Source organism: Colossoma macropomum, unplaced genomic scaffold (assembly GCF_904425465.1).
Source record: "Colossoma macropomum unplaced genomic scaffold, Colossoma_macropomum, whole genome shotgun sequence".
In the NCBI taxonomy this organism is placed as follows: domain Eukaryota; kingdom Metazoa; phylum Chordata; class Actinopteri; order Characiformes; family Serrasalmidae; genus Colossoma; species Colossoma macropomum.
The window spans coordinates 13,383,781-13,492,832 of record NW_023494802.1 but is presented as its reverse complement, the minus strand read 5'-3'; the positions used below and the strand labels follow the sequence as shown (position 1 = coordinate 13,492,832).

The following is a 109,052-nucleotide window of genomic DNA, read 5'->3' as shown; positions in this document are numbered from 1 at the left end:
GAAAAATGAACGTCATATTATCTATTCCCGTTCAGAAAAGTCACCAGGCTCTCAAGAAATAACCGGTATTTGTCGTATTTATACCAAAATGAAGCACTTTGTTTTTTTTTCTCAGTAAATTAAAAGGACATTCCACAGAATTTAATAAGTTTACATAATTAACTCGTTATCACGTAAACAAAGTCGTTCTGAGTGGTTTGATGTGAAATGTACTTATCTCGAGAAACGTACTGAGTCAGAATTGCTCACAGTGGTGGTGATGGGAACCAGACGTCAGGAGTTTAACGCCTCTATAGACGCTGCTTCACAAACAACTTATTAGCCACATGAATGAAGGCGCTGTCTGATGCCTAAGCCATTGTTTGAGATCAGGTTTTGGCCTAAAATGTATCTTTAGAATCCAATCTGCTGAAAATAGACCACTAGAACCATTAGGATTAAAACATTGTGGCTTTGCTTCCCAATTGGAATTGGCTTAATGGTTACCATTAGAGGCCACTAGTTTGCTGTAGAACTCCTCTAGATCCTATCAGAAAACCATAAAAGGCGTTTAGAATCAGTAACAAGTCACATAAACCATTTAGACCCTTTATATTGTGATATCAACCATCAACAAAAGCCAAACACACTACAAAACAGCCAGGAACCAACAGAAACGTTTAATGGTTTCTATGGGTTTTTTCATGGTGGAGGGATACATGTAGGATGCTGTAAGGCAAAATAGTCCATAAAGAAGACTATTTTGCCCAGATTTACTGTCTTACTATTATCAACATAAACACATGTAGCTTTACAGGTCATTCTGTACAGTAAATAAAATGGATTTATTTGCATTAAAGACATCACAACTCCTGGTTCTCATCAGCATCTCTGTAAAGAAACAATTCAGAGTTTGTAAGTTTCTCTACAGCGAACCATTTCGCTTCAAACCACTCCAAATGAATTTACATCTCAACTATTGAACTATGCAGAAATTTTTATTCCCCTTTAGGTTTTAATAATAAATCTTCATATATATATATATATATATATATATATATGTTGTAAAACAAATATGTTTTTAATCTGGATTTCTCTGAAATGTACTTCCACAGTTTAGAAGCTACGTAATTTAAAGAATGTTCCTGAGATCACATGCGTGAGGAATCATGAGTCACATGATAGGAAACAGCTCTCAAGACCAGCTAAGTGCACTGATCCAGACAGGATTACTGCAAAAGACAGACTGATTCAGACTCAGAAAGGACAGAAAGGGAAGAATGAAAAGGAGTCACTCTTTCATCATTTCAAATATTGTATCAAATGTACATTTATTGCTTCATAGAGGTCTCCCACAAGGACCACAGGTAAGGTAATGGATCTGTGTGATTAAGGCTCATCTCAGTACATGGCACTTAACCGTCAGTGCTCTGCATGTGAAAACGTCTTGCGTTAGTTGTGATAACACATTCACTCAGTAGTGTAACAGAGCAGGTCGGGTCACCGGCAGAGACTCCCTGACTGGAGGATTCATTTACAGAAAGACCAGATATAAACCCTACTAACTTTGTGCCGTACCAGTTTTTTTTTTGCCTTTAGGTGGTGAAGTATACAGTTAAGACACTTTATTCAGTGACTCAAGTGTCCTCCTGTTAAGGCAGGATGACAATATTTGCCATCTTTGATGAAAAACCCAACCAATATTATTCCAAATGGACACAACTCATCTTTAAGGTAATGAACACGAGAGACTGAAGCAGACAAAGTACATAATTTCATTCCACACAACTAAATTTGACATCAACACAACTGTCTTTCAGTTACTTTTAGCGATAATTGTGTTGATGTAATTTATTTTATTCATGTAGAAATTATGTATATATTTGAATCAAGTAAATTCAATTCACTTTTTTTCAGAATGTAACTGCTCTCACGTAATCTCTCAAAATAATTATATTTGATATGCTAATTTATTATCAATCATAAAGTTTCAGGGCAGCGCACTTTCCCAGCAGGTCTTCAGCAGACAGACAGGCAGAATGAACACTAAGTAGTGACTGATGCCACAAATACTGACAAAAGCCACTGACTCACTTTTAATATACATGTAAAACATGTGACAGACAGGTGGTGATGTTCGGAGTACCTGGGGTGGGCTGAGCTAATTCTGATATTCAGATTTGCTATTTGTTGATTTTCCGTCGTTACTGACAGTTGTTGTAGCCAGCAACTTTCATTCGGATGAACTCTCGGACATCTGTAGCATTCTCTTCCAGCTGCTCTATCTCATCCCGCTGCTTCTGTATCTTCTGCTTGATCTTCTGGAACTTCCTCTCCAGCTCTGCACCAACAGAACAGACAGAGTAGACACAATGATGTTTCAGCCTTTCGGAGAAAATGGGTCACCCCCAAAACACTAGCGGCACCAAGAGGGCACTAGGGATGCTGCAGTTTATCTCACTCACAGCAACTCCAGACATTTTTACTGACTCACTGTAAAACCTGATGAGTTAAGTCAATTAATGATTTAATGACTTGAGGAAACTGATTACCTCAAATGTTTTAAGTTCAATAACTCATGTACTCTTAGGTGAATTGAGTAAATTGTACTAACTCGATTTGTTTTGATGGTATTAAAATGATTGAGTATTTGGGACCTATGTTTAAGCTGTTTTAACTCAATATAATTAAGTAATAGCAAATGAAATTCACCATTTGGCTGTGATTTGGACAAACTCATACTCTATTGCAGAAATATGATCATATATATTTTTAACAACATCTTGTTCACCTTAATGTTAGTACAGACCTTCCTACCAAACACTGACAGTACAAACCAGAGAACAGATGCACAACCACACTCAGAAAACAGGAGCCTAGAAACTTCGTTCTCTTTTACTCTTTTTGCCAAACAGTACTGATCAGCACACATCTTCAAAGTTTGTGGATTTAGTTACACAAGGGAAGGTAGGCTGGGGAGAATGACAACACACAGACGGTGAAGAGACATGCCCAATATGTAAATATATGGTACTAAGAGCCAATAGGAATGATTGAGTTTTACTGAATAAGACTGCATTGACCAAACATTTATCAAGTAAAGCTGAGATGTCTGAACTAAACTGCAATAAGTTTATTCAACTCAAAGATCCTGTTTGATGGGATCATTGAGTCTGAAATCATCAAAATAAAGTTATGAAAAAAAGCATGAAAGTCCAAATCATGTAAATATAAACATTGATGCTGCCTATCACATTACATGACATTACATATCACAATTTGTATTTGCATGTAAAGTCAAGTTAAATAAAAATAATGAATATAATATATTTAAATAAAGTTACTTAAACTTAAAATATGCTGAAAAAACAATCTTACTCAAAATGGCTGAGCTACTATCTCAACCATTCATTTTTGAGTTTAGTCAGATTAAGTTACTCCAACTTTCTGTAGTATTTAAGTTGTGTTAACTTAATTCTTTCAATGAGACCTGCACCACTTGTACAGTCATTATTGTACTGCGTCTTTTCATCACAGGTTAAACATATTATTCCAGATTTTTGTATTTTTCTATTTGTATATATGCCTGTAGATAGGATTTTTTAATATTTATTCTTCCTGTTATATTGTTTACATCCTTATTACTATTACTGTCCTGTGTTGTGTGACTGCAACTGGCTGCTAAATTTCCTTCAGGATCAATAAAGTATCTATCTATCTATCTATCTATCTATCTATCTATCTATCTATCTATCTAAATCACAGGTTTTCAGTGTGAGTGTAACACAATTGTAATCTGAAATTATAGCTTATTTTGACTACCCTTTATAAATCATATACAATCCTGCATTTAAACAAGGGTTTTATATATCTTTAGTCCTAAAGACATGCTGGGGAATGAAGCACCACACAGAATTTGCATTCTGCAAACATCTTCTCAACTAGTTCACTCTGAACGTATTATTGACATCAAAAAAGTCTAAGCTTTCTACTCCACCTTCCAATTTTTTGCAGGACATTACTGAGCTTTTGAGTTGATGTTGGTTTTTCCATTCAAAATTTTAAAAAACACATTAATTTCTTTACAATTTTTGTCAGAAACGTACAGAGACATAGCTAGATAGACAAAGTGTGAAAGACCTTCCACTTTTGTCAGGAGTATTTCGCCAAAGACTGAAAGATCTCTTTGAAGCCAGTTATTAAATATTGATGTAGTTTTTCCTGGTCTAGAAGAGAAATTGAGATGCTGCCTGGCAAGATTTTTGGTGACATGTAAACCCAAGTATTTCACAGTATCCTTAACTTGTATACCATGGAGATTGTTGGACAAGCACACAAACTCACATTTGTTCAGATTTTAAGGCAAACCAGAGGCAAGGGAAAAGGTTTAAATGGTCTCGAGAGCGATTGGTATTTGATTCTTAATTTTTTAAGAACAAAGTCATATAATTTCCTTTCCAAAAATTGAGATACCTTTCAGTAGAGGATGCATGCAAATACTAATAGCAAGTAACGCGACAGCTAAAATGAAGAGAAAACATGAAATTGGGCATCCTTGTCTACACCACGACTAAGTTTAAATCTTCTAGAAGTCTGCTTATTAATAATAACAGAGCTATTTATATCATTATAGAACATTTTAAATAACAGAGAGAAAATTATCACAGAAAACAAATGACTTTAAGGATCTGAATAAGAATTCATGCTCAGTCGTATCAAATGCCTCACGAAAGTCAAAAAAATGAGAGAGTCTGAATCAATAAGATGTGAATAGTCAATTATATCAAGGACTAAACGTATATTATTGCTATGGCTCCCACTCATAAAGCCAGTTTGAGCTTCATGAACAATATTATGTAGCCCTTTTTTAAGTCTGTTAGAACATTAATGCGAGTAGCTTGTAGTCAATGTTTAATAATGTGATTGGTCTCCAATTTTCTATGGAAAATAAATCTTTATCTTGTTTTGGAATCAAGCAGACGACACCTTGCTTCATAGTGGTTGTCATATTTCCATCTGTTATGCATCGTTTCAGAACAGCAAAGAGTGGCTTCTCCAACAAATCCCAAAAAAGGAGATAGAATTCTACCGTAGGACCGTCCGATCCAGGGGATTTTCCTTTTTCCATCATTTTCAAGGATTCCTTTATCTCCTGTGTGGGCAAATCAGATTCACAAATCTCCTTAAACTCATCAGAAATGACACCCACATCACCACTGACCTGCTGTAAAAAGCTGTCACAACACGAGGGGCCAAAATTAGTCTTACATGTTGATTCATAGAATGCACATACAAAAAAAATCTGTTCAACATTTTGAGTTAAGTTCTCATTGATTTTCAAACTAGACAATGATTTAATTTTAAAGTTTCTTTTTTCCAAAGCAAAAAAGTAACTAGTATTCTTTTCACCATTTTCTAACCACTAAGCTGTAGAACGTATAAATGCACCTTTTGATATAGACAATCAATCTCCAGCTACGTTTCATCTAAACTGTCCTGGAAGAAGCTTCGGAGATTGAAAGAAAGGACTCAGAAGGAGATTCAGAAGAAATGGAACCAATTTGTGCTGAATATGCCCACGTGGCTCCTCTTGAGCAAGACAATGTCCAACTGAGGATGTACCATCCTTGCAATGTAGAAAAATGGACTAATGTAGTTATGTTCCATATTATTCCACTGTAGACAATTCGTTTTTTTTCCAAAAGGGCCTCTAACTTAACATTCGAACGCCTGTCTTTGTTGAGATCTTTACTACACTCAATAGTGAGGTTCCTAACTTTGTACTTAAAATATTCCCAATTACTACAACACATGTCTGAGCTTACTAGAGACAGGTATTTCTGTATAAGTATTTTAACATCACTGTTAAATTTGGAATCATCTAATAGTGAATTGTTCAATTTCCAATATCCTCTTGTGCCTTTATGGTTATCAGTATTTTTGAGACTCCGTAGCACCACCTTGTGGTCAGTCAATGGAGCACTATTATGTGAAACACCACCCACCAACAAACTGGAGGAGTTGAGGAGATATAAGAAAGAGATCAATCCTGGACTTTCTAGTTATGGAATTAACACTAACACTGTGTGACAGTCTAGGAGGACACCTATCAGACGAGTCATCTGGGGCAATATTGAAGTCAACAGACATAAGAAAAGCATCAGGGTACTTATCCTGTACTACTTTAAGCTTTTCAGTTAGGTCTGTATAAAGACATTTGTTTGAAAATAATATGTTATGACCATATATACTGCAGATGATAAACGATGCGTTTTCCAACTTCAGAACCAAAGTCACCCATCTTCCATCATTTGAAGAAGAATATAACACATCACCTTTGAATTAGTGAAATAAAATCAATACTCCAGCTGAGCAATTAGTTCCGTGACTATAACAAATCATTTTTCCCCCACTGACTTTTCCAGAATTTTTCATCAGACTCACAAGAATGAGTTTCTTCGAAGAGGACAATAGACCACTGTAGTCGTGTGTCATTCTGTAGTCCTCGTTATGTCCATATTAGGAACTCTGGGTCTAAGCCCCATTTCTCTATGGCCAGAATGAATAGGGTTTTCGAAAAATCGCCTCCATCGACCCGTGTTAAATAAAAATGTTCAGAACCCGATACGTTTTGTCCTGTGTACATTTTTCTCCCGAATACCACTGGATCCTCCGAATTACGAGGTCGTTAAAGAGCTATAACACTAATATTGCTACATACGAGCTAAAGCTACTGCGCATCAATTTGATGTCACTAAGCTACACAAAACTAAGGCGGGCTGTGCCGCTGCTCTGACGAGCTGCGCTATCTTATCAAAATGTTCTACCATAGCGCATAATTACAGGTATACCCGTAAATAAAACCTCTGGGTGGAATATTTTGACAGACTAAAACTCCTTATCAAAAACTACGAGGCTGAATTTAGCTTCTTTTTCCGCAGCTTCTTGTTTGAATGTTCCTGTTCCACCTTAAATGGTGCAGCAGCTGTGAATAGCTATCACAAACATTAGCAAGCAAGACAAAATATTGACCTGTTAGTTTGATGAAACAGTAAAAATAATTTAATGTTACTCAGCTGTTGAGCGTTAATAGTGAAACCTCCCCATATCATGCCTTTTAGCCCTCCATGAAGCTGAAGTCAGCTTCTTTTTCGCCGGCTGCTTGTTCAAATTTTCCTGTTCCAGTTCAGAACGTGACTGCTGCACCATTTAAGGTGGAATGGGAAAAGTCAAAAAAAGCTGGCTAATGTCCTGAGAAAATGACAGAAAATGTTACCAGCCGACTACAGAATGACGACACGACTACAGCGGTCTGTATCTGCTTGGGAGCGCTTGACCAAAGAGCTTTTCGTTTTGTCAGATCTTTTAGACCCCTGACATTTAAGGAAATAACACTCAATGAACTAAAAACAAACTGCTGCGTGAGTGTGAACGATAAAATTAAAGCAGTGATGTAGAGAAAAGGAGAAAAACTATGAAGGAAAGTGGAACCTTGGTTAAGAGAGAACATGGAACAAGGGCCGTAGTTACCAACAGAGCCCAGCAAAGACTATGCCATTTTGTAGAACGAGGCAAAAAATAATAAAACACTGCACTGTTAGATCGAAAGATGAGTTAAAACACACTCAAGAAAAGGCAGCGTCAGCTCAAAAGTCACAAGAGTCCATAAGGTAAAATGATCCTTTAGTTCGCTGAGGCCGAAAGGGTCGGCCATTAGACTTGCTTAAAAAGTCACTCCCCGAAATCTATTTTCAGTCTATTTTCTTTCCATCAATATCAGCATAAGGGCCACCGAAAAAAAAGCATTCTGTCCTTCCTGGCGTGGCTTCAGAATGTCAGGCCAGCTTTTCTGTCGTGACGCTTTATCTTCAGGCAGAAGAGCTTCCCGGATCCACAGCTTGTTATCCATCAGGAATTTCGAGTTCTTTGCATCTCTCCAGGCAATATTGCGGAGCGTTCTCATAGGCTACGTTCACATTACCAGGCTGAAGTGGAACAAATCCGATTTTTTGCCCTAATGTGACTCAGATCTGATGTTTTCAGGGCTGTGTGGTCTGTGATCTTTTCAAATCCGACCGAGTCACTTTCATATGTAGTCCTAGATCGGATCTGATTTGTGGCTATACGGCCTTAATGTGACGCTCAGATCGGAATTCATGGGCTTTTTTCCACTGTGCGTGCGCCATCATTCAGCGTTACCATGGCAGCAGCGCCAAACAGAAGTTACAGCCTGTAAACGGTGGAAAAGCAGTACATCTCACCTTTTCCACCTTCATCTCGCTCTAATAATGAGCAGCTGAGAGCTGATCAGAGTTAATTATCTAAGCAGCGACAGATAGTCCGTGTGCTGATGATGCACGTGGCGCACGCGAGTCATTCACGTGACGTTACTGAGTAGGATGTGCGCATGCGGGTCATTTCAGGACGCCAGTTCGTTCACATTAATGACAGATTTGAATCACTTACCTAAACGAGCGGGAACCGTCCTGTCAGAGAGATCGGATTTGAGCAAAAAATCGGATTTAAGCAATGAGGCTTGTAATGTGAACGTAGCTATGGAGAACCGTGCAATTGTGGTTCGGGGGGCGTCGCTTCTGGGTTTTCGTTCTCCTTCAGACCGCGGATTTTGAAGCACCACCGACGGCTGTAACGCTGCAATTCGACAAGCTCTCTCTTCAGCTCGGTGCCCCGCGGGTTAAGGGCGCCCACCTCAAATTCGGGACTCGCGAGCTTGCTTTTTTGCGAGGCGCTCAGCTGCGAACATGGGGTCGTTCGTATCAACACTTCGCTGAACAGCTCTTATCTTTCCTGGAGGAGCTTCACTCGGGGCTCCGGGCGGAGCAGCTAGCGGACTCTTCGTTTGCTGATGTCGCCATTTCAGCTGCGCTTTCTGAGGCGACTAGCATTTCCTCATCCATTCCTGAACGCTGTGTTCGTCTTTTTTGCCCATTAACAGTTGAATTTAGATTTAATCGACGTGTCACATGCAGTCATTCACTTACGTGGCTCTTCTTTCATGAACATTGGTCACACAGCAGACTGACAACCGCAAACCCGAAGAAGCGAACGATTTCATTATAGATTATGATGTCGGTGAGTTTACTGTTACATTAACATTTTACTACGACCTTAAAACTTGTGGAAACTAAGCACATGGTTGCTTGATAGTGAGTAATACTCAACCTTGCCATAGTTATATTGTACAAGCTGGCAGCACCTTGGTAGCCCCTGATAAATAAAGACCATTAGGATTTAAAAAAAAATGTTTTTTGCCTCCTAATGGTTACCATTAGAGACCACTAGTTTCCAAGTAGAATTAGAAGTGTATCTGGAATCAGTCACTAGGTCACCTGCTAAACCATTCCTTTACATTATCAACCCATCAAGAAAATCTAAAACGCATAACAAACCCCCCAAGAACCAACAGAAACTCTTTCTATGTGGTTTCTATGTTCTCATTAGGGACGTTAACACTATAATCCATTATCACACTTTAATTTAAATAACGGCTGGTATGGGGAGCAGATTGCGTAGTACTGCTGAAAACACCGCTGATTGCTACCGTTATCATAAGCATTCAGACCGCAAGTTCAAGTCGGGGATCACAAAACCGCGAGACAGAACTCTACAAATCACCAGAGACTGTATATTTACGCGTATTTGTTTTTAAATGCCAAATGCTCTTTATGTAAATATGTAGAAACAATATTAATTTAGTATTAGTAACGTCTTCACAAATATTGATATATTTTCCCCGTTGAGTCGTATCCACCAATGAGAGAAGCCATTCTGCAGACATATCGGCCAATGAATGATAAGTGGGCGTTCCTGATGTGGGCGTTCTTGTTTTAAGGAAACGCCTTTCATTGCAGTTCGACTCTATTGGAAGAAGACGCACACGTTAACACAGCGCCATCTCGCCCCGCCCCCATGGTCACCTTATATAGAACGGTGGCTTGTGACGTCACAACCGAGGTTATAAATAGGGGCTGCAGACGAATTTCTTCTCACTTCGACTTGTGTCGGCGTGCGAGTTGGCTGAGCCAACGTGGTGAGTGTTTCGTGATGGTAGCGATAACGTTTTTGAGGAAGCGGTTGTGGAAAACGACTCCGGTGCAAAAAGACGACATCCGTCAGTCAGGAGAGAAACTAGGAGACCAGGTAGGCCGGAATGATGTGTCAGCGACAGAGAAACAATGGAAGAAACGTACACAAAAGAACAGAAAGCTGTGGAATGACTTCACCAAGCTGTGTGAGGCCGAGGCGCGGAAAGCCGTGCGGAATTCATTGTCTGTATTGTTTTGCTAGCTCCGTAAAGTGAGGTTGATATTGTACATTGAGCGGAAATTCGCGTTTCGCCCCTCCTGTCGCTCACAAACAACTCCTAAAATTTCTGAAATAACATTTTCTAAATCGTGGTAAAACAGACAACGAACTACAATCATACTTCGCCGAAGTACCCGATTTGACCTCCGTGAAGCTGGCCCCCCATGTGGTCAGAAATGGAATAAAAATGCCACTATTCGTTTGTGCTGGTTTGTGCCGTAGAAATCATCTTTTGTGCTGGCGCCGTTTTTAAGAAATTAAACATTACGTTTTATTGCCTGTGACGTCACGCCATCAACGTCCAAATCACACCAATAGAATGTAATGCAATAAAATGTAATGTTTCATTTCTTAAAAACGGCGCCAGCACAAAAGATGATTTCTACGGCACAAACCAGCACAAACGAATAGTAGCATTTTTATTCCATTTCTGGCCACATGGGCGGCCAGCTTCACGGAGGTCCCGATTTGTCGATTTCGCCAAATACATTTGATTGAAATAGCCAGAATCGGTACAGCAGGCGCCGAAAACGTTAAGGGACCGTCTGTAAAGTTCTGGTACTGCTTAAAAACATAAAACATCCACATACATGAGAAGCCTGTTGGTGTTGTTGATAAAGACCTAAAACCTTTTACAAAGCTGTGTGAGACACAAACCTACTGCGAAAAAAAATCACTTGTACTTAATCAAACAACATCATACAAATAAAATACAAGCTTTGGTTTGATAAGATGTGCCTTCATTAAAAACAGAAATCAGTGAAACAAAGCAGCAGCCACACTAGAAACCAACTATCAAGATCTGTAAGTCATATAGATGTGACACAGTAACAGTTTATTTCTAGAAAGGAAATCATTAAAATCCAACCGAGGCATATTTTACCAAATAAAGGCTGTAGTATGTTGGTCAGATGTGTCTCTGTAAGATACAAGTGGTTTTAGATGTGTGTCTCACAGCAGCAATTTATTACTTATAAAAAAAATCACTGAAATTCAACGAAGGCAAATTGTATCGATTTCACCCGTAAAGAAACACTGAGTCTCAGCACATCAGCACCAGACTGTTATTAGTGTAAGAAACAGCTGAGCAGGAAACTCTTCATTTAGAATACAAAACCAGACGGACTCGGGAAACTGTCTGTCTGTTCTGTTGAAGGAGAATCTCAGGCAGGATCGTCTACACGGCTATCAGTGGCTACATCTCTGTACCATTCAAACAGGGCATGTAGTTTCACAGACAGCGAGAATGATGATCAAAATGATCGATCCACAAGGAGACAGGAGTGAGTGGAGCTGGAGGAGCTTCACTCGGGGCTCCGGGCGGAGCAGCTAGCGGACTCTTCGTTTGTTGATGTCGCCGTTTCAGCTGCGCTTTCTGAGGCGACTAGCATTTCCTCATCCATTCCTGAACGCTGTGTTCGTCTTTTTTTGCCCATTAACAGTTGAATTTAGATTTAATCGGCGTGTCACATGCAGTCATTCACTTACGTGGCTCTTCTTTCATGAACATTGGTCACACAGCAGACTGACAACCGCAAACTTGAAGAAGACAGTTTAAACGCACGTTAACACAGCGCCATCTCGCCCCGCCCCCATGGTCACCTTATATAGAACGGTGGCTTGTGACGTCACAACCGAGGTTATAAATAGGGGCTGCAGACGAATTTCTTCTCACTTCGACTTGTGTCGGCGTGCGAGTTGGCTGAGCCAACGCCGTCAGTGTTTCGTGATGGTAGCGATAACGTTTTTGAGGAAGCGGTTGTGGAAAACGACTCCGGTGCAAAAAGACGACATCCGTCAGTCAGGAGAGAAACTAGGAGACCAGGTAGGCCGGAATGATGTGTCAGCGACAGAGAAACAATGGAAGAAACGTACACAAAAGAACAGAAAGCTGTGGAATGACTTCACCAAGCTGTGTGAGGCCGAGGCGCGGAAAGCCGTGCGGAATTCATTGTCTGTATTGTTTTGCTAGCTCCGTAAAGTGAGGTTGATATTGTACATTGAGCGGAAATTCGCGTTTCGCCCCTCCTGTCGCTCACAAACAACTCCTAAAATTTCTGAAATAACATTTTCTAAATCGTGGTAAAACAGACAACGAACTACAATCATACTTCGCCGAAGTACCCGATTTGACCTCCGTGAAGCTGGCCCCCCATGTGGTCAGAAGTGGAGTAAAAATGCCACTATTCGTTTGTGCTGGTTTGTGCCGTAGAAATCATCTTTTGTACTGGCACCGTTTTTAAGAAATTAAACATTACGTTTTATTGCCTGTGACGTCACGCCATCAACGTCCAAATCACACCAATAGAATGTAATGCAATAAAATGTAATGTTTCATTTCTTAAAAACGGCGCCAGCACAAAAGATGATTTCTACGGCACAAACCAGCACAAACGAATAGTAGTATTTTTATTCCATTTCTGACCACATGGGGGGCCAGCTTCACGGAGGTCCCGATTTGTCGATTTCGCCAAATACATTTGATTGAAATAGCCAGAATCGGTACAGCAGGCGCCGAAAACGTTAAGGGACCGTCTGTGAAGTTCTGGTACTGCTTAAAAACGTAAAACATCCACATACATGAGAAGCCTGTTGGTGTTGTTGATAAAGACCTAAAACCTTTTACAAAGCTGTGTGGGAGACACAAACCTACTGCGGAAAAAAAATCACTTGTACTTAATCAAACAACATCATAGAAATAAAATACAAGCTTTGGTTTGATAAGATGTGCCTTCATTAAAAACAGAAATCAGTGAAACAAAGCAGCGGCCACACTAGAAACCAACTATCAAGATCTGTAAGTCATATAGATGTGACACAGTAACAGTTTATTTCTAGAAAGGAAATCATTAAAATCCAACCGAGGCATATTTTACCAAACTAAAGGCTGTGGTATGTTGGTCAGATGTGTCTCTGTAAGCTACAAGTGGTTTTAGATGTGTGTCTCACAGCAGCAATTTATTACTTATAAAAAAAATCACTGAAATTCAACGAAGGCAAATTGTATCGATTTCACCCGTAAAGAAACACTGAGTCTCAGCACATCAGCACCAGACTGTTATTAGTGTAAGAAACAGCTGAGCAGGAAACTGTTCATTTAGAATACAAAACCAGACGGACTCAGGAAACTGTCTGTCTGTTCTGTTGAAGGAGAATCTCAGGCAGGATCGTCTACACGGCTATCAGTGGCTACATCTCTGTACCATTCAAACAGGGCATGTAGTTTCACAGACAGCGAGAATGATGATCAAAATGATCGATCCACAAGGAGACAGGAGTGAGTGGAGCTGGAGGAGCTTCACTCGGGGCTCCGGGCGGAGCAGCTAGCGGACTCTTCGTTTGTTGATGTCGCCGTTTCAGCTGCGCTTTCTGAGGCGACTAGCATTTCCTCATCCATTCCTGAACGCTGTGTTCGTCTTTTTTTGCCCATTAACAGTTGAATTTAGATTTAATCGGCGTGTCACATGCAGTCATTCACTTACGTGGCTCTTCTTTCATGAACATTGGTCACACAGCAGACTGACAACCGCAAACTTGAAGAAGACAGTTTAAACGCACGTTAACACAGCGCCATCTCGCCCCGCCCCCATGGTCACCTTATATAGAACGGTGGCTTGTGACGTCACAACCGAGGTTATAAATAGGGGCTGCAGACGAATTTCTTCTCACTTCGACTTGTGTCGGCGTGCGAGTTGGCTGAGCCAACGTGGTGAGTGTTTCGTGATGGCAGCGATAACGTTTTTGAGGAAGCGGTTGTGGAAAACGACTCCGGTGCAAAAAGACGACATCCGTCAGTCAGGAGAGAAACTAAGAGACCAGGTAGGCCGGAATGATGTGTCAGCGACAGAGAAACAATGGAAGAAACGTACACAAAAGAACGGAAAGCTGTGGAATGACTTCACCAAGATGTGTGAGGCCGAAGCACGGAAAGCCGTGAAGAAAATGACAGCACAGCTTGGGGAAAAAGACAATACACGTGCAAACACACGAAATCCGTCGGTCAGGAGAGGAACTAGGAGGCGAGATCGACACATTCACATATAAAACAAAGAGGTCTCGCCACCCTAAACTGTCGTGGAAGAAGCTTCGGACTTTGAAAGAGAGGACTCAGAAGGAGGTTCGGAAGAAACGGAACAAATTCATTGCTGAATATGCCCACGTGGCTCCCTCTGACTGGTATGAGCAACGCAGCGCCCTACTGAGGTTGTACCATCGCGATGGAGAAAAATGGACTAGGCAAGTTATGTTCCATAGTACTGACCAGAGGTGCCCCAACCTTTATTTTGAGGAATTCAATTTCACTTCATATCCTTTCTCCTTGAGACTGCAGTACAGTTTATTTCAGGTCATACATGATGTAATTGTGCTTATAAACCTTCAAATAAAGTTGAATTGTTGAACTGCATTAAACGTGTGACTGGTGTTGAATGGAAAAAAAAATACAGAACAAAAATATGAACATATAAAAATATGAACCGTTACCAGTATTTTCACTGTTCTTATTTGTTAGCCAAGGTATTGCTAGTTAGCTGTGTCTTCTGAGCTTTAAAGCATTAGCTAACCAGCTACATAGCCTTAGCATTTATATTGCTTCCTTACCTATTTGTAATGACTAATGTACTGCATTAATTAATACTGTCATGAGAATTTTATATACGTAGTAGTAAACACAGTTTGTGCCCTCTGTGGAATTCATTGTCTGTGATAAAATTGGTTGCATTGTTTTGCTAGCTCCGTAAAGTGAGGTTGATATTGTACATTGAGCGGAAATTCGCGTTTCGCCCCTCCTCTCGCTCACAAACAACTCCTAAAATTTCTGAAATAACATTTTCTAAATCGTGGTAAAACAGACAAAGAACTACAATCATATTTCGCCGAAGTACCCGATTTGACCTCCGTGAAGCTGGCCCCCCATGTGGTCAGAAATGGAATAATTTGTTTGTGCTGGTTTGTGGCGTAGAAATCATCTTTTGTGCTGGCACCGTTTTTAAGAAATTAAACATTACATTTTATTGCCTGTGACGTCACGCAGCCCCCCAACAACGCCCAAATCACACCAATGGGGTCTCATTCGTTTGTGCTGGTTTGTGCCGTTAAAATTAATGTTTGTGCTGTTTTAATTATCCAGTTATAAAGCCTCAAATGTTGGACGAGTGACGTCACGCAGCCCCCCATCAACGTCCAAATCACACCAAAATTCCAGAGTGGGATAAAGCCCACATGGGTCACTGTTAAAATCTGTGTTCTTGGTGGTTCCAGTAAATATTCGTTGATATTTGATGAGCATTTTAACAAGTCACACATTAACATGAGCTCACATGATACACTGACCTCACAAAACTCTTGATCCGTTTTGAAAATGTTTTTAAAGAGCAAAGTAGTCATTTCTAATCATCACTTTTAGTTCAGCTCTGGACTTCTACTCAGTGCAGCGCTGAAGCTGAATAATTGAAGGTGAAAAGGCCAGATGACCGTGTAGTGATCAGGGTCAGCGGCTGCTCAGGAGGCAAAAAGGCCTTTCTCAGATCTTCACCATCAACTATTGTCAATGCTGTGGTAAATGATGTCATCTGTAGTGACAAAACTTGTTTCTACAACAACTTAAGAATTAAAAGAGCACAAACGTTTCTTTTAACGGCACAAATCAGCACAAACGAATGAGACCATTTTGGCGCGATTTGGATGCTGACGGGGGCGGAGTAACGTCACTTATTAAAAATATTTTTAGCTTATAACTTGATAATTAAAACAGCAGAAATGTGTCTTTTAACGGCACAAATGCAGCACAAACGAGTGAGAACCTTTTGGTGTGATATGGACGTTGATAGGGGGCTGCGTGACGTCACAGTAATGTTTAATTTTTAAAAACGGTGCCAGCACAAAAGATGATTTCTACGGCACAAACCAGCACAAATGAATAGTAGCATTTTTATTCCATTTCTGACCACATGGGGGGGCCAGCTTCACGGAGGTCCCGATTTGTCCATTTCGCCAAATACATTTGATTGAAAAAGCCAGAATCGGTACAGCAGGCGCCGAAAACGTTAAGGGACCGTCTGTAAAGTTCTGGTACTGCTTAAAAACGTAAAACATCCACATACATGAGAAGCCTGTTGGTGTTGTTGATAAAGACTTAAAACTTACTGAAATACAAAGATGATGTGAAAATCAATACCTAACATTAAAAAGTATATTTTAGCAAATTAGGCAGTCTAAAGGTGCATGTAGTGGACCTGAAAATTGAATTGTCACAACTCTGCAACATATTCTAGTTTTGAAAAATGTCACCAACATGACTTGGTGAAGTTGTATCATGCTTTATTAGGCCGTTATTTAAAAAAAACTGCTGCTTTTACAAAGCTGTGGGAAAAAAAACACACAAACTACACAAACCTACTGCAAAAAAAAAATCACTTGTACTTAACATACAAATAAAATACAAGCTTTGGTTTGATAAGATATGCCTTCATTACATTTTAATTAAGTTTTAAATTAGTACCATGAGACGTCCATATGACATACAGATCTAAAATCACTTGTAGTTTACAGAGACACGCCTGGCAAATATACTACAACCATTAGTTTGGTAAAAAAAATAGGATTTCAACGAATTTTTTTCTAGCAATAAATTACTGCCATCACACCTCCATATGACTTAGATCTAAAATCACTTCTAGTGTAATGAGACCCAAATCTGACCAGGATACTGCAACCTTAATTTTTGTTAAATCTGCCAAGGATAATATAAGTGATTCTTAGATTAGCAATATATTACTAATGTGACGAAGCTGTTCAACAAAAAATCACTTGTAGTTTAGTGAGATGCATCTCAACGACCTACTACAAACTGCATTTTGATAAAACATGCCTTGGATGAATTTCAATGAATTTTTTTTCTAGAAGTAAATGACTACTGTCCCAAAGTCATTTGACATACAGATCTAAAATCACTTGTGGTGAACACTGAGTTGTAGTGAACGTGTCACAAACCTATTTCAACCTTTAGTTTGCTAAATTTATTCTTTGGTTGAATTTCAATTTCCTGCGATGGACTGGTGACCTGTCCAGGATGTTTCCTGCCTTCTGCCCAATGACCGCTGCCATCAGTGCATCCAAAGGTTGTGTAGAATTACAATAAATATATTCTGGGGTACGAATGGCTGAACAGCAGCCTATAACTTACACAACACTAAACTAACAACACATTAAAAATGAAGAATTTGTTTTCGCAATGATTCTATTGAAAAATATTTAGTTTGTGGTAGATTTATTGGCCTGAACTACTTTTTTTACACATCTGTTTCACACATTTCTCATTGCCATGTTGGTTCCTCATCAGGAACAGCATCTGGTGTCATTGCAAGGCAGTCTGCATGGAACAGACTTCTGCAGTTTCCACATTCTATCTAATGAGCCAAAGAGAAGAATGTGTGTGATAACAGCACCACCAAATTCACATTTTAAATTCAGGCATTTTAAAGTTTTACCATTAAAAATTATTTTCTGAAAATCCCTTAAAAACAGAAATCAGTGAAACAAAGCAGCGGCCACACCAGAAACCAACTATCAAGATCTCTAAGTCATATAGATGTGACACAGTTTATTTCTAGAAAGGAAATCAATAAAATCAAACCGAGGCATATTTTACCAGACTAAAGTTGTAGTATGTTGGTCAGATGTGTCTCTGTAAACTACATTTGACTTTAAATCTCTGCGTCACACAGATAAATAATAAAAAAATTAATTAAAATTCAACCAAGGAACGTCTTACCAAATAAAGGCTGTAGTATGTTGGTCAGATGTGTCTCTGTAAACTACAAGTGGTTTTAGATGTGTGTCTCACAGCAGCAATTTATTACTTATAAAAAATCACTGAAATTCAACGAAGGCAAATTGTATCGATTTCACCCATAAAGAAACACTGAGTCTCAGCACATCAGCACCAGACTGTTATTAGTGTAAGAAACAGCTGAGCAGGAAACTGTTAATCTAGAATACAGAACCAGACGGACTCGGGAAACTGTCTGTCTGTTCTGTTGAAGGAGAATCTCAGGCAGGATCGTCTACACGGCTATCAGTGGCTACATCTCTGTACCATTCAAACAGGGCATGTAGTTTCACAGACAGCGAGAATGATGATCAAAATGATCGATCCACAAGGAGACAGGAGTGAGTGGAGCTCCATCGCCAGTACAGCAACCGAGACCCCAACACGTTATGCCCCCCCCCCTTACAGTTAGCCACCTTTATCCTCCAAATATTGCGAGTTTATTCTCGAAACATTACGACTTTATTCTCAAACTCTACTATTTTAATTGTAATTAACTGTGGCCCCAAAACTCCGTCGTACAAAACAGCCAGGAACCAACAGAAACATTTAATGGTTTCTATGTTTTTTTTCATGGTGGAGGGATACGTGTAGGATGCTGTAAAGCAAAATAGTCCCTGAAGAAAACTTTTTTTGCCCAGGTTTACTGTCTTACTATTATCAACATGAACACATATAGCTTTACCGGTCGTTCTGGACAGTAAATAAAATGGATTTATTTGCATTAAAGACATCACAACTCCTGGTTCTCATCAGCATCTCTGTAAAGAAACAATTTAGAGTTTGCAAGTTTCTCTACAGCGAACCATTTCGCTTCAAACCACTCCGAATGACTTTACATCTCAACTATCGAACTATGCAGAAGGTTTTATTCCCCTATAGGTTTTATGGCTTCTGAAAATAATAAATCTTCTCATATATATATATATATATATATATATATATATATATATATATATATATATATATATATATGTATGTATGTGTGTGTGTGTGTGTGTGTGTGTGTGTGTTGTTAAACAAATGTTTTTAATCTGGATTTCTCTGAAATGTACTTCCACAGTTTAGAAGCTACGTAATTTAAAGAATGTTCCTGAGATCACATGCGTGAGGAATCATGAGTCACATGATAGGAAACAGCTCTCAAGACCAGCTAAGTGCACTGATCCAGACAGGATTACTGCAAAAGACAGACTGATTCAGACTCAGAAAGGACAGAAAGGGAAGAATGAAAAGGAATCACTCTTTCATCATTTCAACCTGACCATCCATTACCTGACCATCCATTACCTGACCACAGGTAAGGTAATGGATCTGTGTGATTAGGGCTCATCTCAGTACACGGCACTTAACCGTCAGTGCTCTGCATGTGAAAATGTCTTGTGTTAGTTGTGATAACACATTCACTCAGTAGTGTAACAGAGCAGGTCGGGTCACCAGCAGAGACACCCTGACTGGAGGATTCATTTACAGAAAGACCAGATATAAACCCTACTAACTTTGTGCCGTACCATTTTTTTTGCCTTTAAGTGGTGAAGTATTCAGTTAAGACACTTTATTCAGTGACTCAAGTGTCCTCCTGTTAAGGCAGGATGACAATATTTGCCATCGTTGATGAAAAACCCAACCAATATTATTCCAAATGGACACAACTCATCTTTAAGGTAATGAACACGAGAGACTGAAGCAAAGTACATAATTTCATTCCACACAACTAAATTTGACATCAACACAACTGTCTTTCAGTTACTTTTAGCAATAATTGTGTTGATGTAATTTATTTTATTCATGTAGAAATTATGTATATATTTGAATCAAGTAAATTCAATTCACTTTTTTCAGAATGTAACTGCTCCCATGTCCCCAGAACCAGTATAAAAACAATCACACTTTAACATCTTTAAGGATAAATCTGAATTGGTCAAAATAATTATATTTGATATGCTAATTTATTATCAACCATAAAGTTTCAGGGCAGCGCACTTTCCCAGCAGGTCTTCAGCAAACAGACAGGCAGAATGAACACTAAGTAGTGACTGACGCCACAAATACTGACAAAAGTCACTGACTCACTTTTAATATACATGTAAAACATGTGACTGACAGATGGTGATGGTCACTGGGGTGGGCCGAGCTAATTCTGATATTTGCTATTCGTTGATTTTCCGTCGTTACTGACAGTTGTTGTAGCCAGTAACTTTCATTCGGATGAACTCTCGGACATCTGTAGCATTCTTTTCCAGCTGCTTTATCTCATCCTGCTGCTTCTGTATATTCTTCTCGTTGTCCTGGAACCTCCTCTCCAGCTCTGCACCAACAGAACAGACAGAGTGGACACAATGATGTTTCAGCCTTTCGGAGAAAAAGTGTCACCCCAAAACACGAGCGGCACCAAGAGGGCACTAGGGATGCTGCAGTTTATCTCACTCACAGCAACCCGAACAAGAAACTGCGCACAATTTGTATATTATTTAGAAAACCACCACAAAAATAAGTGAACTATATGCAAAAATTGATTCAATAGCCTAAAATACATTATTCAACTGGCTCATTTAGATTGTATTGTTGTATACATCATAATGATTAACGTGCTAGTTTAGTTTTAGATTATTAGTGAATAGTGAGTTTGTATTACATGTGACATATCATTTTTTTGTACATATATACATACATAGACATATGTATTTGATCCCTGAGGAGAAATTTGGGTACATTGTCTGGGATCAACTAAACCAACGATTCATGGGTCTTATTTAAAGCTTTTGCTTGTCTTTTCTGTGACTGGCGTAACGTATGATATGAGTAACTGTGTTTGTCAAGTGATTGTTAGTTTGTACTTCATCATTAGTTCATTATCTGCAGTTAGGCTGGATCCCCCCTCTATAATTTGCTTCATATGAATGTGGTCTGTGCATTAGCTCCTGCTACAGAGCACAGCTGCCCCAAAAGCACCCACTACTGGTTCCATTACTGCCCAACACAGACATTAGCACATACTCTTGAGTGTTTCCATGTCCTTGTTGGCCTTCTTCAGAAGCGCCTCTGCCTCGTTCTTCATGTCTATCGCTCTCTGCGTGATGTTGCCTGCTCCAGCGCCTCCCAGGGAGTCTATCTTATCTTTCAGCTCCTTATATCGACTCTCAGCTTCTGACATTTCCTGATAAAAAGATACACACAGATAAAAACAAAATGTGAAATTGTCTACCTAATTTAGCTCAGTGGAACAGAGATAAAAGATGTGCACAACAGGCAAACCTTGCTTAATTCAGAGGCAGCCTGAGTGGCATTATCTGCCAGGGCCTTGGCCTTCTGCGCCTGCTGCCTGTTTTGCTCTGTCTTATTCTTTAACATCTCCACTCCTTGGGATAAATTAGCCAATCGTGACATCACATCCCTGAGGTTCTTCTCTAGATTTGTGAGCTCGTCCTCCACCTGGTCAAAAAACAATGTTCAGGACAGAATATAAGAGAGAAAGACGAGTGCTTTGTCTAAATGGAGTTGTGGTTGGGAAATGTGGTAAACTACCAAAAGTGACCACACCCTGAAAAAAGTGTGAGTAAAGACATGAATTTAATATTTCAATGTACACGTAAACGTATAGGCATTTTGATTTGAATACCAAGGCTAAATGTCTCTAAAAACCAACACATGCCACAAACTTCCAGATATTTGAAATCATTGTTTTCAATGAAGGTGGACACTGATACTGGGTGTTGTTGTGCACTGGCTCAATTTCTGAGCACCACTCAGCATTTTACTATTACTGTATTATATTAAAAAGTAACTACACCCTACTATTTTAAGCTAACTCCACCCCTGGCTCAACTTTGAAAAATGCTCAAAAATGGGAGGGGCACGCTGGGAAGGGCACTGCAGTGATGTACGGGTTTGGAAGCAGGGCTGCGAGGGAAACTGGGTGGGCTGGGCTGCTGTGTTTTTAGAGCTAGCGCAAGTTAGGTACCAGAAAATATGGAGAGTGACAGAATCAAACGGCACTTTTGCAACTGAAAGGTTTTACGAGGTAGAAGATTTTTCTCTACTACCATCCTCATCTTTGACGAGGGAAGGTGTTTATCAGGCCCTGTGTCTTGAGCCTTAACAGTATGAGTCACTGACTCAAGCCGCCGAAGAGTTAACTTAGCACCAGAAAATGATTAGCAGCGAATGGCAGAGGCGTCCAAACAGTAGAACGTTCCCTAAAACTGGCCCTGAATCCTTACGTTCTAAGCTGTTCATGGCACTTACTGGTGTTACATCCAATTCAGTTCCCACTCAAATTCACATTCCCCTTTATATATATCGAACGCTCGGTCACGTGCACTCACTGAACAGAAATCAACGGCAAGCAACAATGGTATTACAGAAAGCATGAAAAAAGTTTGAGAAAGGCTGTATGGATGAAAGGTTGACAGTCAGTAACAATGGCCATTTAATGTTAACCTTTCCTGAACCTTTTAGCTTTCAGTAGTTTCAGAATTGCTTGGCATTTATTTCTGTTCAATGTGGCGCCCGAGGGTCTGAGTTGTGAAGGGAAACATGAATTGGATGCAAGACCGGCAGGTTTATGGAGACGTGAAAGAATCCTCACTTAATCGGTCCAACATCTTTATTACAAACTAAGCGTAGATTAATCGAGTTATTTACAGTTGGTACAGACAGCTGGCATATTGCAGCCTTGTGAGGTATTGCTGGGGGTATTTAACTCGGTGTGTGAATGTGTTTATCTCCTGGCTCCTGTGCTTTCTATTTATGAGTACAGCACGAGTAGGGCATCATCAGGGGGTGGTAACGTTGTTTGACCGATTTGCATACTGTGAATTGTCATGCTACTTTGGTACGAAGACGTCATCCGCACCTATAGCAGAGCTGAACCAGAGGGGCGCTGCAGAGGTGGAACTGACCACGATAAAAATGATATTTTTACAGTTTGGAAAGATGTGTTCACATTTTAAGCAAAGCTGGTATATTTCATTATTACAGAGCAGCACATTCCAGCTGTTAATGAAAAAAAGGTCTTAGGGTGTTACTCTAGTTACTCTTTAAACCCAGAAAAAGCCCACAGAAATTGCTGGTAGGGTTGAAGGTGACTTGAAATTTACACCAAGAAATGCAGCCAATTGTTAAAGTTTTCATTATTATACTATAGCAGGGAAAACTGTAGAACTATAAAAAGGTGTACAAACTTTTGACTGTTACTGTGTAAACACATGCAAACACAGATGCACACATATCAAAACAAGCATTTCATACCATGGCAGTGGTGTTCTTTGTGGCGTCGAGGTTTTCCATGGCCACGGCTATTGCCTTCTCTGCTTTCTCTATAGCCTTCTGGGAAGTGTTCATCACCTCTTTAGTCTTACTGATGGCATCACCAACTCCGTCTGCTTGGGCCCTACACACACACACACGCACACAAACGCACATAAATGGTACTGAAAACCGTATTATATATATTAAAGGCATGGTGCAAACTGTAACTTGATGCAGCTGCAATATGTGCTTGTGATGCATCCAAAATTAACGTTCAGTTTACAAAGCCTGTAGCTAATCATGTAGCCTGCACATAGGACTGGGTACTAACTGAATGACGCTACTGAGACAGTCAAATTTTAGAATCATTTGGGATTGTTTGATAAAAAAAAAATCAAAAACAGAATTTGGTAAACAAAAACACGGAAAGTCAGTGCCATAGGAATCATTGGATGAACTGAGTTTAAAAAAAAGTGTGAGTGCTGCTATTATTAAAGGAAGCCTCCTGTGGGGACACTTTCACTAGTCAAAACTTAAATCAAATGATAAACATAATCAGCTGCATTTTCAAGATCTCCAACTGTTTTTTTTGCATGATTCTCACAGGTGTTGTGTAATCCTCCTACAAATGTATATGTATGCAGAAGAGGTGCGCATTTACAATTTTTCCCAAAAAATGTTTCTACTTAACACACACAAGAGCACATCCCTCTCTTACTTGGCATTCTGGGCTCTGTTGAGCAGCTCCTTGGCCTTAGCCAGCTGTTCAGAGGTCTGGTTGAAGATTCTCTCCACGTCAGTGAGGTTGGCAATGTTGTCTTTGATCTGCTGCACTATACGGTCCAGTACAGTCCGGTTAACTGGAAGTTCAATGGCCAGAACTTGCTTGGCCACTTTCTCTATGCTCTCTGGATCTGCCCCCTCCTCTGAACACAACACGCACAGCAATCACATTTACTCTCCTTCACAACATTAAGCGTAGTGTAGCTTATTATGGTTAATAAAAGAGAACACACAGGTGAACGCTAGAGGTGAGACAAAAATATGAAACAAAATGCTGAAGATGAACATTCAGTTAAAAAGTCCACTTAACACAACACGGTCATTTTGTAATGAAAGCACTGACCTGTCAAAAAGTCTCTGATCTTCTGAATGAAATCCTTCAATTTGTTATTGGACTTTTCAAACAACTCCTTCTTCTTTTGGGCTTTGTCCAGCGTGTTCATGGCTTGGGTTTTCACATTCTGAATAAGTGTGGCAATGTTCTGCAGCTGTGACAAAGATTACAAGCAGGTTGTCATATAAACTGTAAATACACACATACATCCACAGATACAAACCACACACACTCTTAAACGATTTCTAACTGAGTCAAATGAATCTTTTGCACTGATTTGAACATGAAAAGGTTTTTGCCTCTTTTTTGTTTCTTTCATTCTACCGAATTATTTCAAACTTAGATATTTACAATGAATAAGTTATGATCCATTTAAAAACAAAGCATAAACTGAACTAGTAATAAGCTAAATATATACAAAATCATTGTTTAAGGTTTACCTTCTATTGGGTTGTGGCTGTGCCCTGTTGAGCAGTTAGATCTCACTGGTTTTAAGTAAATGTGTCCCAAATTCTCAATCATTGTGTAACCCTAAGAATCGTCACTACTGAAACACATATTTTCTGCAGTTAAGTAACTGTTAAAGCTGTGTTTGCTGGTCATGTACTGGTTAGGATTTTTAATCTTGGCTTTTTGAGTTTGGCTAAAAATTTGCTAAAATTGTCAGTACTTAGTTTCAGTTGTGTTATGATTGTTTTAGAAATGACAAGATGGAATGTTCGATCATTTCTTTTAGTAAAATATGCATAATTAAGTTATAGGATCGCTCAAAGCTAAAGGACTTTAGTCTAAAATCCAAGTCAGCTAAAAGTTCGAAATGTGTTTTTAACTCTGACTTTGAAATAATTTGGTAGAATGATCCATATTAGTTCACACGCACAAACACACCTTCTTGTCTATGTTCATGAGTTCATCGCTGGCAGCCGTCAGGTTCTTGGTGGCCTCATCAGCCTTCTTCAGTGCCCTGAGTGATTCCCCAACTGTACCATTACAGTTAGGCCCTCCACACAGCAGTGTGCCATTACTGTCCTTACAGCCAGTCCCTCTACAAGAGCTTTCTGCACACGTACCATTAACACTTACATCACCACTGCCACCACACACCTGCGAGAAGAGCAAGGAACAGACTATCAAGCTGCAAACTTGTACATACCCAATATCCACCAAATCCACCAAAGCAGTTCACCTCCTAGCTTTTCAGACTGGAATTTTTGCCAAATACTTGTGGGCAGTTTCTAACTGCTAACTGCCAATTCTGTAGTGCCAGCTAACAGACACCTAGGTTGGCTAGTATGACACTGAGAGATGGGAGAGGGAGAGCCATCCTACTCACTCAGAGAAAGCAAAGGCCAATTATGCACGGGTGGCTGTGGCACTGCCAGGGATCAATCTTGCAATCTCTCAGTGACAAGTGTTATATTGTTTTCTTCAAAATAAATCTGGTTAGCTTTTTTGTTAAGTTTTGCAAATCAACAAATAAAACATTTTTAAAAACATTTTTTCAAAAGTAAGATGTCTCCCAACTCTTGAAGGTACATACTGAAAGGCGAGTGTTGATGACTTCAGTGAAGCTCATCCACTTTTACATATGATAGTTTGTGATTCACCATTCTTCTTTTTGGTGGCACAGCTCTGTGTTTATTGCACATTCTCTCAGCAGAGAGTATTTACCTTGTGGCTGAGGTGATGGACCTTGTCGTCCAAATCATTTGCTTTCTTTTCCAGTTCAGACAGGGACTTGTTCTGAGCTGTTACTGTGCGCAGGAGCTGGTCTTTCCTCTGGTTTAGTAGGGTCTCAGTGCGATTGCGTGTGTCTTGAGACTGCTCCACAGGGCTCTCCGGCCCAAACACAGAGGCATTACAGCGCTGCTCGGCGTCCAGGGACTGCTGGTAGTACTTCCGCACCTTTTCAAACTGATCTGCACACAGACAGACAGAACAGACATCAACATTTTCAGAACATGCTCAGAATCAGTCTTTTTAACAAGATGTACAAGAAGTTTGTGTTGGAACAGGAATCAACATAAATTATAATAAAAATGCCTAAAAATTAGAGACGGTATCATTCTGATACCAGGTACTGATATGAAGCAGATGTAGGCAGAAAATGCAGGATTGTTTATTGGAGGAAAAAAAAAAGAATTAGATACTGTAATGAATCTAGCCTGAAATAGCACACACTCACATTTGGCTATGTTGTTAGCTGTGTATTTGTTCCTGTGTAGTAAGAGTGTTTGAGTAGCTTGAGAATAATAGGCTACTTTTAGATGATCATTTTAAGTTCTTCAATTATAAAGAGGGGTTTAACTCAATTAAAAACAGAAAAGGAAGTGGTATTGTGCCATCTCTGATAAAGATATTGAAAATCCACTACACAAAAGTATAAAACATGCAGTGTCGTTTACAGTTAAATCATAACTTCTAAAGTTGTATACAGTCATAAAGTACATGTACTGTATTCTGTGCCTAAACACAGCAGAAAAAGAAGCTTCTTCACTGGTGTACCTGCGAATCCAGCAGTGAAGTAGTTGTTCAGGTCTCTACGCCGCTGAGCTACCGTATCGTTAAGGTCTCTGAGCTCCTGCTCCATTGAGGTCAGGTTCCGTTTCAGGATGTTGTCCTGCTCTGCCGTCCCATTCATCTCTCTCTCTAGGTCCATCAAACGGCCATCAGTGACAACTATCTCAGCCCTGAGCCAAAAAAGAGTCACAGTTACTTCTTACTTAGTTCAATATTCCAAACACTTTAAGGTCGGTCAACTTGACATTTTAACACTGGAAAGAGTGAAAAGTAAGAGAGTTTTATTACTGTAGCAAAAATTTACCTAAATATGAGTAAAACCATTGGCAAAGAAAATTCACTAAAAAATTACGATAACTTGCATTAGTTTAATTAGCTAACTAACAAAGGAAAAATAACAGCTTTAGGTTTAATAAAATTTACGCTAGCAACATGTACTCAAGAACTGAAGTTTGAATAAGTCTAATTCATTGTTTCACATCTTTATTTAATATTAAGGTGTAATTTTGATTTACCAGAAAGCTCAATAAAAAGTAATATACAATTAAAAGTGAGCTTAGAAATTTTCTGTCTTCATTTACTTATTTCCTTTCACAAAATGAACACCTAAATTGTTGAATGTTTTAACCTTTTCAACTCCTTGAGACCACCGGTGGTTCCAAAACGCACTTCGTCATATTCTTCATAGCTTTCATATTTCATAGGCTACATTCAAAAGGTGGTTGTCATTTGAGAGCTGTAACTGTCTTCTTTCCAGTCAAATAGATGGGTAATGTAATTTTAAACCCTTATAATAGAAAGAGCTGAATTTTTTTTTGTCTACTGAAAGTCGACCCATTTTTCCACAAATCTGGGCTATAAACTATAAACAGATGGCGTCTCTTCAGTGATCTGCTCTGTAAAAATTATTTTTATAAAATAATATAAAGAGCGTCTAAGATTTTTGGCTTTTAGCAGTAAATTATAAGCATACAGCAATATATGTTTGATCATAAAACACATGTTCTGTTCATTTGAGGGGAGCTTTTACAAAAACATAAATAAATAAATAATATAAAAATGTACATTTATTTCATGCAGTTACTGAATAATTTGCCTTACGATTTGGTCATGTAAATTCAGATGGACAAACCAAAATATGCCCTGGTCAATAAGAGGTTAATAAGTGAACAGTTTTCAAGGCATCATTCAATAAATGTCAAACCATCTAAAAACCGCAGTATATGCTCATTTCTCTAAAGCACTGACAAAACTTTAGATGATAATGATTCAAATCTGAGGGAGTTAAGTTAAACAGTTGGCGTTTAAGGGAAAGAAAGGCGAAATTAAACATGTTCCATGGTGTTTAGATTTGTAGCCTGATTGGCTATCTTGACATTAGCTTAGCAAATCCAAAGACCCAAACAGTGCCACACACCAGTGCAAGTTTTCTTCTGATTCTTTGAATGTTCTGCTGAAGTAAGTGTAGATGATAAAAACTTATGCCTGACAGAGCTAGAGCCAGGTGACTGATGTTGGAGTGACAGAAAACTCAAATCAAACCTGTTCTGTGGTGTTTGGGACTGCAGTGTTTTAGTGAATGAGAGCTAAGTTATCTGGCCAAATGTGCCAGACACCACAGCACAGGCCTGGTTCCAGCTAACTGATGCTAAAATGACACCCATTTAGAGGAAATCTGGGAGCTGGTGTCAGGTTGAAAGCCAAAAATGAAAGTGTTCTGTGGTGTGTGTAGTTAGCTGTCAGCCTTTATTATAGCTCAGTGTAATTACATTACCTGATATCATCAATGGCTTGGCTGATCAGTTGGTACATCCTGTCTCTATCTCCGTCCTTCAGCAGGTCCTGGACCTCGGCCAGCTTCTTCATCAGCTCACGGATTCGGGCGTCACTAACGCCAGGCACTGTACCCGTCTCCAGGATCTTAGCTATGATAATGTGGATGTTGTCTAGATCGCTCTGGACTTGGCAGACAATATCGTCCCACAGCTGGAAGCAGGGGTGGCAGGACACACACTTGGGGAAGCTTCCAGTAAAACCACGAGCACATTCGTCACAGTGGCGCCCGCTCGCGCCCTCTCTGCACACACATGCCCCTGTGGTGCGGTTACACTGAAGAGCCTCTGCACCCAGCGGGTCACACCTACACTCTGTGCAAACGCAACACAGATACAACACAGTGAAGATCAAGAAAAACAAGTGAAAGCAGGTCTGACATTTAATGAGAGTTACTGTAAGAGTCTCTAAGACCTGCCATCTGCCAAGTGTGGATATATTCTGAGGTGTGGCAACTTTAACCCCTTAAACGGGTAAAAGGGATTGTATTTGTTCAAAATTTGCCTTTTTTTTTTAAACATAATCCTGCTTTAAGAGTCTGGGTTCTGTGATTATGCCTTTTATTTGGAGAAATAAATCACCCCATACAGTCAAAAAGCACATCTGTAAATCCAGGGATATTGGAGGTCTGGCCGTTCCCTGCTTCCAGCACTACCACTGGGCAGCAAATGCAAGCATTTTAGTTTATTGGAGGAGTGCATACCCTCGTTAGGTGTCCACCGCCACCCCTGCATGGATAGCTATAGAGCACGATATTGTTGGTACCTCTGTCCCCTTGCTCTCTCCTTGCTCTTTACAGGTAGGAAACCAGCTAGGGCTTCTCTGAAAGACAACCTCATGGTTGCAAATTCTCTTAAAAACTGGCACCAAATCAGGAAAGCTCTCGCACCCCTTGAAACCAGCATTTTCACCCACATTGCTTTTAGTCATGCTTTTCCTCCATCTCAAACAGGACAAAAAAGGGATTATTACTATAGAAAACATATATTGATAATATTTTTGCTTCCTTTTCCCAGCTTAGGTTAAAATTTGGACTGTCTCCTTTTCATTTTTTCTGACATTTAAAAATACACAGTTATGCTAAAACCACCAGCCCCTGAAGAATTTTTATTTTCTTATGACATCATATCCAGGTATGAAAGGTCTGGTGTCAAGATTTAAAAAAAATGTGCCCCATCTACCCAAAACCTGAAAGAGTTATGGGAAAATCTCTGATGAGACCTAGAAAAATGCTTTGCAGGGCATTCAGTCAAGTTCCATTAATTCAAATTATAAGCTAATCAGGTACAAAGTAATGCACAGACTGCACTACTCTCAAACAAAGTTACACTCAATATATCCATCTATAACGCTTGCGTGTGTTAAATGCATGAGCTGTGAAGGAACCTTGTGAAGGAACTGACCTCCCTCCAGACCCTGCAACTGGTCACCAAACCTAGAGGTCTATGGTCGCTGCAAGATCCATGCAATCCAGCATGGTATGACAATAGCTAAAAAAACAATCTTAATGGTCTGGAGCAAACAAATTGTACCCAAGTTTGAAACCTGGCTGAATGAGCTCTGTAGTGCACTGCATACAGAGACGGTCAGATATGGACGTCCTGTGAAATCTAGTAGATTTTCAGACACTTGGAATCCTCTTCTTATTTATCTAGATGACTGGCAAGGTCCAACAAGTAGTGTCTGACACGTAAGTGGGTACCAAATATGTAAATGTGCGAATGAGCTGCTGAGTTGTTTTTTCTCCCTTCTTGTTATCTGGAGTAGCTGATGGCATGGGTGGGAGTGGGAACAGTTTCCTGTCACTGTTTGTCAATTTACTTGATGTGTTGCAAAAATACAGATTTAATATATTAACTAAAAAAATAAAAAAGAAATCGCCAGTGTGATCTGTAGCATCTATATGCCTGTGTGCACACGAAGGGGAGTCGGATTCCGTTTCCTTCAGCTTGTCAACAAATGCAAGTGTACAGCTGTCCATGAGTGGAGCTCACAGCATGTTCTGTATGGTGTAAAAGTGAAATACACTCTGCAGTTGTAGGGGAGCCTAAGATTCTTACATAATGCTGCTTTAACTCTTACCCTCACATCGCACGTTTGGATTCCCCCAGTGGAGCGCCTCGCACTCAGTACACTGCTGCCCTCCAAAACCAGGCCTGCAGTGACACTGACCACTGATCTACACACATACAGAGAGAACAGGAGTGATGGTGAGTGAAAGTCTTTTAATTTAAATCTTTCCTCAGATTGTGTGCAATACAGGGCTTGAATACTTCTGTCCAATACATTGTGTCAGTTATGATAAAGTCAGCTAGTAAGTTAAGGTAGTTACAGTTAGTTAGTCATACCAGGTTGCAGTGAGGGCTGAGGGAGTTCTGTGGGTGGCACTCGCAGGCCTCACAGCCCTGGTCCATTCCCAGGTTCCAGTGGTTGGGGGCACACTGGTCACAGCTGTGGCCTTCAACATTGGTCCTGCAGGGACACGACCCAGTTCGCCCGTTACAGTAACACAACCCGTCACTGCAGTGGGCCTGCTGCGTCCCCAACGTCATACACGTACAGCCTGCAGGGCAGAGGGTTACAGACCAAACGTGAGGAAAGGTCAGGAAACTGTGTAGCATAACAGGGCAATCATTTCAGCGCACAGTAAAAAGCAGGTTTGTTCTTTTCCAATTCCTCAGCAGCTTCATCAAAATGATAACAATATATACTGGTGATATTGTATCTAATCAAAACAGAAAAAAGTTGGAATGCAGTCTCAAACTTGTGGACACTCAATGTAAATCGTACAGTTCACTGCATAAGTAGCCAGGTAATAATGATGTAATTACGTAAATACATGTGAATAATTATGTACTGTAAAAATATAGCAATATATAGCATATAGAACTATAGAAAAACTAAGAGCTAATAAATGAAAGTGAAAGTGAAGTGATCAGATCTACAGTTTCCAACTTTAAGAGAGTGGATATGATAACTATATAACAAAAAGCATCAGAGAGATTTATTGCTGTACTTACGCCTGCAGTCCCTGACCAGCGCATTGCCATAGTAACCAGGCTTGCACTCGGAGCAGGACGCCCCGTCTGTGTTGTACAGACACTTCAGGCACTGGCCCGTGCGAGGGTCACATGAGCCCGGGTCCTCGGCCACTATATTCCTATTACACTCGCACTGCCGGCACTCCCCACCAGCCTGCTCTGGGTTACCGTAGTAACCAGGAGCACACTGGTCACAGCGAGACCCTAAAAGAAACAGTGCCATGTCAACAACAACTTTACTTTGCAGAACTCCTATAAACTTAGATGTACAGAAATGCCCATTATACAGTTGACAGACAGGGGTGAAATCAAACTATCAATATTTAATGAAGACCAATAATGAATAGCAGTATTTAATAATGACTGATGACCTGTGTATCCCTGCTTGCAGTGGCAAATGATCAGGTTGGATGCTGGCTCCATATGGCAGGAATCTCCGTTGGAATGACCACTGTCCAGGTAACCTGGACACGGACAGGGGCGGCAATGCTCCCCTGAACCCAGGACCGGGTTACCATAGAAACCATCCATACACCTACAGCAGAGAGGTGTAGGATGTAATAAGAATTTAGAACATATGTTATTAGACTGGATGAAGGAAATAAACTGCAGATGAAAGATATGACTGACCTCTCACACTGATGACCTGCTGTGTGGTCTCTGCACTCATGGCAGGCACCAGTGTGTGGGTCACAGCTCTCTGCATGCCCGTTACATTGGCATGGTCTGCAGTTAGGGAAGCCCCAGTGGCCAGGCTGGCAATTGGAGCACTGGCGGCCATGGGCTCCAGTATTACATGGGCATTGACCTGTTGAAGGGTCACACTGTTGTGCTGCTGCGCCATCAAAGTGGCAGTCACATGCTAAAGGAAACACAGAGAATACAGAGAGGATTTATTAGTTTACAGAATGTTTTTTCTATAGTTTTACAGAAATGCTGTTCCAGGGTGTGGAATCAGCAGATCCAAGTAACACTGTCAACAATTTGTAGTCAGTCTTATGAAATTAGAGGAGGTAAAGTGGGTCCTATGTTAGAGTAGGAAAACAAACACATGCACAGCACGGGCTCCTCCGGTACCGACTTTAGGAGCCACTACCCTAAAGCATCTTACTAGTGCAGCCATAGGGTCCAAATCCATATGTTCTCGGTGCACACTGGTCACAGTTACGGCCAATCACATTGGGTTTACAGCGACAATGACCTCCAACCTTGTCACACTCAGCACTTAGTGAACCCTGAGGGTCACAGTGACAAGCTACAGAGAAAAAAAGACATAGAAAAGTTAATAAACACGAACACAGCAATTCTAGTAACAGTGTAGAAACACCTGGTAATTACAAAAAATCTATCAATAGCCAACGGTTTAATTTATGAGCTACAATATGATCTTATTAACCTAAAATGACATTTTGCATAGTTATTAGGGGTTATTGTTCATTTTTCTGATTTATGAAACTGTACTGAAATTGTTTCACCCTTAACAGTTTTGTTATATCAACTGAGTTTTATAGCCCTAATCACTCTGATATAAGACTGTAGGTCATGGAGGACTTACGAAGAGCTCCACCATGCATCACAGAGGAGATGCTGCAGATAAGTTTGATGCACATCTCAGCCAGCGGTGGCATGGGAGCAGCCATGAAGGATTCCACACACATGTAGCGCACCATCTCCTCCCGCCGCTGCTGCGCCAGGGGGTCATTACCCTGGAAACCTGGCAGCTCCTCATACTTGGGCATCAAAACCAGCTACAAAAAGAGAGACACAGAAAGGGGGGATGGTGTGGGGGCAGAGAGAGAAGGGGAGGGAGAGAAAGAGAGAGAGAAAGAGAACGAGAGAAAGAGAGCAAAAAAGAGAAATTAATAAAAGTCAGTTATTCTATGTAACATTTGCTTTGACTTAAATTTTTAAACAGAAGTTTTACTTTTATTTAAACCTTTAAGAGACAGAACAACCAGACAGCAGATGTTTATATTTTCTGTTCTGAAGGACTAATTAAAAAAAAAAATCAATAAGATCCTGCTGAATGTCATCCAAGAACTAGGAATTAACCTTCAGATATTGTACAACTACTGCAATTAATTTATTCTTCATGCAAGTGTGGTAGAAGCTCTGCAAAAAATCAGGATGTACAGAATCGACTTCATTTAACCACAAGATGGCGATAGACTGCTATAAACTTAGTAAGCAATGCCAGGCTTTTTAAACCATATTACTAGGAGGCACTAACTGAGAACGTGTAGAGAGGAGAACTGCCACTCAGTAATGCCTTCCAGGTTTGTCAAACACTGGAGGGCGCTCCTGAGTGAGTCCAAAATGAATTTGATAATGTGGAGCATTTCAGCAAAATCATAGTTTATAAATGCTTAAACATTTTTATAGAAAAGAATACAATCATTTCCTGAACACAGAACAACATAAAACAGTTTAACACCGCTGTTATATTTTTAAGAGCTTTTAAACTTAAGTCATTTGATTTTATAATGGTGCCTCATGCACCAATCAGCATTCAATAGCAGTAATGCCAATTAGTCAGCGCTCAGTAGCAGTAATGCTAGTGTCCTACTCCTCAAAACCTGTTTTCTGCAGAAAAAAGTACATTTTCAGGTATGATTTCTGTGATTTTTAGTGAAATACATTCTTCTACTTTCCAAAATTAATATAAGGGTCAGGACAAGTGGTTTAAACCAATTTTAACTTTTCACTTTTTAGCCGTTTAGCTCCACCCTCATTCATTTACGACTCACTTGTGGGTGCCCTCTGGCGTTTTGCCGTGATGTTTTTGATATAACAGGATGAATATGAAGTGGCCAGGCTCTCCTTAAACCAGCTCTGGCACTAACACAAAATCTTTATAGGAAAGTCTGTTTACACGGCAGCCAGCACGACAGGCAACGCCAGCCATACAAGATCAGGCTCCTATCTCTTTGAATGGAGAGATACATATAAACTGGAAACTGACGGCCAGGTTACTGAATTAAAAACATATTTGAAATCACTGGAAAAAATAGACAAAACCTCATGAACAGATTTTAGCATTTGGTTCAAATAATGCACAAAAATGTGTTTTTCAGGTTGTACTGACTACTGTGCTTGTGAGATCTTGACAATAGTCACCTTTACATGCAGCCCAATAATTCATTAATAATCTGTCTAATAGCTCAATCGGAATAGAATACATCCATCTATACACCTCAATCGGAATAGACTAGTTCAATTGAGGCCATTCGGAATACAATTTGTATCCGATTGAACGAGGTGGGTAATCCTGTAAATAATCCGTTAAATAGAAGAATAATAACCATGTAAACACCTGTATCCAATTACATTCCCAATCGGAACGTGTAAGTACATTCTGCGCATGTGCTTTCAACATGAAAGCGGGAGCAGAAACTGGTCTGCAGAGGAGACGAAGTTTATACTTTCAACTTTAAAAGACGGCGGTGGGATGGGGGTCCAGCTTATGTTTGTCAGAAACTGACGTCTTCCTCTCGCCGCTTCTTTAATACATGTGAAGTACATTTTAAAGCAATTAAAAAAATAAAGGGCGCCAGCTGAAAACTCGTCTCACTCTGACTGGACTTTACGTGATGCTCGCTGTCATGGTAACATTTACTACATGTAAGTGGTTCTCTACGCTTTCGTGTCATTTTGGATCTGATTACTTGTAGTCTGCATGTAAACAGAGATTTTCCATCAGACTGTTGAGTGGAGTATGTATATAAACACCTCAGTCTTAATCTGTAATCGGAATGTATTTAATCGGAATCTTTGCATGTAAACAGCCATTGAGGGAGAACATTTCCTACTAGCAGCTTAACTAGCAAGCTGATTTTTACAGAAGGGCAGGACTTTCTCTGGAAACAGACGTCATGATCAGCATTACAAGCTTTCCCATTAATTTTCCAACCAGTGACCATTTTCCTCCTGTATAACGTTTCTGACTATCAGTGCATCTGATATTTTGATGATTCAGAACAATAAATACACTTACTATGAGCCACTTCTATTAAAATTAAATATTTTTCTGAAAAAATTACCTGAAATCACACCAGTACAAGTTTCATCTCTGTTGTAAAATATATGTTCTGATAATTAAATATTGGGTATAGTAGTTCTAACCGAGTCGATGAGGATGTAGGCAGTGAGGTGTCTGTAAGAGACTGCATGGCGCTGGAAGCGGATGGAAACCACATAGCGGTTGCTGGGCTCGAAGCAGAAAGGCCGAGGCATCTGGATGTACCTGTGAAGAATTTCACACTTTTAGTCAGAGCGGGAGAAAAATCAATGCAACACCATACAACAGTATTGGGATATTTAAGGTGAAAACTGTATATTTACACTGAAACCCATGTGTTGACATTTGGTAAACTCAGTATTAGATTTATAGGATAATAAAATCCACTGTAGCCTAAATGAAGAAGAAGCCTTTTTTCTTTCTGGTGAGAACAAAGCTTCCGTCAGTGGTTCACAGGAGGATATGTTTGAACATTAATGAGTGTTTTCCTGATTCATAATAATGTTTTGCTTCATAAAAGTGCTAAATAGAGTTTTCATTTGAAGTCATAAGTTTCAGTCTAAAGTAATAAACTGCAATTTATTATATTACAAATCTTTAAACTCAGTAGAAAGATATTGTGAAAATATCATATTGTGGGGTCTGTACTGATTGTCACCTTTAGCTGTTAGTGCTTTTCATTTACACTCTATAGAGGTTTGTTTTCCTGTGCAGTCTACAAGCCAAAAAGAGGCACAAGCATTAGCCTCTCTCTCTCTCTCTCTCTCTCTCTCTCTCTCTCTCTCTCTCTCTCTCTCTCTCTCTCTCTCATGGAAACGTCTCATACTAAGTGGTGTCTACACTAAAGAACTTACACGGACCACACAGGAGAGGCCACTGACAACTGAACAGCAAAGACAGAGGAGAGACTCTACGTTTCAGCACTAAGAGCTCCCTCTCTAGGAATGTTGGTGCTGTGTGTCATAGAGATGAGACAATCAACAATTTCCTTAAGGTTCTAACTTCTGTTCAGACACACAAAGCATAACAGACGTAATAACTACTTATCAAACAACCAACTTTTAGTTAAAGCTGTTAGGCAGATTATCGTAGTCTTCAGCAGATTGCGGCACTAAAAAACAGGCTTTTAAAAGGGCATAAATTAAGTGTAAAAGATGATATCAAAAAACTAACAAAAAGGCCAAAGTCAACAATAAAAACAACAATATATATATATATATATTTATGTATATATATGTGCATATCAAAATTAAATAATTAACTGGAGGCAGTTGTGGAGTCTTCAATGAATTTCAGTGGTTTACACTGTAAAACACACCTCACTAACACATCACTCGAGTGCAAAACACTGAACCCAAATTTTGCGATAATATTAAAAAAACATAATGACTTACTGTGTCATTTTAAAGCACTATTTAGCCTTAGTACCTAACAGTGTCCAAAATTTTAAGCACATTTCAGGAGGGAAAAACATGCCTATTGGCACCAATTCAATTTAAATTCAACTTAAACCTCAATCTGAGCATCAAGCACTAAACCCTGATTAAGTCACACAAGCTTTTCCTGGCTCTGCGGCTCATTTTCAGCTCAGGCTGCTAATTGGTTCTGCCTGAGCCCACAGCAGCAGGACACAGCAGCAGGAGGAAACACGGTGTAGTGAAGCAGTCACTCACTCACACACACATCCGGAGCTGAAAACAGCACACTCAGCCAATCAGCTCTCTCACACATGCCTGCTCTGGAATGCACTTCCACTATGCCCCCTCAGTATCAGCTTGTAGATTTAGCACTTCAGTAAGAAACAACAGTGATTTTAATACAGCGTATGCAGTGTTTTTCTACACTAGAGGACAAAATTTAGCAACTCCCAATATTATATTCTTTGCTCATAGTAAGACAGACAGACAAACACACAAATAAAGACAAAACACAGACACACAAACAAACACAGTAACTCATATAGTACACCAAACACTCCAATCACTCAACATGCACCCACAAATACATATGCACACACACGCTGGGCACACAGAGGGGACGTTACCTCTTGTGGTGAGGCAAGATGACAATGTACATCTGCTCTGTGGGCAGCAGGTTTCCACAGCGAGGGCTGGTGGGCAGCAAGACGGACGTAATGCTCACAATGGCCTCCCAATCTTCTGTGGACTGTTACGAATAAGTGTCAGGAACATACTTTTTATAAGAAATGAATAAGCATATGAAACATATTACAGTCTAACCTGGTATATTTTGAGGAAAATAATATCATACGTAAACACCTGTGACAATTTTAGCCCTTTAAGGCTGATGCAAAAAGGGGCCATTTTATCTATTTCTTCCATTAATAATGCAATTTCATCATACAGTCATAGATTCTTCTTAGCAGTACCAGGCTTGTTGGGTTCATGTGGTTCCTGACAGTATTAGTGACTGTGCTACCTTGGGAATGATCCCATACCTACACATTCTATCCCCTTGTTATGATGTTAGCACTCATCAGCAGTCAAACCTTTCAGCTTCTTAAACCACCAAAAGAAAATGTTTAAATCTAAAGATTTTTAATTTGTACTTTTAACAATAGTTTGGAAAAAAACTGCCAAATTACTATTGAAGCAAAATGTTCTCTTCAAAGATGACACATGAACATGAAGCTAGGTGTTGAGAAATGTACCCAAAATATTAGTAAACAGCCGCTTTATGTTAAGAAAAGCTTGTAGGTGTTTTCCTTACTTAACCGAAAGGTAACAGTGCTAATTAAACATTAAAGGTCATTAAAGATTAGGTGTCATCAAAATTCTGACAGGTAGTGAACATACTGAACTTAAAAAAAGAGTCCAGGGCTGACCTCTGGCTCATAGCGGATCATGATGTCATATTCCATGGCGTAAGCGATATTGTCGATGGTGAAGACGAGCCCAGCGCCGTCTTTAACCCGAGCAAAGCCCGGTCCAGTCCAGGTGACCATCTGACCCGGCTGCCTCTCTCTGTGTACAGTCATCACGTCAGGCTGTAGAAACACCAACACAAAGACACGAGTAAACACACAAGCACAGCGTGCTGACAACCTGCACACTGCTGAGGCTTAACGGCTCATAACCTCCATTTTTCTTGAATTAATTCCGCTTATGACATTTATGTGACTTTATGTACCAAAAACAGTCCTAATTCATTTTTACCGGACCATTGTCCATCCTCTCTTTATCCCCCGTTTAGAATTAAACAGGCTGTTTTTGTTACTGTGCCTTTAAGAGTGATCTAAGAAAATGACCTCTGTTCTGATTGTCTGCCTGTATTGAGCTTCATTCAAAATGCAGTCCAGGCTGAAACATTCCTTATAACTTCAGTGTAAATGGGTGGGGCTAAACTGCTGTAAACTGAATAGGAGGATAAATGTTTATGTGTTTTGTTTTGTGATATTATAAAAATACTATATGCAAAACAGACTTTTTTGCAGACTTGTTTACAAACTATACCAAACTCTTTTACTTCAATAAAGTGAGGACATTTTGGTTTTCCATGACATGAACTTCACTTACATAATTTTCCCCTCTTCCCCAAACGTAGTTGATCAGCCAAGACGTCCAGTATCAGAAGTTTGCTTCTTTAGTTTTGCACTGGAGCTACAAGGCTAATAGAGCTAACAAGTAATAGAAGCAGATTTACACCAATTAGCATCTTGTTAACTGCATGTCTAAAGTCACTGTGTTGGTGTCTGACAGTGCACACTGTTATCTATAAAAATATACAAAGGCACTATTTTAGTCCATTTCATTCAGGCATTACTTTAGTCCATCTGTTGGGATTTAAGCTTCCATCACTTGTTAACCACATTAGCCTTGTAGCTCCAGTGCAAAACTAAACAAGCAGACGTCAGACATTAAGCATGTTTTGGCTGACTAACTGCATTTGGTGTGATGAGACAAACTGTGTACATTTGATTTTTGTCAAACTCTTCCTTCAGAGAGAGAAAGGCTAGAGAAGGAGAAAGGTGAGAGAGTCAAACGTACAGTCTGCTGCAGCTGACGGATGCGTCTCAGTGCTGCCCTCTGCTGCTGGGCGATTCGGCGGTGGCGCTTGTGTCTCCTCAGCTGGTTGTTGAGATGCTCAGCACAGTTATTCACCGCCTGAGGCCGCGGATTCCCCTGAACAACAGAGAGGGAGACAGAGAGAAAGAAAGACTGCAGAACCTGAAGGAGTAATGTTGTATTCTATGTATGTAGGTGAACAGAAGTCGTGTATTTCCAGGACAGTTCTGTACTGCAGCTTTACAAAGAAATGGTACCATCTCCCCTATATGAAAGAAAGATGCCAGATGGGAAAAAATAATATTCTTATGAACACTGAATTTCTTTGTTCTGTACCGGAGCACAGAATATCTGGTCACTATATATGATCACTGTATAATAATGCTGTCATAGCACTGCATAATTCCATTTTTTTAATTTTTCATTAGAAAACACCTGCTGCCTTTTACAATGTGTTAACACCCAATGACGAATGCACCAGCAGAAATGATTCAACATTACATGCAATAAAATGTCTTTTTTTCATGTTATAATGTAAAGTGTGGAGCATGTATTTGCATATTCCCACAAATGTAACAAACATAATTTTATTTAAAATGTTATGTTATGACAAAGACAATATTTGTAATGACAAAGACAATATTTATCATTTAAAATCATCCGTAATCTACCTAAAGAAACATTATGATTGCTGAAGCTGACAAACCCCTTAGCTTAGAGTGTTTGGACACTAGGCTTACAAACACAGCCATAGAAAGTGATTTTGCAGGGCAGTGAATAAAAGCTGCCGCCCTTTATGTAGCAGACTTGGGTTCGGTTCCCTGTCTGGGCAGGAACACCACGCAATACCAATAAGAACCATTGGGCAAAACTCCCAACGCTGCATTAAACCTACCTCTGTAACATGACTAAATTGCAGGTTGCTCTGGATAAGAGTGTCTGGCAAATGCAGAATGACAACAGGGAGAGCTGGGAAGAGGCAGTTGTGTTATGACAGTCAGTGAATAAAGGAATGTGCTGCAATGGGACACTCACAAAGTATGTTTTGTTAGGAGAGAAAGAAGGACAGACAGAAAGACGGAGAATGAGTGTGAAAGAGAGGCGGAGATTGTATGTGTTTGCATGTGTGGCAAGCATAACTAACTCTATTTGACAGATTGGCATCTCCTCATTTTTCAGATGTTATTCTGGGTCACTTCAGCTATGGTGTGTTCACTGTTCAGACTGTCTGCATGACCAACTCTGTCTGGTTTCTAGGATGATGTACGGCAAGGGTGTAAATTCTTTAACCTCAAAAAACATTTGATTAAATTACAATGGAAAAAATATTAAATGATTCAGCGTATCAGGAAATTTCAAATGATTGGCTGAAAGGCACTCAGTGTGTGCTAATATTTCCAAATACTGGCACTCTGATTGCATGTTTTAAGTCTCATGTTTATTAACCTGTAACCTAGCAACAACCAGGACCTTAAATCCAGTCTAGGATTTTGTATGTTTGGTAGGTGAGACACTAGATGGCTGATCAGTTACATCAACAGTTCAGTTGACAACCAATGATTACAAAATCCAGGAGCGAAAACTGGATTCACAGTCCAGACTTAAAGATCTCTGATATACACTGATCAGCCACTCCTCATACCTCCTTATATCTACACTCTTTATCCATTTTATCAGCTCCACTTACTATATAGGTGCACTTTGTAGTTCTACAATTACAGACTGGAGTTCATCTGTTTCTCTGTATACTTTGTTACCCCCTTTTAGCCTGTTCTTTAATGGTCAGGACCTCCACAGGACCACCACAGAGCAAGTTTTATTTGGGTGTTGGATCATTCCCAACACTGTAGTGACACTTACATGGTGGTGGTGTGTTAGTGTGTTATGCTGGTACGAGTGGATCAGACACAGCAGTGCTGCTGGAGTTTGTAAACACCTCAGTGTCACTGCTGGACTGAGAATAGTCCACCAACCAAAAATATCTAGCCAATAGCGTCCTGTGAGCACTGATAAAGGACTAGAGGAAGACCAACACAAACTGTGCAGCAACAGATGAGCTACTGTTTCTGACTCTACAAGGTGGACCAACAAGGTAGGTGTGTCTAAAAGAGTGGACAGTAAGCGTAACAATCACAATATTACACTTACAGTGAACTATTGTGTAAATATATTACATTCTAACATTGCAAAATCAATGCAGTTGAGTCACCACCTTCAAATCAACAAGGTACATCGCATACAGTCCTATCTGATGCAGTCCATACACAGTACAAAGTATGACTGGACCCAAACCATTTGAACTGGCAAAAGAGCAGCAGCAACGTGTCAGCACCTTTAACATTAACCTCAGATTAAAAACAGAACCACCTTCACTCCGTGGCACTCTGCTGCAGCACAATTCACATTATTCACACCCACCTAAACCTCAGTGTGCCTCACAGTTTACATTCCATTATTTGGTGGGTTGTGTGTGTCTGGGCCTGCCCTGAGGACCCACAGGTGATATGATGATGCTGATATCAGATAAGCTGCAGTTCCTGCTGCTGCTGTTTTGATTTTGTTATGGAGCATAAGCACGTTTCAGTACGAGAGGCCCTTCTCTTTCAGGAAAAGATGAACTTCTGTTTCAGTGTTATGGAATTCTTTCTTGTGGAATGAGCTAGAAGATCATTTGGTTCAAATAACTTCGAAAAAATGATCCTGGCTAAGTAAGTAATGTGCAAAAGGTCCATTTTTACTGCAATGCTTAATCTACAAGAGATACTTTGAGAGCCAGTACAAAAAAACAAAATAAAATTTTTACTTAAAAAATTTTACCCCATATCAAGCTGATGAGGAAGGACATCTTTAGTGTCCTCCTTTTTTACTTCTGTACCAGAACTACTAGGCTAACATAACTAACAAGCAATGGAAGAATGGATAGACTGCATTTTTGTAGATATCAGCAAATCACACAGTGTCAAAAAACACACAGATCTAAATCTAGAAGCTTGAGCTTTACAATTTGATCTAATTACATGGAAGTGTGTGTTAATTTAGCAATGTAATTTGCATGGTGTTAATTTGTGAGGTATAATCTTCCATTATTTCTTAGCCTTGTATCTCCAGTGCACATTTTAAATCCTTGGACATCAAACTTTTCAATAAAATAACACATCAACCATATCAGAACCCACTATCATAGACCACGGGGATAAAATAGCTGTTTACTCACAGCAACTCAACACAGGTTAATCCTTCTAAATCCTCCATGTGTGATGACATGTATGTAAAAGATTACATGACAAAGCAGGAGAATAACTGATGATTCAGTGCTAATAAGGAACAATAAGGATGCTTTCAGATTGTAAGGTTTGGTTGGTTTGCAGTACTTACGGGTAGAGCGGAGTCATCAGGGGAATGGCCCACTGCCCCTTCAGCCTCGTATTTGAAGTAGTCCAAAGCAGCGCAGAAATATTCAGGTTGTACATCAGAGCACTGGCGGCCAATCAGGTGAGGCCGACAGTCACACTGGCCACTGTCCATCCTGCACCTGTAAAAGAAAGAAATGAGGATCAGCAGAATGAGAAACACTATATTTAAAGCTGTGTAAATGCCAAATGTTTATAACCTGATGGCTACGCTTGTAGAGCTGTTAATCAAGTAATTCTAACTTTATAGGAGAAGAAAAAAACTAACTTTAAAGTTAATCAATGGAACCAGACGTTTTTTCCGGGTCATTTTGGGCCATTATACAATATAAAATATGTCAAAAACTAAAAACCGTCAAAAAGAGATAGGAGGTTTTGTTCTGACAGCAGTGATACTTTCCAAACTTGGCATTCAAAAATTATCAGAAGTTATAGAAAAAACTGGACTCATAACACCTGTGCAGGACACCAAAAGTGTCACCATCAGATAAACCGTATTTAAAGCTTTCATATTTGTAAGAATCAACCTCTACTCTTGTTTCAGGTCTTAAAAACTACTGGTGTTTCTGACCATCCTTCTACTGTGAGAAGACAACTCAGCACCATGGGTCTGAAAGTATGTTTAGCTGTCAAGAAGGCATCACTAAAAAAAAAGGATGCTCAAAAAAGAGGAATCTCTGCAAGTCTTCTCAAAGCAATAGGCTGACGACCCCTATTAGAAGGTGTCTGTCCCAAACCCTAACCTCTCAATTTCAACTTGTGAAAACAATACTTAAAGTTGTTTGTAGGGATTTTTGAAGATGTTTGATTTCTTTTAAAGAGAAATTGAGTTAAATATTTAGATTTATCAGGAGTTTTTAAATAAAACAACTTTTGCTGTCTCACATTTTCATGTCAGTACTAAAACACACAGCGTTTTAGTCCATAGGCCGGAGCCTTATTTAGTCTTGCCCCTGCATTTCAGGGCAGGAAGTGAGACTGTATCCCTGTCCCTCATGGCCACACGGTGAGCAGTTAGTTTATTTTGAAGTAAATGTGTCCCAAAGTCTGAAAATCAAAGTGTATGTGTGTCACTACAATGTGCCACTAAAGAAACACGTATTTTCTGTAATTCAGTAAATGTTTCCTGCTTCTATGAGAAATATTATAATTTTATGTGTGTGTAACTGTTCAAAGCTGTGTTTGTTACTCATGTTTTGGTGTTTTTGAGCTTATAATTAGCAAAAATTGTAACTACTGAAACAGTCACTACTGAAACATTTGGTAAAGCTTTGATAGTGTTATGATACTTTAGTAGTGACAAAAAAGACGTTCCATCATTTGTTTTAATAAAATAAACATTGTTAAGACTTGAGGTCACTCAAAGGAACTGAGTAATCATGTCAGCCCTGTTCTTGCATAATGTAAACTCACGCTGCTCTTTCTACCTTCCAACCCTGCTTTATCACTCAGTAAAGTACATACAAACACCCTAACACATGTATGGTCATTACTGAGTCCCCAATATGCAGATAATTTAGGCAAACTTATCAACCAATTAAGAATAAATACGGTCATCAGAAAATGGTCAGGAAGTCAAGTTTTACCTCCATATTCTCCTCATCATCCACTTCTTAATCTGCTTCCGTACTTAACCTACTTCTATCGTTAGTCTACTTCCATCAGCCCCTCCTCCTCATCTTTCTGATCAACCTCCATGGGTTCCTCATCCTCAAATTTCTCATCTACATCCACGGGCTCCAACTCATCCAAAACAATGGCTGACAGAGTCCAAACCAGCTGATTAAACAGTGCTAACTGAAAGAAGTTCAGGTCAATGTTTGACCGATATTCGCTGGACTGATCTTCTTAGGTTTAGTGAGTCGAACAAAATGAAGTGATTGAGATTTTGTTGGTTTATCATTGTAAGGTAAGTTCTGTGATGTTTCGGAATGGAATTCTTATATATACTGTCTACCAGCTCTGCTTTATCACTCAATGAAGTACATACAGACATACATGTTACAGATACTTACTTGTTGCTGTATGCTCCACCAAAGTCACAGTCACAGGGTCTGCATCCTGAAAGGTCAGCACTGAGTCCCCAATACTCTGGCTGAACACAAAAACACAAACAAAACCTTGTTCCAGTCTTAATTCCAAAACTGGTTACTCTGATTTGCTGGTATATAAACTTATATATAAGTTTACTAATTACATAACTAACAAAGGACTATGGCAACTTTCACAGTGCAGTCGCACACATTTGATCTTTCTGCCTTGATTATTCATATTTGTGCTTGTGAGTGATCATGATTAGTGTGAACTACGTTGCCCAAAGAAGCTGAATAATCTTAAAAGCTAATGCTAATGTGCACAGCTGCTTTGGCGCTAATATTTCATAGGATGTCCCTTTAAGGTGGTAGTGCTAATTAGCATTGTTCTACCGAATGAACAAAAGCTATGCATGCCATGGACGACTTAGTCATAGACCAGTGTAGTCGTGCGTCATTCTGCAGTCCATGTTATGCCCATATTAGGGACTCTGGGTCTAAGCTTGATTTCTCTATGGCCAGAATAATTGGGGTTTTGGAAAAATCTGCCGCACCCTGTTTTAAATAAAAATGTTCAGAACCTGATACCTTTTGTCCTGTGTACATTTCTCTCCCAAATATCACTGGATTCACTGAATTACAAGGTCGTTAAAAAGCTGTAATACTAATACTGCTACATGTAAGCTAATGCTACTGTGCATCAATTTGATGTCACTAACCTACACGTAAGTAAGGTGGGCTGTGCTGGTGCTCTGATGAGTTGTGCTACCTTATGAAAATGTTCTACCGTAGTGCAAAATTACAGGTATACCCATAAACAAAACCTCTAGGTAGGATATTTTGATAGGCTAAAACTCCTTATCAAAAATACTACCAGTGCTAAAACTACGAAGCTGAATTTAGCTTATTTTTCGCCATATTCTTGCTTAAATGTGGCCGTTCCACCTTAAATAGTGCAGCAGTTGTTAGCTATCACAAACATTACTTAATGTTACTCAGCTGTCAAGCAGAAATAGGTAAACCTCCTCATATCATGCCTTTCAGTTCTCCATGAAAGTCAGCTTCTTTTTTGCCAGCTGCTTGTTCGAATTTTCCCATTCCACCTTAAATGGCGCAGCAGTTCAGAATGTAACAAGATGCTGACAAATATCCTCAGAAAATGTAACCAGCATTAAAATAATAATTAGGATATTAAATCAGTTTATCAGGGGGTGAGCAGTTATATTAAGCTGAGTCTGTACTGAATTAGCCTAAATGCAGGTAAGATTGTAGAGCTTTTCAAATCAAGCTGTACAGAATGGAAAGATCTCTCATGTTTCAGTCAGGAAAGGAATGACAAGGAGTACTCAGCATTAAAAAGGGTACGAGTATTCAGCACTGAGAAAGATGCATGATTAATTTGCTTTTAAGTTTATTGTCCTGCAGGCTTCATTGCCGGCCTTGTGTCCACAGTAAGCCTGGCAAACAGCACATCTAGTCCTCAACAGCTGACTGAAACCCACAACAGCTGTGCTGGACTACACAACGAACGCCGCCTCATAGTGCTTTAAAATACATGATAATACACTCTCTGAATGGTTCAATTTTCATTATAGCATGCTAGGAACGCACGAGACGGCTTATCTTGGCTTGCTTTTTTTAATTACTCAGTGTGGGCAGTGGTTAAAACTAAAAAAAAAAATGGGATAGTGTTTTGAATTGTAGCTATATTTGAAGCCAGAACATACCAACCAAATGTTTGTCTGTTGGTGTTTGTCCAGTCGCTGTTCTCTGGCCTTTACGTTTTTTACTACAGCTCTACATCTCTCATCATAAACCTCTCAAAATGTACCTTTTTCTACACTGTTAGATTGTGTTTCTGGTGATATTAAGCCTGTTTTCAATACTCCTATTTCCCTGTAATCTCTAAACAAAATGTTATGATTTTTTCCTGCATCATAAATGCAAAACTTACATCACCACCCATCAGTGGGCTCCCCATATTAACCAAAAAAGTCATGTTTCAGCTCCTCCTTCATCCACCCCATCTATCACCCAGCAAAACACTCAGCTAGCTTAACACTGGAGCTGGTCTTCATGGTTATCACTGCTTGTATCAGCCCTGTAATGTGAAGGTAGCTTTAGGAACTATTGCACTGAAAGTGGACTCTTACTATGCACTGGTTGCAGTAGCGGCCTGTGACGTATCTCTTGCAGGAGCAGTCTCCACTGATTGGATCACATGGGTCTCCCAGCATGGTGATGCCGCGTGGGTCACAGTTACACGCTGTCAAAAACATTGATGAAAACATGTATCCCACACAGATCCACAAACACCAACACAAACAAACCCTGCTTAAGCATAACATGCATATATATTTACCCACACAAATGTCCTAGCCACACAAATAGCATGTTCCTGAGGCCTTTCCACTGGTAAATTAACAGCTGCATGGAGAACTCACAACCACTGAATTACTGTTCCATATCTCCCTCCCCCTTAAACACACATACTCACGTTGGCACCCCAGAGGGTCGTTTTGGCTGAGGCCATAGTGTCGCTCTTTGCAGTAGTCACAGCGCTGACCCCTGACGTTGGGCTTACAGCGACACTGTCCACCAATCATTCCCAGATCCAAATCAGTGTGGCTGTCACACACACCACCCTCCAGAGAGCCCACTGGGTCACAGTCACACGCTACACACAGAAGAAAAGAGCGAGACAGAAAGCAAGAGTGAGCCAACGAGAGAGAGAGAGAGGGGAGAGAGAGAGAGAGAGAATAAAGTCTTAACAGAATAGCTGTTTTTACCGTAGCAGTCAATAAGCAAACACTGATCACTGTGGGAATTGCACAATGGGAGTAATGAAACACATATTTCACAATGATATGAATTTCAGCTCAACGATTTAATACATTTTGATAGAGGTAAAAAATGGCATTCTTTAAAGCCAATACAAAGAAGTGTGTTCTTCTGCTTTTTAATATGCCTTTCTCTGTAAATAACACAATTTCTCAATGTCGTGTGGAAACACAAGAATAAGAAAATGTCACAGATCGTTTTTTTACTCTGATAAACACAGCTGATAAAAGGCGCTTACTGATAAGAACTATGCTCTGAGTGAGCTTACACGCTCACTTGGAAAAAAATCACTGTGCATTCAGAAATCAAGGAAGCCTTGTGCATCTTTGATATACAGTAATAAAAATATGGCAGCACACAGAAAGCTCTGATTTTATACGCGGACAGTTATTTTCTTAGAGTTCAAATTGTCATGGCCTCCCCTGAGATCACATTAGACTTTTCTAGTCCTCTGATTACCTTTCACTCACCTAAAAGGCATTTTCCCTCCTTTTCAAGAACTGTTTATTTTATTATGCGACTTTTTAGCAATATCCTGCTCTGTTTTTTCATTTCAGCATTTTTTTCAACTGTTCCTCTGTGTTTCACCCATTCCACTGTTTTGACTACTTATTTTTCTGGTTTTTGCCTTTCAGAATTACATAGTTTGTATTGTTTTTTCTCCTGTCTGAGTTTTGTCGATGATATTGACTGTTTTCAAAGTCTGAAAATCAATGTGTAACCTTAAAAAATGTCACCACAGTAACACATATTTTCAGCAATTAAGTAAGCTTTTTGTGTTTTAATGAAAAACACTGTGATTTTATGATTTTACTTGAAAGCTGTGTTTGCTAGTCATGTACTCGCTAGTGTTTTTAAGTTCTACTTAAAATTAGCCAAAATTGTCATTACTGAAACAGTCACTATCGAAACTTTTGGTAAAGTTTCTGTGGCGTTATGTTTGTTTTGGTAGAGATGTTATGTTCAATGAATTATTTTAATTAAATAAACATAATTAAGGTTTAGTGTCGCTGGAAGCAAAAGGATTTTATTTCGAGGCTAAAGTCAAAGTCAGTAAGAAGTCTGAAATGTTTTTTGACTTTGAACCATTTTGGCAGAATGATCCATGTGTATATATGTTTTGTATATACTGCAAACGTGTACAATATTTAGTATTGTCTCACAAAGCCCATGTATACAGAATACAGAAGATACATTAATAACACTTTATAACTGAATTCAATTTAACAGAACTAAATTTAATCAAGTGCAAACCAATGTAACTGATAACAGAAATGCTGAGCTGTGAGTTCTCTTTACTTAAAAAAAGTTAAACTAACTAAAAGACCCATGTAAACGTTAAATTTTAAGTAGGTTGAACACTTCATTTTTCACAGTGCATATCACATAATGAACTGCTGGGTAACTCACGAACACACGCGACTGGGTCTCTGATGTCTCTGGCTGGGTCCTGGTAGTAGAAGGGTTTGCAGGTCTCACAGTTGCGGCCCATTGTGTTGTGGAGGCAGTCATCACACACGCCTCCGCTAACGTTCCCCGTGGCCAGATACACCGCCATGTCAAAGTGACATTTATTGGAGTGACCATTACAGTTGCATTCTGATTGAAAACAAGAGATTTGCAGTGATGCTTATTAAATTGGTTTAACCTACATCAGCATGTAGATGTTTGCGCTTGCATAAGTATATGTGTGTGTCTTGCCTCTGCAGGTGTGAGGGTTATCAGCCTCGGCCGGTCTCCAGGGCAGGTCATGGTGGAAATCTCTGCAGCGTTCACAGTTTAGCCCCTCTGTGTTATGCTTACACACACAGTGTCCATGAATCTGACCAATCACAACACAGCCTCATCACACATTTTGTTTCAACATTATTTTGAGTCACGAAAAAGACTTACAACTATCAAGTTCAAACTATCAAGAGTGATTTTATTAGATTACATATATATGAAATCCAGAAATTGTTTGAGTTCATATGTAAACAGCTACAAATTTGCAATTTGCGAGTTTGGATCACACCTTCAACATGGGTTTGCACCATTAGGAGAGACTGTGTGACTGTTGATGGGGACATAACTGTGAGAACTTGACAGCTTCTGCTATGAAGGGTAATTCCATTGTTTATTTTTTTTTAAACTTTTCTGCATGATTAAATAGTTAAGATGTGAACAAAGCCATTCAGAGTTGTTTGATATGAAATGTGCCACAGAAACTTGCCAAGTCAGACTTGTCCACAAATGGAGGTGATAACAACCAGACATCCACAGCGTTTAATGTCTCTAAAAGCTACCTAATTTTTTTTTTTTGAGTGTTACAAAAGTTTTAGCTAAAGCTTATTTTGACGCCCCAGACATTGTTTTATGATAGTTTTGAGATACAATTTTGGCTATTTTTACGTTCCATTTAAGGTCGAGAGGTACATTCAAGTTGTTATAAGACAAAAATATTTCCTCAAAGACAAGCTGTTATTTCAGATTTACCACGATTTTACCAACAAGGCATATAAAACTTCAAGGATACAGATACTGCATCACCACCAATGGAAAGAAATCTGAGCAAGCTCCTCTATAATAAACCAATTCACATGAAGCCACTCTGAATAACATTGTTTACATCTCAATGACCGAATGATCAAGAAATTTTGAAAAATCTTGATGAATAGGTAGGCCTGAGAGAATGGAAAGATGGAGAGGTGATGGGGTGTGAAAACTATATTACAGGAAATGTAAGGTAGAGATACAAATTTAGAAGAAGTTAGACAGGAATGAGGAGGAGCTTTAGACAATAACTTTGAGTTGTAGCTCCATTTGTGAGACAAAATGTAAGTATGATCTTCTATTTCTACATTGCCCTCCAAACATTTAGGGAGACTTCTTTCTTGCTCTTACTTTTTACATTTAATCTTCATTAAACTCTTTAAATTTCAAACATTTGACTAATACTTTGGGCTTCAAGCTGTCAGCTTCACATAAGTGTCCGCAGACAGGTAGTGCATGTATTCAGATCATTTGCAAATCATATAGCTCTCAAAATGAGAAACAACAGTGCAAACCCACCATGCCACTGACTCTGGCATCCACCCCTGGCACTGGGACGCACTCAGAAGCGTGGCCATAGCAGAAGCAGCTACCACGCACCACTAGCTCACACAGGGCATAGTAATACTTCTGTAGGACATCCGGCCGCCGGTCCAGCAAGTTATCCCCCAGAGTGTGGAGCTTAGTGAAGTTGATCCTGAGGTTAGTGATGCGCAGGAGGTCTACACACAAATACAGACAGGTTTTTTACTGTACGCTGTGATTATTCACCTGATCAAAATGTTCAAAAGTGTTTTCCTAAGTGATTAATACACAACAACTTACCCTGAATATTAGTACTGTAGGGATCACTGACATGGATTGACGGATCAAGCACTTTGTAAATGACCTAAGGCAAAACATATGAAGACCATTGTTGTTTTAGATCAAAAGCACTTCATGGATAAGATTTCAAGCTAACTTAGTCTCACTCATTCACATTTAGCAGGATGAAGACTGTCCACAAGGGGGCACTAGCATTTAAGTAGAGCTTTCACATGCATCAGTAGCTACGTTTTTACATGCACACCAATAGTCCGATGTTAGTCTAGGACTGCTACCCTAACTAAGACATGATCATACAAACAGCACAGTTCAGTTGTCACAGTCCACTACGGTCTTAATCAGCCTAAGCCTAACATGATTAAAACATGGTGCTGGGCAATACTGGGCAAACTATCTGAGATAGATGTAGACATTTGAATGCTTAGATCACTATATTGAAACCCATGCAGAGTTTTTTACAATGATTTGCAGAGCTTTCTGCATTAGCACATGTGTGATGAAAGCTTTATGACACCAAAACAGGCAAGAGTCGCAATGGGCAAAAGGGCTGCACTCTTATAGAGATGAAGAGACATTCCTTTATGTTAAACATTTTGTCAGAAATAGACATTATTTGATATTTAGAAAATGCAGATATTTTTAAAGGGCAGTAAACTTATATGTGGATCAGTTTGGTGCCTCATGAAAGGAGTTTTTACTGCTATACTGCTTTTAATGCTAGTGTGCATGTAGTCTAGACTATTTTGGACTGATCTTTTATACAGCTCTTGGAAAAGCTCTTGGAAATTAGTTTAGGTCAGTTTCTTAGACTAACTAAGAACTTAGTTGGGCAACTGTGTGAGTGTTAGCACAGTTACTGAAAGAGAGTAAACAGGCAGGAACCCACACCGGCAAGATCTCACCAATCCAAAGTCACGAATTGTGTGAAAGTAAAATGCAGGATGAGCGCACATTCAACAACAAGTATTGCCAAACAGAAAAAGAGTGTCAAGAGTAGATGAGTGCTTCAGATCAATGACCATGCATGTCCTTTTTTCCAAAAGATTTTCCAAAAGAGTGTGCTGTTACCTCCCCCTCTGTGGACGGCTCTATATCAGAATAGCGCTCTTCACAGATGACATCATCGATGAGCTGCAGGGAGCGGGCAGGGATTTGAGGAAAGGTCCTGCTGCAGTTGTAGGCAAAATAGCGGTACGGCCTCCAGGAACGCCCAAAATCTGCAGAGCGCTCAATCAACATGCCTGCAGGCCTGAAGGTCTGGGGAGAAATGCTTGGATAATTAAAAAGTTTGCACACAGGGGTCTGACATAATGAATTTTTGATTGATGGTCGTTAACATAGTATGAAACTATTCCTCCATGTGATTTAAACACAACAGCTCACCTTAAACTTCATGATGAGGTGAGTGAAGTGGAACTCTGCCTCCAAATTGAGCCTGATACTAACACTCTCCTCTCCTGAGAACACGTGAAAATGCAATTGATTAGAAGCCCATGTACCAAAGACAATGATTTCAATGCATTTTCTTGTGCTCAGAAAAGAACAGAAAATTTGCTGACTCAAAACACAATTACAATAGAGGTCAATGGGCAGTTGCTGAATTCTGCCAGAAAACATTTATGCAAAAATTAGTTTTGTATAACATTTTCATGAACTCCTTAGTCAAGAGCATTGTTGCATTAAGCTGTAAATCAGCACCTCCACAATGAAAAGCACACATGCAAACACAAGCACATTTACACTGGATGGTTTCATATTCAGATTCAAAGCTAAGAAAACATCTATGTATTCTTTTCACACTCACCATTGACAGACTGCCACCAGGTGAGATTTCCATTACTGTCCTTCAGGTAGATAACATTCTCCACACGGTGGCTGGTTCTGTGATAATAGGGGTGATAGGGTCTCCGTGAGTCACACCCGAAGCACTTATCGCCCTCCTACATTAAAAGAGACCGCAGCGTATGTATCAACACTCAAGCTCACCATATTCATTTTTCAAAAGGTCAAATAATAAAAGGCAGCACTGTTTTGATATGAATTAAACCCTCATACATTCTGAAATGCAAAGGAAACAACGTTGGTTCACAGCACAAGTTTGTTCACACACAAAGCTGTAACTAGGATCAGAATTTTAGTGAGGTGCATTTTGCAAAAGTGTGACCTACATCTCAGAGTGACTAAAATAACTGTCGAATATGAGAATTACACCAACTGTAAGTTACTCCTTTATATTTTTAACAAAATAATTGCTCTTTTTACCTATCCATGACTGTTATGCACCTTTTCTTCTCATTTGTTCTTTCCCCATTCCTCCATTCTACCATGAACCAATATTACTGTCTCAGAAACTGATTTGACTCCTACCCTGTTTAAGTCTATTTAATGAACAATTTAACTTTATTTATTATGGGTTTATTTTGAGCTGAAAACATATTGAAACCTATACTAACTCAAGTGATCGTTTCTAACTGATTTCATTTTATTTACCTTTTTCTCTCTAACATTAAACATGTTATAAAAGGCTGTCTGTACCAAACCCCAGCTAACGGGAAAGGCCGCTACTCATACAGTTAACGAGACAAAATACAGCCCAATGGGCCTTATGATTTCTTAATAATGCTAGCTACATGATACTATACCATTAATATGCTGGTTAACAGCGAATGTTCTCATGCCAGTTATTTTATATTATGTGTTGGTAACAAAATAAAGCTTTAATTTCTCATCTAATCACTAGTATAGCCGACTATGAAGCTCATAGCCTAAACTGAGCAGCTACTGGAACTAAAGCATGCTAATTTAGCTAGCAATGTTGTGAGTGCTCCAAATAAAAAATGGATAATGGAGTTTGCATCTTACATTAATATGGAAAAATGTACATTAATATGTAGATTACGCTCATAAACTCTTACATTTTTACCATAGCTATGTTATATGTTAGCGTATAGCGTGTGTGCTGCACACCTGAACATCTCAAGAAGTCAGTCACTCTGGTACTCAGGGCTGTAGCGGCTCATATAGAGATAAACAGAGCGGGCAGTTCAGTCTAGGGCCGAACCACAGCTGTTCTGAGGTCAGCTGAGAACCTCTTACTGTTCACTGTGTAGTTTAATCGTTTTTTTTACACTGAATCTTGCAGAACCCATCAGAAACTTCCGAGGACCTTTAGCTAGTTAGCTTGCTAACTGAATGAAGCAACTGCGGATAGCAATGGTTGCTAAGCAGTAATTGGAGGGTTTAGAAAATAACGGCAGGTTTTGTTTGGCCATAATTCAGTGACAGAGCTCACAGAAATCATCCCAGAAATGTAGCATAATAAATATTCTGTCCCCACTTGATGGGGTGGCCTGTGATACTGTGGCTGCGCCGCTGAGTAGACTGTATTATCATGATGGAGCTGTTTCTACATTTAATCTTATTAATGGAGGAAAGTGAAAAACGCTTCTGAACTACAGAGGACCTTGGTGTCTTCACAGCCAGTTACGACCATGTTCACACAGGGCCAGTCAACCACGTTTGTGGTCACTGCAAAATTAAGAAAGCGTGTCATATCTTGGACTAGGAATGAAAATGTACTGGAATTACTTTAATAAATGTAATTGGAATTACTGTATAAGAGAATTCCCGGTCTAAAAGTTTAATGGTGATACCAGAGTTACTGACATTTTACTAAACTTTCCATCATTTATTTATTCATTTATGTTTGTTTATAATGCAACTTACTTTTACTAGCTGCAAATTAGGCCACAGATCCATACTTACGTCTGCAAATGCTGGTTGCATTATTAAAGCAATAAACCACTTGAGGCCGTGAGCTAAATGTTATCTTATTACAGTTAATGTGGTCTGACATGTTCTGCTTAAAATCTCCCCAAGCTAGGCAAAAACACTGCAACTGCTTTAAATGGCTCATTACTTTTACAAAACAGTAACAAAATACAATAAGATAAAATAAACTGTTCAATAAGTATTGAATTTATTTTAATAATAATTGCAATAAACAGTTATTCCACTAACCAAGGTACTTCATTATCAATAGGCTATAGTTGCCAAGCCTACAGTCAAAGATTACTTCATAATAACTTTTTTCGTATCAATGGTTTAAACAGAAATGACATGAGAGATCACATGTGTGTGCATAGTATTTCACAATGGCTTTAAATGTGGCACTGCCAGATTTTAGAACAAGCATTATCCATTTTATAAGTGCATTTTTACAATGGAGGAAGGTTAAGAACTTACCAAAATAGATCAGGCTAACTAGCTAACCATGTTTATGATCATAAGGCAATTGAAAGACTTTGCAATTATAAATTTGCAAGTGGAAAATAGGACTTATACTGCAAATTCCTGTGGGTTTGTTGTCACTGTAAAAAAGAAAATGTGGGTTGGAGTCCCAATCCCAAGAAATGCCCTAATAAGAAGGAGGGGCATCAACTGGGTCCAGCTGGGCCTCCTGAATCAGAGTCCTGAGCCAAGCAGAAAGCTTAAATGGAATACGGCCAGATCACTTTGTTTTAACTGGGTTGTTGTCCAGGGTAACAAAATCTCCAACAGTGACCTGGCTATGAGGAGCTTTAAGGCTTAGAGGTAGTGAAACAAAGTGAAAGACTTTATTTTCAAGGGCTTTTAAAGGCCACACAGATACTATATCAGCTTCTTACATACAGTATCTTTTGCAGACTTTTGACCTGCTTTTCACTGCTCTTTACAGTATGAATGCACTAATGCAAGGGCGGCAGTACAGTAGCAGCTGCTTCTGCTCCTGACCCTGCTTCTTTTATAAGGGTGAACAATAAGGTATTCAATTTTCATTATTAATTCATTATGTTCAGAATTAAAGTATTTAAGAAAGAACAGAGGGAAAAATGTTCAAATTAAATTGATAAAATAAGATAATAACATAATGGGCTGATATCCAGTCAGCTACTTGTTATACCCAGTTTATGCCGTTACCATATATACATATATATATATATATATATATATATATATATATATATATATACACACACACACACACATATATACAGGCAGACATGCACGTGTAGAACCACTTTCTTAAGGCATGTGAGAGCAAGCTGATGATAATCGGTGGCTTTCTTTGTATTTAACTGGTCCACTTTAGAAATGAAATGCAATACGACACTGGTGGTGCCACAGATTTTAAAAGTAAATGGCCAAATGTGACTCATCAGAAACACTGTATTTTTAAAACGTGACTAATCCTCCATTAAACCTTTTACTGACATGATTTCTTGAGCCCAAAATGAGTCATAGGCACATTAATTAATTACACTAAGCCAATAATGAAAGAGGTAGATATTCAGAGTTACTAAGGAGAAACCAAAAGAGAAGGGATGAAATCTGCTGAAAGTGAGTAATGAGGGGGTAGTTACGGAAGCTCTGAACATGAGTGAGTTGACAGGTAGTTGAAAGACTACACCTGGACCAATGAAAAATGACTGCTACCACATCCCTATGTGTCTGGAAATAGTGGCGCCTCCAGGCAGATAGACATTCACACACACACACACACACACACACACACACACACACTTGCAGAAATCAACATATATTCTGTTTTTCTTACACAAATGTGTAGCCTACATCTGCAGGAATCATCATTTATAATCTCAGGGTAAATATTTATATATTTTTAACCCCCCCTTTACTTTGTGTGAATGAGTGGACCAATGGAAACTGTTTAAAACAAGTCATTAAAGTTGTTGTTATGTTACATTACTTTAATAGATGTTCTATAAAGGTTTTACAACAGTGGTGTAATAACACAGAAACAGTGAGAAACAGAAAACAGTTACAAGCATCTTATAGGGTGTTCTGAGTGTTTATTTGTATGGAGACAGTAAATTATATTAGTGCTAGGCCTTCGGTTCAGGCCATCAATGTCAAAACCTGGTCAAAAATAAGGGAAAAAAACACCTCTAGAATAATGCTGATTTCTGCTAGTGCCCCTACAGGACTCTAGTATTATGTTACTGATATACTAAAGGTGATTCACATGAATCATGACAGACTGAAACGCACTGGTTAGACTGATTGGTGTGTCTAGAACTTCTGAAACACCTACAGTGATGTTTTTTCGTACAAAATCAAAACATGATTGGACGATTCCTCTGTCAATTCCCAATCATCTTAGTAGTTAATCTGACATGGAGGAGAATGCACTTGGCTGTATCTACCCACATACCATGGAGAAAAAAAAAATCCTTATTGGATCATTTTCCTTTGGGCATTTCAAAAACTTAACCCTTTCTTCCAACCAAAGTTTAAAATTTAAATTATGAGCAATACTGCAAAACCTACACAATTTTTAGACAACAAGCATGATTACATAAAATAAAAATGAACACAAAATTAGAGAAAATATCTTTAAAGACTAAACAGCCCTGAATGTTTTTCACTGACTGTATGTCTGTGTTTCATGTTCTGATCATAGCTTTTGAAGTGAGTTAAAGTAAGCAGAGCCAGCAGGCACACCAAACCTCACAACACAATACAGACCTGTTTCACACAGCAGACAAGACCATGCATGCAGAAGTGGAAAAAAGTATGGAAGAGGAAGAAAACATGCTACACTGTTTACACAGGATGAGATCAGCACACAAAACAAGTAGTGCACAATGCTGAAGCATGCTCTCAACAAATAGAAAAGAAAAAAGAAAGACCGAAGGAAACTGTGGGCAGTTATGGTAGATGGCACTGATATGTGTGTGAATATTTAGTTATTTGACTCTGGCTTGGTTTACCTGTAGATGGCTGACGATGCAGAACTGCTCTGGCACTTCCAAGCCGCAGGTTGAGGTGGCTGTTAGGTTAGTATGTCGTCCAATCAGCAGGTTCCCTGTAGCTGGGTAACAGCTTCCTCCTGTGCAGCCATGAGGACCTGATGGAAGCTCCTGTGCCACGGTATGGACAACTACAAGCGAGACAGGAGTATGTAATTAGCAATATGACTACTAAAAATGTATGAAAATCAGGATAACACAATATAAGCTGTACTCCAGTTTTCATTTACAACCCAAAAATACCTCTCTATGTTCCACTTGTCCAATACTCTCAAGTGTAGCATAGAGAGTAAGATAGTTTTTTTTTCGTACTTTGCTTTTTGGAACTTCAGAAATATAAGGGTAACAATTTACAACAAAGAAAAAATAAAGAAAACAAATAAAATAAAAAAATGAAAATGAATTTTTCACATTGGCAGCATGTAAACTGTATTGTGAAATCACTGTATACTGTACTTGTGGTGTAATTACACCATAGTGTGTGGTGTAGTTATACCATTTAAATGTCAGCCATAAAATATACTCGTACAACAGAAAGAAACACATCAATTAGATGCTTTAAAATGGGCTTTAATTAATATGATTGTCAAGCAATCAGGGAAATGCAAGCTGCTTTAGTAAACTCCATACAGCCCGCAGTCCCTGTTACATGAGCCCCATCATAATTTTTACTGCAAAGGTGTGGCATAGAAAATAAACCGCTATCCAATAGGCCTGTTCATAAAGTTGGGGGCAGGGATTTGTGCATTAAAAAACATTCATCAGCTCTCCTGACATTGCTTCATACTCGGAGTGCAAATTACATACTGGTACAACCCTGATGCAAGTTGGAATAAGATCCCTTAGGCTCTGTGATACAGAGGGCACTGCTTTGTGCTACACACAGCTGAAGAACTGGAATGGGATGAATACAGATCCTGTTTACATTAGGGCTACATAATATATAGTTTGTTAATCATTATTGCAGTTTATCATTATTGTTGATCATGACTTTCATGATCATAATTTTATGACCAATTCTAATTTTTTTTACAGCCAAACTGGCCAAAACCCATTTTTGCCCACTTTTTTATAATTCTTTTTTTTTAAAAACCCAATTCTCAAAATAGTTGCAATATAAATGACATTATCTACTCTTTTATGAACCAAACTGGCATTTTAAATCCTTAAATGAAAAATCAGTTGCCTATTTAAATAACATTAACCAAATAAAGTGCAACATTAAAGGAGGAGGGATCTGCAGGAGTCATGCATATTATAGCAGTTTGGTACAGACGTAGCAGCAACAATCACATATACTTGGCTCATGTTACTTACACCATATAATTGCATCATACATTTGCCTAAATAGAAATAGTAAACTGGCATAATGCTGGTCACATGTTTGGAGCAAAAAGCTGTCAGTCCTAACTTCGCTGATTTCGATTAATAATGATAATAATAATAACAATAATAATAATAAAAGTAAAATGTGCCATGCGTATCAAATCATTCACAAGATTGAACAAATCTAAATAATACCAATCTGTCATGTTTATAAAATAATACTACTGGGTAAATTGCAATTGCAACATGCAGCAATATAATCATAATAATGTATTTTGTCCATATCATGCAGTCCTAATGTTCCTAACATCAGTTGCCACTATGTTTCATTTTACAGAGTGTGATCCGGAGCTGTTAACAGGCAGGTCTAAAGCAGCAGAGGGTCAGTGAACTGAGGATTTGTCCACTCTGCCACTCTAAAAAGGACACGCTGAGGTTCTCCACACATCACTGACTTTAACAATGCAGTCACCAGAGGGGAGAATAATGGGGCAGCGACAAAGAGAAGGTTAAGATGACAGAGAGGATGAAAAGGAAAATGCCACTGGAGGAAATGTGAAAAGCGGTGGAAAACATTCACAGTACTGTGCAAAAAATGCATTTAATTTACAGTCAAAGCAGCCATCAAGTATGAGTTGTTTTGTAGGAAACATTTCCAAGAAGATTATGTATAGAATATTTCATTTCCATAAGGAAAAGAAATTTAAAAACAGAAGTTGACGATTAAATGATTATGTAGAGTCGTAACAAACATGCAGACTCCTAACAACCATGCAATTTGGTGGCAGACCACCAAAACTGTCACCATCAGATAAACTTTACTTAATTTTTTTTTATCTTTGAGAGATTAAGAAAATCAAGCTCCACTCTTGCTTCAGATCTGAAATAAAACCACAGGAGTTTCTGTTCATCCTTCCACTGTGAGAAGGCAACTCAGCGCTATGAGTCTGAAAGGTTGTGTAGCTGTCAAGAAGCTGTTACTGAGAAAAGAAAAATGGCAAAAAAAAACAAAAGGCAAATCACACAAAGAAGCTGCTGGTGTTGCCGGAACAATGGACTGACCACCCCAGAGTCCAGACCTCAACATCACTGAATGTGTTCGATTACTAGGATCATGAGAAGCAAAAATGCAACCAACTCCTAAGACTGAACATTGTAGGTATATAAATATCCCTGCAGATTTCTTTGAGGAACTGAAAGCAGTTGCGGGGAAAAGAACGAAAGCTGTAAAAACAGCAAAGAATGGGCAAACTAATCACTGAAAAACTGATATTATAAGCAGTTGTTGCGGCTTCTGTGTAATTGTCTCTTAAATATACGTCTTCTGCCTTTTTTCTGATGCTAAAAAACAAATAAATTGTTTACTGGTAATAGATCGACTGAAGTATAAAGAGAGCTAATGCTCTCTACACCGAAAGAAAAACTATGACAGCTTGACAGCTTATCACCCACACCAAATGAAATAAAAATACCGAAACTCTATTTAGCCCAAACATTGAAAACTCAAGGCCAAATCTAACAGCCCTGGCAGACATTATAGCAAAATTTAATACCTCGGCCCTTTTGGGCCCTTTGGGTACCTTTGGGTTACTGAATTTATACATATACCCTATATTGACACAGATAAGGCCACTGATGCATGCACACTCACACATGCACTGATTGTAAGATATGGTAAATGATTTAATAGCCCTGCCCTTTTCCGCCTTGTTGATGTGTTACAGATAAACCCGCAGGGCGACTATATTGAGACTTGGCTCATTTTTAAGTAAAAGATTTAGCCGGAACACATTCCATAAATTCCGAGGGATAATAATAAGACAAGATGTCAAACTGAAGTAAATCTTACGTGGTTGTGAACAGAGGGCCTTGAAAGTAAATCTTAGTAGCTCACGTACAGTAAACCTGCACATAATGCTTTAATAAAAATGCCTGACCTTTGGAAGGCCAGTCTGTACACATCCGACTCGCCCTGAGTAAACAGGGCAGAGCATGGCCTGGTGAGTGTGAATGCCTGAGAGGCATGGGGGCTCTGTTGCCTAAGGGCATTGTCATGTTTTGCTGCCCATTCAACCAAAAAATGCAAAATATGAACACTTGCATTCTTAATTTCAAATAAAACTTATTTTGAATGAGTGTAAAAAACCCACAAAGCTAGGATGAACTAGATGAAGCTTTTTGTTGTGCTAACACTAAGATGGTGGCAAATGCACTGATGTTTGCCTTTAAATTAGCTACAGTAGCATAGTCCTGCTCAATATCCTGGGGTAACCATATTCTGTTTTTTTAAAAAAGAAAAACACTGGAGGCAAGAGGGCAGCATGGGGCAGACTACAGAGAGCAAATGCCAACATAACAGCAAAGCTGTTTTTAGAAATCCTGTCCAGATGTGTTTTTAGGTGCCCGAAAGAGGAGGTGTTCTGGAGAAAGAGGACATAAGAGGATGTTTTTCTTTTTAAAAGTATAGCATTTTAACTTGAAAATTCAAGAGAATTAAAACTCCAACCTAATTTACGAGGCTGAATGGGATTTTTCCTAACATTCTGTTAAGCTAGGCTTTACTGTAACTGAAATGGTTCCTTACTCCCTCATTAGTTGCGCTGTACAGGGCACAGATAGTTTACTAAACAGTGGCAAAAATGCATGAATCAATAAAGGACTTCAGAAACTTTCTCATGATCACTCTGCATCAGTATTCACCAGTTAGTCTACATACCAACAAACAAACATTACCACCAACATTGCTTGTAAGCTTCTAATTCATAGAAATGGGCAGGGGACAAGTAAACTCTTTGACTAGGGTACACATTCAATTATTAAGTCTTTCATTAAGTCCATGATTGCAGTAATTTGCACTTATCAGTGTTTTTCTTATATGATGAGCAGCATAAGGGTCTTTGTTTTTAACTGTACAGAGCTGCTGTTTTTTGTAGAGCCAAGAGAGCCTGAAAAGTATCATTTCCAGTGACTCAGCACCCACTGTTCATGTATCAATCCTCTGTCTGTTGCTTGGTAACAATGCACTATGGTATACATTCAGTTGATGCAATGATCTGTGGTGCTTACTACAAATTACGAGTGTATTGTGGGAGATTGTAGTGACCTCAAAATCACCCTGAAATTGAATTTTACGATTTGGACACTAAGAGAAAATTGGCCGAGGTCCTCAATAGTGCCCTAAAACGCAAATAGGGATCCACAGCCCTGTCTAACCTTTCAGCAGTTGCCATGAGTAAACTCTTTCAAGCATGGATGGGCCAATTCTCTTTCATTTTCTCTTTTTCCTAATGCCACTAATGCGCAAAAACTCTCTCCCTCAGTGCAAATCACCAATACTGCACTAATGGGCTTTTAAACAGGCTGAAAAAAATTCAGTGAGCATGCACACACATTCCATTTACATTGTGTAGGACACTCCAAGCGCAGCGGGTTCTCCATCATCATTCTTAGTACAAATTTAAATAACTATTTATGGGTATGTTGAAGTATATAAAGAGTAGGGAATGCTCAAGTTTGCTCAATGCTCCTTTGCAAACACCTTCCATACAACTCCATGACTAAGAGCATGTTTGTTCTGAAAAGTAGTCTTTTAAAGCAATTTGCTGTGAATTTAGCTTGATAATTACAGGACTGTGGTCTAAAAGACTTTCATAAGCATGCAGACCTGATCTGCCATTACAGGCCACACACACCAGCACTTCCCATTGAGCAAAGTCGCACAACACACACACTTTGACAAAGGCCATGTAAAATAATTCTTCCACATAGTTTCTCATGTTATGACTGGCAAAGGTGACATAGTGATATCGCATGTGTTTGTTAGAGGGGGGAGCTAAGCAGTCGGTGTTATCTCGAAGCCTGTTATTGTGCTTCCACACATTCCTCTCTTGCAGACAGTAAAATCAACACAAAGAGAGGGAAACATTGTTTGACTATACATGCTCTCTATATAAAGCCAGCTCACACGCATTACTGCACTATATTATCAGGTGAAGAATCTGTACATCTAACAGTAATACGATTACTGAAGAGAGAAAATCATGAAAAACGTCTGAAGAGAATGTAGAAGAAACTGGATAAAACTCTTCTATAGTTGCCAATCCAATCCAGACTTGCATATTCAACCCTAGAAAGCTTCTCATAATGGAATATCTTACAGATTTGGTTCATAATAGTTACTAATGGTGTAAAAATACACTGATGCTTTATGATGCATCAGCCTTAAGGAGGGGATTAGGCATCTTTTTTTCTTAGTTACAATCGTTATAATCGATTATAATCCATTGTAGTCATATTCTAGAATGTATGCTCTTGTTTTTTGGCCAAAATAAAATTCTTAGGTTGTCTTCAAATGTAAAAAGTATGGTGTATTATTTTTATTGTTAATATTCCAATGTTTTAGTATTCACTATTAGTATTCATACAAGTATTCGGCATGTTATTTCAATATAATTCTTATTCATACAGGGTTAAAATTTCAGGAAACTGTCCAATCAAAAATTATTTTATCTTTGTTATCTAGGTAAATACAGCCAAGTGAACTCTCCACTTGGTTAGGCCTTCAGGAGGGCTTACACATTAGACTAACTACCAACCTAATTATGAACTGACCAAGAAATCAACCAACCACAGTTTGATTTACAACGGGTAGGATGAAATTTGTGAGAAGGTCACTCTAGGCCTTCTGGTAGTCCTAGATACATCACTGACTATGATTACTAGTGGCAGTCTAGCTGGGTTTCAGTTATTTTTTTTTAGAAATAAAAAACAGCAGCTGTGACCCTTTTCCAAGGTTCTTAACTGAAAGCTGCGACAAGGTATAATATATGGTGCTGTTTACTGAAAGCTTCAATGGAATGTTATTAACAAGCTGCTGGAATGTTATTAACAAGCTTTAAGAGTCCATTTTTAATCTAGCATAGTCAAAAAATGTCCAAGTGCACCAGCGTTAGTCTAGGGCTAATGTACTTTGAGAAATCCCTTAGTGGCCTTAGCAGAAATTAACATTATCTTAGTGTCTTTTTCTCAGCTTTTGATCAAGTTTTGAATTTAACTATATTCTAAGCAATCATAATGTAATCACTGATTACATGACGAATGCAGATTTATTTCCCTAATATTTACTGAATCATTTCTAGTAGTTACTGAATAACGCGCCTTAACACTAATCACTGAATAATAAGCCTAGGTTTCAGGGGGTTACAAATATACATACAGGATATACATATATATATATATATATATATATATATATATATGTATATATATATATATATATATATATTCAGGGCTCTGAATATTTGTTAACAAATTCATTTGATATCCTTAAAATAACACAGATGTTCAATAACAATTATACTGCCACTAAATGATACTGAGAGCAATTCACTGAGAGTAATTCATTTACTAATTAGTTTCATTCCCAGAAGTGCCCTTTATTTGTTTATAATTCATGGATGAAGCAGCTCTGTGCTGAAAACTCAAGGCTTTAGTGTGATTATGACACAGATTGTCGCTCTATTCAGGTTTAATTGCCTCCAGTTGAACTACATGCCCCTATACCAGCTTGAAAACGCACCAACAAACAGCACATGCCACCCCTTGTATAATCAACCATCATAAATCTCTGCATTCATCCATATGTATGCACATGCACATACCTAGGTTCACCTAAAATGTACAAACAACAGCCCATCCTGACGCAGCAGAAGCAGAAGCCTGGCGTCAGAAAAGCAGCACTATGGTAGGAATGTGGACAGTGTGAGCAAATGCTACTTATTAAGAAAAACATTCCAGGTGTCAAAATATCTGCTGTTAGTTGCCTCCGAAACATCCTTTTCAAAATGCCCTCTCTTTATGTGTGGAATGCCGTAGTGAGGGGCACAGGGCCAGTCCTCACACGCACTGGCTTATGCTGTACGAAGGGAGGACAGGGGAGGGGTCAGCAGAGCCCTGACCATCAGCTATGAAGGGGTGGACAGCATGACGGATTGCCTCCTCAGGAAGCGAAAGGCTTGGCTGCTGTGCAAATTGTGTAACACACTTTCACTATCCACTGTCTTTGGCCACCTGCTTATCAGATTTAGCTACAATGTTTTGTCTTTTACACTTGTGAGTTTTTGCATATTTAAAAAAATACTGACAAAATAAATAAATCCAAATAAATAAATAAATCCAAAATAAGTAGGCAGAATCCTACAAGTTATGTTATGTTCAGCATCTCAATTTTATTTTTAAACTGTGGGCTCTTGCATGCACCAAAAATACAGAAACACATCTGACTAATATAAAGCTCTATTAAGCCTGGCTCCTGTGGCATAAATACAGGCCTACAGAGTGGATATAGGTCTACTGAGTGCACATACACAGAAATATCCAGAAATAATTCTGGAAAAATGTCACTGTTATCACCATCTGCAGGCTCTTTTTCTAGTGTAGTGGAAGCATACAGCCACCAGTTAAACTACGCAAACTGTATGTAAGTCATCACAGACTTACCTCAAACCACATCGACCCTTTTAGCGTACTGTTATCTATAAAAATGAATACAAATTAAGGATATAAAGATTTCAATACATAGAAATTACCTTCTCCATTTGTACATCCCATCATGTACTTTATGATGAAGTAATTTAGGCTTTTTCCATGTCCTTATGTTCAAATGGACTTCTGTGGTTGGCTGATGATTTAGTTTAATATCTCCCATATATTAGAATACTCTCCCAGTCTATTAGGGATGCCTCCTCTCTATTGTTATTCAAATCTCTGTTAAAGACATATTTGTTTTCACTGTGCTATCAATGTTCCTCTTGTCTTTAAATGTAATGTCTACATGTGTCTGATAGTCATGTCGTTTGTTGTTAATCATGTACCTCTTGTTTAATGTGCTTATGTTCTACGGTCATAAAGTGTCCTTGAGAATGGGAAAAGTGCTATATAAATAAAAGTGATGATGATGATAATGATGATATCAAAAAACCAAATGTGAAACAGTGCATAGAAACTCAAAACTGTATTACAGATACGGCCTTCAGTCTTTTCAGAGCACTTCTCATTTACCGTCCATTTGTAAAACACTGTCAATGCCCAAAACTATGCATCTGGTGGTGGGGGTGTGGCTTATGCTATGGACACACCCACACTCAAATTACTGAGCTTTTTAGATACAAAGCACCCTACGAAATCAGCTTGTAACTCACTCATTCATTCGTGTTTAGCAGGCTAAACATTTCCCACAAGGAGGCGCCACTAGCAGTCAAACAGCTTTTGATGCTTCATAAGGGCAGTGCCTTGCATCAGTGACACTGCAATATGCTATATCCTTCCAATATGAAGAACATCTTATGCTCGTGGGTTTATTTTGGTTTTTCTATCTGAATTTACATGACCAAATCGTAAGGCAAATTATTCATTAACTGCATGAAATAAATGTACTTTTTTGTTTTCTTTTGTAAAAGTCCCCCTCAAATTGACAGAAAATGTGCTTTATGATCATAAACATATGGCTATATGCTTACAATTTACTGCTGAAAGCCAAAAATCTTAAATGCTCTTTGTAGTTTTTCATAAAAATAATTTTTACAGAGTATATCACTGAAGAGATGCCATCTAAGATCCAGTTTGTAGCTCAGATTTGTGGAAAAATAGGTCAACTTTCAGGAGAAAAGCGTTCAGCTTCTTTTACTATAGCTTTAAAATTACATTGCCCATCTATTTGACTGGAAAGAAGACAGTTACAGCTCTCATATGACAAGAACCTTTTGAATGAAGCTTAAGAAATATGAAAGTTATGAAGTCAAGAATATGATGAAGTGCATTTTGGAACCACCGGTGGTTCTACAGGTTGTGATTTTTGGGATTTGTTTTGTCTGAGGGTGGTGCAGCAGGTGTTGAAAAAGTTCTACTGGAGAACCTTTACTTATCTGAGCCAAACTAATTTGTGTAGTATATCATTAGAGCTCTGTACATTTAAGATATTTTTAAAGCTGCACTATATAGGATTTTTTGTTGAAACTGAAAGAAGTGGCATGACTGAGTTGGGGGAAAAACACACTAAAATAGGTTGTCCGTGTGCTGCTGCGAGTTGTCCAGTAAAGCTGAAAATAATTACTAAAAAGTCAGAGATGTCAGGTCAGATTTCATCATATGTCTTTACATTTTAACATCACATGCACAGACTTCAAAAGAAGATATGGCTCAGTGTTGAGGTCTCAAATGCAAAATCAACCTTATACTGATAGAGGTATGATGACAATAGTAGATCATTCACTTACATCCTCGAAAGACACGTCTTTCCCCAAGTTCTAACTCAGTTTTAGTTTTCTTTGAGTAATCTTTCAGGGCACTTGCAATCAACAAATCCACCCAAATTCACCACATGCGATTTGCTGTTAAATGCTCCTTTCTAGAGAAACCTACCGAGCCAGAATTGTTCACAGTGGTGATAAAAGAAACCACTTATAAACAGTTTAATGTCTCTGAAAGTTCATTTTCACAGCAAGTTATAACATGAAATGGTTACAAATAGACTGCCTGATGCTGATGTTATTTTGCAAAAGTTTTGAGAAGTATTTGGACAAAAACATAATTTTTTTAAAATCCATTCACAGTGGAGAGGTACATGCAGGGCATTGTAAGGTAAAATAGTCCCCAAAGAAAACGTATTTCTTCATATTTACCTCTATTTCACCATTAGCAACATTACATATAACAATTTAGAAGATTTTGGCTTTAGAATGTGGCCTAAAATCTAAAAGCACTGGCTGAAGATTACAGTAGCTCTAGACCTGCATTTAAATGCTCTGCCTAAATTCTAAGACTGACAAGTTGACACTTGACAGATCACATGGCTGTTCATGTTCTCCAGAGATCTAATGAATACTGCAGAAAGTATGCATTTTGTGGACGTGTTTAGTGTACGTTGAAGGAGCCACAATGTGCTCACACCCTCCTTGATCACCTGTCTTGAGCAATCATTAATACATGCGCTGTGTTCTGCCTGACCCAGGCCGGTGCAGGTGAGGGGAAGCGGGCAAGCGTCCTCCAGCGCCAGATAATGAGCTGCTGCCTGTGCCAGGCCAAGAAAATCACGAGACCCTGTAATCTGTCTCTATCGGGATTATCAGCAAGTTCCTCTGGAAAACTGCACGTAAGATAGGAACATAAGAGAGGAAGGAACAATGTCATCAAAGAGGTTCTTCTAACAATCCTTCTTCCAAATACCAGCCGTCATATACACTGCCCATCAAAAGCTAGGGGACATCTTGCTTTTCACAAAAACCTTAATAAATAAGCGTGTTTTCTTTGTTAGATTGCACTACTTTAAATAGAAAGCTGTCTAGATGTTGACAAAAGGAATAGTAATGACAGGACACATTACCAAAACCTTTCAGCTTTGGAGAAAATGTGATTTTAACACTAGATTGGGAAAAAAAATGTCAAATCATGACTTTGTTTGAAAAGAGTAGCGAAATGCTACTCTTTATACCAAGGAAGACACTCTGATGAACGTGACAATGAGCAATGCAAAATAAATCCAAAGTATTATAAAACAGCTGTGAACCTTTGCAGGTATTTTTTCTCAGTTCACTGAAAAGATACTCACAAATAATAAAAAAGCAAGGTGTCCCCAAACACTTGTTTGGCAACGCAGACACAGACAGCCCTAAGGTAGCTGCTTTTGGTTTTATGCCAGGATGCAGTCTGCACCATCCTAAATCTTCATTACAACAACTTCTGAAAAGACTTATATTAGAGTTCTTTCAGAGAGAGTCTGTCATCACTATGCAGACAGTGTGAATCAGACGTGATGACTGGGACTGGAAGCGAGAGACAAAAATAGAAGTGAGAGGAAGAGAAAAAGGGGGAAAAATTACACAGTAGGTGTAGGCACGAGACCAAGGAGCGATTATCAGGCTCCGCCACCCAGGCCCCGCCCCCTGTTACGCGAGCTGCGAGCTGTGGGCGGTGACGAGGAGGCGGAGCAGCGCTGCCCTTAATAGACCACTGTAGTCGTGCGTCATTCTGTAGTCCTCGTTATGCCCATATTAGGTCTGAGCTCCATTTCTCTATGGCCAGAATGAATAGGGTTTTCGAAAAATCGCCTCCATCGCCCCGTGTTAAATGAAAATGTTCAGAGCCCGATACGTTTTGTCCTGTGTATATTCTTCTCCCGAATACCACTGGATCCTCCGAATTACGAGGTCGTTAAAGAGCTATAACACTAATACTGCTACATAAAAGCTAAAGCTACTGCGCATCAATTTGATGTCGCTAAGCTATACGAAACCAAGGCGGGCTGTGCCGCTGCTCTGACGAGCTGCGCTATCTTATCAAAATGTTCTACCGTAGCGCATAATTACAGGTATACCCATAAATAAAACCTCGGGGTGGGATATTTTGATAGACTAAAACTCCTTATCAAAAATACTACCCGTGTTAAAACTACGAGGCTGAATTTAGCTTCTTTTTTCGCAGCTTCTTGTTTGAATGTTCCCGTTCCACCTTAAATGGTGCAGCAGCTGAGACTAGCTATCACAAACATTAGCAAGCAAGACAAAATACTGACCTGTCGGTTCTGTGAAACAGCAAAAATAATTTAATGTTACTCTGTTAAGTGAAAACAGAGAAACCTCCTCATATCATGTCTTTCCACCCTCCACGAAGCTGAAGTCAGCTTCTTTTTCACCGGCTGCTTATTCGACTTTTCCCATTCCACCTTAAATGGCGCAGCATTTCAGAATGCGACTGCTGCGCCATTTAAGGTGGAACGGGAAAAGTCGAACAAAAAGCTGGCGAATTTCCTGAGAAAATGTCCTCAGAAAAAAATGTTACCAGCATTAAAATAGAAATTTTTAAAAATTTTTTAAAATTCTGAGCGCCGAAATCAGTTCATCAGGGGGTGATAACCTGCTTAAGGAGGCTGTAAGTCTAATGAAATGGATTCAGTGCGCAGTAGCTTTAGCTCACATGTAGCAATATTCATATTTCTACTCTTTAACAACCTCGTAATTCAGAGGATCCAGTGTTATTCGAGAGAAGAATGTTCACAGGACAAAACGAATCGGGATCTGAACATTTTTATTTACCACTGGATGCGACAGAGGCAATTTTTCGAAAACCCTATTCATTCTGGCCATAGAGAAATGGAGCTTAGACTCGGAGTTCCTAATATGGGCATAACAACATGGAGCCAACTACAAAATGACGACACGACTACAGTGGTCTATGAGAGCCAGCTGATGCTGATCTGGCTGGCAGTGTGAGCGCCTTTTTAAAAGAGCTGAGAGGGAACAGAGCGAGAGAGCGGAACGGACTGAAAAGTCTAGCTAGCTGAAGCCTCTGAAAAGTGGCCAGCGTATCTTTGGTTGTGTTGTGTTTGCTTTGTGTTTATTTGGGTGAATTAAAGGAATGGCTGCTGCGAACGTTTCTCCTGCCTACAGCGTCCTCCTAGCACCTTTACTGTCATACTGAGCACCAGTGGCAAACGGTGAATAACAGAGCTAGGCCTTCTATTGGGCCACACCTCTATGATAATGCTAACTTCTGCTAGCATCTCTATAGGATTCTAGTATTTTGTTAGCACTGAGCTAAGAGCGATTCGCACAAACACTTTCTGAAAAGGCTGATTATTTTTAGGCACCAGAATGTAACTAATGCACCTCTTAAGAGGGAACATAAATTATTACCTAAAAGCAGTTTCACAGTGCCTCGTACAGGAGATGTGATCTATGATAGTTAATCTAACACTAATCTAATCTAATCTCTTCAGCTCCTGAAGTCCTAACCATCAGAAATAGGCTCACTTAACTATATCTACCTAGATACCATGGAGAAAAACAATTCCTGATTGGCCAATTTTCCCATGGGCATTTCATGAAGAAGAGAACCCTTTTGTTTCCATTCAGAACTTTATAATGAAACAAGAGTGGTACAGTAAAACTAGCAGAGTTAAAATATAAACATGATTCTGCTGCATAAAAATGAACTGAAAATTACAGGTATGCATTTTTGATTTCCCAGAAATCATTAGGCCCTGAGGGTTCCCCTACTGACCACTGATTTATTATTATACTGAGGACACTGACCACTGATTTATTATTATACTGAGCACACTGATCACTGATTTATTATACTGAGGACACTGACCACTGGTTTATTATACTGAGCACACTGACCACTGATTTATTATACTGAGGACACTGATTTATTATACTGAGCACACTGACCACTGATTTATTATTGCCACGCCTCAGGCGGACTCAGACTACATTTCCCACAATGCATTAGGAGATCATGTGACTGAGCAACTTCCCTCTGACGCAGAGTCCAGAAGGGACTCCATTGCCCACAATCCCTCGGGAGATCATATGACTTTGGATGGTTGTGCACGCACCTATCAGCGCTCACATTCACCGGAGTACTAAATAAATATACCTGTGTTTATTGTCATATGACTCACCTAGTATAGTTTATAAACCCGGGCTTTAGTCTTAGTCGTTGCGAGGTATTGTTTCTTCTTGAACTTGCTGAGCGTATCTATTATCTGTTTGCAACTGCCTGTTATGACCTACGTTTTGTTTCACTGAACTTGATTTTTGCCTGTCCCTTTTTGTACTTTTGCTGACTGTTTTTGGATCTGTGTTTTGACTTTTTGGCCTGGTTTTTGACAACGATATCGGATGACTCCCTTGGTTTTGTTTGCTTTTGGTTATGATCACTTCGGTGATATTTTGCTGCTTTCTGGTTACGGCCCACGCATGTTTTTTGACCACTTCTTTGTCGAACTTGAATAAAGCCCTGTGTACATTTTTTATCCGCGAGCGTCTGAATTCTGTTGCATCGTCACAATTATTATACCGAGGACACTGACCACTGATTTATTATCATACTGAGCACACTGACCACTGATTTATTCACTCTAATATGAACCACAGGATGCTCGTAAACCTCTTTCCCTATTTACCCCTCATATCGCCCCCTCTGCGCTCTTTTGCTAAATAAAACGCTGCTCTTTCTTTTCATCTATGTTGCTTCAAACTAGTAAAAGTACACACCTCTAAACAAAGCGAGCCCTTTCTCCACTGTGGGCTCAGAGGTCAGAGTGACTGAAATAATCCCAGCTGCCCTGCTGAGAGTGGACTCTGCATGCTCCTGCTCTGTTTGGGAAATAAGAGATTAACACTGTGGTGTTGTGAGAGTGGGAGGCTGAGGCCCAGGTTAAACAGCCAGAGTGTGAACAGCATAGAGAAAAAGGGAACCGAACTACATCATCAGACTCGATAAGAAGAAAGAAACATTTTGTACTGTAAACATTTATGACAAAAACGAAAAGTCAGAAACCACCCTTCATTTACTAAATCTGCAGTCAAAACATCCATAGGTTATTCAACTTTTAGGAGATATTTCTGATTGGATTGGATTACACATAAAAAAAAACAGGAGCTTTCAAACCTGATGTTCAAAAAACGATAAAAAGATATAGAGAAAATGAGACTTCTAACAACTGTGATAAACCTGATAGACCACCAGAACTGTCACCATCAGACACACAGAATCTTTCATCTTTAACAGATCAGCCCCCACTCTTGCTTCAGGTCTGAAAAAATCCACAGATGTTTCTTTGCTTCCTTCCACTGTGAGAAGACAACTCAACGACATTAGTCTGAAAGGATGTGTCGCTGTCAAGAAGCTGTTACTAAGACAAGAAAACAGACAACTGCTGGTGTTCTCAGAACAATGTAGTGACCACCCCAGAGTCCAGACCTCAGAATCACTTAATGTGTCTGGGATTACTTGGATTGTGTAAGAAGCCGAAAATGCAACTAACTTCTAAGACTGAACTGAAATGTAGAAAAATATCTCTGCAGATTTATTTAGAAAACTGAAAGTAAGTCTCCTGAAAAGAACTAAAGCTGCAATAAAGGCAAAGAGTTGACACACTAAATACTCAAATAATTCATATTACATTTAGTTGTTGAGGTTTCTCTGTTCTGTTCTGCTCTTCTACTTTTTCTGCTTCTTTCCATGATGCTGGAAAATAAATAAATAGTTTTTAGTGGTGCTTAAATGGACAAATGCTATTAACTTTTGTGATACATATGCATTAAAAACATTAAACGATTAAACGGTCCATATCATGAAATAAAAAGAGTTTGATGTGCCATAAAAACATAGAATAGAGCTGCAAAAATGGTCCCGTATATGATGTCATAACTTTGTCACAACGCATTTACATATGACCATCCATTGTGTGAAAGCTGATTAGCCCACCCATACATGTTACAGTGATACAGAGTATTGAAAACAGCTGTAGCAAAGTAATCAGAGTGGAAGACATGGGGTGGAGTGTATAAACGGTGTGCAGGCTGTCAGGATGCGATTGCATCACTGCAGCCTTCCAAAGCGTCCACACATCAAAAAAAGTGGCTAAAGACATCCCTGAAAATTCAATATCCAACTTAACAATCTGCTCCGTACATTCAGCCCAGGCTGCTTTTTGAACAAGGCACAATACAGAGCACTTGTAAAGGCCAGGCAATCAGAACAGAGGTCACTTACATCACCGTTTAAAAGACATAGTTCTGTTTAATTTTAAAGGTTTGAAAATGGTAGGAGGTTGAAAAATTGGCATAAAAGGACAGAAAATGTAGAGCCCTTTCTAACCAAGTGCATTGAAGCCATAAAAACAGGTAATTGCAAGTAATGCCAGAAAGTTCTCTAATGGACATAATCTCACAAAGTTATGCTCTTCTGTTCAGAAACCTCCTAAACACACACTTATGAGGAAATGTTTCAGCAGTTGCCATAGTAATGCCTATTGACTCAAGGTCATACAAACACTGAGAGCATATGTTTGCACTGAGCAATGCATTTGGCTTCTGGGTGACTCCCAGGTCCCCCTCTGCGCTGCACACACCTTTTCATCAGAAATCACAAAGAGCGAGAGCGGCCTGGCACAATTCTCTTGATTGCTCTTCAGAGGAGAACATGCGGCCTTTGTGGCGGGAGCTAAAGGCGAGCAGACTGTGTTAAAGGGAGCAGAAGTGAGACGCAGGTCATGTTTACATCAGTTAACCGGCTGTTTTGTGTCGGAAAACGGCTCTCATGGGACAGACAGTCAAGGTGATCCGGGTGGGCGTGTGGGGGGGAGGGGGTGGGGGGATAGGTCTCGGCGTGTTTGATCCTTTTCTTTTCATAAGCGGCTTACGTTCTCCTCAGTTCACTGGAGAGTCATATTCTGGAAAGTCGTTGAAGGATTGTCTGTGTTTGTCATCTGTAATCACAGCCCTCTTTAAGAAAGCTGTGGGTTCAGCTTCTGTTGAGAAGTGGAGAAAGCAGCATTGTGCATATGATAAATCTACAACTTACCCAGGAAGAGGAGACCCAGACATCTGGCCGTCATCATTCAACCAGAGAAGATGGATATCCAGAGGCCTGAAATACAAAAAAAAAAGCTAAGCTTAGACTCGGAAATGTTAACACTGGTAATATGAACTCTAGAGTATGTTAAAACCTTTGAATTCTAGCACTCACTAAAATTCCCCTGCATTTAGTACTTGGCCTAAATGAGCAAAAACAACAACAACGACTCTGAGTCAGACTATTAATATAATAAAATCAAAGGAGAATTTCACCAACTTTTCAAAGTTTCTGCATAGTTCATTCAAACGTAAACAAAGTCATTCAGAGTAATTTCAAGTGAGATCACTGTAGAGAAACTTACCAAATCAGATTTATTTACAGTGGTGGTGTTAGAAACCAGGGGTCATAATATTTACAACACAAATGTATCTCAATGTGCTATCTGAGTTTTTATATGTAATGATGATCTTGGTGAAATAGTGCTTAATCTGAACAACTAATATGTTTTCTTTGAGGAATATTTTGCCTTACAACACCCTGCATGTATACCTGCACCAAAAATAGCTTTTTTAAAATACCTTTCAGTTCAAAATCACATCTCAAAACTATCATAAAACAATGTCTCAGGCATCTGGCAACACATTCATAACCATTTCATGTAATTACTTTTGTGAATAGGAATTCAATTCTTCAGAAGTCTGGTTCCTATCACCATCACTGTCAATAAATGATCAAATGAGACAAAACATTTCTGACTCAGTGAGTTTCTCTAGAACAGAGCATCTCACATCAAACCACTCTGAATGACTTTGTTTACATATTAGCCACTGAATTATTGAGTTAAGTTTTGAAAAATCAGTGGAGCGCCCCTTACAGCTCCCAGATAAAGCAAAAGTCCTCACTGCTGTATCTGTCATTAGCAGTAACTTTCTCCAAACCACACTGAAATGTTATAAGTATTTAACAGTACTTAAAGTTAAATAGTTTAAGTTCATGCGGCATTCGCTCTCATAACAGTATAACAATATCGCAGATATAAATGAACAATCACATCAATTCACTACATTCAGCATACATGAGGGACATCAATTATTCAGCATCCTGACTGCCTGAGGAAAAAAACTCTTACTGGTGGTATGGGATCTAATGCTGCAGCAGCACTATTCAGATGCAAGAAGTAAAAAATGAGCAGGATGGCTGCAATTATTAATAATATTCTGGGCTTCCTATATGCAACAGGTGGAATGAATAACGCCATGTTTTGGTAACTCTGTCCCAGTCATTTGTCCTGCTGTCCTTACAGTTTTCTCTAATAACTTAATGTCGTATGCGGCCAAACCACACTGTAATACAGCCAGTGAGCACATTTTCTATGGTGCAATGAAAAGTTAATAAGAGTTGTGGTCCAAAGCTTTATTTCTCTCTCTCTCACAGCAACATTACTTAAATAGTCAGGCTCTCATAGTTAGTACTATAAACAGCTGCAAAAATGGTTCCATATATGATGTCACAACCATGAATACATTTACATATGACCATCCATTCAGCAAAAGCTGCTTAACCTGCCCATACATGTTAAAGTGATAGAGTATTATCTCATATTTAGTAAAGCTCTGAATATATATATGAATCTAGAGCAGCTTCTTCAACAGTAAGTACTGTAAACTGTCATTGACTGTATGCTAACACTTAAAGAACAGTCTACTCAGACATAACGATAATTGCATAATTACCACTGTCATTCTGTGTGTATACATGAACACTGTTTGTTACAGTAATCTGATAATGATAAATAACATGCAGGAGTATTAGTGTGGTCTTGCTGTGTGTGAGGTCGTACAGTGACAGGCTGAGCTTCTGGCTTTCAGACTCTTCATCATGCTGTAGAGAATCTGCCACACTGACAAGAGCCACTCCTCTACACAATACCACAGCCATACATTCACACACACACAAAAACACACACACACACACACACACACACACACACACACCACTGTTCAGTCCAGCTAACTCATCTTATTAACCTCAAGGGCCTGTATGTGGACCTACACTTCAATTTCTCACTCTCAGAACCATTAAACTCACACATTAGTTTTACAGTATCTACTGAATAATAAGCCATAAAGTTAATAACTGAATAATAAGCCTGAACCTGAACTCTCACAAGATGTAATCATCATTGACAATAACAAAAGCATGGTGTAATTCAATATGAATAAGTTCTCAGGCACAACTCACTGAAACAAGCAGATGAATTAAGTTGGAAGTGTGAGTTTTTCACTTTTGATAACACGGAATGTACATAATTATGAGACACTATGTAATGGAATATATAATTAGGCAATTTTGATTATAATAGTTACGCTAGTAAGGTTAAGGAATCAACATACTCATTAGGCTGATTCCTTACAATGAAGGGTGTTTTCTCTTATGTTAACAGTAGTTCTCAGAAAATTAACAGTTCATAAGAAGACAAAATAAAATTACCAACAATGATGCTTAACTGTTCAAAAGATTTGTTCATAATTAGTGACGTCTGTCAGCACCTCATACTGGGGACAAAATGCTCCACCATACAGATCAAGAGTGCTCTAGAGCTGAAAAATTCCCAAGAAGTCCTGCACTGTACATGGAAAACACTAAATGAATCAATTTCCACAAGAAGAAAACATATTACATCAACACAATTATTGCCAAATTCAGTAAACCAACAGACAGAATTATATTAATGGATTCAAACCAACTGAACATAACCTTTTTTTCAGTATATTTTGAAATCTTGACAATTTTTAATTGATTTAGATAAACATCACTTTGTTCACTGTACATTGACCCATATCAGATTAAATTTATGGAGTTTCTAGTAAAGTTGACAGAATTTTTCATTTGAATTTGAATTAGGTAAAAATCAATTTGTCAGTGTGAATTGCCACAAATCAAAAAAAAATTATTTCAACTAAATAAGAATGACTTTGTTAGTATATACTGATGCAATTCAAATGAAACATGATGGAATGTCTAGCAAAGATAACAGAAAGACAACATGTCATCCCACAGTTTCGCTATACATCAAAGCAGAGGCCAAAGAAGAGATTAGAGAGAGCGATTTAGGGAGAAATCAGCTATAAGAATCAGTACAGAGTCTGTATGGAGATGGAGGACTGTGAGCCTCCATCACTGAACTGAGTCTGTGTGTGGGTGTAGTCTATCAGAAGCAGCAGAAGGCCTCTGGCTGGATATCAAAAGCATCAGACTGAGAAAAGTTATCATACTCACGCAAGCACACGATGTGACAAACTCCCTCTGTACAGACCCTCTCTCTCTCTCTGTGCATTTCACTTTCTGTATGTGTGTGTGTGTGTTTGTGTAGGGGCAAGGGACAGAGAGAGAGAGAGAGAGTCAGTGGGTGTGTATAAAAATGTGTGTGTGTGTGCAGATAACGGTAAAGGGGGAAGAAAACTTTGCAAGCACAACAGGCTTTTGAGGTGTAAAAACAGACTGGACACTGCTGACCAATCAGAATGACTGAAGGCCTCTTCCCCCTCCCTCTCCTCATGTCACTGCAGCAATAGGGTGAATGGACAGCGATTCTTATTCAAATGCGGCTGTCACTCTGAAAAGCGGCTGTGTAAAAAGGGTTAGCTGGTCTCCAGGCAGGCGGAATGCACTTGTCCATTAATTGGGCAGGGTTCGCGCTGGTTAGGGGTGAAGTGGGGAGGGCAGCACAGCCGTGGCCTTCCACAGCACCCCACTGCCCGTTTTCCCTCCAAATGTTCAACTAACGCAGCTCACACAACAGCTGCATAAATCAGGAACCTACCCTTACGGAGCAAATATTTAGTGAGAAAGAACAGAATTAAAGGAATATTCCAGCATTTGCAGCTTAACCTCAACCCACAGCATCTGTAGCATAGCATCAAATATCTTTGACAGTAATTTCTCTGCATTTAGAAAATGCACAGAAGACCTGATCACTTGAAATACAGTTAGAACAGAAGTCAGTGGGCTGGTGCTTCAGATTTTATTTAAGTTAACAAGTTTTCTGTTCCTGTCATGTTATGCAGTATCCTGTAGTTCAGCCTTATATCCCTAAGCCTCATCTGTTGGTCAGAATTCACAAATTAATATTGTTAGGTCTGTCACAATTATTACATATTCGCCTGACTGCAATTATTTGAGATAATCACAATTATTTAACCTGACAACAGTTATTTTCCACAGTCATTAGACTTCACTATTCATCATATTCTACCACAACAAGCATAATGTGAGCTAGAAAAGTTGGCTTGAGCGAAATAAACATAAATAAATGAATAAATACATTTTTTTTCTAATTTCTACTAAATTAAAGTTCTTACTTTGACTGTGTGCTGTAACAGGTTTAGCTGGACTGTTCTTTAAATCGATAGCTAGGACTATAACTAATGTACAGAGCCCCACTGGTGGCATCCTGTATGAATAAAAATAATGCATGGCTGCAACTTAGTAAGGCGTGGGAACATTATGATTAAGTAGTGGCCATGACTTAGTAAGGTGTGGGATCAAGATCCTAATGTGTGGCCATGACTTAGTAAGGCATGATCTCGTTACCTTACTAAGTCATGACCACGATTTAATTATCTCATTCTCTCAAGTCATGGCCACGCATTAGGATCTTGTTCTCATACGTTAATACGGCGCATTATTTTTATTTATAAGGATGTTACCAGCAGGGCTCTGTACTAATGCAAACTTTAGCATGTATGCTTGCAGAACAAGTGTTTTCACACATTTTTTCAGTCTCAGATGAAAAATTTAAGCTTTGTTTCTTTAATGTAACTGAAGACACTTGTTACGCACAACACAGTGTGTATCATCTCTTGTTAGCTGCAAAGTAAACAGCAAAGAAGCAAAAAAAATAGTCCAATTTAGCTCCTTGAGTACTTTATTAGTTGCATAAAAATAGACAATTAAATCAGTATTCATATTTTTTCTATAAAATTAACTGTAAGCTAAAATTTCATGATCATGACAGGCCTGTCATTTTATGTTCTCATCAATGTTCTCTCACCACAATACCCAGCATGTTCTATGCAAGTACATCATTGGGAAAAACAACCATTGGGAATCCCTGTGGTGTCAACCAATCCTGACTGCTAGCATAGCAACTGATCTATACACTAATAAATACAACCAAACTAGCATTGGTGTGACTCTTACCCCAGTCATTAAACAAAATCACAATGAAAACAGCGATTCTATCTTTATTCAGCACAAAATAGACATAAATAGACGTGGCTTATTAAGCAATCAGTGGATTGGTCAGTTTGACAAGTCATCTGACCCTGCCCACTGACCCTTTACAGACACTGAAAGAACTGACCAACATCAATCAAGTGCCATTCAGTTCAGTGGTTTACTATAGTTAATAAAAAACTCAGCACCCACATACATATTGCCTTTGAACGCAAAGACCTGCAGGGTTCTTGGATAGGAAATAATTACTACATATGCAGTCTTACACTCTACACTCTTCATTTTTTTTTGTTTCGTTTTTTTTGGAGTAATTTTATAAATGTAACAATCAGACTGGCCTGAGAGGTCATTTCAAAAGCAGAGCTAAAATGTGGATGAATAACTTCCATGTCATGATAACACCTGATTTGTTAACATGCTGTTCAAACGTGCCACTCCTTCAGCAGCACCTTTAGGTAAACAGATGAAGTGTCAGTACTTTGAGAGATGTTTTGCGCTGACATTAGGCTTAAGTGAACGATTCATTCATAAAGCGCTCACCTAGTTCTTTCAGCCCTTGACAAAAAGAGCAAAGTGTTGTTCCAGAGGACAACCACAGTCAATGAGTGTCAGTCAGAACATAAAAACCGCATATGGATCACCAAACATGCAACGTCTAGCAGTATCTCACTCTACTACTACCATCGTCCAACTAAGATCATTCCATACAGTGATGGAAATGAAGGCATAATGAAAAAAGTCCTAACTGACAGATGTTTGGCATGTGTCCACCTCCTGTCTTCTGCATCTTTCCAGTGGTTCACTGACTGTCTTGCTTGACAGTGTTCATGTTCTGTACGCTTTCCAAAAGACAGATTCCTCTGATGGAAAATGGGGCCCACGTAACGGACGTTACGTAATCCTCCCCAAAACGGAACTACTCAGTTGAAATTCCACACAAATTCATTCTCACTCATTGCTCAGTGAAACAAGTTGAAAAATTCTCTCAAAAGTGCAGATTTTAACCTTTCAGTCAATGCTCCATTTGTTTTGTATGCAGAAAAAGCAATATTTTACTATAATTTGAATTTGATGAAACTATCTGTTGTGCATACAGTTGAAAAATCTTTTAAATTTTGGCCATTTTTTTGTCATTTCTTGACATCAAAACAAACTTGAAAAAGTCTGAAATGCAGATGTGAATCTATCAATATAGAATGTAGATCAAACGTTATTCACTGAACGACACACTATGAAATTCAATGTTATTATACGACTGCATTAGAATAGTATAAATAGGGCTTGACCCATATCTCGATATTGAGGTCCCACAGGTTTATCAGTATTGGCAAAATTCCCACTCATAAAGCACTCATGATTAGCAGCTTGTCTTATACTGTAATACACTGATGAAAACTACGAGAAAAAGAGAAAAACTGAGAACCGATAATTATCATTTCACCGTTAATCATATCAATCAGTATCAAATTAAAAATTAGAAAATAAAATGAGAAAACATGATATAAATCCAAAATAAAAAAACATATATACTGGATGATATTCCTAGCTACCAGAGTTTTTAGCTCCTTAATCAATATCGGTCTCAAACGTTTTTTCTACAGATCTGGCCGTGCTTAGAGTTAAGAATACAGATGCTCTGGTGTGGGAATTGTGGGTCCAATGCCGATATCCAATATTTTTGTATATGTGTGCCAATTCTGATACCAGCACCGCTACAGAAACATTTTATAAAATGCAGAAATTTGAGACTAGATCTGCCCGGATTAGTATTATAGAGACATAGAAATAGAAACACTAATTTGTAGAGCATTAGGAATGCAGTAAAATTAACAAAACCAGATTTTAGCACAGTAACCCAGCACTGCCTAAATGTTCTGCTCTTCCAGAGCACAATGAATACATCATCAAATTTTGGTTTGAAATATCAGTCAAATATAAACCTGTCCAATCGATATGAATATATTTTTTAAAGCAAGTATTTGCTGATATCGATATGACTCTGATATCATCATGCATCCCATGAGTTTTCTGTCTGTGATATGAACCTTTCTCACCCTCAACTTGCAGTGTCTCAGTGTACTATAGGAAAAGAAATATTAACCCACATACTGTATGTATTAAACAGCCTCTAAATACTGTATAACGTACACAGAGACAGTCGAGGACAGTGAGAGAGAGAGACAAAGAGAGAGAGAGTAGGCTTATCGTATCTGTATGTATGTCTAGCGATATCCAGCTTTAGATTTGCTTTGTGTTTTGCCTACCCTTGCCTAGGGTGTATATGTCTTATCTTGTAGTCACTGAGGGCATGTGCTATGCTATAGAGATATGGTATGTGCCACAAACACATAAAATACCAAAGGATTTGTTGGAGAGAGGCCGAGACTGAAACGCTGCATCGTTATAATAGACCAAAAAACACTTCTGGAAATTCTAATTAAAAATGATTTTGGATCATAGTATATCCAAGGGTGATGTGGCAAATATATAACATCACAACACTTTCATTGTGAAACAGGATACATGTGGTATATAAGGTTGGAACAGATGAATAGCACTAACAGTGCCTCAGTTAAATCGCTGTTGTCGGAAGAAAACCTCATATCTCCAAAATGACAACTTTCCTTTTTCCAGGAAAAGGAAAAAACCTAATTTACTTTTAATGTAAGTCAATGGAACCAGACTTTTTTCCCAAAACATTTTTGGCCGCTTCATTTGGTCTATTCATCAAGTAATTTACACAAAATGTAAAGTGCAATAGGCATTTTCAAATTATGCCAAAAACTGAAAAACGACAATACTGCAAAATACTGCTATAAAAACTATGCATACAGTTGCTGTTATTGAACACTGAATGTTGTGGTGGGTGATAAGGCGATATGGCAACAATATCAAGAACATTTGACGAACACAATTTGTCCCAATATTTGTTTTTCTGACATCTGATATGTTGAAACAGACAAAAAAAGAGTCATAAGTGGCACAAAACTATCAAACTTTGAGTGCAAATGATTTGTATCTAAAATGTTATGCATTGCACTGCACCAAATGCAATTACACAAGACCAATTATGCTCTCTTTGTAAAAACATGGTGTGGATTAGTGTTCTACCAGCACTGACAGTCTCCACTATTTGCTAAGAAATGCATATCGTGACATATTCTGACGCAACGCTTTTACAATAAACAATGTCATATTGTCCAGCACTAATTAAATGCTGAAAAATGAAACATGCAGTTGACCAGTGTTCTTTAAGTGCCCACAATATCCACCATATGCTCAGAAAAGTGATGTAATTTATCACAGTAGTGATAAATGTCATCATATTGGCCACCCTTAATCCTGAGCAATATGTCAGAAAGAGGAAACAGAACAGGCAATTCCATAGTGTCATTGCAATGTATATTGCAAGAATACTACATGGAATTCCGCAATGTTTTACATCTGGGTTAGAAAACGTTGATAAAGAATGGCATGTTGAAAACGTGCCTTCTCCAAAAAGAAGTATTTTTATGTGTTTCTTTCTCCTGTCAGCTGCTATGACAAGAATGCATTTAATGTACTGTTTCCAGCTTTTGTACACCATGCAATTCAACTAAAGCCCCACCCCCAATATCCCAGAATATCAGGGTACTGTATCCATACAACTAACTGGTCTGGGTGTGATTTCAGTGCTGTTTTCTAGTGCTACCTAATATATAATATTAAAAAAGGATAAAGCATTTTTAGAACAGTGTGTCAAAGTGAGCTGCACAGTGTAGAAACACATCTCTGACTGTCCTTCAGCTCCTAACTACATGTCTCTATGGTCTACAACCTTCAGTGCTGGGTTTCCAAAGAGCATCTTAACACAAACATGATTCTGAAATGGTAGAGCAAGCATCACAGTGAATACTCTCTCTCTCTACCAGTTTACAAATTCTTAACACTAAAATGCTTTTGGGAAACTAGGCCCAGAGTAGATGTCATGTTATAGTCCAGACAGAACTTTTATTATATCACATAACCTAAAAGATTGGACTGAAAAGATTTTGGTGTTCAAGAACTTCAGTTTCTCCTTTGAATGTTCTTCTGCTCTCTATATGCATATTCCCACTCGCATTTCCCTTAGTGCTTGCAGCGCTATATCTCTAATAGAGGCCCACTATATCCCCTATATTAATCTGTAACCAGATACACTGAAGCATCTGAACTATTTGCACTAAGTTCATTGTCTCTTGTCCTTCCGGAGAACAAGACCAAACCGTAGCCAAGAAGAAACCTTACACCTGAACTTCACCTTACTTCCGTATGGATCAACACTCGGCTCAGAATGCAGTGGAGAACTTGGCTTGAGATAACACGCTTCTTGCTGTTCAATAGTACTATATGCAGGTGTGTAGACTCCTAATGGTTCACCTGGCCTCCAGTTTTAAAGTGAATATGACCTGATATGATGATTGTTAAAGGAACACTAATCTCTATCTGTAGCAGCTGTAGCCTGTGGTCAAAAGACTACGGTTCTTTGTGCTTAATAAAGAATAGAAAACTGTTGACTCAAAACACCTATAATAGAAGTCAGTGGACGGGTGCTGCCAATTGGTTTTCTTCTACTACGTACAGGGAAACATATGAAAATTACAATAACTGTTAAAGAGCGCAGTAGCCTTCCTTTAATATCCTTAATATTTAATATTTGTAAGGCTGGGATAATCAGCAATTGGAACAAATAATCAATAAATTGGAACAAAATTATCAATAAATATCAATTTTTGTTATTTAAACAACATGTATTTTAGTGTTACGTATCGTCTTTGTCAAAAAAAATAAACATCCACTTTTGTCGGTTTTTATTTTTCTACACCATTTAACTACACTCAAAAAATATTTAGGCCCAAAAGTTAAAACTTACGTATTTTAATTACATGTCAATTTTCCATTCAATTTAAATACATAAATCCAATGTAAAAAATGGTATTATAATTTATGTTTCTCCATCATGTTCAATGAATTAAATAACGTTTAAATTAGAAGTCCTTGTAGGATTTATGCAATTCTTTTACATAACATTTATGTATTTATGTACAGAATAGTATCTTCTGTACTCAGAGCACAATTACTTAGACTGTGTAAACGTATTAAATGACAATACAGGTAAAATTCACAAACATTTATTGTAGTCCAAACTGTGTTAAACAGTATTTGCTGAGGTACATTACAAGATACATGTAAACTTTAAAGTCTAATGTGAAAGAAAAAAACATAACTTTATGTATTTCAGCTGGTTTAGAATTTCTATTCACTCGCAGCTGAACTACTAATTAAAGCAAGTGTTCATGTGCACAACATTCCTATTCATGCTAACCATCATGCAAGTCAGTCACTTCATGCCATGCTAATATCAAGGTCACCTACAGTTACAAAAACCATGAACTGCTGATTTGAATATTAATGGAATACATCTTCATATACTACGCTTCACAATAAATCCCTGCCTGTTACTATTGCACATGCGCACTGCCTCCTAATAAGATTTAGTGGAAAAATCTAACAGGTCTTATACAATTAAATTAAATCAGTTTTGGATTTATCCAAATTGAGTTGCTTCTAATTAATATAAATAAGTACATTTTTATGTTTTTAAATAAGTTTTATGTAAAATGTTTATGATGGCCATAAATCATTTTTTTTGAGTGTACACCATGGCTGCCCTTCACACTGTGTAAAATGTCACAGTAAACAGACCAACAGAAACGCTCCAAAATTACTTGAAAATCTCTGTACATTCATTTCCATTTAAGAATGTTTTGCTCTCTCCTGTAAAGCTACCATTTTGGAGATTCATGTTTTCTTTTGGACAGCCACGACATTCAGTATATTTAAGACAGTTTCCATATGCAGTTTCTATTTGTAAATAAAACTACCAATGCTGTTTAGCTTTTTTAGCAGAAGGGATACTTAGATATTTCTTCCTCCATCTTCTCATAAAAAGGGCACTGACCTTGAGGCAAAGGCATTAAACATTGCATTAAACATCGCTTCTGCATTTTCATCCATAAAAATCTATTCAGTGTGTAAAGACTTTATGATGGCTGAACAATGAAACAAATTCTGATAAGCCAGAGTGACACTCATGTGATGGTTCACAGGGCATCTTACTGCTGTGCGTGTATGAAAAACAAAGCAAAACACAATAAAATCTGCCATGGAATTTCATAAATCTTATCAATAAATATTGATAAATGATTAAGTCCCAGTCCAAAAAAATAAATACTGTGTGTTGGCTTTTTGAGGCATTGTTCCAAACTTACAGTGCCATTCTAGTGCAATGACAGTGAGGCTCGCTTATCCAGTGGGACCTGAGGTCACTAAAAAGGTCATCAAAAAGTGATCTGTTTGACAAGACATGTACATACAAATATTTGATCTAATATCTTTTTCTTGATCTTCACCTTTGAACTCCTTTTGAAGGACGTGAGTTTAAGGGCTGTCCACTCTAATAGCTTTGAATGAAAGACACACGAGCGGGCATTCCTGGGCGGGCCATTACATGGAATTTTCAGAAGAGTGACGAGTGACGTTCCGGAACTCTCTAATTCTCTACATTCCACTCAAAATGCCCGATAGAGGGGTACAGTGCTCACCAAACTCAAACACAACGGCCTAAAGGGTTATTAAATAGGACAGTATACTCAAAATGACTCATTATATGTCTTTATATGTAGTATTGGTGCTTTTATTTGTGCACAGATGTGAAAGTACTATTTCAGTAAGGTTGTAAAAAGCATGGCTAGACATAAATAACAGTAAGACATTAGGTGTAACATGGTGAGCTTTGAACAGCACAAGCTCACTGAAAAATATGCTTTAAATTTACCTAATTAAAATGTGTTAGGTGATAAACAACAAGACAGCAACTGATTTGGATCTGGTAAATTCAAAGTACCATTTTCTACTGTGCATTTTCATTATAAGAAATCTTTCCAAAGTGTATATTTCCTAATTTAGAAGATATAAAGATCCATCAAAAAAAGCCATCAAATCTGTCCCTGAACTGAGAAATCCCAAAAATGCCCTTCCATCTGTTGGAGAAAATCAATTATGACTTTCATAAAAAAAATCTACAGAGGAAAACAACATCCAGCAGAGTATGTACACAGATTAGACGCACAGGATATTTTGTATCCCCCTTGAATGGGTGTATTTGTTTCCTGGTATTAAAAACACATCCAATCAAGCCTTTCCTAAAGAACACAAACTCAGCTCTACAGGATGTGTGTGTATTTTTTCTGCACATGCACGTCCGAAAGCTCTTAAATTTTACAGCAGATATCTGTGTCGAGGAAAACAGATACAGGTTTATGCAACAATAACAAGCCTGTACTATAAAAATCACTCTAGAAAATCAAGGTCCCAAAACGGTTCTTTAGAGTGATGCCACAGAAAAACAGTTTTGGGTACCTAAAGAACCTTCCACGGGACGCTTCTTCAGAGAACCATTCATACAACTGGGTAAAGAGCCTTGTTAAAGTTTTCAGAACCTCCACATAATGTGAACTCTACAGTAATTTGGTTTTTCCTACCACACATTCAGAACCGCATAGGAACTTGTATTTGTGAGAGTGTTGGTTATAAACTAGCTGTAAAAAGCAGAAATATGAGCTAAGCTGCGAACCTGAAGCCCTTTCAAAGGTCTAAACTGAGACTCGTGGAACTCCTTAACCTTCAAACTCAGCCCACAGTAACAAGGCCAAAGGTCAAAACAGAGCCGATTAAAGCAATACTTGGAAAAAAACATATTTTCCCATGCTTCTCCACTCCAGCTGCGCTAACATGGTGTTCTATGGCTGTTACAGACAAATCATCCAATCTAAAATCTTTTATTAGATCTTCTAAAAAGCTTTCTTCAAATATTTCATTTATAGGGTAAAATATATACAATAGTCTTTTACTTATTAACAACATAAACGATGTGTAAACGTGACATTGTGACCTAGTGACCAGTTAAGGATTATAGAGGAAGTATGCTTTAGCAAGGTTTATATCCAAATCTAAGTATCACTCTTTGTAGCAATTTTCAGATTCTTGATAGTGAGAGAAGTGAAAGTGAAGGTAATTGCGTCATAGGGTTGCAGTGATGAAGAGATGACCAGGGTCAGCAACAACAGCCACCATCATTTAAGGACACATGTCCAGGTAAATGTGCAGTGAGTTCATCTAATCCCAGAAATAGAATTACAGACACAGCAACAGCCTCAAAATGCATTTACTACCATGCTGTGAAGATATGAACTGAGATATGCTCCAAATAATATGTACCGTGCCTTAGGGGTGGGCAATATGACAATATTTTATTGTTATCATGATACATTATGCCACAATACACTTATCTTGTAGATATCGTCAGTGCTGACTAACACTGACTAACTACGTTTCATTACAAAACAGCTTACAGTGCAGTCTGTAAAACACTGAATAAAAATCTTTGTAGTTCTAGGTTTGTTATCATTATTATTATCATTATTATTGTTATTAGTAGTAGTAGTAGTATTAAAGTATTTTATATGTGGCACTACAGGTTCTACTTTGTCTGTTCCAGTTTATTAAATCTTAGAAAAACGAAATATCGTGATGTATATCAGGTATCGTGAAAACGTCCTCAAGTATCGTGATATAATATTTTTGCCATATCGCCCACCCTTACCATGCCTGCCTGCAAAAACAAGCAAATATAGCAAGGCAAAAATAAATGCACAAAGTTCATACACCTCATGACACAAATGGTAAGAATGACCAAACATGAAAGTTCATCTTTTCATCTTTTCCAAGACGCACCAGCAGCTAATAGCATTTCATAGTTCTAAGAACAATAACAACACAGGGGGTACTCTAAAGTGCCCATATCATGGAAAACCAAATTTTTCACATTTTGTTTGATCTAAGATGTAAACATTTACAACATAATTTGCACATTTATGCACTATTATAGCCACCTATTCATACATACAGCTGTTCAGCTCTGCCCATTTATGTTAAAATTTTAAGAAGTGCTTCAGCCCAGGCTGCTTTCTGAATAGGGTGGGAAATAGGACAAAAATAATCATATCACAATCACAAATGTATGTATCACATTATTTTGGCCCACAGACATAACACACTAGTAGTGCTCTATTAAAAACAGCCATCAAAATGTCTGGACAGAGTGGTCTTCATTCAACATTTCACATCCTGCACTGCACTAAAACCAGTTAAACAGGACTAATTATGCTTTTTTTTAATGGAACATTTTTTTTTGTTTGTTTTTTAGGTACTGATGATGTCCACAATGTGTTTAGAGGCGTGTGTTTTGTATCACAATAATATAATTTATCACAATAATGATAAAATATTGTCATATTGCCCACCTCTATTTCTGAATGAGACGCAATACAAGGTAGTCTATCAGAGCAGAGCTCATTTATATTCATATTAAAAGTAGTAACAAAATCAGCATGTTTAATTCTAAGGGACAAAGCTGAGTTTGGTCCACTGTTCTAAGTAAAGCCTGGTTCATGGAAAAATGCACAGTGAAAACTTTAATTTGGAACAAATTAGCATTTCATTCAAGCCGCATTAGATTAACTGCATATATTTCAGCATTAGTGTACACTGCATATATCATGCAGGTTTCACATTAATAAGCTGAGTAACTGTGTGATCTTTCCAAAATCCATCTGTACAAACAGACAAAGCAAACATCTCACTCATCATCGCCCCCATCATCACGGACTGCTACTGGAGGCTACACAGTGCAGCTACACAGTAGTATAGCACTGAACTGGGAATGAATGAAAAAGAATGAGGGTTGTGAAGTAAAAACAGTATAAGGAGTTAAGTGGAGAACGATCTAGAAGATAATCTTTCTCGTAAGAGCTCCAGGGCACTGTAGATAATGAGAGGTAAAATTTCATAATAGGTTCCTCAGAAATGTTTTGATTGCACAGCTGAAGAATATATCTGAAATGTCCTGCTTGTATCTATCAGGCCATTAATCTATCTATCTATCTATCTATCTATCTATCTGTCTATAGATATCCTATCTATAAGCCCTGTGAGGATGAATGTATGGCACCACCGTCATTGAACACCAAGAGTCCGCTCTTTCTCACAGAGACAAAACAAAAAGACAAGGCCAGTTAAAACCTGTGCATGAAACAAAAACAACTGCTTATGGAAAAAACTCCCAGTTTGGGTTCATCAGTCCAGTGTAATATCTGTCACTGTTATTCACTGTAATTCAAGAGCAGAGGTGGGTAGAGGAGCCACACTCCCGTCAAAGTCTTCTCACTTGGAATAATGACTCATGTAGAAACAGCTGCCAAAAAACAACAGCTAGGAGCGGAAAAGTATCAGGTAAAAAGGACTGAATTCCCTGCACAACTGCAGTATCTTTTACCAGCATATATCAAAACCTGAACTGAAGTTTTTAGGCTCTATTTCTCTATTGTTTGGGATCCTAAGGTTAAATGCTAAAGCCCAAACGTGAGAGCTGTGACCAACAGCAAAGCAGGACAGGTGCTGAAGCAACAGAACAGAATGGACTTAAGACAAAAATGGAATTAGGAAGTAAGACGAGAGAATCCTAACAAACATACTTCAGTATAAATGAAAGAATCATTTACAACTTAAGTTGCTTGAAGTGGGTAAACGTGACTAGTTACTGCCCACGTCTGTTCAACATCTAATAAGCTGTGCTGTGAGGTGCAAAACGCTTGAGTGGAAAGTCAGCAGAACTGACTGAAATGCATTCATTTTCACAGCGGATTTGATGGAAGTAAATGTACAGTGTTTCTCACCTGCTCGGCTGAAGCCACACAACTGAACCTGTTACCTCCAGCGGCGCGTCCCGCCGTTTGGGAAGTTTCTTTGACTTCATGCTTAGTTGAGTAGTCGTGAGGTGGGAGGCGTCGCTGCTCTTCTCCACCCGTATTCCGACAAGCTCCGCCTCCTACAGCTACGATTGGCTTTAGGGTTTTTTCGATGCGTTTGGTTGGTTACTCGGACCTAAGCTATCCGACTACAAACCAATCGTAGCGCAGACGGCGGAGCTTGTCGGAAAACGGGTGGGCAAAAATCACAACGCAGCAAAGAGGAGTTTTCAGTGCAGTCCAGTGTCCATGAATCACACAGGTTAAGGGCCATCAGGAAAAAGAGGACACATAGAAAGTCTTGTTCCTTCCAGTTTCAGGTGATGTCTACTACTACATTCTTTCTAAATGAGAAAAAGAAAGACTGCAAATGGGCTAATTAAATTACAAAAGTTGGACATTTTAGTGGGACATTGAACAAAAGCATAGTTTTTTTCTGACCAAAATCACCTAAAGGCCCATGGTACCTGAATCCACCTTGCACACTGTTTCAGTCACTGTCTTTGGTGCCAGTAAGGGGTTCTTCACTCGAACTTTCCAGGATTCATGTTTCAAAACTGCAAAATTGGTACATTTGGAACGAACATACTAGTATAACCCCAGGTGGAAAAGCCTACAGAAATTTCTCGGAAATGACAGTAATCTTGTTCAACCTGCTGCATAATAACAACATGTAACTTTAACTAAAAATAAAGAATTGCAACTGAAACAGCAAAAACTGTACAGACGTGTGAAAAACCTGTCTTTAGTCTAAATCTTACAGAAATTTACTACAAACAGAGTCAAAGCTACAGCTAAATCACCAATGCATCTGTAACCAGTGCATCCATATATTCTGAAATAGACGACCATAATACTTGCTCTTTATTTCAATTCAAATGCATGTTTGATTTTTAAGTGAAAAAAGGACACTTCCTCTACAGAGAACACACTTCTGCACATTTTAATGCACTAGTACTGTTTATTGGCTGAAGACATAGGAAATAAATGTGTGGCCTATGCAAAGGCATGACATATATTTTCTGTTTTGAGAAGGTTTTAACCAAAACGTATATTTTGAAGTGATACATGCAGGGTGTTGTAAGGGGAAACAGTTAACAAAGAATATTTTCTCCCCAAATTTCCCACAACTTTACTATATTATTATAATATTATCAACATTACATTTAAAAACTCAGAAGATATGTGGAGGCCCACAGATAATTTTGAATAGTAAATAAAATGGCTATATTTGTGTTGTAGACATGGTGGCCCCTGATTCCTAGCACCACCACTGTAAAGAAATCAGTCAGTAAGATTTTTCTCCAATGAATCATTTCACATCAGACCACTCTGAATGACTTCAATGACTGAATGTTTACATCTCAACAATTGAATTGAGCAGAATTTTTGATAAATCAGAGGATTTAACTTACAGGAAATAACATAACTAAAAGTATGAGGTGACTGCATAATTATGCTAAGACATGTTGTTACAGGTGTAGAAGCTGCATTCAAATACAGCACAAGTGCTTTTATCTGCCTCACATTCTTTACATCATAAAATTGCAACACAGATCAGTCAATATCATTAATAATAAATTGGTTGATTGCCGATCGCATATTTGGAGCATAGAAATGGCTGATTCTGCTGTGCATCAGAACTTGAAAATACTAATGGAAAGTTTAATATTGTTGAAAGCAAATTAACCCCTTAACATTCCAGGCTTATTACATACTAAGGCTTATTATTCATTAACTACAGGGACTTCAATGCAGACTAATGGAGCTTTTCTTAGGTTATAGAAGCGTTATAAATCTTTGGGCCTGTTGGCAGGCCCATGGCGTGGTAAGGGGCTAAGACATTTCTATTTAATCTATGAAAATAGTCCATGAAAAAAGAGGCCTGTTGTATAAAAATACATTTTCTGAAAATTAGTTTTTAGCAGAGTTAGATCATAATGAAAAATTAGATCATAATGAATTATATTCAAAATGACTTTATCTTTCCGCAGAATTTAAACCTGCCAAAATAAACTGAGGAAAGCATTCCAACAGTGGTGAAAAACTGCACTATAAACACTACAGATTAGTAGAGAACAGGATTAGGATCACATTGCTTTCTTTGATACCCGACACCTGTTTTCTGAATCCATTTTTACATAATGGGAGAGCCCTAAAGCTGTAATAAACTCTGACTGGCCAGGAAAGAGTTATTGGCGTGTGAAGAGTTAATGATAGTACCATGAATTATAAGTCTATGTGGTGACAAATAGAGTTAACAATAGAGTTCAAATAAGTGAGAAAAATTAAATGAATGGCTCTTACTCACCTAATCAACAACCTACTGCCCCCTTGTGGAAGTGAAGTGCTAGCACATGTGCTGTCAAGGCTAAGCTGTTGTTGGTGTAAGAACAGATGATTCACTCTTATTAGGGTACGCTGAGCCCTTCATGGGTGTTTGTGACTATTTTAATACAACTTACAACTTGCTTATTGAGTGGCAAGCCTCTTGACATTTAAAGGGGTTCTTTTAAAGGAACAAGCTAAAATGTTCCTGACATTTTTAATAGTGTGCTTTCTGAATTTTCTGAAGCTTACTAAGGTGAAAAACAGTAGGGTGGAAGCATCCAAACATCTGTGCATCTATTAGCAAATAATATTTCATAAGTACTATTTTTACTGTGCAAATCACAGCCTACTATTTATAATTCATACATGAACCAGGCTTTTAGCGCTGCTGTGTGAGATCTATACTGTTCTGTCAGTCCATGTTCTTCTCTGGGAGATATTGCCTGGGTCCCTCAGTCATGTCTGGGTCACAGAGTAGAGACAGAGGCCTGTGTTGCAGGAGGAGGGCAGTGTAGGCCTGGTTACGCTGGGCCAAGCGGAACATCAGCCTGATTCCTGATAGATGCAGCAGGTGGTCCTGTCTCATTAGCCCCTCCCAATCAGCTGACAGCTTCTCAGCCTGCTAAGGTACAGTACATCAATGCCTTATAAGATACTAATGCATGGTTGCACAATATATTGTTTACTGTTCATTATTTGCAGTAGATCTGTGAAGTTGCCATCATTAGCTTGTTTTCTCTATGATGGAAATGAATGGCGTTTTTGATAATCACTGCTATTGCGCCTGTGTCCTGTGAACATGTTCCTCCATGAATGTCACAGGATTCTCTCAATTTTGATGTCCGAAATATGTGTACTGCTACACACATGCTGCAAGCAAGCTAACACTCCTGCACACTGAAATGCTATTAAATTTCAACACTATTATATGAACAAAGTCTCACTAGCACATTTGGCAAAGCTTGCTGGTTGGTGTGGGATATTTTGGTGAGGTTGCCAGTCTTAAGAAGCCAATTTCAGAGTGCAAGTGTTAGCTTGCATGTAGCAATAGAAGTATTTTGGCTCCTTAACGACTTTGTGATTCAGAGGATCCGGTGACCTTTGGAGGAAAAATGTCTGTGCAGTAAAATGTTTCAGCATTTTAGTTTACCACAGGACGCAACCAAGGTCCTTATATTAAAGTCTGTCCACTCAGCGGACATCTTGGCATGTGAGCAGGCTCCTATCTCTAAGAATAAGGGTTGATTATGAATCGGAAACTTAAAGTCACATTAATGTTTCAAAGGCATGTTTAAAATCACTGGTGAAATCTGACAAAATGGCATAGTTTTATACTGTTTGGCTCAAATAATTCAGAAAATTGTGTGTTTTTTAGCTTGTTCTGGCTACTGTGCATGCGCATATCTCCACAAGGAGGGGGAGCTGTTCCCAATTGCGGCTTTACGTGGAAGCTGATTGGCTCCTTCTAATGAACCCATAAACAGGGACATAAGCAGACACCATGTTGAACATTGCAAGCCTTTCTATCACCTTTTCAATCAGTGAACGGCCAACTTAGACCCAGAGTTTCTAATATGAGCATGACACCGACCGCAGAATGACAACACACTTCAGAGGTCTATTAAGGCCTTTGCAAAGGGAAGCGATATGCAAACGATCCGTCTAACTTATCACAAATGTTCCTTGATGGGTGATTCTCTGGATGTTTTGATTAATCAAAGCATTGACATGATTCACTGAGAGGCCCATACTGATTAAATATATACACATAAAAAAGGTGGTTCTTCAAGGGTTCTTTAATAAGGGCAATAGTTCTGTGTAGAACCATGAGTTCTAAAGAGAGCCATTTCATGCTTAAAGAGCATGAGAAAGAGCAGAAGAGCAGGAGAAATGGTTCTTCAGATTAATGGAAGATGTGTTGTATATGGTTATAAATAGAACCTTTTTGAAAATGGTTCTATATAGCACCAAAAAAGGGTTCTTCTATCATTACAAGCTTGACATTGTAACGATAACAGAACCCTTTTTGTGCTATATGTAACCATGATGTTCCAGCAGCAGATATTTGAATATTCATTTGGATGTCAATATTTTCAGTATAATCACACATTTTCACATACAAAATTGCTATTAGTGCATTCAAATAGTTCTTTGAGTTGTCACGGTTCTATATATAGGGTCTAATCATTTCCTTTACTAGAGAACCCTTGAAGGACCACTTTTTTAAGAGTGTGGCTTACATATTAGTCTGTCCAATAAAACTCAGTTACTAAGGTAATAAGACAATAGGAATGAGGTAATAATATAATATAATATAATAGGTTAATATAATAATAAGTCCCAATGTTAATAAATAAAAAATAAGGGTTCAAGTGATAAAATGAGTATTCTGAATTTCTAAATCAACATTGGGAGATTGTGTGGATGGTGGTCTGTGTTAAAGTTCAAGCTGTGGGAAGTTAGATGTGCTGTAGCTTGCTTTTTCTGAGGGGGGTCTACCTGAGAGGGTTTGGCCTCCATTTTCTTCAGTATCTGAGCAGAGTGCTGCCTCAGTGCGGCCCACAATGCCTCTGCACTTACGTTATCTGAAAACAGAAGAAGCATGTTTAGTATGTGTGATGAGAGAACCAGCTTATGAGCTGGACTTCTCATGTGTGAGATGTTGGTCCAGCTTTCATTTCATTTTTAGAAAATGAAATAATTCACGCTACAAGCTTTAGCTTTAGGTAGATAAACTGTAAATAGAATCGCCAGAATACATATAAAACTCATAAAACATATTTCTATATTAAATATATGAGTTTTATATTCAATACATGTAAAAAATCTTTTTGTGTCTAGTTTAAAAGATTCTAGGGTGCTTAAGTCAAATGAGATGTGAACCTTAAGTGGTGAACTAAAATAACACTGGAACAATCTTTGGATCCCATTCCGTGAAGGATGAAGACATGAAGCCCATTAACACAGCACAGCTGTAGAATCGATTGTATCCAGCGTTGAGTTCATTTAGAGTTTGCCAGCAGTACCAGGCATTGTCATGAGCTCAGGTCAAGGGTATTGCTTACTTCATTATTTAGATATAGATGATAATAGTATGGCATTGTGCTAACATTCCAATATACAGATCAATATACTCACTTTAGCCTACCTCTCACTACAGCACACTGAGTGCAGTCCTATTCATAGCGAAAACAACAGTTTCTTAAGATGTTAATAACAGTGAATTCCATGGCTCAGAGTGGTTATGCTTGCTTTCAGGAACAGAGCTAAAAATATAACCGTCAAGAGATGGCTACAATACTGGCTTCCATCTGGCAAGGTATTGATTTATTCTACCTGGCAAATTATTATTACTGAATGAAATAATTCATGCTACAAGCTTCTGAAGCATTTTTTGGGTGAGGGTAGGGATTTTTACATTGTTTTTAGTGGTTGAGTCATTTTTATTCCTCCCATTAACTAGTGTTTTTTAGTTTTAAAGTTATATTTTGGCCATACTCATTACCCTGAATATAGTCAGGGTGCGTAGCCACCAGAGTAGTATTGTATAAACTGCGTAAATTATCACAGACTCGACTTGAACCACACTGGATTGTTAAGGTTGAATCTCATGTAGACTTGCTTTTGTGGTGTCTATACGACATACTGTTATCTACAAATGTGGAGAAAATTACATAGCTAAAACACTACTAGCAGCCATCTAAAGCCTGAATGTCATCTTTACTTTTGTACGTTTTTACATTTTTTACACAGCCCTGTCAATGCTGTTCAAATCATAATGCTTTTTCCTTCTTCAATAAGTATATAAATATAGAAATATTCTGTGACAAAATTATTTGGCTCTATTTTCACCCCATTACCTCACTCTCACTGCACTTCTATTTGCATACTTCAGGCTGCACATGAGGCACAGGCAGATAGCTGGTGCTTTTCAAGAAAGTGGCCTCTAAATTTCTGGAACGCTTTCTGTTTTGAACGCATTACCTTTCATGCTGTCTTTCATCTGTGTGTACCAGGCAGGATTGTTTATGAGCAGTGAAGAGGGGTTTAAGAAGTACTCAGCAGTGCTCTCCCCAAATACACTGAGAGAGAGAGAGAGAGAGAGAGAGAGAGAGAGAGAGAGAGAGAGAGAGAGAGAGAGAGAGAAGATGAGAGAGGTAATCAAACTCTCCACTTATCCATCACATCCATCACATCATCAGCACTTCTTTTACAGTTTTATACACACACATACACACACAAACACACACACAGTCCTGCGCAACAGTCAGCGTCCACTCTTCATCTTCAACGTCCAACTGCCACCCAATAAGTTATTCACTTTTCAACATAAAACGGAAAATTGCACATAAGCATCATTAAGCAAATATAAACATTTTCAGTATTTAATGTGTTCACTCTTTGCTTTTATTACAGTTTCCATTCTTTTTGGGAGACTTGCTTTCTGTTTTTCAAAGAAACCTGCAGGGATATTTTTCCACAACTCCAAAGTTCAGTCTTAGAAGTTGGGGTAACACTTTATTTGGAGATGATTAATAAACTCTTAATAAATTATCAGTAACACATCAACAACATATCAGTGGAGTAGGAGTAGTGAAGCATCTGAATACATTGAAGTAAATGTCTTGTAGATGTTCTGTTGATACATTACATACATTAAGTAGATGTATTGTTAACATGTTACTTCCATTACACAAAACCTAACCTTACCAACCTTACCCAAAACCTAACCCTCACCCTGGCCCTAATCCTAACCCTCACCTTAACCTCAACCCAAAACCTAATCCTAACCCTCATATGTTTTTGACCTGTTACTGAGAGTCCGTTGAGAGTTTGTTTCATCTAAAAGGACCACTCAAAATAAAGCGTCACTAAAGTTGGTGGTATTTTCTGCTTTCCTTTTTTTCCAGTAACAGTTTCTAGACAGCTACACATTCATTCAGACCTATAGTGTTGAATTGTTTTCTTACAGTGGAAGGATGAACAGAAACAGCTGTGGATTATTTCAGATCTGAAGCAAGAGTGGAGCTTGATGCTGTCCTCTAACTCAAAGATGTAAAGTTGTTAGGAGTCACATTTTCTCTATATCTTTTAATGGTTTTTTAACTCTTTGCTGGGGTTTTGAGTAGCTCACCTGCGCAGGTACTGTCTGTAGTCAGTATTTGAGCCGCCCAAAGCAAATGTACTCCCTGACTGGACGCAGTGCATGTCTGTGTTCTGGTCAGTCATCCTTAATGTTTGTTGGCAACCAGTTCACTCAGGCACAGAAAGAGAAGCACTGCAGCTAAGAAAGGATAACAGGATTCAGCGACTTTCTCCTTTTACTGTTACTTATGCAATAGTTTTGCACTAATGTGCTACTACACAGACTAAATTAGTTCAATTTCACCACGTAGTTACAGTGATGATACGTCTCTATGTCTTCATATAACACTTACCATCTCTTGGTGAGGCCTAACTCAAAGATCAATATATGAGTGTAACATCACTGTCATTATAAAATCTCAGAACTATTTTCTTCATTTTTTAATTATTTGTGTCATTTGGAAACACCTGCCATATTTTCTTAAAAATGTCATGATGAGAAATGATCCAGAATTACTTGTAACTAAACGTGGTTACATTAAATTACTTTAAACTGAAGGATGTTTTTTCCTTCTATTCTGAAGTTCCCATATAAGAGATATGAGGTTTTGTTATGACAGTGATGATAAACCAAAGCACAGAGAACTCTGTGTTCTTACCTGTGACTACAGCTGTGTTCAGTTCTGTCTTCAGCTTTTCATTCGAAGCCCTTCGACGTCAAACTGATCATCCTGAGTTGGCACAGAAAGGACGATGGGTGACTTACCCATGTCCATGGAGACACGGTTACCCCGGTGACAAAGAGCACCTGATTCCTCCAGGGGTATCCCTCCCGACTCCAACTCCTGCTGCTCAGGGACAGCTCGGCAATGTGTGTTCTTTCAGGAAGCAGAGTGTGTATGTGTGTGTATGTGTTTAATCATTGACTCTGGAGCCGTCAGCCCAGTCCTTCACTGTAAATCCTAAAGCGACTTTTGCGAAGCAGCAAAAGCACATAAAAACATCGGACAGAGAAGGAAGGAATGATCTGCAATGTTAAGATGAAAGATTGGCATTTAATCTTCTCAGACAGATGTATAGTTATACATCCACATACATGGAATTTAAGTGCTCATTTGGTTGAGGGTGAGAATTATAATAGTTGTGTTTTAAATAATTAGTAGAAAACTGTAAAAGCAGCATAAACATTTGATGAACAGAGCTTAAGATGATTCTATAATGTCTGAGACAGCTATATAGCATCGAGAACATTCAGAATGTCTTGTATTTGAAAAGTGGTAATGAAATGTTGGGGTAGATAAACTGTAAATAGAATTGCCAGAATACATATAAAACATATTTCTATATTAAATATATCAGTTTTATATTCAATACATGTAAAAAATCTTTTTGTGTCTTATTTAAAAGATTCAAAGGTGCTTAAGTCAAAGGAGATGTGAAGCTTAAGTGGTGAACTAAAATAACACTGGAACAATCTTTGGATCCCATTCCGTGAAGCATGAAGACATGAAGCCCATTAACACAGCACAGCTGTAGAATCGATTGTATCCAGCGTTGAGTTCATTTAGAGTTTGCCAGCAGTACCAGGCATTGTCATGAGCTCAGGTCAAGGGTATTGCTTACTTCATTATTTAGATATAGATGATAATAGTACGGCATTGTGCTAACATTCCAATATACAGATCAATATACTCACTTTAGCCTACCTCTCACTACAGCACACTGAGTGCAGTCCTATTCATAGCGAAAACAACAGTTTCTTAAGATGTTAATAACAGTGAATTCCGTGGCTCAGAGTGGTTATGCTTGCTTTCAGGGACAGAGCTAAAAATATAACCATCAAGAGATGGCTACAATACTGGCTTCCATCTGGCAAGGTATTGATTTATTCTACCTGGCAAAGTAGGACATACTATTATATTTCACTTATTCAGAAAGATTTTTCATCTAATTATGTTATTTAAATACTAGTTAGTGTTGTTACCCAGCTCTTAGAGATAATGATTTATCTAGATGATTCTTTATGTAAAGTCATCCATTCAAACAGTTCCACTGTTTATATATATACACCGATCAGGCATAACATTATGAGCACCTCCTTGTTTCTACGCTCATTGTCCATTTTATCAGCTCCACTTACTATATAGGTGCACTTTGTAGTTCTACAATTACAGACTGTAGTCCATCTGTTTCTCTGCATACTTTGTAAGCCCCCTTTTACCCTATTCTTCAGTGGTCAGGACCCCCCATGGACCCTCACAGAGCAGGTACTATTTGGGTGGTGGATCATTCTCAGCACTGCAGTAACACTGATGTGGTGATCGTGTGTTAGTGTGTGTTGCGCTGGTCTGAGTGGATCAGACACAGCAGTGCTGCTGGAGTTTTTTAAACACTGTGTCCACTCATTGTCCACATTGTCAGTGTTATTGCAGTGCTCGAATGATCCACCACCCAAATAGTACCTGCTCTGTGAGGGTCCATGGGGGTCCTGACCACTGAAGCACAGGGTAAAAGGGGGCTAACAAAGTATGCAGAGAAACAGATGGACTGTACAGACAGATATACATACACACACAGGTGTTATGGTGCATAGAGTAAAGATGTGGGGGCATGGAATCCCACTTCTGATACCATGTTATGGTGCATAGAGTACAGACGTGGGGACAGAGCCGCATGAACAAGCTGTCACCTAACAACAAACAGGTTGCTAAGCAGATTATGTTCTACATATTTTCCAGGTTATTTGCTCTAGTAAAAAAGAAAATGAAATCTATATTGTATGATGTCATTATCCGTAAAATAACACAAATATTTCATATAATAATTGATAATGTATGTCTGTTAGTATGTTAGCTTAATCATTACCAAAGCTCTCCTTGAGGTAGTTGAGTATTTACTATTACAATCCAATACCTAGTTTACTTAATCAGTCAGTCAAGTTGTATCAGGTGAGCTGCTGATGGAACTTAACAAGTGCACCAAATAGTCACGAACCAAACCTGTGGTTTTCTAGGTGTATTCTTCTGTCTAAGACATTAAGAACATTTTTAAAAATAAAAATTGTATTTATGTTTATTTGTATTTACTGTAACTTTATGTGGTTGTTTACCACATTTTACCTGTAAAACACGCTTCCTGCTGAGATTAGTATTTTTTTTTTTACAATATCCATGGCCTCCTTTTACACTGTACTGTCAGTTATGAGGAATGCACCTGTTTCAGTTGTGAATTTAATTTTGGAATAAAGGTATTCTGAAACACACTGTAGTATGTTGATGATGCAAAGTGTAGATATCAGGAATAGTCACATCTTTAAAAACAAATACAATATATTTTCAGTTAAGTTATGTTTATTTTATTAATCATTCTAACCCACTCCATAAAGCTTTTGTAATGCATTATTGGACCGCCTTAACTGCATGCATTTCCAGTTACATAGAACAGATCTTAATTGGAACTGAATGGAACATGACATATGCTCTAATCTGGAGTAAACAGTTTGAATTTGAATGTTTACCGCTGTTATTATTTTCAATCCACATCAAAAATCAAAAGTTCTACCACTTCTGTCCAAGTGTGACCACAGCTGTGCAGAGCCCTCCTCGTCTGCAGGGGATGGCATGCCTTTCAGCCCGACCGATTTCAAATGGTGCTAGAAAACCCCAGTCCACTCTGAACACCAGAGGAAATCAGTCACGCTGGAAAAAGGTGAAGCTTTTTTCTTCTGTACTGTTTGTGTGGCACTGCAGAGCAAGCACATCAAAAGAACCGATGAGCTAAAGGAAGCAGAACACACAGACAGCAAGCTTTGGCCTTTTTAAAATGGCCTTGCTCAATTTGACTCACCTAGATGTGTGTCACACTTATGTTACACAAGTTGCTAGACATGTCAGAAGGAGGGGAGGAGTTAGGAGAGGACTATACAATTGGAACATACTCAGCTTCAGCAGGTTAGTCTCAGTGAAGTAATCAGCAAGTCAGCTAGGCAAATTTGTGAATAATTACTTTGTCTGGCTGTTAACATGCTGTAGCGCATGATGTTTTAGCCATGTAGCCTTTGGCATGCTAACTAGCGAGCTAGAAGATGAAACTGAAGTTAAACAGCAGTCATGTATAACAGATGGAGCCGTTTGTAACCTAAAACCTAGCAAAGCAAATTGAATGTTACGAGTTTAAAGTATTAAGGAGTTTAAAGTTGTTTATGGCTATGGCTTCTAAGCGGCTTTATTCGCAATTATTTTCAGGTTTGAAAAGGGAAATATGTCAGGTTGCAATGATTCTGGGCAAGTTCTGCTGGTAAACGCTTGTGTTTACTCAATCCCTCGCTCCTCAGAGGGCCCTAACGTGCTTAACTTGAGCTAAGAAAGTAATGAAGTGCATTTTAAATGACATACTTCTATGCATTTGCACTAGTATACTGTATACTGGTGGCCATCTTTGCAGCACTAATGGGCAGTTATTTCCATCCACACAAGGCCAGGCTCTTATCTTTTCAAAAGGAGAGAGGACCTAAACACTTAATGTTTAAAAAAATGTTTAAAATCACAGATAAAATAAAAAATCTCATTAATAGTTTGTAACATTTGGCTCCATAATGCACATGTTTTTTAGGTTGTTCTGGCTACTGCGCTTGCACAGACCTCAACACTGAGGGGGGCTTTTCCAACTTGCAGCAAAACCAGCAAGTTGGTTGGCTCTTTTTCTTGAAGGGCAGGACTTTCTCTGCAGACAGATGCCATGTTGAGTGTTATGAGCTTTACCATTCATTATTAACCCAGTGACCTGTCTCTTCATTTATTACGTCTCTGATGCCGCTCTTGATAGTAGCACGGTATCCACTATACAACAGAAGCTGTGCGCTGTACTGCAGGGCAGGGGTGCAATTAGACTATCAACATCTGGGACAGAACCAATCAGATGTAAGGCCCGTCCCATTTTCTGCAGCCTTCCAAATTTTAGCTTAGCAACCATTACTTGCTGCTTTTTTCAGCTGTTTTCAGGCCAGGTTTTAAGCAGCATGTATTGATATAGGCTATTTTGGTCAAAAGATACAACTGCTGAGTTTTGAAAGATGCTATGACAAAATGGAGGATTTTGTTTTTTAGTGTGTGGTTTCCAGAGACTCCTAAGTGTTCCTGCACCGACTTTATTACACAGTAACCAGCATAGACCAGCAGAGAAAGCTGATGAAAACATTGCATTTTGGGAAGCATTATATCACAAAAATAGCTCTCGGCAATATTTGGTCTGAGTGGTACTCAGGACTGAGGAAATTTATGCTGGTCACTGCATACTAATTACTACTTTTGGGCACAGTTAGTACGCATGCAGTATTTAGCAGGCTATGGAATGGCCCTCAAGATGGCGCTGGGGAGTCCCCTGATGGCGGTTCGTTTCAAATGCAGGAAGGAGGGCAGATTAGATATTCCTAGTGCGAAGACCTTTAGACTTATGTTATTGTGAATGTTATGCACACTTGCACTAAGAAATAAAATTTTCTTTAAAGAACCATCCATTGACATGTTCTTTCAGGAAAGTCACTCCAAAGAACTCTTCTAGCTTACATTAATGAGGAACATATGACTATGTGATGGGTTACCGTTTGAGATCTTCTCCATGCAGGACTTCTTCACTTCTGAAGTTTGTTGGAGTTTGGCAGATGTCTTTTAGAGTATGTCAGGGTATCTGAGGGGCCTCCTGCATTGCACCCATCCTGGGGGGCTAAGGGACGCTGAAGTGTGTCATAGCAGCTTAGACACGGGCCATCAGCACTGAAAAGAGGGACCTCCCAGACCCAGCGTGAGCAGCAGGTCTGTGTGAGAGGAGAGCAGTAATGAGGACGCATGTATACATCCTTACACACCAACACACAATAACACACTCACACACTATCAGTGTCTATCACCATGTAAATAGGCACATGCTCCAGACGGTTTTAACCCTTAGAAGTCTAGAGCTATTAGTGTCATTTTGTTATGCATATTAGATTAACTAATTATTTTTATGCTATTATCTAATTGTACACTTAATTACATAGTTATTACATTTAATTGCATTTAAATTTGATTAACATTCTGTATTGAGAAACTCAAGTCTACATTTCTGACAAATGACTGTATAGCCACCTATTCAGCCTGCATCAGCTTAGCCCCGCCCATTCACGTTGAAGTTATAAGGAATGTTTCAGCCTGGGGTGCTTTTTCAGTACAGGGCAGCCAATTAGAACAGAGCTCATTTACATTTATCAGTCTTAAAGACACAGTTATAAAAAACAGCCTCTCATGGATAATGAGAGGCAGGAAAATAGTCATGTAAAAATGCATTATCTATTAAAAAAACATTAAAAAATATGTTTTTGGGCTCAATATACAACAAAAATGGTAGGATTTGAATCCTTTAATGTCTTTTAAGTAATGATTTCCACATCAGTTCAAATTTAGGTTTACTGCATTTGAAAGCTGATGATCATATTCAAGTAAAAGATTGTTGTACATGTTAATGTTTTGACAAAAATGAGACATTTGATAATAATGACAAAGAACTTTGCACCATACACACTGCTCATCCACACACACACACACAGTCTGAGGGCAGGGAGTGCTGTCAGTCAGGCCTGAATTAGGTCAACACTCTTGCCAGAACTGTCGCTGTTTTGCTCTGCCTACCACGTGCACTCAGGCTACAATTTACAAATGTTTATTTTGAATATATTTGCTTACAGATTTCACACATGCTCAAAAAAATAAATAAATAAGGAGGTTGTTTGACTTACAAACAGAAAACATGTAGACATTAATTTCAATTGCATTTTATATTGAGATAACAAAGGCTATAGTCTGACTCTATGTAGTTAAATAGATTTGTGTGGCATATTTCAGTTCATACAGCAATTTATTTTATAAAATGCCGACACATCCTTATTGGAACAACTTTGGAAGGATACATAGTGGGTTGCTTGTGCATGATTTTTTTGGAGGGTGTGTCTGCGTTCAGGTCTGTGACTCTGACAGAAGAAAAAGAGTGTGACACTGTACACTTGTCTCGCTTGTGAGTGTGATAACCACCAACACAAGACTGTGACAGAGAAGGAAACAGAGGAAATGGTGCTCAACAGATACAAACTCTCACCTCAAACCACCTGCAGATACTTTTACTCGAGCTGATCTCTGTGGACCTTGATGAAGAAACAGTGAAAGGTTTCATCTTCTTGTTCCACCACAGGGCCAGTCAGTTCATTAATATTTGATGAAAGGACTGCTAGTGGTACTATAGCAGCTTTCAGCTCAATCAGCTCACATTAGAATTAGTTTGCTTTGCAGGCCAATGACTAAGCAGTTAATAGTCCTCCATGTTATTATGCGTGAAACTCTGAGTGTGAGTCTGAGTGTGTCCTCGCCTGAACCTGACCTTCTCATCGCTTGGCGTACAAATAGTGCTGACCGACAGTCATTAAAATAAAGGTTCTTAGACGGTTCTTGGCTTGGACAGACAGTTCCAGGAGGAAGCTTCGACTGGTATAGAACCTGTACATTATGTGGAGATTCTTTACACTTTCACACGTCTCATTTACAAAAATGTTTGTTAAAGAACCATCCAGTGAAACAAAAGTGGTTCTTCTGTGGCAGCACTCAAAAAGAACCTTTTTGGCACTTTTACAGGCTTTGCTATGTTCATCCCATCCATCCATCCAGTCTTTTAAAAATAAAGATGCCAAAAAGTGTTCTTTAAATGACGATAAAGAAAAAACACTTTTGGAATCCTAAAGAACCTTTCAGTGGATGGTTCTTTCAAGAACCATTTTGTAATTCAGATGTGAAGTGTGAAGAACCTTTTTAAAGTGTAAAGAACCTCCATGTTCAAGGAAGAACCCTTAAATTGGTATAGAACCTTCACATCATATAAAAGGTTCTTCATACATACAATTGTTCTTTTTTTAAACATGGTTCATCGCCCAAACATGCCATTCCATGGCATCACTCAAAGAACCCTTTGTGGCACCCGTTTTTAAGAGTCTGTCTGTCTGTCTGTCTGTCTGTCGATCCCCACTGAAAATGTGATGCACTTGTTTCATTCAAATGTGTACATAATTTCCACATGAATAAAACATAACATCAATACAGTTACTGTCAAAAGTAAATAAACTCTAAGACCAGACTAAGACTTGACTGTGGATCAAGTAAATTCAGTACATTATTTTGTTCACTCTGTCTGTCTGTCTGACGGGTATTACCATATTTGTCTGTCTATCTGTCTATAAGTGTTTATTCTATTTAAAACATAAATTCCTTGTGTTGATGGTCTTTTCCATTCTTATTCATTTCCATGCCTTCTGGCTGTTGTGTTGTAGTGAATGGTGCCATGCTAGACTGGCATGCTGGCACTGCTAAAAAAAAGACTCATCAAGACTCAAAGTCATTACAGACTTACCTCTGAATAGAGAGCGATGTTAGCGTTCAGATTCTCCTCTGAGTGAGTACTGCACTGCTCCAAAAAACAGAGTCAGTGTGTGGTCTGACCATGTGCTCACCACATCAGTTACACTGAGTCAGTGCGTGTGTTTGAGTATGCGTGAGACAGACAGACAGACCAGCAGGAGGAGGAATGGATGGAGAAAGGAAAAATCTAGAGGAAATGAGTGAAGGAAGGAAAAATCTACCTGTAAATACAAAGACTGGAATACAGAGTACAGAATTAATGAAAGAAAAGATGAAAAACAGGCAGAGGGAAGGAAGATGGGTGTAGATGGAGTGGATGAGAAGCTTGCATGCAGGCTCGTCTGTCTGACTGCAGCCTCTCAGACAGCTCTGACAGCCCCCTACCCCTGCCCCGACATACTACTGACAACACCCCTGCACCCCCAAAAACACCCTCCTAATACCCTTCCTCTTCCTCGCAGCCCACTGTTATGTGATTTTTTGGGGTTTATTTTGTTGCTTGCTCACTGCTCCTTTAATGCTGACTTGTGACTATGGTCTGCATGTGAAGTATATATATAAGTTCATATTTTTCAATATCCCTTCTCAGGAGCAGCAGATGAAAATGAGCTGAATATTTGGCTAAATCTGGCTCAATCTGCTGTTACTTGAAATAATGTTGTTGTTTATTATGTACTGTCCCTGTTAAATAAACAAACAAAAGTAAGAACGTAAAAAATGCACTGTTTATTGTGAAATGACTGGCAATTACTGAATTATTGGCCACTGACTGAAAATTTTACCAATGTTTTCTTCACACATGAGCTTCAATGCTAGAATCTGGCTCATGCACAGACAGACGCTCAACACTGAAGCCAACGTAGGCTTGTGCTGTCGGTGTGTGGGGTGCCTGAACCTCAGTAGACAATGTAACAAAGACAACATTTCAGTAATTAAAGCATATTTAGCTTATTACTAACTGTTGTAAACCTTTGTATCTGTATTGCCTCGTGCTGTACACCAGAATGCATGTGCTGTGGCCTGTGAGAATGAGCCACACTGCCCTCTGTAGTCATAATAGTCTTATTGCAACACTAGTACAACCCTGTGATTGCATGTTTATTTCACTATACACATTATTAGGTGCACCTTGGGTCGGAGCATTGTCTTGCTAGGCCCCTAGGCACAAGAATCTTTTGGGGCCCCCCCGCAGTCCAAGAGTAACGTGTAATCAGAAAAAAAAAAACATGAAAAGTGATATTAAACATTTCACATTGAGCAATGCTGGAAATTGATTTTTAATGTTTTCATTTTTTTACATTATTCATATTCTAAATATGAATAAATGTTGCTTAGATGTTGCTGTATATGCTGAATAGGATTAAATGTGACTTCGATGTCTATATTTATTTTCTGAAAATAAATGATGTTGCTTGGATGTTGCTGTATGTGTGCTGAATATGAATAAACATTACATGGATGAACATAGATGTCATTGTGTGTTTTCTGAAAATGATTAATTGGTGCAAATATATTACTGTATGTAAATAAATGTTGATTAGATGTTGCAGTATCCATGCTGGAAATGAATAAATGTTGATTAGATGTTGCAGTGTCCATGCTGAAAATGAATGAATGTTACTTAGATGTTGCAGTATTCATGCTGAAAATGCATAAATGTTGATTAGATGTTGCAGTATCCATGCTAAAAAAATAAATAAATGTTGATTAGATGTTGCAGTATCCATGCTAAAAAAATAAATAAATGTTGATTAGATGTTGCAGTATCCATGCCGTACATGAATAAATGTTACTTAGATGTTGCAGTGTCCATGCTGAAAATGAATGAACGTTACTTAGATGTTGCAGTATTCATTCTGAAAATGTATAAATGTTGATTGGATGTTGCAGTATCCATGCTGAAAATTAATAAATGTTAATTAGATGTTGCAGATTCCATGCTGAAAATAAATAAATGTTGATAAGGTGTTGCAGTATTCATGCTGAAAATGAATACAT

General features: G+C 38.7%; 2 protein-coding genes across 2 annotated transcripts; both read right to left on the bottom strand.

Annotated features, from left to right (window-relative positions):
• Positions 1 to 19,439: 19,439 nt before the first annotated feature.
• Positions 19,440 to 91,237, bottom strand: lamb2l (laminin, beta 2-like). The gene is made up of 35 exons (XM_036591316.1): positions 91,132 to 91,237; positions 75,086 to 75,151; positions 58,352 to 58,521; positions 53,383 to 53,518; positions 52,962 to 53,035; positions 52,647 to 52,835; positions 51,579 to 51,642; positions 51,273 to 51,475; positions 49,923 to 50,043; positions 49,632 to 49,820; positions 47,878 to 48,057; positions 47,534 to 47,646; positions 45,363 to 45,442; positions 43,313 to 43,469; positions 39,920 to 40,054; positions 38,758 to 38,919; positions 37,957 to 38,078; positions 36,017 to 36,137; positions 33,450 to 33,642; positions 33,006 to 33,149; positions 32,525 to 32,756; positions 32,266 to 32,429; positions 31,874 to 32,098; positions 31,202 to 31,416; positions 30,936 to 31,032; positions 28,795 to 29,167; positions 27,006 to 27,190; positions 26,172 to 26,419; positions 25,389 to 25,604; positions 24,510 to 24,654; positions 24,102 to 24,309; positions 23,384 to 23,525; positions 21,389 to 21,565; positions 21,131 to 21,290; positions 19,440 to 20,441 (listed from the first exon to the last, which is right to left on the bottom strand). The coding sequence occupies exons 2-35, from the start codon at positions 75,120 to 75,122 to the stop codon at positions 20,305 to 20,307; spliced, it is 5,514 nt and encodes a 1,837-aa protein (XP_036447209.1). The 5' UTR covers positions 75,123 to 75,151; positions 91,132 to 91,237; the 3' UTR covers positions 19,440 to 20,304.
• A 1,388-nt stretch (positions 91,238 to 92,625) lies between these two features.
• On the bottom strand, positions 92,626 to 99,450 carry si:rp71-17i16.6 (uncharacterized protein LOC100148415 homolog). Its single transcript, XM_036591969.1, has 5 exons — positions 99,279 to 99,450; positions 98,669 to 98,818; positions 97,519 to 97,616; positions 96,034 to 96,119; positions 92,626 to 94,153 (listed from the first exon to the last, which is right to left on the bottom strand). The coding sequence occupies exons 2-5, from the start codon at positions 98,761 to 98,763 to the stop codon at positions 93,947 to 93,949; spliced, it is 486 nt and encodes a 161-aa protein (XP_036447862.1). The 5' UTR covers positions 98,764 to 98,818; positions 99,279 to 99,450; the 3' UTR covers positions 92,626 to 93,946.
• Positions 99,451 to 109,052: the final 9,602 nt, after the last annotated feature.

Coding starts and splice junctions, on each gene's coding strand:
- si:rp71-17i16.6 (XM_036591969.1), bottom strand. CDS start 98,763: ATGACTGACCAGAACACAGACATGCACTGCGTCCAGTCAGGGAGTACA. Junction 97,617..98,668: donor TACAGACAGTACCTGCGCAG/GTGAGCTACTCA, acceptor TCTCTCTCTCAG/TGTATTTGGGGAGAGCACTG. Junction 94,154..96,033: donor TGGAGGCCAAACCCTCTCAG/GTAGACCCCCCT, acceptor GTACCTTAGCAG/GCTGAGAAGCTGTCAGCTGA.
- lamb2l (XM_036591316.1), bottom strand. CDS start 75,122: ATGATGACGGCCAGATGTCTGGGTCTCCTCTTCCTGG. Junction 25,605..26,171: donor TCCATCACCTCAGCCACAAG/GTAAATACTCTC, acceptor CTCTTCTCGCAG/GTGTGTGGTGGCAGTGGTGA. Junction 24,655..25,388: donor TCATGAACATAGACAAGAAG/GTGTGTTTGTGC, acceptor TCTTTGTCACAG/CTGCAGAACATTGCCACACT.